This window comes from Leucopleurus acutus (assembly GCF_964270905.1).
Source record: "Leucopleurus acutus genome assembly, chromosome: 3".
Lineage (NCBI taxonomy): Eukaryota > Metazoa > Chordata > Mammalia > Artiodactyla > Delphinidae > Leucopleurus > Leucopleurus acutus.
This window is the reverse complement of record NC_139145.1, coordinates 9,825,157-9,960,822: the sequence shown is the minus strand read 5'-3', so window position 1 is coordinate 9,960,822 and position 135,666 is coordinate 9,825,157. Positions and strand designations below refer to the sequence as shown.

The 135,666-nt window shown below is 54.2% G+C and overlaps 12 protein-coding genes across 20 annotated transcripts; 5 read left to right on the top strand and 7 right to left on the bottom strand.

Moving 5' to 3' along the window:
• Window positions 1-22,939: 22,939 nt before the first annotated feature.
• MAN2B1 (mannosidase alpha class 2B member 1) lies at window positions 22,940-38,240 on the bottom strand. Its single transcript, XM_082834919.1, has 24 exons — window positions 38,034-38,240; window positions 37,231-37,333; window positions 36,884-37,057; window positions 36,328-36,521; window positions 35,564-35,696; window positions 35,197-35,342; window positions 34,636-34,752; window positions 31,680-31,765; window positions 31,475-31,595; window positions 31,317-31,395; window positions 30,994-31,103; window positions 30,629-30,736; window positions 30,247-30,363; window positions 28,934-29,107; window positions 27,725-27,822; window positions 27,525-27,642; window positions 25,832-25,950; window positions 25,640-25,741; window positions 25,376-25,463; window positions 25,117-25,197; window positions 24,463-24,690; window positions 23,865-24,020; window positions 23,667-23,769; window positions 22,940-23,176 (listed from the first exon to the last, which is right to left on the bottom strand). Exons 1-24 carry the CDS (start codon window positions 38,193-38,195, stop codon window positions 23,067-23,069), a joined length of 3,027 nt encoding a protein of 1,008 aa, XP_082691045.1. The 5' UTR covers window positions 38,196-38,240; the 3' UTR covers window positions 22,940-23,066.
• Window positions 38,241-39,138: 898 nt separating this feature from the next.
• WDR83OS (WD repeat domain 83 opposite strand) lies at window positions 39,139-52,907 on the bottom strand. Its single transcript, XM_082834956.1, has 4 exons — window positions 52,845-52,907; window positions 40,221-40,326; window positions 39,620-39,717; window positions 39,139-39,525 (listed from the first exon to the last, which is right to left on the bottom strand). Exons 1-4 carry the CDS (start codon window positions 52,892-52,894, stop codon window positions 39,459-39,461), a joined length of 321 nt encoding a protein of 106 aa, XP_082691082.1. The 5' UTR covers window positions 52,895-52,907; the 3' UTR covers window positions 39,139-39,458.
• A 298-nt stretch (window positions 52,908-53,205) lies between these two features.
• On the top strand, window positions 53,206-56,984 carry WDR83 (WD repeat domain 83). 2 transcript variants are annotated; one of them, XM_082834943.1, is made up of 9 exons: window positions 53,206-53,388; window positions 53,472-53,592; window positions 53,673-53,778; window positions 54,048-54,096; window positions 54,180-54,306; window positions 55,286-55,353; window positions 55,450-55,558; window positions 55,637-55,751; window positions 56,828-56,984. In XM_082834943.1, the coding sequence occupies exons 1-9, from the start codon at window positions 53,286-53,288 to the stop codon at window positions 56,975-56,977; spliced, it is 948 nt and encodes a 315-aa protein (XP_082691069.1). In that variant the 5' UTR covers window positions 53,206-53,285; the 3' UTR covers window positions 56,978-56,984. The 2 variants fall into 2 exon arrangements, with proteins under 2 accessions (XP_082691069.1, XP_082691068.1); XM_082834942.1 differs by having other exon boundaries at window positions 55,286-55,558.
• Window positions 56,985-56,997: 13 nt separating this feature from the next.
• Window positions 56,998-60,772, bottom strand: DHPS (deoxyhypusine synthase). Of its 2 annotated transcripts, none has more exons than XM_082834938.1 (9): window positions 60,462-60,772; window positions 59,726-59,890; window positions 59,387-59,508; window positions 59,208-59,304; window positions 59,032-59,118; window positions 58,492-58,597; window positions 58,311-58,414; window positions 57,323-57,514; window positions 56,998-57,238 (listed from the first exon to the last, which is right to left on the bottom strand). In XM_082834938.1, exons 1-9 carry the CDS (start codon window positions 60,666-60,668, stop codon window positions 57,143-57,145), a joined length of 1,176 nt encoding a protein of 391 aa, XP_082691064.1. In that variant the 5' UTR covers window positions 60,669-60,772; the 3' UTR covers window positions 56,998-57,142. The 2 variants fall into 2 exon arrangements, with proteins under 2 accessions (XP_082691064.1, XP_082691065.1); XM_082834939.1 differs by having other exon boundaries at window positions 57,004-57,238; window positions 57,323-57,448.
• Window positions 60,773-63,806: 3,034 nt separating this feature from the next.
• On the top strand, window positions 63,807-64,111 carry GNG14 (G protein subunit gamma 14; the record flags this gene model as incomplete). The annotated part of the gene is made up of 2 exons (XM_082834958.1): window positions 63,807-63,899; window positions 63,986-64,111. 2 exons carry the CDS (start codon window positions 63,807-63,809, stop codon window positions 64,109-64,111), a joined length of 219 nt encoding a protein of 72 aa, XP_082691084.1.
• Window positions 64,112-65,076: 965 nt separating this feature from the next.
• Window positions 65,077-70,221, bottom strand: FBXW9 (F-box and WD repeat domain containing 9; the record flags this gene model as incomplete). The annotated part of the gene is made up of 10 exons (XM_082834937.1): window positions 65,077-65,151; window positions 65,225-65,290; window positions 65,378-65,467; window positions 65,598-65,711; window positions 65,800-65,948; window positions 66,851-66,942; window positions 67,028-67,140; window positions 68,306-68,434; window positions 68,513-68,652; window positions 69,813-70,221. 10 exons carry the CDS (start codon window positions 70,219-70,221, stop codon window positions 65,077-65,079), a joined length of 1,377 nt encoding a protein of 458 aa, XP_082691063.1.
• A 3,557-nt stretch (window positions 70,222-73,778) lies between these two features.
• On the bottom strand, window positions 73,779-85,467 carry TNPO2 (transportin 2). Of its 2 annotated transcripts, none has more exons than XM_082834920.1 (25): window positions 85,331-85,467; window positions 83,928-84,039; window positions 83,193-83,268; window positions 82,961-83,110; window positions 82,130-82,236; window positions 81,908-82,041; window positions 81,734-81,815; window positions 81,535-81,657; window positions 81,310-81,428; window positions 80,318-80,378; window positions 80,052-80,217; window positions 79,682-79,834; window positions 78,151-78,376; window positions 77,776-77,947; window positions 77,209-77,295; window positions 77,023-77,130; window positions 76,767-76,925; window positions 76,154-76,241; window positions 75,870-75,968; window positions 75,203-75,298; window positions 74,764-74,869; window positions 74,372-74,471; window positions 74,218-74,292; window positions 73,974-74,101; window positions 73,779-73,890 (listed from the first exon to the last, which is right to left on the bottom strand). In XM_082834920.1, the coding sequence occupies exons 2-24, from the start codon at window positions 84,024-84,026 to the stop codon at window positions 73,994-73,996; spliced, it is 2,694 nt and encodes an 897-aa protein (XP_082691046.1). In that variant the 5' UTR covers window positions 84,027-84,039; window positions 85,331-85,467; the 3' UTR covers window positions 73,779-73,890; window positions 73,974-73,993. The 2 variants fall into 2 exon arrangements, with proteins under 2 accessions (XP_082691046.1, XP_082691047.1); XM_082834921.1 differs by having other exon boundaries at window positions 74,764-74,839; window positions 85,331-85,466.
• A 4,470-nt stretch (window positions 85,468-89,937) lies between these two features.
• TRIR (telomerase RNA component interacting RNase) lies at window positions 89,938-93,071 on the bottom strand (the record flags this gene model as incomplete). Of its 2 annotated transcripts, XM_082834951.1 has the most annotated exons (3): window positions 92,651-93,071; window positions 90,677-90,754; window positions 89,938-90,372 (listed from the first exon to the last, which is right to left on the bottom strand). In XM_082834951.1, exons 1-3 carry the CDS (start codon window positions 93,005-93,007, stop codon window positions 90,265-90,267), a joined length of 543 nt encoding a protein of 180 aa, XP_082691077.1. In that variant the 5' UTR covers window positions 93,008-93,071. The 2 variants fall into 2 exon arrangements, with proteins under 2 accessions (XP_082691077.1, XP_082691078.1); XM_082834952.1 differs by lacking the exon at window positions 89,938-90,372 and having other exon boundaries at window positions 90,678-90,754; window positions 92,674-93,071.
• A 1,077-nt stretch (window positions 93,072-94,148) lies between these two features.
• Window positions 94,149-100,541, top strand: GET3 (guided entry of tail-anchored proteins factor 3, ATPase). 2 transcript variants are annotated; one of them, XM_082834941.1, is made up of 7 exons: window positions 94,149-94,687; window positions 95,374-95,521; window positions 98,270-98,418; window positions 98,509-98,659; window positions 99,398-99,505; window positions 99,597-99,794; window positions 99,913-100,015. In XM_082834941.1, exons 1-7 carry the CDS (start codon window positions 94,527-94,529, stop codon window positions 99,970-99,972), a joined length of 975 nt encoding a protein of 324 aa, XP_082691067.1. In that variant the 5' UTR covers window positions 94,149-94,526; the 3' UTR covers window positions 99,973-100,015. The 2 variants fall into 2 exon arrangements, with proteins under 2 accessions (XP_082691067.1, XP_082691066.1); XM_082834940.1 differs by lacking the exon at window positions 99,913-100,015 and adding an exon at window positions 100,208-100,541 and having other exon boundaries at window positions 94,152-94,687.
• Window positions 100,542-104,479: 3,938 nt separating this feature from the next.
• Window positions 104,480-108,365, top strand: BEST2 (bestrophin 2; the record flags this gene model as incomplete). The annotated part of the gene is made up of 9 exons (XM_082834935.1): window positions 104,480-104,631; window positions 104,780-104,874; window positions 105,722-105,955; window positions 106,051-106,205; window positions 106,546-106,623; window positions 106,804-106,956; window positions 107,044-107,124; window positions 107,320-107,474; window positions 107,942-108,365. The coding sequence occupies 9 exons, from the start codon at window positions 104,480-104,482 to the stop codon at window positions 108,363-108,365; spliced, it is 1,527 nt and encodes a 508-aa protein (XP_082691061.1).
• Window positions 108,366-110,829: 2,464 nt separating this feature from the next.
• HOOK2 (hook microtubule tethering protein 2) lies at window positions 110,830-122,003 on the bottom strand. 4 transcript variants are annotated; one of them, XM_082834923.1, is made up of 22 exons: window positions 121,876-122,003; window positions 121,270-121,355; window positions 121,128-121,200; window positions 120,125-120,175; window positions 119,903-120,035; window positions 119,741-119,808; window positions 119,174-119,236; window positions 118,770-118,850; window positions 118,513-118,673; window positions 118,288-118,428; window positions 116,852-117,053; window positions 116,448-116,558; window positions 115,683-115,770; window positions 115,230-115,299; window positions 114,387-114,524; window positions 114,206-114,293; window positions 113,973-114,007; window positions 111,927-112,009; window positions 111,744-111,847; window positions 111,467-111,577; window positions 111,327-111,398; window positions 110,830-111,238 (listed from the first exon to the last, which is right to left on the bottom strand). In XM_082834923.1, the coding sequence occupies exons 1-22, from the start codon at window positions 121,918-121,920 to the stop codon at window positions 111,089-111,091; spliced, it is 2,154 nt and encodes a 717-aa protein (XP_082691049.1). In that variant the 5' UTR covers window positions 121,921-122,003; the 3' UTR covers window positions 110,830-111,088. The 4 variants fall into 4 exon arrangements, with proteins under 4 accessions (XP_082691049.1, XP_082691050.1, XP_082691048.1 ...); XM_082834924.1 differs by having other exon boundaries at window positions 111,744-111,844; XM_082834922.1 differs by having other exon boundaries at window positions 113,973-114,293.
• A 10,884-nt stretch (window positions 122,004-132,887) lies between these two features.
• Window positions 132,888-134,684, top strand: JUNB (JunB proto-oncogene, AP-1 transcription factor subunit). Its single transcript, XM_082834944.1, has one exon. It carries the CDS (start codon window positions 133,148-133,150, stop codon window positions 134,189-134,191), a length of 1,044 nt encoding a protein of 347 aa, XP_082691070.1. The 5' UTR covers window positions 132,888-133,147; the 3' UTR covers window positions 134,192-134,684.
• Window positions 134,685-135,666: the final 982 nt, after the last annotated feature.

Here is a 135,666-nt window from a genome sequence, read left to right as displayed (position 1 = left end):
TTTCAACGACAGCTCTCATGTGCAAAGCTAGGAAGAACTTATAATGGGGTCTCCTTTGACTACCCATGTTCCACATTCAGTTGAAATGCTTTTGAATTCTCATCACGCTCAGTGCTATGCTGTGAGTCAACTCTCCTCTTACAAGGTATTGTTGCTTTCTTCACCTAATATTACTTTGGCTCAATGTAGTTATCTTAACCCTGTAACTTTACTTCCAGCAACCCAGGAATGGTAATGACCATGACTGCATTATGTTAACATTATCTTCTTATGCCTAGGAATGACTTACAAGAAATTCCTGTTGATAATGCTAACCTAATTTGGTTGACAGATGGATTTTACTTAAAGGATGTAAAGGGACATTACCTAGCTAGATAGGCAGTAATATCCACTGTGGACATAACTGAAAGCTCTTATTTACCAGATGCAAAGTTGGCACAACAAGCTGAATTAATTGCTCTAACCAGAGCTTGCCAGCTAGCTTAGGATCAAGCAGCAAATATTTATACTGATAGCTACTATGCTTTAGGAGTATCTCATGATTTTGGAATGCTCTGGAAGTGAAGGGGATTTCTTACTTCCTCAGGCCAACCCATAAAGAATGGGAAGATAGTGTCAAAATTATTAGACTCTATACAATCACCTAAACAATTGGCAATTATTAAAATACCTGGACATTTCAAATTTCGTTCAATAAAGGCAAAAGGGAATTAATTCACTGACATAGCAGCTAAATGAGGTACTTTAAGTTCTATTTCTGTCCAACTTCAAGGATGTCTGCTGCTCAAACCCAATGTAACTGTTAAGAAGCTTCTTCTACAGGCTCAAAAATCAGTACCAGAAGATGAAAAACAAAAACGGAAAAAGAAAGGAGGATTCTTTGATCCCACCTCACAAATATGGTTCGGACCAAATAAGAGACCTATAGTGCCTATAGGGGCTCAGTTACCCTTACTCCAGCATGTGCATTCCCTGACCCATTTGGCTCCTGAAAAAATAATTTTATGGCGGAACATAAAATTATTCCACGCCTAGAGGCCATGCTCCACAACAAGAGAAGTCACCACAATGAGAAGCCCGCTCACTGCAACCAAGAGTAGCCCCCGCTAGCGGCAACTAGAGAAGGCCCGCGCACAGCAACGAAGGCCCAACGCAGCCAAAAATAAATTAATTAATTAAAAAACACACTAAGTGGGACCCTCTTACATGGCCAATTAGTAACACCTGTTCTGAACCCAGCCATAAATATTCGTTCTCACTAGATGTTACTCAGTCGCAACCAGAACAACGTGCTAGAGTTAAACCTAAAAATGTAACTACCCATCTCTTTGGTGGTGTTATCCCCCAGTTAGGGGATGGATTTATTTGCCAATCCCAGGATATGGCCACATAAATATGAGGGCCCCTCTTTGCTGGGAGCAAGCCAAGTATACCAAAGATAATCAACCTAAAGGCATTCATTCATTCATTCACCCTAATTTAGGGTGAATACCACCTGAAAATTATCAACATACTATAACTTTAAGAACCAGTAATTCAGGGGGGAGAAGAAGGGGGGATGAATTGGGAGACTGGGATTGATATATATACACTATCAATACTACGTATAAAATAGATAACTAATGAGAACCTACTGTATAGCACAGGGAACTCTACTCAGTATTCTGTGGTGACCTAAATGGGAAGGAAATCTAAAAAAGTGGGGATATATGTATACGTATAGCGGATTCACTTTGCTGTACAGTATAAACTAATACAATATTGTAAAGAAACTATACTCCAATAAAAATTAATTTAAAAAAAAAAAGAACCAGTGATTTGGGACTTCCCTGGTGGTCCAGCAGTTGGGACTCCGAGCTTCCACTGCAAGGGGCGCAGGTTCGATCCCTGGTCAGGAACTAAGATCCTGCATGTTGCATGGCGTGGCCAAAAAAAAAAACAGTGGTTGGTTTGGAACTGACTGGTTCAGACAGCCTAGAATATATTGGGTGGCTCCTAATGAAACCCAGTGGATCTGTGGAACAAATTTATGGTCTTGGCTTCCCCCAGGTTGGCTAGAGAAATGCATAATTGGTTTCCCTTGGGCCCAGGGTCAACTACAGGTAACCTTGGAAACAACCCCTGCCAATCTGCCTTTAATGTGAGCACGCTGGATTCAATCAGTTTTCCATTGGTATGATCATTTGGCTGAGATATTTGTTCCTTCACTTGGAGAAGAAAATGTTATTACTTATTACATAAAGGCTTTAACAAAATTTACCCAGCAAGCCGTGAATAATAGTAATCAAGCTATTAGTGTGCTCAATTCAGAAGTTTCCACGATGAAAAAATTCCTACAGAATCGTATGGCTCTCGATATTTTAACTGCTTCCAAATGGGAAACTTGTGCTATAATACATCCTGAATGTTGTGTTTTTATACCTGACGAGTTTTCTAACATAACCCATCTTATAACACATATGAAGAATCAAATTTCTGCTCTGAATGATCCTCTTCCCAGTTTAGGGGAAATACTAGGAAATGGTTTGGTTCTGGAGGATCTTGGCTTAAATCTTTACTGATGACATTGTTACTCCTATTGGCGATTTTGATTACCGTTTGTGTAACTTAGAAAGTGATTGTTTCTTGCCTTTTGTGCTGTGTTATCACCTACTCCTACTAAGATAATGATATCTAAACAACTTGAAACTACTGATCACATCTTTAGTTCTCTATAAAATAATGGACGTGCAACAACGCACATGCATGATAAAATAGCCCAAGTTCTCCTGGACAACTTTTCAGTGTCACACAACCAGGGAGGGCAAGTGCTGACAGGACAGATTAGCCATGGAAGTTTCCCAAGAGGAACTTACAACCACAGGACTTCCCATAGGGAAGATCTCAGAGGGAGGGCACAAGGATTTCATGTAATGTAGTTCCACGTGGTTATTCTCAGCTTTCTCTCATGTAAAATATCTACAGACAACAAATAAATCTTTTAAAAAGCTGTCCTTGTCTCTGTGGTAAAATGATAATTAAAACACGGCATCTATGGGACTTCCCTGGTGGTGCAGTGGTTAGGAATTCACCTGCCAATGCAGGGGACACGGGTTTGATCCCCGGTCCAGGAAGATCCCACATGCTGCAGAGCAACTAAGCCCATGCACCACAACTACTGAAGCCCGCGCACTCTAGGGCCCATGTGCCGCAACTACTGAAGACCACACGCCTACAGTCCAGCTCCGAAAACTGGACTCCAGAAAACTCAGGAGAAAACGGGACTGGGGACCCTTCCCCCAGACCACAGCTCCTCCCACGCACGAACCACGAAGGCTGAGTCAGGATTGTCCCTCGTTGACCATCCTCGTGGTCACTGCACAACCTGGGGCAAACGACGGGCTGTGGGCGCAGAGCTGCCCAGAAAGGCTCCGGTCCTGGAACCGAAGATGCCGCCCGTAGTGACGGGACCAGACGCCCGGGGTCCCGACTGCCGGCCCCGCCCCCAGGCTGCGAGCCAGAGGGGACTGAGGTCTGAGCTGCGCCGGAGGCGGACTCGGCTCCGCAAACTCTGGGGTTGACCGAGGGGAAGCCCAGGTTCCGCCATGGCCAGTTTCGTCCAGTTCTTGTCTCTGGACGCCCAGTCTCGCGCACTCACCATTTCCCGGCTTCCGGCGTCCCCCGGAGTCGCCACTACGGCTTTCATGGCGGCTCCCGCGGCTGGTGAAGGTAACAACGCGACAGGCGGCACAGCAGAGCCACACGGAGCCCTCCGGGATAAAGGAGACGCCAAGCCACAACCTGCATGATCTGAGAGAGTAAGAACGTCCACGCCGTTTACGGAGCGTCGCCCCACCCACCTTCCCCAGCGGCGTCCCTGATTGGACAGTTCTTAAGGCTCCGCCCCTACGTGCCGAAGTATCTGTGGGCTTGTTTGTTGCCACCAGAGATACTGGTATTTAACCAGAACTGGTCCTGGACCCCTGGTCGGACACTGCAGCTCCTTCTCAAAGCGAGAAACAAGTGTGCACAGGGAATTCAGTGTCAGTTTCCAGATGGAGAAACGCCCTTGGCCAGGGCAAGAGGAGCCCCCAGGCCAGGTAGACTAGAACAGGAGCGCCTGATATCCTACCAGAGTCAGGGTCTTGGGATAATGCTTCGAGGCCATTCATGGAACTGTGACCCCTGTTTACAAGCACACTTAAAATTTACCTGACGAGGGACTTCCCTCGTGGCGCACTGGTTAAGAATCCGCCTGCCAGTGCAGGGGACACGGTTTCCATCCCTGGTCCAGGAAGATCCCACATGCTGCGGAGCAACTAAGCCCATGCACCACAAGTACCTAAGCTCTAGAGTCCATGCGCCACAACTACCAAACCTGTGCACCACAATACTGAAGCCCGTACGCCTAGAGCCGGAGCTCCGCAACAAGAGAAGCCACCGCAATGAGAAGCCCGCGCACCGCAATGAAGGGTAGTCCCTGATTGCTGCAACTAGAGAAAACCCACACGCAGCGACGAAGACCCAACGCATCCAAAAATAAATAAATTAAAAAAAAAAAAAGAATAGTCAAGAAAGTTTTTTAAAAACAAATTACCTGACCATATGTAATAGAGTCTGGCTCCATTTGCATCCTTGACTGTTGACAGCGCTGAGGCATCCACACTCATTCCTTCCCCACTCCCACACATTTGTTACTTTAAAGATCCCGAGGTCTCGAGAGAAGGTGGCTCTGGTAGGAAGTCTGAACACACAGCCCTAGCCTGAGCATAGGGACTCCTCTCAGACCAACCACAAGCTATGAGATGTGCTCAATAAAACTTTCAAGAGTACATTTTACACTGGAAGAAAATTTATATCTGTTTTTTAGTGTTTCTCTAGAGAACCTTGAAATGCAAACAGGTATAATATCCATAAGGCAATCGAATTCTTATTTTTACCGATATAAAAACATAAATAAATAAAAAGTTATTTAAATTGGGATGTAGCTGGAAACTTTTTTTTTAATTCATGTTTGGCTGTGTGGGGTCTTAGTTGCAGTGGGCTCTCTAGTTGAGGCGCCTGGGCTTAGTTGCCCCATGGCATGTGCATCTTAGTTCCCCAATGAGGAATCCAACCCATGTCCCCTGCAATGCAAGGCAGATTCTTAACCACTGGACCACCAGGGAAGTCCCCTGGAAAGTCTTAATATGCTTAGCAGATTGGATCAAACCTAATGCATGCGTGCATTTGTTTATTTATTTATACAGCTTTACTGAGATATAATACACATATTATACAATGGACTCCCTTAAAGTTTAAATTCAATGGTTTCAGGGGAATTCCCTGGGGGTCCAGTGGTTATGACTCGTGGCTTTTACTGCGGTGGGTCAGGGTTCAATCCCTGGTTCAATCCCTGGTCAAAAAAACACCCTGTGTTTTCAGTATATTCACAGATACATGCAATCATCACCACAGTCAATTTTAGAACATTTTCATCACCTCAAAAGAAATTCCTCTCCCCTTTAGCTATCAGTTTCCTAACTTCCCATCTTCCTCCTCCAAGCCCCAGCCCTAGGCGATTGCTAATCTATCAATACTTTCTGTTTCTGTAGATTTCCCTATTCTGGACTTTCATGTGAATGGAATTATATAATATGCGGTCTACGGGATCAACTTAAGTCACTTAGCATAATTTTTAAGGGACATCCATGCTGTAGCATGTATCAATAACTGATTCGTTTTTTAAATTTTATTATGGTAAAATACACCTATAATATTTAGTCTTAAGCATTTTAAGTATACACTTCAGTGATACGAAGTACATTTACATTGCTGTGCAGCCATCACCACCTATCCATGCACAGACCTCTTCATCTTGCAAAACTGAAATTCTGTATCCATTAACCAGTAACTCCGCATTTCCCTCTTCCTCCACCTCTGGCAATCCCCATTCTACCTTTTGTCTTTATGATTTTGACTACTCTAAGTACTGCATACAAGTGAAGTCACACAGTATTTGTCCTTTTGTTACTGGCTTATTTCATCTTGAGCATGATATCCTCAAGGTCGATGCTCGGTGTAGCATATGTCAGAATTTCCTTACTTGTTAAAGGCTTACTAATAAGGAAGGACTTAACTGCTGTCATTTTGCTAATTGGTTTTTGTTTTATTTTTTTATTTTAACATATTTATTGGAGTATAACTGCTTTACAATGGTGTGTTAGTTTCTGCTTTATAACAAAGTGAATCAATTATACACTGCTATTTGTTTTTTATATGCCTTATAGGTTTCCTGTGCCACATTTACTGCATTACTCTCTTCTTTGTGTTTGTTTGTTTTGTTTTGTTTTGGTAGTGAAATCTCATTGGTAGTTCCTCTCTCATTGCCTTTTGTGTATATTCTATAGCTATTTTCATTGTAGTTACCATAGAGATTACGTTTAAAATCCTAAAGTTATGGGAATTCCCCGGTGGTCCAGTGGTTAGGGCTCGGCACTTTCACTGCCAGGCCCGGGTTCAATCCCTGGTTGAGGAACTAAGACCCCACAAGCTGTGCAGTGTGGACAAAAAAAAAAAAAAAGTTCTTTTAAATCCTGAAGTTATAATAACACTCTAATTTGAATTTATACCAGTTTAAAAACGTACAAACACTCTTATCCTTTACATTTCCATCCCCAATCCTTTCAGTTGTTGATGTCCCAAAATTATATCTTTATACATTTTGTGTCTAAAAACATAAACTAATAATTTTTAAAACTCATTAGTTTCTTAGATTATGTAGAAACTAACACGTGGAGTTACAAACCAAAGCTACGATAACATTAGCTTTAATTTTTTTTCAAAAAAATTATTTATTCATGGTTTCACCAGCTATTTGCTAAAAACAAAAGTTAATCTCAGTGAATTCTCCTTGTTATTTATTAAACTACTCCCCTCTAGTGTCTTATGTCTACCAGATATATTAACCCCCTTCTCTAGACACTGCCAGGTATACATCAAAACGTTATTACTATTCAATTATTTATTTTTGTGTTCTTCATGCGGGTCAACTCCCTAGTTTATTTTATTTTATTACTTTTTAAAATAAATTTATTTATGTATTTATTTTTGGCTGTGCTGGGTCTTAGTTGCTGGCTTTCTTTAGTTGTAGCGAGTGGGGGCTACTCTTCCTCTGGTGTGCAGGCTTCTCATTGCAGTGGCTTTTCTTTTTGTGGAGCCCAAGCTCTAGGCACATGGTCTTCAGTAGTTGTGGCACATGGGCTCAGTAGTTGTGGTACATGGGCTTAGTTGCTCTGTGGCATGTGGGATCTTCCCAGACCCGTGTCTTCTGCATTGGCAGGCGGATTCTTAACCTCTGCGCCACCAGAGAAGTCCCTCAACTCCCTACTTTAACTCATCATCATATTAAGCAGGTAACAACACAGCTTTCTTCTCCCATGGTTAAATTGTAGCCTTGAGACATTTTGGTCACCTTAACTAGATTGAGGCACTCTAGTCTTTATTAAACATAAGAGATGACTTGCTGGTTTTGCAAAAGGCTTTCTGAGTGTCTCATTAATATCCCTCTCAGATACTAACTGAAAGGCAGCTTGGTGGGGAAGCTTCCACCCCTATGCCCAAGAGATCTGAATGTCTCATGATGAGGAAAAGTATTTTAAAATCAAAACACACAAACGCAGTTTCTCATTCTGCCCATCTGGATGGCACCAAAGGTTTGCATTTCTGTCAAGCTCCCATATGATGCTGCTGCTGCTGATATAAGCACCACATTCTAAGAACCACTGCTCTAGTCTAAAGGTTAAAAGTAATTAAATATGATCATCTACCAGTGCTGTAAGGATTAAAGGAAATACTATATATTAAAGTGCTTGATAATCTTAAACATGCAACTTTTTAAATGTTGGTTGTTACTACTCATTTCTTATGTGAATCTCAAGGTGAATAATTATATTAATCTTTGTTGAGGTTTCAAGAGAAAAATATAAAGAAAGGATGGAATATAAGTCTGATTAGTTTAAATGTTAACTTCACTGACTTCACAAATTTCCTAATGATCATCTAGGTTTTTGCTAATGATTGTTGTTGATTCTTACTAGAGCTTCCAGAAAGACTGTGTAATCATATATTTAACTCAGTGACAAGGTTGTATCAGAAAGCTCACTCGTTGAAATATAACCTAATAAAATCAATGTAAAATGGATAGGTTCAGCCATCTCTAAGATGGCACATTAATTTTTTAATGTATTAGTCTCATAAATCATGTAGAAAATAAAAAGTGGATTTACAAAGTGTTGTTACAGTAATACCAGCTTTTATCACTGTCCCTGTATTTACGTTTACTGAGATCCTTATTTCTTCATATGGCTTTAAGTTATGCTCTCGTGTCCTTTCATTTCAACCTGTAGGACTCCTTTTAGCATTTCTTGCAGGGCAGGTCTAATGATAATAAAGTCCCTCCACTTTTTTTTATCTGAGAATGTCAATCTCTCCCTCACATTTGAAAGACAGTTTTGCTGGGTATAGGATTCTCGGTTGACAAGTTTTTTTCTTTTAGCACTTTGAGTATATCAGCCCACTGGCTCCTGGCCATAGTTTCTAATGAGAATCTGCTGATTATCTCATTGATGATCCCTTGTATATGATGTGTTGCTTTTCTCTTGCTGCTTTCAACATCCTTGCTTTCTCTTTGGCTTTTGACCATTGGATTATGTGTCTTAATGTGGGTCTCTTTGAGTTCATCCTACTTGGAGTTAATTGAGCTTCTTGGATGTTTATATACACAGGTTTCATCAAATTTGGGAAGTTTTCAATTATTTCATTATTTCTTCAAATATTCTCTGACCCTTTTTCTTTCACTTTTCCTTTTCTGGGTCTTCCAAAATGTGTACATTTGTCCACTTGATAGTTTTGCACAAGTTCCTTACACTCTGTTTACTTTTCTTTAATCTTTTTTCTTAGCCTTCTTCAGCCGCAATAATTTCCAATGTCCTATCCTACAACCTTGCTGAACTTGATGAAAAAACATTATAGGGCTTCCCTGGTGGCGCAGTGGTTAAGAATCCACCTGCCAATGCAGGGAACATGGGTTCGAGCCCTGGTCCAGGAAGATCCCACATGCCGTGGAACAACTAAGCCCATGCACCACAACTACTGAGCCTGTGCTCTAGAGCCTGCGAGCCACAACTGCTGAGCTCATGTGCCACAACTACTGAAGCCCACGTGCCTAGAGCCCATGCTCCACAACAAGAAAAGCCACAGCAGTGAGAAGCCCACACACCGCAATGAAGAGTAGCCCCTGCTTGCCGCAACTAGAGAAATCTCACACGCAGCAACGAAGACCCAACACAGCCAAAAAATAATTAATTATTTTTAAAAAACATTCTAGTAGGGTTTTTTAGTGGATTCCTTAGGGTTTTATTTATACAATACATGTTATCTGTGTGTAGAGATAGGGTTACTTCTTACTATCCAATCTAGATGCATTTTACTTCCTTCCTTAATTGTTCTGGCTAAAACCTCTAGTACATTGTTGAACAGAAGTGGCAAGAATAGACATCCTTATTTCACTTTTGATATTTGAAGGGAAAGCATCCAGTCTTTCACCATTAAATATAATATTATGGGCTTCCCTGGTGGCACAGTGGTTGAGGGTCCGCCTGCCGATGCAGGGGACGCGGGTTCGTGCCCCGGTCCGGGAAGATCCCACGTGCCACGGAGCGGCTGGGCCCGTGAGCCATGGCTGCTGAGCCTGCGCGTCCGGAGCCTGTGCTCCGCAACGGGAGAGAGAGGCCACAACAGTGAGAGGCCCGCATACCGCAAAAAAAAAAAAAAAATATATATATATATATATATATGTAATATTTTATGTGGGTTTTTCATAGATGCTCGTTATCAGATTGAGGAAATTTCCTTCCATTCTAGGTTTGCTGAGTGTTTTTATCATGAAATGATGTTGGATTTCCCCCAGTAATTTCTCTGAGCCTATTGAGATGCTTGTGTCATTTGGCTCTTTATTTATTTATTTTTTAAACTGTCTTTTTTTTTAATTTAATTTATTTATTTTTGGCTGCGTTGGGTCTTCGTTGCTGTGCACGGGCTTTCTCTAGTTGCAGCAAGCGGGGGATGCTTCTCATTGCGGTGGCTTCTCTTGTTGTCGAGCACGGGCTCTAGGTGCACGGGCTTCAGTAGTTGTGGCACATAGGCTCAGTAGTTGTGGTGCATGGGCTTAGTTGCTCCGCGGTATGTGGGATCTTCCCGGACCAGGGCTTGAACCCAGGTCCCTTGCATTGGCAGGGGGATTCTTAAACATTGCACCACCAGGGAAGTCCCTTGGCCTTTTATTGATGTGATCTTTTACTACATTATTGATTTGGGGATGTTAACCCAACCTTCCACATGGAATAAATCCCACTTGCTTATGGTGTGTAATTCTTTTTATATACTGCTGGATTCATTTTGCTAGTATTTATTGAGGATTTTTGCATATATGTTTTAAGAGATTTGGGTCTGCAGTTTTTCATGATATTTTTGTATGATCTTGGAGTAAGAGTAATTACTGGTCTCAGTGTTGTTCCCATTCTACTTTTTGGAAGTTTTTGTGAAGAATTGGTATTATCCATTCTTCAGATGTGTTGGTGAGGGTTTCCCTGGTGGCACAGTGGTTAGGAATCCGCCTGCCAATGCAGGGGACAGGGGTTCGAGCCCTGGTCCGGGAAGATCCCACATGCCACAGAGCAACTAAGCCCATGCGCCACAAAAAATGAGCCCGCGTGCCTAGAGCCCGTGCTCCACAACAAAGAGGAGCCACGCAATGAGAAGCCTGCACACCACGACGAAGAGTAGACCCCGCTCACTGCAACTAGAGAAAGCCCGTGTGCAGCAACGAAGACCCAACACAGCCAAAAATAAATAAATAAAATAAATTTATTTAAAAAAAATTTTTTTTAATGTGTTGGTGAAAACATTTGGGGCTGGGCTTTTCCTTATGGATAGTATTTTTCATTACTAATTCAAGTACTTTGCTTGTTTTTTGTTGTTGTTGTTTAATATTTATTTATGTATTTGGTTGCACTGGGTCTTAGTTGCAGCAGGTGGGTTCCTTAGTTGTGGCTCACTGGCTCCTTAGTTGTGGTATGCGAATTCTTAGTTGTGGCATGCATTTGGGATCTAGTTCCCTGACTAGGGATCGAACTCAGGCCCCCTGCATTGGGAGCACAGAGTCTTACCCACTGTGCCACCAGGGAAGTCGCTACTTTGCTTGTTATAGATATATATAAATAGACATAGATATTCATATTTTAAATTTCATCTTGAGTTAGTTTCAGTAGATTTTGTCTTTCTAGGAATTTGTCCATTTCACATAAGAGTTCTAATTTGTTGTCTTATGATTGTTCATTGTATTCCTTTATAATCCTTTTAATTTCTGTAGCATTCGAAGTAATGCCTCCTCTTGCTTTCTGATTCAAGGAATTTGAGTCTTTATTCCTAGGTCAATCTAGCTCAAGATTTGTCAATTATGTTGATCATTTTGTCCAATGACAGATGAATGGATAAAGATGTGATACATATATACAATGGAATACTACTCAGCCATAAAAAAGAACAAAATAATGCCATTTGCAGCAACATGGATGCAATTAGAGATTATCATACTAAGTGAAGTAAGTCAGAAACAGAAAGACACATACCATATGATATCACTTATATGTAGAATCTAAAATATGACACAAGCAAACCTATCTACGAAACAGAAACAGATTCATGGACATAGAGAATAGACTTGTGGTTGCCAAGGGGGAGGGGTTTGGGGAAGATAGAGTGGGAGGTTGGGGTTAGCAGATGGAAGATTTTATATGTGGAATGGATAAACAACAAGGTCCTACTGTATAGCACAGAGAACAACATTCAGTATCCTATGATAAACCAAAATGGAAAAGAATGTAAAAGAAAAAGAATGTATATATATGTATAACTGAATCACTTTGCTGTACAGCAGAAATTAGCACATCATTGTAAATCAACTATACTTCAATTAAAAAAAGATTAAAAATTATGTTGATTATTTCATTGAGTTATTGGTGGCACCTTGCTAGTGTTGTCTACCTACATGAAGCAATCAACTGCTTTTTTTTTTTTTTTGGCCACACCACGTACCATGTGGGAGCTTAGTTTCCTGACCAGGAATAGAACCCGAGACCCCTGCAGTGGGAGCGTAGAGTCTTAACCACTGGACCACCAGGGAAGTCCCAATCAGACGCTTTTTAAGGGAACAGAACTCTCCCTGGCTGGCCAATAAATAGTCCAAAGCCGTGTGGACATCAGCTCCCATGGTTGCCAGGGAAAGTTTTCCTCCAGGAAAAACATCTGAAATATTAGTCTCCTGCTGCATGTGTTTTGGATGTTTCTTGACCGGCACCAATGGTAGGAGTTTGTTGAATGACATCATGTGTGTAGGGCAGTGCCAGTGACAAGTGAGTGCAATTGATAGGAAAATAGCACTTTTATTTTGAGACGGGCCAGAGGGTTCTGGGTTCCCAAATGAAATATTGGCACCCACGATACACAGAATGGGCTATAAGAGTGGTAGCTTTTGTCTCCCATCATCTTTGGGGTTCTCTGGAGACTTCTTAAATAAGATCTGAAATGTACAGTTCTTTCAGTGCATTCCATTGTTATTAAACAGGAGCCCTCTTGATGTAGTGGTAGGTGTGGGTTGAGGGGGATTGTTCTATACTCCTAGGATTCAGTCTCAGTCCTTCTCTTTCATTCTTGATACTGAAAACTTACATCATGGTTTTGTCAATGCCTTCTTGACAAACACTACCAGGATGACATCTGTAGTCAAAGAGAAGGGGTGTAAAGAATCATGGTAATAAGGAGGACTGCAAACCATAAGTGACAATGACTTGCATCAGTAAGAGGGTGCTCAAAAGGACTTCTTGCAGGCTTCGGGTTTGTGAGACTCTTTGGGAAATTAATACATTTAAAAACAGCCACAGGGCTTCCCTGGTGGCGCAGTGGTTGAGAGTCCGCCTGCCGATGCAGGGGACACGGGTTCGTGCCCCGATCCGGGAGGATCCCACATGCCGCGGAGAAGCTAAGCCCGTGAACCACAACTACTGAGCCTGAGCTCTAGAGCCCACGAGCCACAACTACTGAAGCCCACGTGCCTAGAGTCCATGCTCCACAGCAAGAGAAGCCACCACGAAGAGAAGCCCGGGCACTGCAACGAAGAGTAGCCCCCACTCGCCACAACTAGAGAAAGGCTGCGTGCAGCAATGAAGACTCAACGCAGCCAAAAATAAATAAATAAATATTTAAATAAATAAGTAAAAACAGCCATGTAGAACGGGAGAAAATATTTATAAATGAAGCAAATGACAAGGGATTAATCTCCAAAATATACAAACAGCTCATGCGGCTCAATATCAAAGAAACGAACAACCCAATCAAAAAAACGGATTGAAGACATAAACAGACATTTCTCCAAAGAAGATATACAGATGGCCAAAAAGCACATGAAAAGATGTTCAATACCACTAATTATTAGAGAAATGCAAATGAAAACTATCAATACAGTGAGGTATCAGCTCACACCAGTGAGAATGGCCATCATCAAAAAATCTACAAACAATAAATGCTGGAGAGGGTGTGGAGAAAAGGGAACACTCCTACACTGTTGGTGGGAATTTAATTTGTACAACCATTACACTGTTGGTGGGAATGTATATTTGTACAATCATTATGGAGAACAGTATGGAAGTTCCTTAAAAAACAAAAATAGAGTTACCATATCATCCTGCAATCCCACTCCTGGGCATATACCCAGAGAAAGCTGTAATTCAAAAACATACATGCACCCCAATGTTCACTGCTGCACTGTTTACAATAACCAGGACATGGAAGCAACCTAAATGTCCATCGACAGGTGAATGGATAAAGATATGGTACATATATACAATGGAATATTACTCAGCCACAAAAAAGAATGAAATAATGTCATTTGCAGCAACGTGGATGGATCTAGAGATTGTCATACTGAGTGAAATAAGTCAGACAAAGACAAATATGATATCGCTTATATGTGGAATCTAAAAAAATGGTACAAATGAACTTATTTACAAAACAGAAATAGAGTCACAGATGTAGAAAACAAACTTATGGTTACCAGGGGGAAGGCAGGGGGAGGGATAAGTTGGGAGATTGGGATTGCCATATACACACTACTATATATAAAATAGATAACTAATAAGGACCTACTGTATAGGACAGGGAACTCTTCTCAGTACTCTGTAATGACCTATATGGGAAAAGAATCTAAAAAAGACTGGATATATTGGGTTGGCCAAAAGGTTCGTTTGTGTTTTTTTCCCATAAGATGGCTCTAGTAGCACTTAGTTGTCTTTAACTTCATTAGAAACAATTTTGTTAGATTGTATGTGACAGCTATCATATTAGCGTGCATTAAAAAAAAGACTTATCAAAGTTGGTGAATTTTTGTGTAGCCATTTTAATATTGAAGATGGAAGGAAAAAAGCAACATTTTCGGCATATTATGCTTTATTATTTCAAGAAAGGTAAAAACGCAACCGAAACGCAAAAAACGATTTGTGTAGTATATAGAGAAGGTGCTGTGACTGATTGAACGTGTCAAAAGTGGTTTGCAAAGTTTCGTGCTGGAGATTTCTCGCTGGATGTTGCTCCACAGTCGGGTAGACGAGATGAAGTTGATAGTGATCAAATCGAGACATTAACTGAGAACAATCAACATTATACCATGCGGGAGATAGCAGACATACTCAAAATATACAAATCAAGCATTGAAAATCATTTGCACCAGCTTGGTTATGTTAATCACTTTGATGTTTGGGTTCCACATAAGTTAAGCGAAAAACACCTTCTTGACTGTATTTCTGCATGCGATTCTCTACTTTAAAGTAATGAGGACTTCCCTGGTGGTGCAGTGGTTAAGAATCCGCCTGCCACTGCGAGGGGACATGAGTTCAATCCCTGGTCTGGGAAGATCCCACATGCCGCGGAGCAACTAAGCCCGTGCGCCACAACTACTGAGCCTGCGCTCTAGAGCCCGTGTGCCACAACTACTGAAGCCCGCGCGCCTAGAGCCCGTGCTCCAAAACAAGAGAAGCCACCGCAATGAGAAGCCCGTGCACCGAAACAAAGAGTAGCCCCCGCTCGCCGCAACTAGAGAAAGCCCTCGCACAGAAACGAAGACCCAACGCAGCAAAAGTAAATAAATAAATAAACTCCTACCCCCAACATCTAATAAATAAATAAATAAGAGTGGATATATGTATATGTATAACTGATTCACTTTGTTGTACAGCAGAAACTGACATATTATAAATCAACTATGCTCCGGGACTTCCCTGGCAGTCCAGTGGTTGAGACTCCACACCTCTACTGCAGGGGTCATGGTGGGTTCGATCCCTGGTCAGGGAACTAAGATCCCACCTGCTGTGCGGTGTGGCAAAAAATAATAAATAAATAAAGTAAATCAACCATATGCCAATAAAAAATTAATTTAAAAAAAAAGCAGCGATGTACAGGGGAATTTAGAAGGCCATGTGCACACCCAAACAAGATGCACACTCTGAAAAAAGCTAAGACCTCAAAGTTCTCACCCCAGGTTCAGAGCAAGTCCAGCTAAGTGTTGAACGAGTGGCCCAGAGCAGATCCAAACTGCAAAGACCAGCAGTGCTCCTGACAGTCATGAAATACTGTCAAATGATCATACTAAGGGAGGTAAGTCAGACAGAGAAAGACAAATACCATATGCTATCACTTACATGTGGAATCTAAAAAAAACAAAAAAGAAGTACAAATGAACTTATTTGCAAAACAGAAATAGGCTCACTGATATAGAAAACAAACTTATGGGTACCAAAGGGGAAAGCAGGAGAAGGGATAAACTAGGAGTTTGGGATTGACATATACACACTACTATATACAAAATAGATAAACAACAAGGACCTACTGTATAGCACAGGGAACTATATTCAATATCTTGTAATGACCTATAACAAAACAGAATCTGAAAAAGAATATATATATATGTATATCTGAATCCCTTTTCTGTACACTTGAAACTAACACAACATTGTAAATCAACGATACTTCAATTTTAAAAAATAAAAATTTAAAATAAATTTAAAAATTTTTTTTTAATTTTAAAAAAGAAACACTGTCAAAACATTAAACACAAGCTAAAGAAACACAGACTTCAGTAATCACAGACAAGGAATGGTGTTTGCAACAACAGTTTAGAAAAGTCTCAAAACAGGCTAATGCAGATTTCTACAATTAAAAAAAAAAAAAAAACTACAAACCCTAGGTAAGGGAAAGAATTTAACTTCCAGAGTTATCACATTAAAACAGTCATATCGGGCTTCCCTGGTGGCGCAGTGGTTGAGAGTCCGCCTGCCAATGCAGGGGACGCGGGTTCGTGCCCCGGTCTGGGAAGATCCCACATGCCGCGGAGCGGCTGGGCCCGTGAGCCATGGCCGCTGAGCCTGCGCGTCCGGAGCCTGTGCTCCGCAACGGGAGAGGCCACAACAGTGAGAGGCCCGCGTACAGAAAAAAAAAAAAAAACAGTCATATCGGCACTTCCCTGGTGGCTCAGTGGTTAACAATCCGCCTGTCAATGCAGGGGACACAGGTTCGAGCTCTGGTCCAGGAAGATCCCACATGCCGCAGAGCAACTAAGCCCGCCAGTCACAACTACTGAGCCCCCATGCCACAACTACTGAAACCTGAGCACCTAGAGCCTGTGCTCTGCAACAAGAGAAGCCACCACAGAAGCCCGCGCACTGCAACGAAGAGTAGCCCCCGCTCGCCACAACTAGAGAAAGCCCATGTGCAGCAACAAAGACCCAACGCAGCCAAAAATAAATAAATAAATAAATTTTCAAAAATAAAAAAATAAAATAGTTAAATCCCCAATATTTAACAACAACAACAAAAAGAGGACATGCAAAGAAACCGAAAAACATGGCCCACTCAAGGAAACAAAATAAACTGACAGAAACTGTTCCTGAAGAAGTCAAGACATCAGACTTACTAGACAAAGAGGTTTTTTTTTTAACAGAGAAAAGAAAAACGATGGAGAAAATCAATGACACCAAGTCTGGTTCTTTGAAAAGATCAACAAAACTGACAAATATTTAGCTAGATTGAGAGAAGATGCAGACTACTAAAATTAAAAAATGGAAGAGTGTATGTTACTACTGATCTTACATTAAAAGGATTACAAGAGAATATAATGAATAATTTTACACAAGTAAATTGGGTAATTTAGATGAAATGGACAAATTCCTAGAAGTACACTATACACCAAAACTGAATCATGAAGAAACAGAAAAACTGAATAGACTTACAACTAGTAAGGAGAACAAATCATTAATCAAAAATCTCCCAACATAGAAAAGACCAGGACCAGATAGTTTGACTGGTAAATTCTAGCAAACATTTAAAGAAGAATTAACACCAATACTTCTCAAATTCTTCAAAAAAAATTTAAAAGGAGAGAATACTTCCTAACTTATTCACTGAGGCCAGCATTGCCCAGATTCCAAAGTCAGATAAAGACACCACAAGAAAAGAAAACTACAGACCAATATCTCTGATGAATATTGATTCAAAAATCCTCAAAAAAATTAGCAAACCAGGGACTGGTGGCACAGTGGTTAAGAATCCGCCTGCCAATGCAGGGGACATGGGTTCCATCCCTGGTCTGGGAAGATCCCACATGCTGTGGAACAACTAAGCCCGTGAGCCACAACTACTGAGCCTTCATGCCACAACTACTGAAGCCCATGCACCTAGAGCCTGTGGTCTGCAACAAGAGAAGCCACCACAATGAGAAGCCCGCACACCTGAAATTAACACATTTTAAATCAACTATACTCCAATAAAAATTAATAAAGTAAAATAAAAATTTGGTAAGGCGTGTTTGTCAAGGCCCCATATGTGACTACAGCCAGGCCCAGGCATGCTCTTCAGGTGTCCCTCACCAGCCCACACTGGTGACCCCTTCTTGAGGGGAACTTGGAAACATTTTCAAGGGACGAATATGACAACTGGGGCTATGTGAGCCCACGATCAAGACAGGGATGCTCTCTCCAGACTCCAGGTCCAGCCAGGGCTGGTCACAGCCTGGGTGCGGGAACTTAGAAATGTTTTGGGGGACACCTCCAAGTACCAGGCCTGATCTGGGCTGTGGACAGGACCCAGGCATCCTTCCACAGCAGCTGGAGGGCCTCTCTGGCTGGCTCACTGGTGACTACAGAGAGACTTAGAAAATGTTTCAGGTGGTGGATTCAGCGAACAGGACCCACATGTGACTGTAGTCTCCTGGTATAGGGACCTGACCTGGGGCCTTCCTCCCCTCAGGAAACATTTTCAGGAGGTACAGGTGGTGACTGGGTCCCGCTGAGGACAGCTGACTCCAAGAGCAACCTCCTCAGGCCTCCCTTGCAGCCCCCTAAGGATTCAGCCATCTGAGGAAGACAGAAACTTTTTGGAGATTGGGATTGACATATATACGCTAATATGCATAAAATAGATAACTAATGAGAACCTGCTGTGTAGCACAGGGGACTCTACTTAATGCTCTGTGGTGACCTAAATGGGAAGGAAGTCCAAAACAGAGCGGATACATGTATACATATAGCTGATTCACTTCGTTGTACAGCAGAAACTAACACAACATTGTAAAGCAACTATACCCCAATAAAAAAGAAAAAAAAAAAAGAAACTTTTTGGAAGGCCCACATGGGAATGAAGCCCCGACGGCATCTAACTGGAACCTCCTTCACCTGCCAGGGCCAGTACCACACCCTCACCCCAGGCAGAATTGGAACCGATTCCAGCAACTTCAGATGACCAAGCATCTCCTGGGGACCCTGTCCATGGTACCTACCCCTGCACCCCACTGGTTGGCCTGGGATGGTCCCTGCCACTGGAGGGGGGCTTGCAAAGGTTCGGGGACGGGGGGAGTGTCCAAGAACAGGCCCCCAGTGTAACTGCAGTTGGACATTGGGTGCCCTCTCTCGGCCTCCCTGTCCCCTCTTCAGAAGGGAAAATTTTCTGGACGCACATCATGCAACAGTACACCGCGCGATCCTGGCCCCAAGAGGGGGACCTAGAAAAATTCTCAGGAGGCACTCCAGACAAGCGGGCACGAGGTGGGAATGCAGCCGAGTCCGGGGCTCCCTACCCCGGTCACCTGCAACACCTCGTCAGTCCTCGCTGGTGGAGGGGACTTCCATGCGCCAGCCATGCAGTTCCCAGATGCCCCTCTCCTTTATACAGCAGAGACAACCTCAGAGGAGCCCGTGTTCGGAGGCAGAGGGTGTCGCATCCCAGAAGACGGCGCTGCCGGCCTTATGGAACTCGCCCTTGGGCTGGGCAGTCGGATCCCACTTCAGCGGAGCTCCGGGGACTATAGTTAAAAAAAAAAGGCCACCAGGTGGCGCCCGACAACCAGCGCGACCTGGACGGATCTGGACCCCTACACACCACCTCTCCTGGGTCTCACTCAAACAGTGTACCTCAGCTCAGCATCCGGGGTTGGCCTGGTGTGCCCGGGACACCGTCCACGGAACTCCCTGGACGACCGGGGCTGATCTCAGCCTCCAAAGGGGGACTTAGCCATTTTTTAGGAGGCACCCCCAATGACCCGGCCCCACTTGGGACTGTGGCGGGACTGGGGACTGTGACGGGGCTGGGGGCTGTGACTCAGCCTTCTCCACGCGCCTCCAGGGCCATCTCAGTTCAGTCTCCCCGTCCCAAGAGGGCTTAAAAATATTTGGGGGGGCTCCCCTGGTGGCGCAGTGGTTGACAGTCCGCCTGCCGATGCAGGGGACACGGGTTCGTGCCCCGGTCCGGGAAGATCCCACATGCCACGGAGCGGCTGGGCCCGTGAGCCATGGCCGCTGAGCCTGCGCCTCCGGAGCCTGTGCTCCGCAACGGGAGGGGCCACAACAGTGAGAGGCCCGCCTACCGCAAAAAAAAAAAAATATATATATATATATATATATATATATATTTGGGGGCAGCACATCTGGTGACCCATCCCCATGTGGGACTTCCCCCAAGCCCTGGACAACCTCGGAAGTGGTCCTTTACCCTCCTGGTCACTGCCTCTCTGCAGAGGAGTTGGAAACATTTTCCAGAAGCATATGTGATGAATAGGGCCCACCTGTGACTATGGCTAGGCCCAGAACATCCTCCCTGGGGCCTCCCTGGATGGCTAGGACCAGTTGTCTCCTCCAAAGAGAGATTTAGAAAAATGAAGCAGGGGAGAAGCGCATCCACCAACTGGACCACACAGGTGTCTGCAGGTAGAAGTGGGGAGCCCTCTAAGCCCAGACCAGTGGCCCTCATCCAGAGGGGGACTTGGAAACTCTTTTGAGAGGCACGATGCCAACACATGACCACAGTCATGTCTGGGTACCTGCCCCCCTGGCAGACTTCCTGGCTCCAACTAGTTCCCACCAACAAAGGGGGAACCTCTGAAAATGGGACCCTTAAGCAGGACCATATAGCAGGCCTCTAGCCGCCCCCCTCAGCCTCCATGGCTGGCACAGCTGGTCCAGTATTCTAAAGGGAACTTACGTTTTTAGGGATTGTCTCCAGTGACCAGGCCCTAAGTGGGTCATTGGGTGCACCTGGGACACCCTCCCTGGTTGGCCCAGGCACATCTTCAATCCAGGCCCCAGACAGGCCATGGGCATTCCCACCCAGCCTGGGTTGGCCCTAGCCTAGTGAGGAGGACGCAGAGATCTTTTCAGAAGGTGATCTTAAAAGTTGGCACCCAAGCAGGACCACTATGGGCCAGTGTGCCCTGACCCAGCCTCTCTGCCAGCCTGGACCTGTGCCCCTGCTCAGGACAGAAGAATGCAATGATCAGGGCACAAGAGGATGACAGCCAGGCCACGGTCACACTCCCCAGGACACACTGGTCCATCCAGCCCTGTCTATACCACCAGAGGGGACTAGACATGTTTTCAGTCATGCCACACAAGACCACTGGCATGCTAAGGTCTCCACACAGAACTCCCTGACTATCCTGGAGCCTGTCCACACTGGATCAGGACTTAGAAATGTATTAGGGGCATGTTTCTGCCAACAGGGACCCACAATGGATAGTAAGTGGGTTGCCATGCCCTCGGGCCTCCATGTCTGGCCCAGACCAGTCCTCCCCTCCACAAAAGGTCACATAAACTTTTCAGGAGGGGCTCTCAATGACCATGACCAAAGAGTGATAGCACCTGAGCCCGTGGCACACGCAATGGGCCAGTAGGTCCAGCCCAGGTCATTGCCTCTTTGAATGGGGATGTGGGTGTGTTTTCAGGAGGCACCACCAGGTGCCATGGGTCCGATACCAGGACCTGTGCAGAACCACAGGCTGGCTCAGGCACCTACCCTGAGTCTTTCTGGCTAGGCTGTGCCTGTGCCCACTACCAAGGACACCTTAGAGAGGTTTACAGGATGCATCGGTGATTGGGCTCCATGCACAACTGAGGGAGGACCCAGGGCAACCTCCATGGGTCTCCTGGGATAATGCCCTGGATTTGGATACATTTTCAGAAGGCACATGGATGACCGGACACGAGATGCCACTCCTGGGGCACACTGCCTGGCCCAGCCTGATCCCTGCCACCAGAGGAATATTTACAAGCAGTTTTAGTGGGCACTTCCTACGACAGGACCCGATGCAGGACAGCAGGCAGCCCTGGGGCACATGCCCCAGACTGTCCTAGTCAGCTCTGCTGCCTTCCCCTTCTGGAATAAAATTTTTAAAAGTCTGGGGATGGGAGTTCCCTGGTGGTGCAGTAGTTAGGACTTGGCACTTTCACTGCCATGGCCCCGGGTTCAGTCCCTGGTCCGGAGAACTAAGATCCTGTAACCCACACAGCATGGGTGATTGGACCCCATGCAGGATGGCAAATAGACTGGGGTGCCCTCCTTGGGCCTCTCTGGTCTATCTCTCTAGGGGGGAGACTTAGAAAACTTTTCAAGAGGCACATCTGCCACCTAGACCCCATGTGTGTTCTGCCCGGGGGTTCCAAGCCAGCCCAGGCTCATGCCTGTTCCCCCACCAAGGGGGATGTAGAAATATTTTCTGAAGGCACCTCTGAGAATCAGGGGCCCGAGCATCCAAACACTGTTCTCTACATGGCCTACAGGTGGGCTCGACATGCCCTCCCAGCCTCCAGACACCTTCAAGGGAACCACACAAGACTGTATCAACTGGAGGGCAAGTTACTTCCTTTCAACTCTAAACCTCAGGTTTCATCCCAAGGTCTCCTTTCTCTGTAACAGACTCCAGAACACACCAGAACCAGGGTATACCAGGCTCTCTACCTGTCTCCTGGGAGGCCCAAAGCTCCAGCCCACCTGTCCAAGGCCCCACTTTGGGACCTGCCTCTAAGTCTTCCTCCACCCCAAGACGTCCCAGATTCCCCACCTTCAGGGCCCCAAAGTAGAGTATGGGAGGCCCTGGGGTATGTCTGGCTTCCAGGACCCAGGACAAGCCAGCACAAGCCTGCCCTTAGTGGCTTCTCAAAACAGCTGTGTCAGGGACTTCCCTGGCGGTCCAGTGGTTAGGACCCGGCGCTTTCACTACCGTGGCCCCGGGTTCAATCCCTGGTCTGGGAACTAAGATCTCACAAGCCGCAGGGCACGGCAAAAAACAAAACAAAACAAAACAAAAATACAGCTGTGTCACAGCCCTAGTGGACGGAGGAGTGAAGCAGGAGTGGAGGACAGAGTGGTAGGTGAGGTGGGGTGTGAATCGTGTAGACTCTGGTGAGAGGATTCAAACCAGCAAGTGGTCTTCCTGCAAGGCCTTGGGTCAAGGGTCAGCTAAGGTTTGCTGACCTTTCTGGGTCATAAATTCCACTGCCTTCCATAAAAAAAAAAAAAACCCACGCTCAGTTACACCTTGACCTGAGTCTTTTCTTGGTAGTGGCATTTTAATGGCTTTCCTTGGTGGTAGCAGCAGCAGCAAGAGAAGGGGGAGAGTTTGCCCCGCCCCTGGAGGACCCGGCTCAGGCTCTGGGGGAATCTTGCCTCCACCAGGTCTAGCTGTCCTCTTCCCATTGGACTGAGGCCAAGAAGGTGCGGATTTCCATGGGCTGTAGCGTGATGGTGGTGGAGAGCAGCCGGGAAGGAGAAGGATGGGGTGTGGGGCCTGGGGAGGTGGAGGGGAGAAGGAGTGAGGGACGTAGACTTCCTTTGCCTTAACACCCATATGCCACCCCACACCACCCCTGTGCTCCCTATCCTGAACACAGACATACCACCTTAAATCCGTCCCCAGGGCCTCACTCGCAGACCCTTCAACTGCTTCCCAGGGCCTAGATACCACCCCCAGATCCCCAAATCCCTCCCCAGTGCCTGGTCACCATCCTCACACCCACAAGCCCCACCCCAAGGACCGTCAAGCCAACGCCTGCCTCTGGAACTAGACACCGATGGAGATTCTCAAATCTTGTTCTTGGGACTGCACTCCATTCTCAAACCCTCAAGAACTACCACTAATTTGCTGGACCCACCTCAGTCCCTTAAACCCCTAACCTAGATCTGAACACCGACCGACTCAGGCCCTCGAGCTCTATACCTGGACCTGGTCAACATTCCCACACCTCCCACCCGGCCCCCAGCTCCGGGCGGGCCCCCACCTGTGTTTGGTGTCCACTGGAGCCTGGAGGCGTGGGCCCGGAGCTGGTTGGCCGCCAGCGTGGTCTCCCGCAGGTCGGTGATGGTGAAGGCGGAGAACAGGTCCTGCGGGCAGTGGATGGGCCGGGCTGTGTTGGGACAAAGCTGGGGTTTCCCCTCCCGCCTCTCTCCTGTCTCCTTCCCACCTCTGCCCTCCTCACCGTCAAGTCCAAGGTCACCGGCGAGCTCAGGTTGCGGCCCGAGTCCTCCCCTACGGCGAACTGGTGCTCTAAGCGCAGCAGCAGCGTCTCCGGTCCCCAGCGGGCTAATGTTAGTAGATGCACGGAAGGCGGCAGCTCTCGGCGCAGCCCCGAAAACTGCGGGAGAGTGGCGCGGGGCTGAGCCACGAGAGGCGGGACTGAATGGCGGTCAGGAGGCGGAGACCCGGCGTGGAGGGACTGGCCTTGGCTGCGGTGAGGGGGCGGGGCTTACCGGGGAGTGGCGGGGCTCACCCAGGACAGAGCCAATGAGGGAACGGGGCGGTGTCAGGCCAAAGGATTTGGTCTGAGACTGAGTTAGGACGGGGAGGAAGAGTGGAGAGACCCGGCTGGAGGAGGTGAGTAGACAAGAGGGCCGGGCCGAGGCTGCCGGGGTGACGGGGCTGAGCTAAGGGGACTGGACTAGCATACGTCCTCCCCAGGACGGGTAGGGGCAGGCGAGGTGGGTCCCAGTTAAGCCTAGGTAAATCCCCCCTCAACCCCGCCCCTCCCCCGCAGACTTCCTTCGGGTCCTCTTTCTGCCGGCCCCACCGCCCCTCACCTGCGTGCGAGGGGCGACCTCGAGGCGGTAGGGGGCGCCGCCACCTCGGGCCAGCACCACCTGCGGGGCCAGGACCTCCTTCTCCGCCTGTAACCGGTGCCCGGCGGCCGCGGTCCGGGCCTTGTCCAGCAGCACGAGGTGGCGCCCTCGCACCCAAAGCCCCGACCCCTCCTCCAGCAACGGCTCCCCTACTCCGCGTGCATCGTCTCTCAGCAGCCTTCTGTGCACCTGCGGGGAGAGTGGCCAGGAGAGGGTGAGGGTCCTTCTAGCCAATTTCTGGGCCAGAAATTGGTCAAAAGCAAGTGGGAATTTCAAGAAAAATTGAAGATTGGGGTGGAACGGATGAGGACGAATGTCTGGTAGGAGGTCCCCAGTAGAAGTGGGGATCCGACCTAACAAGGTACTAGGACAGCGGGAGGTAAGGTTCTAATGGGGACGTGGATAGGGCAAATCAGGGCCTGGAGGGGAGGCTTGGGTAAGGGTTGGATAAAAGCACGGAGTAAATGTCTCACATAGGAATGGAGGGCTCCGCTTAGCGGGGACCACAAACGGAGGGGTGCACCTAGCAACAGAAACTGGCTTCAAGGTCCTGCAGGGGGCCAGGGAGGGAACTGGTAGGAGGACCATGACTTAGATGGGGCTCGGACCACTCACCATGAGCTCTAAGGAGCCGTCACTCAGGCTACTGCCCCCCTGGGAGCGGTCAGTCAACACAGTCAGCTGCACGTTCCCATCCTGGGGGGCAAGGGGTGAGTGAGGGGCTGCACTGCCGGCCAGCCCTGGCCCCCAGGCAGGCCCCACAAGGATGGTGGAGACTGCTGAGAACAGTTGGGAGATGTTAAGAATGAGAGAGAACCCCTGCTCTGTAAAGGGGTGTCAGGAAGATGTGGGGAGCAGGATGGGGGATGGGTACCGTGATGTAAATGCGACTGTTAACTGGATAGTAGTTTCCCGCCACTGGCTCAGTCTGGTTCAGCTTCCAGGTGAGTCGATAATCCCGCCTGGGGTGGGGTGGGATTTGATCAGGCCCGAGGTCTGGCTCCCCTTCCCCGCTCACCCACTCCTCACTCCCCGTTCACCCTCTCCCTCCCACACTCATTAGGATCAGCAGGTGCCCCCACTGGCCCTGGGCCCCCAAAGACCACAGACCACCCCTCAGTGCCCCCAATCACCCCACCTCCTCTCCAGGATCTCCCGGCCATTGCTGTCAGTGTAGAAGAGTCCGTCTGTCTCCAGCACAGTGTCAAATCGACTGATGACCTCCTTCCCCCAGCCATCACTATACCCAATGGGATGGCAAGGTGGTGAGCCTCACTTTAACTCCACTCTGCCCTTCACTCAGCCCCCACTCCCAGCCTCCACCACTCACCCCACAGGTATTGGCCCCACCGTCCACTCCAGCTCCAGGTGCCGCTGTCCCGGGTACAGACGAACCACCTGGGAACACCAGGCTGAGAAGTTCTGGTGCACTTCCTGCACCAAGGCTGTCTGCAAGCACATGGGGGTGAAGGGCAGGTGTAAGCGTGCAGCTGAGCAGAGGTAAGCCCTGCAAATGTCCACCCCTGCTGTGAAGCTCATAAAGGCCTACATCAGGGTCAACCCCACTGATAGCTTGGGAGCCCCACCCACCTCCCCCACCTGCCTAGGTGTGATGCCCACACTTTGTACCGCAGTCAGAGCCATGTAAATTTTGAGTTTGGCATACATGCTTGCTGCCCATCATTACCCTATCTCCCCTCCTTAGAACAGGATTCTAGCTTAGCACATGGCTACTGGGAATAGACTGTACTGTTTCGTCTTCCCTGAGGTTCTGAGTAGCTGCGTGACCATGTTTGGCTCAGTCAAATTGGTGTGAACAATGTTCCTTGCCCCTTTCCCTCTTCCACTGGCTCAAATGCAAATGTGATGGCTGGAGCTTGAGCAGCCATCTTGGGCCATGAGGTGGAAGCTGAATGCTAAGGAGGGTAGAGCAATAAGATAGAAGACTAGGGCTTCCCTGGTGGCACAGTGGTTAAGAATCTGCCTGCCAATTCAGGGGACATGGGTTCGAGCCCTGGTCCAGGAAGATCCCACATGCCACAGAGCAACTAAGCCCGTGTGCCACAACTACTGAGCCTGTGTTCTAGAGCCCGCAAGCCACAACTACTGAGCCCGAGTGCCACAACTACTGAAGCCCGCGCGCCTAGAGTCCATGCTCCACAACAAGAGAAGCCGCCACAATGAGAAGCCTGCGCGCCGTAATGAAGAGTAGCCCCCCCTCTCCGCAACTAGAGAAAAAGCCCGCACGCAGCAATGAAGACCCAAAGCAGCCAAAAATTTTAAAAAATTAAAAAATAAAAAACGATAGAAGACTAGATGACTACTGAACCATCCCACCTGCCCGGACTTTCTGTTAGATGGAAAGAAACTTCCATCTTGTTTTAGGCATGGTTAATTTGGGTAACCCTGTTACAGGAAGCAAAACTATATCCTCATACAGTGACCCAGGTATGCAGATGTTCACCTCAAGGAGAATCATGTCAAATGTGAGGCTTTCTGTTACCTGCCCCATTCCCACCCTAAGAGGGAACGTCAACGAGAGGCCCCAGGAAACCCCACAAGCCTGAGCCCCTGTTCCCAGCCAGATGCACCCTCAAATATCCACCCTAAGTTAGAATCACCCAAGCCCTATCCAAGTGTGAACCTTTAAATGTCCACCCCAGATAAAATCCCCTCCTACCACAGATCCTTGGTGAAATCTGCAAGCAGTTACCCCTGGCTCTCCCTATCTGTTAGCCAAATGGGAGCATCCCGCCCCCAATTTCAAAAGCTAAGTATAATCTTGACATTCACAACAGATGTGAATGCCTTTCTATGTGCTTCCATGGCGTGACTGTCACACAACCAGCCATGAATATCAACCCTGTGGGAGGATCCTCAAGTATTCCCCTCGGGTCTTAGCCTTTTTATTTGTTGGAGATGTAAATCCTCCCCTCACTGCACGCATGGCACACCACCCTCCACACACACACCCCTCACATGCCCCATCCCCAAGTGCCCACTCATCAGTCTTAACCCCTTACCTTCACAAGGTGGGTTTGAGCCCAGTGGCTCACAAGCAGTGGTTGCTGTCGGTTGGGTCTGAAGATGTAGGCACCTGAGACCTGGGAGCTTAGACTGTTGCCTGTACTGGCGTTGTACCTGGGGCCAGGGCAGGTGAGAGTCAGGCAAGGGACCCCAGCTCTGCTCACACCTGTTCCTTGACCTGGTGGTCCTCCCTCACCAGTAGAAGGCTTGGCGAACAGGCAGCCGGAGGTTCTGGTCCAGGTTCTCCAACTCCATCAAGAGCCCTGAGTCAGGGTCAAACCTAGCCCGGATGTACTGGGGAGAAATGGGTGGACAGACATTAATGACCACCGCTTCAGCCAACGGCAGCTTCATCCTTCCTGAGGCTCAGGAGAAAACCCTGGAGTCACCCACCCTTCCCTCCTCTCTCTCTCTTACTCCTCACCTCTGACTCTTTTAGCAAATCTGAACAGCTCCACTTTCTACCTTACCCTCAATCTGACCACTTCTCACCACCTCAATGGCATTCCTGGACTGCAGCCAACCCCTTCCTGATCTCCCACCTTCCATGCTCGCTCCCCAGTCTTTTCCCCCCATAACTGCCAAAAGGTGCCTGTAACACCAGAAGTGAGATCACAGCCCATCTGCTCGGGACCCAGGCTGCTTATGCAACTGACAGAGGAACCACAGTGCCAGGACCCACAAGATTTTTAGGGCCCATGGAAAGGTATAAATCTCAATTTCTTTTAGGTTCAGAAAAAAACCTGAATGAAATAATAATGAATATATTATATTGAATTCTGCATGGTTAATATTCATGTTAATATCCATACTATCATGAAATATAATTAACATATTTTTATGGAAGGAGGGACCCACAAAGGCCAAAGTGCTAGGACCCACAAGAGTCTTAATGCAACCCTGTTCCTCCCGTGGTTCCTTCATAGTAAAAGCCAGAGTCCTCCCCTCAGCCTTCCCTTAAGGCTCACATGAGCTGACCTATCACCTCCACCCCAACACCCTGTTTCAGCCACACTGAGTGTTCTTTGAACACCCATCACCCGCCTACTTGAGGGCTTTTGTGTCTGCTGCTCCCTACCTGACTGGATCCCTCTTCCCCGAAAATGGCCACACGGCTCCCTCCCCCAAGTCTCTGACATGCCTCACTTAATTTGCAAAACCCTACCTCCATCAGCTCTGACATTTCTGTTAAGTGTCACCCATGATTACATTGGGTCCTCATAACAGCCCCAGGAGAGGACACTGAGGCTCAAAGGAAGACAGTCACTCACTTGAGGACACACAATGGGGGGCTGATGATGCTAGACTATGAACCTAAGACCCACTGACCCAGGGTCCATGTGGCTTACTGCCACATCTCAAATTTGTCACCCAGGAATGGAAGGGGATATGAATAGGGTCTCACCTCATTCTGGATGACCAAGACACGAGACCAGGGCTTCTGGGATCTGGGATGGTGGATGTGGGCCTGGGGGCTTTGGCCAGGCACCTGGGTTACTGAGTAGATGCTGAAGCCCAAGGCAGGCACTGAGGCTGAGAAAAGCAGCTCTTGACTGTCTGAGCTGGGAATCATCACCACCTTGGGTAAGGGAGGAAGGAAACCAAGTCAAGAAGCTGTTGAGTACACATATAAAGCCACACCACACATACAGGGAGGGGTCAAACTTGAGGAGGGGAAAGAGTTCCAGGATGGGGAGAGGAAATTTAGGAGTTGGGCAGAAGGGATGCGAGTGTCAGAAATGCTGAGTTAAAGATTGCAAAGAGGGAATTCCCTGGCAGTCTAGTGGTTAGGACTCTGTGCTTCCACTGCAGAGGGCACATGGGTTCGATCTGTGATTGGGGAACGAAGATCCTGCGAGCTGCATGGCCAAAAAAAAAAAAATGATTGCAAAGATTCATAAGGTGGGAAAAATCCACTAGGAGGGTGGAGCTACTGTGGGAAGTAGGAGAAGTGAGGGAGTAAATTCAGGAAGAGATCCTTGACACAGGGGAGGGAGGGAAAGACAGATTCTTGGGGGAGGAAGAGGTTAGTGGGAAGAGGCCTTCCAGGATGAGGGGAATATTCATAAACAGGAAACTTTTTCACGGGGAGATATTTAAAAGGGGAAGAGGGCTTCCCTGGTGGCGCAGTGGTTAAGAATCTGCCTGCCAATGCAGGGGACACGGGTTCAAGCCCTGGTCCGGGAAGATCCCACATGCTGCGGAGCAACTAAGCCTGTGCGCCACAACTACTGAGCCCGCGTGCCACAACTACTTTAGCCCACGCGCCTAGAGCCTGTGTTCCGCAACGAGAAACCACCGCAATGAGAAGCCCCCACACCACAACAAAGAATAGCCCCCGCTCTCAGCAACTAGAGAAAGCCCACGTGCAGCAACAAAGACCCAACGCAGCCAAAAATAAATAAATAAAATACATTTTTAAAAACAGGGGGGAAGATACTCATGAGAGGGGGTAATGTTCCCAAGGGGGTGTGATATTAAGGGGTAGAGGGGGAAGATATTCAGAAGAAGAGACAGTAATGAGCAGAAGGTATCCATGGAGGGGGAGGTATCCAAGAGAGGGAGGTGTCCATGGAAGGAGAGATCCATGGAGGGAAATAAACCTGGGGGAAGTGTCCATGGGGCGAAGGGAGAAATGCTCATGGCGGGAGGTTTCCAAGGGCTTAGGTATTCATGGGTTGTGGTATTCAGGGAAAAATATTTGTCGAGTGGCCTTACATCGCTGGGCACAACTGTGCCACTGGGGTCCCTCACGAGAAAAACGTGTTTGCTGACAGGCAGCCGCACCATCCAATCCACCTTCCGCCCCAAGGGGTTATAAATGGTCACCTGGAACTGGGGTGGATCAGAGCAGGCATGGGTCACAATACGCCTTCTGCACACCCACTCACCATGTGCAGCAACGTCCCTGGGTGATTCAAACCCCCAAGTGGTACACTGGTCTCCGTCCTGCCGCAGCTTCACTGAGCCCCCAGTGATCTCGCCCCAGAGTGATTAGCAACTCGCTGAGGCCTCCCCGCCTCCTTTCCGCGCTGCCGTCCCACCCACCACCCACGGGACGGTCCCCCGGGCCCGCCCCTCCCCGTCCAGGCCGCCTCACGCTCTCTGAGGTCTGGGTGAGCGGACAAACGCTGATGTTGAGCTTGCGACAGAACATGAAGTCCTCCTTGGAGCCACTGAGCCGCGCCAGCGCATTGCTCAAGAGAACCTGGGGAGGCGCGTAAAGTGGAAGGTATGCTCCGGCCACCAAGCGCGTCTCCTCCTCGCCGCCCCGCCCCCAGCCTCGCCCCTGCCTTCTCCGCCCCTCCCATCCCAGGACCCGCCCCTCCTTCCACAAGCCCCGCCCCACGAGCCCTTCCAGACACCACTCCGCTGTTTTCGACCACGCCCCGTACTGGCCCCGCCCCTTCTGCTCCAGGGCCTGCCCCTTCCTGTCTCCGCCTCTCCCAGGCTCCGCCCTCGCACCTCGCAGGGCCCCCAGCCTTCTGCAAGTTGGCGAGCGTAGTCATTGGCCACGTGCTGGCGGGAGGTGCCGCTGACCGCATCGTGGTGCTGGAGGACGGCCATCGCCTCATCTGCAGGCAGACGGTGAGCCGGGTGGGGTCTCCGCAGGACTCTTGGCCCCCGACCCCAAGGAGACGTGAAAAGTCATGTGCTGGCAGGCTGGGTTCTTAGGGGCTTTAAGAAGGGACTCGAAAAAAAAAAAAAAGAAGGGACTCGAGGGGGCAGTGGAGGTCTGGAGTCCAGCTTCAGCCTCGCCCCCGTCCCCTCACCCGCTGGACACCTACTGAGGGGTGCACTGTCTCCGGAACCATAGGGTCCCACGTTGGCTGCCGGACCCGCCAGCGCCTCCAGCTGGTTGCACACCTGTAGAGCAGGGGGTATGTTGGGGCACCAGGTCTGTCAGGACCCCTGAGCCACCCCCTTGAGCCTGGCGCCCACCTACCTGCAGGAAGTTGTAGCTGAGGCGCTCATAGCGTTTGAGGGCAGGCCGGCTGGAAAAGTAACCGGTCCAGAACATGTGGGGGCCGTCGGCGTAAGGGAAGAAGTCATCCTCTTTCAGCGACCTGCAACGGCAGCAGCATTGAGGGCAGGGTCATGACCCACAGGGCATGCCACCCATCCCCAGGCTCCCCAGTCCCCCCAAATACCAGGTGAGGTTGGCCTTGTTCAGCTGCCAGAGATAACAGGCTGGAGTGGAGTAGAGAACATTGACGCGGCTCCCGTTGGCCTGTTGCTGCGGGGAGGTGTCTGTGTGAGCTAAGGAGCCCGGGGAGGGGGGGACCCACAAGTGTGCACAAACTTACACACACATGTGCACACATTCATGCATCCAGTCGGTTCAGATTCTCTTTCTTAATACACAGTTTGAGTGCAAACCAATGGCCAAGTGTGAAAATGAATGTTGGCCAAAGCTAAATATTACCAGCCTGGAAAGAATTTCAGGGATGCAAGAATAAACCTGAGATTTTACTAAACTTTAAATAATTCCAATTTTATTATTTAAAACTTTCATGGAAAAACTAAATATGACATTATAGGACAGGAATAATAACTCCTCAGCACTGTAAGGTTATTGCCAGATGACACAACTGTTATAATGAATGGAGGCTCACTTTCAACTGAGGGAGGTAGAGGAACAAGAAGGTGACCTCCGTGAGTTAAAGGATGTTTGTTCTGCTCGAATTGTGTCCCCAGTGCCTCGTACACAGTAGGTGCTCAATAAACACTTGAATGACCTAGAGAATATTATACTTAGTGAAGTCAGAGAAAGACAGATACTATATGATATCACTTATATGTGGAATCTGAAAAATAATACAAATGAATCTATGTACAAAACAGAAACAGACTCACGGACATAGAGAACAAACTTATGGTTACCTAAGGGGAAAGGGAGGGGAGGAGAGATAAATTAGGAGTATAGGATTGACAGATATAATCTACTATACATAAAGTACATAAGCAATAAGGATTTACTGTATAACACAGGGAATTATATCCGACATCTTATAATAACCTATAATAGAAAATAACCTGAAAAATTATATATAACTGAATCACTTTGCTGTACACCTGAAACTAATACAATATTTGTAATGCAATACAATATTGTAAATCAACTATAATTTAAAAAATAAAACAAACACTTGAGTGAATGAAGAGAAGTGCATAGGACTACATGCCTTTATGTGCAAACACACATTTACACCCCTGAACACACACTCATGTACAGATTTACATACACACACACTGTGTTCACTGAGCAAACAATCACTTGATTCTGCAGCATGCTCAGGACTGTGGACACAATTTACAACCAAAGGCCAACCCTGCTCTCACGGTATTCACAGCCAAGTGCAGAGGAGAGAAACTGAACAGATAGTCAGTTGGTTACAGTCAGCCTAGATGTATCATCACAGGTATTTGTGGGGACTCCTGTGAGCACAGAGAAAGAGCAAGAGCTCGGCTGGGGCCTGGTGAACGCTTCCTAGAGAAGCAACACCAGTTGCAACTGGTGTCTTAAGCAGCAGCAGATTTTCAGCCCCAAATAATAATAATAAACAACCGTAATACTTATTATTTACCTGGCACTGGTCTACTGGTCTATGCAAATGAACTCATTAAACTTTCATCAATAGCCCTGTCAGCTGGGAACCACTATTATGCCCATTTCCTAGATAAGAAAATTGAGGCACTGACTGCTTAAGAACATTCCTCAAGGTCACAGAGCCAGTAAGTGGCAGAACCAGGATTTGAACCAAGGAACTCCATTTCCAGTAAAATGGAGTGTGTGAAGGAGCAGGCAGGAGAAAAACCGAAAGAGTGTGATCTTCTGGCAGCCCAGGAACATGGTATTTGCAGGAGGAAGTACTCAAGGTGTTGAAGCCTCCTCAGGGACCAGGGGCTGGGGGAGGATTGGGAAATGTCTTCTGGAAGGCCCTTGATTACATTACTGAGAGCTGTTTTTGGTGAAACAGCAATGCAGGGAGCGCGTGGAAGGTGAGGACATTAAAGACTGTGCCAGGGCTTCCCTGGTGGCACAGTGGTTAAGAATCTGCCTGCCAATGCAGGGGACACAGGTTCGATCCCTGGTCCGGGAAGATCCCACATGCCGCGGAGTAGCTAAGCCCGTGCGCCACAACTACTGAGCCTGAGCTCTAGAGCCTGCAAGCCACAACTACTGAGCCCATGTGCCACAACTACTGAAGCCTGCGCGCCTAGAGCCCATGCTCCACAGCAAGAGAAGCCACGACAATGAGAAGGCCGCGCACCGCAACGAGGAGTAGCCCCCACTCGCCACAACTAGAGAAAGTCCACGCACGGCAACGAAGACGCAACATAGCCAAAAATAAATAAATAAATAATTTTTTTTAAAGAATAAAAATAAAAAAGACTGTGCCAGTAGACAACTCTGGGGATGAAATGATGGGGGAGGGGAGACGAGGTTCTGTGCTGATGGGAGAGTGAATGCCTGCCCACACAGCCACAGACCATTTACAGAGGCCACATCAATACATCCACGGTAGACAGAATAATGGCCACCAAAAGATGTCCATGTCCTAATCCCCAGAACCTGTGACTATGTTAGGTTACGTGGCAAAAGGGAATTAAGCCTGCAGAATTAAGGCTGTTAATCAGCTGACCTTAAACTAGAGAGATTATCCTGGATTATCTAGTGTGTCCAATGTAATCACAAGGGTCTCTAAAAATTGAAGAGGGAGGAGAAAGAAGTGAGAGTGAGAAAAAGAGATGTAACACCAGAGGCAGGGTCAGAGAGCTGCTGTGTTGCTGGCTTTGAAGATGGAGGAGGGGGCCATGAGCCAAGGAAAGTGGGCAGCCTCTAGAAGCTGGACAAGACTTTTCCCTAGAGCTTTCAGAAAGAACGCAGCCCTGCTGACATCTTGATTTTAGCCCAGTGAGACCCATGTCAGTCTTGTGACCTACAGAACTGTAAGATAACATGATTTCTGTTGTTTTAAGCCACTAAGTTTGTGGTAATTTGTTAAAGCAGCCATAGAAAACTAAGATAGCACCCATAGGTAATGTACGTGACCCAAGGCCCAGGGATACAAGCACAGGTGCCCACGGGGTAGGCACACTCACCTGGGCGTTGACCAGTTGGATGAGCTTGTCAAGGTTCTTGAACCACATGTTGGCATTCTCATACTGGAAGTCTGAGCCCATGGTCATCACAGTGTGGTTGGTGCGGTAGTGCTGGCCCTGTAGGTGGGATGGGGGGGTGTCCTCAGGCCAGGGTGTCCTGGGCCACCCCTGTGGACAGCTGTGTCTCGATATATACGTGGTCAAGAATGTGGGCGCACAGAGGCATGGGGGGGCAGGGGTGGAAGTGTGTCACGTGAGAGCAGAGGGACATAACAGAAAAATAGCCACAAGCTGTTGGGTAATTCTCTTGGGCTCACCACCCAGACGTGGGTACTGAGGCACCGTGCCATGCTGTCTCATGATCATGGTGGAGGTGTGCAGTGGTGAAGGGGTCCGCATTTCTAGTCAGGAACACACACAAATCCAGGAGGAGGGCATAGTGATGGTGAAAGGAACACTAACTTCCTCCGAGGATGGTGAGGAGGTGCTAGGGATTGCCTGGGCCGGTGGAAGGGCCCCGTGCATGTACACCAGAGGCACAGGTTCTGGATACCAGGTTACCTGGGCAGTGGCCAACTGCAGGAAGTAATGGACCAGGTCCTTGGCGTTGTACTCAGGGCTGAGCGGGTCCTCCACAAAGGGCCTGTCGGCACACAGCGTGTCCCAGCACAGACCATCCGGTGGGTTGTAAATGTTGGGGAGCACACCTGTGGGCCGCACCAGGCTCAGGGGTGGCCCCACCCCCTAGACCTGCCAGGCCCCACAGGGGACGGACTTCAGAATTTGCAGGGCCCAGTGCAAAGTGCAAATGCCAGGCCCTTGTTCCTAAATTATTAAGAATTTCAAGACAATGATAGCTGGCTATAAAACCAAGCCCAGGGCCCTTCTGAGCGTGGGGGCAGCCCCTCTCCCCACTCCACCCCCTTACTGGTGAAGAGGTCCGCGGCGGGGGGCTTCAGGCTGGCGCTGGCCCGCCACACCTGCTCCATTTCCATCTTCTCCTTCCGCGCGCTCTTGTCTTGATAATCCAGGCGTCCGAAGAAGAAGCCGTCAAAACCCATCTGGAGGTGGGGCAGGATGAAGAGCGGGATGGGAGAGCAGGACAGGGCAGGATAAATAAGGGCCTAGCCCTCTCCTCACCAACCGCCACCCCTTCAGAGCACGGGTAGAAAAACCAGGTCTAAAACCAGGGAGGCCCTCCAGTTCATTTTGAACTTGGGGAGGGTCGGAAGTCCTGCGGGGAGCGCCGGGAGGGAGCTGGTCCAACGCTAGAACCCACCTCCACCTTCCGCAGCCTAAGCACGGGAAGGAGGCGGGGTCATGGCACAGGTAATGAAGCCGGCTGCAAAACGGCAGGCCATCGCCTGCCACCCCACTTGGGGAGGAGCCAGGATCAGAGCAGACGGGGTGGGGTCGGGGAGGGGGGGAGGAGCCAGCTGGACGTGAGGTTGCGGTGGCGGGGGGGGGGGGGGGGGGGGGGGGCGGTCAGCCTAGGCTGGGGCAGAGAAGGGTCAAGGCCAGAGCAGAAAAGGAATGGGATTCACAGGTCACCCAAGAGGCAGGGTCTCAAGGGGCCAGAGGGCCAGGGGCAGGGCCTGGTCTGAGTGAACTTTCAGGGAAGGGAGGGGCTTGAGTGACCGGGGGAGGAGTCAGAGGGAATGAAGGGGCTGGCCCAAGAGGCCAGGAAAAGACCTGCGCAAACAGCGAGGCCTGCTCCCTAGAGTGGCCGAAGGGGTCGATGTGCCAGGCCACACGGGGGCGCCCGTCGCTGCCAAACGTGTCCTCCAGGAAGCGCAGCCCGAGTGTCATCTGGTCGATGATGGCTCCATAGTGGGTGGCCGCCTCATCGTTCATCACCCAGCCACCATTGGCAAACTCTAGGCGTCCTGTGCCGGGAGGGGCAAAGTCCAAGTCAGCTGTCAGGGCCAGGAGTGGGGCCGGGGTTGGTGATGCCGGGGACGAGAAGACCTGCCTGCATGCCCAGGCCTGAGAGGCGAAGAGGGGTCACTCCCAGGCCAGTGTAGAGAGATACTGAACAGAAGCCCTCCTGGCATGGCAGGCTTTCCAGAGGATTCACTGGAGGTGGGGCCTTAGAGGACGCACCGGAGTTCTCCAAATACAGAGAAATTCCAGGCAGGTGCAGCCACATACAGGCAGCACTTGGTATGATAAAAATCTCAGAAGCCAGAGTAGTGGAAACAGAAGCTGGGCTGGGTTTCCTCTTTTCACTTCCTTAGGGCAGCCTCACCCTGTCGCACCAGGTCCCGCACGATTTCCTGCGTTGCATTTGTCTGCTGTCGCCACCAACGGGAGAAGAAAGCGATTTCCACATAGAGGAAGCGGCGGGTGGGCTCCGCCAGCAGCGAAGAGATGACCGAGTCTAGGATGTACTGCACGCCCGCGTGCTGGACATCATTCTTGACTATGGGAATAGGGGTCAGGCAGTCAGGGACCAGCAAGCCAAGAGGCATAATCCTAGACTCAGGAGCCCAAGCTGGGTATTGCCCCCACCCTAATGTCCAGGGCTGAAAAAGAATTCGAGGGGCTCCAAGGGGCCATGGGAGTCCTAGGGGTCAGTCCCCACCCTCTACTCACTGCCGTAGAAGTACTGGTCCACCGTCTTGAGCCAGCCCACGTCATCATGTGTGTGGGCCACCAGGTGCACATTCAGCATGTCCGGCTCCACCTTGGGGCATGTCTGCACAGGGACCCCAAACACAAACACACATACCCTGTCAGTAATCCCAAGGTTAAGAGGCAGGCTGCAGTGGGGCGTTGGGGAGGACATAAGGTGAGCCTTGATTTAGAGGCAAGTGGCTCAGGTGGAGCCAGCCCCTCCCAGGGAAGACACACATAGTTGTGTCACAGATGCAACTCCCACCTGACACAACTTCTCAGAGCACCTCTCATTCACACCCTGTGGAAATAATAGTAGTAGCTAATGTTTATTAAGCATTTGCAAATACCAAGCAGTCAGCCTGCGGGGTGGGGGCGATATTATCTCCAGTTTTCAGATGAGAACACTGAGGATCAGAGAGGTGAAGTGACTTGGCCAAGATCACGCAGCCAGGAAGTGGAGGAGCCAAGCTAGAACTTCAGGCAGCTGACTCCCAGCTCTCCACCAGTCCTCGCCACACATACAGCTGCTCTCCCGCTCACATCCAGCCACACAGGTAAATGCGTGCAAAGTCCAGAAGCAAGGGAAGCAGCCACAGACAGCCCCATTCTCAGACACGCACAGCCAGACTTCTCAATGACACAAAGCATGCACTCTGACCACACTGTCATATTAGCAACCATTCACTAGGCGCCCACAAAACAGACCCACCCACACCTCCGGACCCTACTGGAGGCTTCACTCTGGCTCTTGTACATTTCCGCTCGCTGGCCGCGCTCACCTGGTATCCCGCGGCCCAAGCGCTGGGCGTCGCCAGCAACAACAAAAAGAGAAAGGAGAGAGGCGGGAGCGGTGGCCACAGCGACCAGGAGCTCGTCCGGGACCCCGCCGCGCCCCGGCCGCCGCCAGCGCGGACCCCCGAACACCGCGCGTCAGCGGCCATGGCTCTAATGCCGCCGCCGCCGCCGCCGCAAGCGCCGCCGCCTCCGCCTCCGCCTCCGCCTCCCGGGGGTTCCCGGGCCTGCCTGGGGCCGGGTAAACGCCCCGCCTCCAGAACCCGGCTTGGCCAATGGGCACCGGGGGGGCGGGGCTAGGGAGTGGCCCGGCGCGTCACGAGACCAAGGCGGCAGTTCTGGGTACCGCTGGGGACAATGCGGGCGCTAGGAGCGCAAGGAGGCGCTGGGCGCGTCCCACTCTCGGGGTGCTGGTTCGGCCAGACGAGCCTTTAGCCTCTCGTGGCCTCTGTGTGGCCTCCATGTGGACTTCGAGTGCCCTTTTGTTCCCCCTGGGCGCAGAGGTCTCAGATTTTCCTACGGATGCTGTGTTTGCCTTGGAGGTAGAGTACATGCCTAGGATCCTAGGGTATTCCGTTGACTTTCTGGGCTAGGGTCCGCGAGGGACCTAGGATGGCTAGGAACAGAGGTTAATGGGAGCTCTGTTCTGTCCTATGCATGGAGATGTAAAGTAACCGCCGTTACGGTGCTGGGGAGGGGAGGCATCCAGCCTTGTTCGAGAGATACCGGTGTCCTCTGATGAGGAGTGAAACATGGCAGGTGGGGGAGAACTCAGTCTTTCATGCCTTCCCCCAGTCCTTACCAGTCCATCCGATTTGCTGACAGTACCCCCATTCCTCTGATAAGAAATCCAAAGCACAGATTCCTTAGATCAGCAGGGCTGTCTGCTGAGTTGCCAGAGGGCAGGGATCACTGTTCAGTCTCTGGCAGCTGACTTAAGGCTCGAGTCTTGTGAAATAAGCAAGTGAACTAACCAAAAGGCTCCAGACTGGGGACCCCACCCCCAGCCTGACTTGAGTGGAGGAACTGGCGCCCTTCCCCCTGTTATGACAATGCACAGAAGGAGAGAGAGGTCTCAGAGAACAACCAGAATGCAAAAATTTATTATTAACTGGTTTCAACAAGAAAATGAGTGGATACACCTAGAAACATGGATAGTATCTCCCCCAACAGCAGGCAGGGTGGGGAAGGAAGGCAGGAGGGGTAGACCCAGGAGATTCCCCTCTCTGCTCCAGCGAAGTGGGATCCCAAGGACAGGGCCACGTTCCCTCCATCCAGCTGCAGGCCCCAAGACCACCTCACCCAGGGAAGCCCAGGACTGCAGCTGAGGGCAGGAGGCTGAGCAGCCACGGGCCAGGCCTAGGGCGTAAGGTAGATAGAGGGGTCCAGGATGTGACCCCTCTAGGCTCACATCACCAGGGGGGCGTCATGGGCTGAGGGTTCTGCAGATATGACATCACCACGGCAGAGATGGACAGCCTGAGATGGGAGAGAGGTGTCAGTCCAGGATGGATAGGCTTGGGGTCCCCTTCCCCTCACCCAGGAGTCCCTCCCTCTCCAGATCCAGGCTCACATGAAGCTACTCATCATCTGCTTAGTGTCCTCAGAGCTCCGGGAGTTGGCAAAGCTGATGAAGGAGCAGTAGACAGCGACCCAAGCGCACCACTTCAGCTGGAAGAGGTAGGTGGGTGGGTGGGTTAGGTCGGTGAGAGGCACCCCAATGAGCCCCCACAAGGGCCATTCCCAGGCACCGGTTCCAACCCCAGTTCCACCTGATACAGCTCAAACCCTGAGCCCCAGGAGTCTCTCAGTTCCAGACCCCCATAGTTAACTCCAGGTACCCGAATTCTGGTCCTACTCCCTGTCCTGCATCTCTGACCCCACCATGTCCCCTCAGGCCTAAGGAGCCTGGCCTTTGACATCCCCCATCGTGCTACGGACCCCACATTTTCTCCACCAGTCCCCACCAAGTTGCATTAAAGCCTGGCCCCACCCTCAGACTGACGTCCTATGTGCCACCCTGACCCGGACACCTGGCTTCCCCGACAGCCCTAGCCTTCTTCACCCAGCATCACCACAGCCCTGCCCCCTCAGCACTGGTCCTGCTTCATTCTGAATCCATGCCTTCCCCACTGTCAGGCAGAGCTACGGGAAGGAAACTCAGCCCTGCCCACCTTGAGCATGAGGCCACACATGCTGAAGATCATGCCGAGCAGGTTCATGTAGTCTGGTGTCGGGTCATCCAAGGCTGGGTTACACTCGCTCGGCGGGGGCTTGTACCTGCAGCAGGGTCAGGGGTGCTCAAGCTCTGCCCCCAGGATGGGCAGGTGCTCCCCTGGGCCTCCAACCCACAACGCGAGGCCCATTCCCTTTGTTAAAAATAAAACCACAGGCCCAAAATGGAGTCACTTATGCTAGGCCATGCCACTAAACTGGGGCTTAGTACCTCACCTAATTGGAGCTTCACCCTCCCCCAGAAATGTAGTCCTAACCAGTCAGTCAGGAATTTTCTGGTCAGTACCAATGAGGTAGTGTCACATGGGCCCCTCTCCCCTCTCCATCCACCAAAGGAAGAGGTAACCCACCTAATAAGACCCTTTTTTCCCAAAAAGGAGGTGACTTAATCTGAAATAATCCTTTTTTCTGTTTATGACTTCCTTGTCCTGTCTTTAAAAACCTTTCCCTTTCTGTAGCCTTTAGAGCTCCCCTCTACTTGCTAGATGAGATGTTGCCTGATCCATGAAGCCTTCAATAAGGTCAATTAGATCTTTAAAATTTACTCAGTTGAATTTTGTTTTTTCAACAGATCTGGTGGCAGCGACAGGATCCAAAGTGAACCTCTGACAGCATTCGGGGACGAGAAACATAAGCATGGTACCCATGAACCCCTTTTTGAGTCCACTGTCTTTCTTGCCATTTCTGGGGGCCATGGGTAAGTTCCTCTCAGTTCTGACCTCTGCTCTCTTTGTGTCACTCCCAATCTAATTGGCTTTCCAGCCAGTTCCCCATTTGTCTGGAATCACTAGTTCCACGTTGGGAGCTGCTGGTAGTTCGGACCACAGTTCCTCATTTGGTTGGAAACCCCCAGCCTTGGTTCTGTTCCCAGATTCCATGTTAGGAACTGCTGGCGGTATGGTCTGCTGTTCCCCATTTATTTGGGATCCTTTCCCAGATTCCACGGTGGGCACTGCTGGTGGCAGCTGCGGTTCCCCATTCGTTTGGAATCAGCCCACAATCCCCATTTGGAGTCTGCTGGTTCAATCCTTTCCCCCAGCCCCAGGTTCTGTGTAGGCAGTTGGTGGTGGTGCGCCCAGGGCCTTTTCCTTGGCCAGGCTGCAGTAACTGGTTACAGGTGGAATGTTAAGGTATTCATGTTTGTCTGTCTTGCTTTGTGTAGATAAAGCCAGCTAAGAGAGGCTAAGAGAGATGGGAGCTTCCACCTTTAATGAATCAAGCATGCCACCCATCAGCACACCTGCCTTTTTTATGTCTAAGAACTATAATCCCAAAAGCTGTAAATATCTACAAAAATGGCAAAATATTACTAAAAACAACCTAGAATTACAGTGGCCACTGTGGGGAATGTGTCAGTGAGACAAGATTGTTTATTTCAGAAGTGCTCTTGAGGGACTTCCCTGGTGGCACAATGGTTAAGAATCCGCCTGCCAATGCAGGGGACACGGGTTTGAGCCCTGGTCCGGGAAGATCCCACATGCCGCGGAGCAACTAAGCCCGTGCACCACAACTAGTGAGCCTGAGCTCTAGAGCCCGCGAGCCACAACTACTGAGTCCACGCACTGCAACTACTGAAGCCCGGGGGCCTAGAGCCCATGCTCCACAACAGGAGAAGCCACCGCAATAAGAAGCCCACACACCGCAATGAAGAGCAGCCCCCTGTCCACAGTTAGAGAAAGCACGCACGCAGCAATGAAGATCCGACACAGCCAAAAAACAAATAAATAAATTTATTTTTTAAAAAAAGTGGGCTTCCCTGGTGGTGCAATGGTTGAGAGTCCGCCTGCTGATGCAGGGGACACGGGTTCGTGCCCCAGTCTGGGAAGATCCCGCATGCAGTGGAGCGGCTGGGCCCGTGAGCCATGGCTGCTGAGGCCACAGCAGTGAGAGGCCCACGTACCGCAAAAAAAAAGTGCCCTTGAAAGTGAGGGTTTCCAAATTAAGCAAACAGAATGGGATACCTATTTTCATTGGTATATGGAAGCTTCCAAAAGGCTTAAAGTTTCCAAAATAGCTTCATTAAAAGATGGGTTACAAAAAGGCTAATGAAAAATCAAAAACACAAGAAGTACCTAAAACAAAAAAGGAAGGGCTGACATGACTCCTACTGCTCTTTCTCCTTTTTTTTTTTTTTTTTTTTTTTGGCTGCGTTGGGTTTTCGTTGCTGCACGCGGGCTTTCTCTAGTTGCAGAGAGCAGGGGCTACTCTTCGTTGCGGTGCGTGGGCTTCTCATTGTGGTGGCTTCTCTTGTTTTGGAGCACGGACTCTAGGCGTGTGGGCTTCAGTAGTTGTGGCATGCAGGCTCAGTAGTTGTGGCGCACAGGCTTAGTTGCTCCGCGGCATGTGGGATCTTCCTGGACCAGGGCTTGAACCCGTGTCCCCCGCATTGGCAGGCGGATTCTTAACCACTGCGCCACCAGGGAAGCCCTGGCAGGCAGATTCTTAACCACTGCGCCACCATAGAAGCCCCTCTCTCCTTCTTTACCTGAGTACTCATGTTTGTTTTGTTTTTGTTTTTGTTTTTTTTTGCAGTACGCGGGCCTCTCACTGTTGTGGCCTCTCCCGTTGCAGAGCACAGGCTCCGGACGCGCAGGCTCGGCGGCCATGGCTCACGGGCCCAGCCGCTCTGCAGCATGTGGGATCTTCCCGGACCGGGGCACGAACCCGTGTTCCCTGCATCGGCAGGCGGACTCTCAACCACTGCGCCACCAGGGAAGCCCCTGAGTACTCATGTTTTACTGATTTTCTTTCTGAACTGCTTTTCCACTCTGAAGGGACTATTCAACAGTTACCATGTAAGAGAGAACTACCCAAGGTTGCAGACGAACCTCCTCGGGTGTCTTTCACTCTTTGGTCAAAGATGGAACTAAGGGCCATAGTTAAGGCATTTCCTAAACCTAGGGAGGAACCCCAAAAGTTCTTTGAAGAATCTGGAGTCATTATCAGGGCCTCGACCCCAGGCTGCAAAATCTTTATCAGCTCGTGCACATGCAGGTAGGACCTGGTGAAGCACCAAATGGACACAGGAAGCAAATGGCAAAACCCGGAGGATGATCTTCAAAGATCCTCAACCAGAGAAAGCTGGCAAAACAGCACCTGACCTTTTATAAGCCATTCCTAGGATCTTCCCTACCCCAACTGATCGGTCTGTTATTCAAACATGCAAACCAAAGAAAGATGAATCGGGCCAACTTTAAGGCACGCTTGGAAGCACTCCTCCTATGGCGTTCCGGTCCCATATAAAAGAGTCACTCAACCTGCTCTTAGCTGCCCTATTTGCAAGTAGATTATCTCCTGAGATTAGTGCATTGATAAAAAGACAGAAAATAGGATGGGAGACCAGCAGTCTGATGGAGCCAGTGACCATAGCTGAGCACTTTGAAATGACCTTAGAGCAAGACCACAAGCAAAAATTTTCCAAGTTGTTGGCCTTACAGCTACAAAAGCTCCAAGGCCAGAGACCTAACATAACATCTTCCTAGGGGTCCACCATCAAAACGCTGGCCCGAGACCCAATGTCTCACATGTAATCAACTGGGACACTGGAAAAAAAGACTGTCCTCAAAGGTCTTATGCAAATTCTTCAACTTGAGTGCCCCACATCTACCCCCTCAGTATTCCGAGGGATTCTCCAGTAAGCTGTTATCAGTAATTCCCTTAAACAGCCAAGGGGAAACTAAAATTAAAATTAATGGGAAACCGTGCCAAATTCCAGTCGATAATGGAGCTACACTTTCTACTTTTATTTATTTATTTATTTATTTTTTAGTTGCAGCAGGCGGGCTTCTTAGTTGCAGCACGCAGACTCTTAGTTGCGGCACGCATGCGGGATCTAGTTCCCCGACCAGGGATCAAACGCAGGCTCCCTGCATTGGGAGCGTGGAGTTACCCACTGGACCACCAGGGAAGTCCCTACACTTTCTACTTTAAATCCCACTCCCATAGGACAACAAATCCCTCAGAGTGAAAAAGAGGTTTCCTTAGTAGAAGTATCTAATAAACATTCAGAGAGAATTTCTACCTCAACCAATACAAATGACTCTGGGACCTTTGACTGAAAAGCATTCTTTTTTGCTATGTGACATAGCCCCGGTCAGTCTGTTAGGTAGAGATCTGCTTTCTAAGTTAAAAGGGCTAATACATTTTGTTTCCAATGGAGACCTCACCGTAAAATTTCCTGACCAACCTGAACCTGATGTTCTCTTACGTTCTTACAATCTGTCCTTGACGTAGAAGAGGAAGGATTCCAACAGAAGTCCCCTAATTTAATTGAGGTGCCCAAAAACCTGTGGGCTATTTCTAATACTGACACTGGGACAATAAAAAGTACAGAGCCTATAAAGATTCAGAGACACATAACTAAACCTCTTCCTCAATTACCTCAATATCCACTAAAGCCTCACACCCACAACAAAAGATCTCATCTCCCAGCGGGTAATCGTGCCCTGTATTAGCCCCCATGACACACAGATCCTGCCAGCCTGGAAACCTAATGGGTGAGGATGGAGATTTGTCCAGAACTTGAGGTTTTTCCTTTTTCCCCCCAGGGAAAGGTTTTGTTTGTTTTAGTTTTTATTGGAGTAGAGTTGATTTACAATGTTGTATTAGTTTCTGCTGTACAGCAAAGTAAATCAGTTATATATGTTCATATATCCATTCTTTTTTAGATTCTTTTCCCATTTAAGTCTTTACAGAGTATTGAGTAGAGTTCCCTGTGCTATACAGGAGGTTCTTATTATTAGTTATCTATTTTATATATAGTAGTGTGTATTTGTCAATTCCAGTCTCCCAATTTATCCCTTCCCTCAGGACTTAAGAGCTATTAACGAGATAGTTATTCCCCATTTCCCAGTTGTTGCAAACCCAGAACACCCTTTTGTCATGAGTGACACCAGACTCAAAATGGTTCACTGTTGCAGACCTTGGTTCAGCCTTTTTCAGCACCCCTGTAGACCCCAACGGCTGATATCTGTTCGCCTTAAGTTGGAACAATCAGCAATACACCTGGACAGTCATGCCTCAAAGGCTCATTGAGGCCCCTTCTTATTTCTCCCAAGTGCTCCACCAAAATGTAAGGACCCGCCAGTCCCGGGGATATCAACTCTTTTACAATAGGCAGACGACTTCTTGCTGTGCTCAGTAACCAAAGAGGCATCCATAAAAGACTCCATGTATCTGCTGCAACAGTTAGCTGAGAAGTGATGGAAGAAATTTTCACATATTGAGGTATGGGGAAGTCATCCTATCTCATACATGACTGGGCTTGAACTTTTTTTTATTATTATTTATTTATTTTGGCTGCACCGCGTCTTAGTTGCAGCATGCATGTGGGATCTAGTTCCCCAACCAGGGATCAAAGCCGGGCCCCCTGTATTGGGAGCTCGGAGTCTTACCCACTAGACCACCAGGGAAGTCCCCTGGGCTTGAACTTTTTGCTAATTAGAGCAGACCGTCTTGTGGCCTGTCAAACAGACATTGTACATCTGCTTTAACCATTAAAACAAACAGACAAAAAATGGAATACAGTTATCAGACTGTTCAGAATGTCCACTTTGAAGATAGGGATAAATGTCCATTCACGCCATCCCTAAGATGCCAATGCATCAACTCCTTTGAAGATGAGGTTCCCTTCCCCAAAACTAAGGTCATGCTGACTCACTGTGTATGTGCTAATCTGTCTCTTGAAACCTCGAAGGAATGTATTATGTTTGATGTTTGTTCTTCGTTCTGACAAGACAGAACTGTGCTTCAGGCATCGAAATGGAGCCGGGTGGTCATTGTGGATGTGGATATATTCCTGCATCACTGAGAACTTGAATTTTCTGAACTGTATCAAACTTAACTACACCACTATTCTCAAGACAATATCTGCTAGCAGCTGCCAGCTGCAACCTTATGGTCTCAAGATCTCCCACTGTAACTATACAACCACTTCAGACCCCAACCAATCCTTGCTTGACAGGCACCCTTACTTCTTGCCAGTTCCAGTTATAATTCCTTTTTTTTTTTGGCTGCACCTCATGGCATGCGGTACTTCCCTGACCAGGGATCAAACCGGTGCCCCTTGCAGTGGAAGCGTGGCGTCTTAACCACTGGACCACCAGGGAAGCCCCAATTATAATTCTTGACAAACAAGTTATGTAACTGCAGTTTTTGCCTATATAAGCCTCTGCCATTTTGTAGTCTGGCAAAACACAATTCAAGGGCTTCTTGAATCTGTGTTTCCTGGGCTACAGTCCTCAGGTTGGCTTGAATAAAATCCTTTTTTAAAAAAAAATAAATTTATTTATTTGGGTTTTTTTTGGCTGTGTTGGGTCTTCGTTGCTGTGCGCGGGCTTTCTCTAGTTGCGGCGAGCAGGAGCTACTCTTTGTTGCGGTGCGTGGGCTTCTCATTGTCGTGGTTTCTCTTGTTGCGGAGCACGGGCTCTAGGCACGTGGGATTCAGTAGTTGTGGCACGTGGGCTCAGTAGTTGTGGCACACAGGCTTAGCTGCTCTGCGGCATGTGGGATCTTCCCAGGCCAGGGATCGAACCCATGTCCCCTGCATTGGCAGGCAGATTCTTAACCACTGCGCCACCAGGGAAGCCCTAAAATTCTTATTAAAGGTTGGTTGTTGATTATTTCCACTGACAAAAGGGACATAAACTCTCCAAGGAAAAATTACAATTATCTCTATATACTGTTCATTACCTAGTGCTGAAGGAACCCAGCTATCTCCAAAAAGGATTAGGCTAAACCAAGAATGTCCTATGCCTATAACTAAGCGACAGCTTTGTGGATTTCTAGACTTGATTGGCTACTGTAGACTATGGGTTCCTAATTTTTCTCTATTGGCTTTCCTACTCTATGAACTTACTGAACTTTTAGTCCCTGAGCCCCTTCCTAGGGAAGATAAACATAAACAGGCTTTTCTAAGACTAAAATCAGTACTGTAAGAACCGCCAGCCCTAGGCCTACCTAATTACTCAAAACCTTTCACCTTATGCGTGCATGAAAGAGATAAGCAAGCCCTGGCAATGCACACACAAGAGCATAGCAATAAACATAGCCAGTTTCCTATCACAGCATATAACTGGATTCAGTTGCCAGTCCCTATACCAACTGTCTTAAGGCTATAGCTGCAGCTGCAAAGTTAGTAGGAGCCTCAGCAGATCTAACCCTAGGTAATGGCATTTATTTACAAATTCCTCAGGCTGTCCAAAGTCTTCTTAACTCTGAAATGACTCAACATTTCTCTGCAAGCAGATTAACCTCCTATGAGATCCTTCTGCTTCCACTACCTACTCAACATCTTAAATGTTGCAACCTCCTTAACCCTGCTACATCACCACCCCTGCCTGACAAAGGTGAGCCCCATGACCGCCAGGTAAGAACATACTGATCTAATCTTGCTGATGGGTCCTACTCTAAAAATGAAAAAGGGATACTTTGTTTCCAAGCTGGTTATGATATTACTAACCAATATGAATAACTTGAAAGGGAAACTTCCCACAAACTAAAGCAGCAAGTTATCAAATGACAGACTGTTAATATTTATACCAATAGCTGGTATGCCTTTGGGGTCATCCATGATTTGGGGATATTATGGAAACAAAGGGGTTTTCTTATGTCCTCTGGGCTCCCAATCAAAAATGCAGGGCTTCCCTGGTGGTGCAGTGGTTAAGAATCCACCTGCCAATGCAGGGAACACAGGTTCAAGCCCTGGTCTGGGCGAACATGCCTCGAAGCAACTAAGCCCATGCACCACAACTACTGAGCCTGCGCTCTAGAGCCCACGCCCCTAAAGCCTGTGCTCTGCAACAAGAGAAGCCACTGCAGTGAGAAGCCCGCGCACCGCAACGAAGACCAGACCCCACTCGCCACAACTAGAGAAAGCCTGCGCACAGCAACAAAGATCCAATACAGCCAAAAATAAATCAACAAATAATTGTGTTTTTTGTTTTTGTTTTTTTCGGTACGCAGGCCTCTCACTGTTGTGGCCTCTCCCGTTGCAGAGCACAGGCTCCGGACTCGCAGGCTCAGCAGCCATGGCTCACTGGCCCAGCCACTCCGCGGCATGTGGGATCCTCCCGGACCGGGGCACGAACCCGTGTTCCCTGCATTGGCAGGCAGACTCTCAACCACTGCGCCACCAGGGAAGCCCAATAATTGTTTTTAAAAATGCTGAAAAAAATCCATTTATTAAAAAAAAAAAGGGCAACAAATAAACTACCTTCTTATTGCTATTCTCTTACCTTCTGAAATTGCTATCATTAAAATTGAGGTTCAGGGCTTCCCTGGTGGCGCAGTGGTTGGGAGTCCGCCTGCCAATGCAGGGAACACGGGTTCGTGCCCCGGTCTGGGAAGATCCCACATGCCGCGGAGCGGCTGGGCCCGTGAGCCATGGCCGCTGGGCCTGCGCGTCCGGAGCCTGTGCTCCGCAACGGGAGAGGCCGCGGCAGTGAGAGGCCCGCGTACCGCAAAGAAAAAAAAAAGAAAAAAATTGAGGTTCAGACCAAAAGGACTGAACCTGAGTTCCAGGAACGCCCTAGCTGACTTTCATGCAGACAGCAGCAACAGAGTATAAATATTATGGCACTGGGAATTCCCTGGTGGTCCAATGGTTAAGACTGGGTGCTTTCACTGTGGTGGCCCAGGTTCAGTCCCTGGTAGGGGAACTAAGATCTCGCAAGCTGCACGGAGCAGCCAGTAAATAAATAAATAAGGCACATATGGATGAAGACCATTCTGCTTCAGCAAAAAATGACCCCTCATTGCCTGACTGGCCATCCTGATGTCCTTGTAACATGACACCAGCCTGCTCCTGAACAGAGACATTTTTTTTCTAATTTTTTTTTTTTCTGTTTTGGCAACACCATGGGCGGCTTGTGAGATCTCAGTTCCCCCGCCAGGGATTGAATCCTGGCCCTCGGCAATGAAAGCACAGAGTCCCAACCACTGGTCTGCCAGGGAATTCCCTGAACAGAGAAATTAAGGTGCACAAACAATGGTTGTAAATTAAATGAACAATTGGGGCTATGGGAAACCCAGGATGGCCACTTCCCAGCTCCACGGCAAACCCCATTTTTCAGTTTTTGCATCCCTTCACCCATCACAGTGCAGTTTTTTTTTTGTTTTCTTTTGCGGTACGCAGGCCTCTCACTGTTGTGGCCCCTCCCGCTGCGGAGCACAGGCTCTGGACGCACAGGCTCAGCAGCCATGGCTCACGGGCCCAGCCACTCCGCGACATGTGGGATCTTCCCGGACCGGGGCACGAACCCGTGTGCCCTGCATCGGCAGGCGGACTCTACACCACTGAGCCACCAGGGAAGCCCCACAGTGCATTAAAGATGACTCAAATGATGAATAGACATTGGTGGGGAGACACAAAATTACAAAAACAGTTTACCACCAATGTTTGACCTGTCAGGTCCATAACCCTGGAAAAACTATTTTGTTCCCAGAGGCCTCAGACCTCCTCCCTCTGGACCCTCTGAGCACCTACAGCTGGATTTCATTCAACTGCCACCTAGTATGGGTTATCAGTAAGTTCTTGTTATTGTATGTATATTTTCAGGATGGGTTGAAGCCTTCCCTTGCCACAAGGCTGATGCCCTCACAATGGCAAAGAAGCTGTTAGAAAATGTGTTTACCAGGCGAGGTATACCTTCCACAATCTCCAGTGATTGAGGCACCGACTTCACTGGGCAAACCAGACAAGGCTTAATGAAAACCGTGCAGACTTCTTGGAATTATCACTTTCCCTATCACCCTCAATCATCAGGCAAAGTAGAGAGAACTAATGGGATCCTCAAAAATCTCTAAACTTGCTAAAACTAGTGGACTCCCTTGGCCTAAGGTATTGCCTCTGGCCATGCCAACTGTTCCCAGTACCCCCTGTGGAAAACATAGACTCACTGCACATGGAACAGTCACCAGGAGACCAGTGTCAATTGGTATACACCTTTCTGCTGATCCCTTATTATCTCATGTTAGTATGACCACCTACTATAAGTCTTTCATGTCTTATGCCTATCATCGACAAGTTAAAGAAGCCTTCCAAGATCCCAGTTCAAAGGATTCTGTTGGTCACAGTCTGGAGCCCGGTGACTGGGTATTATGGAAACGTCATCAGAGGAAGACAGCCCTCAAGCCCATTGGAAGAGACCACACCAAGTGCTCCTAACCACTGACACTGCTGCAAAACTAGAAGGCATTGAGCCTTGGGTACACATCTCACAGCTAAGGAAGGCTCCACCAGACATCTAGTCCTGTACAGACGCTGGAGACCTCTGAATGTAACTGATAAGGAAGAGAAGCAGCTGACATCAAGGTGGACTGCTTCTGTCCCAGACGCCAGCTATAGACCATACTTGAACTAAACGTGAAACCCTTCCTCCTTTTTCTTTTCTTTACTCTGGTATTGACCTGGAAAGATGTTTTCACCCTTCTCTCCCAGGCCATTGCTAAGGGAGGTAAGCTTTCAGACTGCTGGATTTGTCAACAAAGATTCCAATCTATCCATGATGCCAGAGACCCCCTGGTCCTTCCTGTGACCAATTTCTCTTCTATTCTCAAAGTCACAGAAAACTACAATCGAACCCCCTAGAAATTTCTTATGCCGTTCAACTTGTACAGCCAGAACAACCTATGCCTTGTTGTTGCCTTTCTCCCATCATAACTTACTCAGTTAGACACAATTACCTAGTAAATCTTAGTGCATTTGCACTCCCATGTTCCCATGATAATCTAGATCAGATTTGCCCCCAATCACTAAGAGATCTCACCAGCAGCAACCATCTTTGCAAGGCATTTAGAACAACACTTTATTTCAGGATGGGAGATTCTCTTCCCATACGCGCTGAAAACCTAACTGACACCTGGTTGGAATGGGTAAACGCAGTAATTCCTGTGACTGAATCCATTAACAGTACCTCTTAACGGGAATGGTTTGTGTCCCCATAGGGTCTTTGTCCATGGTGGTTATCATTCTCTTTGGGCCTCTGAATGCCTAGATAGCCAGTGCACAGGGGGCAATACCTCTTAGGTTATGTAACTGGGCCCCTGACATTCCACAAGGGAACTAAGACACCTCATTAGTCAAATCCCCTGGATTTACATCATCAAGTTAAAAATAACAATGAGCGGGACTTCCCTGGTGGTCCAGTCGCTAAGACTCCACGCTGCCAAGGCAGGGGGCCCAGGTGTGATCCCTGGTCAGGGAACTGGGAACTAGATCCCACATGCTACATGCTACAAGGAAGATCCCACATGCCGCAACTAAGACCCACCGCAGCCAAATAAGTAAATAAATATTTTTTTAAAAATAACGATGAGGATTTCATGACTCAGGATTCATTTCCTTCGGCAGGGCCATCAGCCCAAGAAAGATCCTTAGATTCTCTGGCCAAAGTTGTTCTTTATAATAGAATAGCCCTTGATTATCTTTTAGCTGAGCAAGGAGTGTCTATGCTGTGGTCAATACCACCTGCTGCACCTGGATTAACCCTTCTGGATTAGCTGAAACTCTATTATATAAAATCACTGAGCAAGCCAGTTGGCTTAAGAAGGTGACTCCTTCAACGGGAACTTTCTTTTTTTAGGAGGGATCGAACCCGTGCCCACTACATTGGAAGCGTGGAGTCCTAACCACTGGACCCCCAGGGAATTCCCAATGGGAACTTTCTTTGACGTATCTGATTTTGCCTGGTTTGGATCCTGGGGACCATGGCTCCGAAGTGCACTCCAAAGATTGTGAATTATCCTGTTTATTATAATAATCTCCCTGGTGCACTTAATCTCTCAAAAGCTTTAAATGCATACTCACTGCCACTAACCACCAAGCAAAAGATCTCCTTAAGACTCGAACATCAAAAGAGTAACAAAAAAGTGACCAACTTAAAAACTGTGAACCTGAAGCCAGCCAGGACCTGTGACTATCACAGGGGTTAAGCAAAAATATCATAACCTCTGGTTAGCACACAAAGGAACAAGAAAAACTACGAGAACCTCAGAGCAGTAGCTGAGAGTGGCCCTCATGCCTTAAGTTTTGCTCACATCTCTCAGTTAAGCTGAGAGTCTGATTAAGGTGGGGAGGGTGGGAGGAGGGGGCATTGTTAAAGAGAAAACCACAGGCCGAAAATGGAGTCCCTTATGCTAGGCCAAGCAACCAAAGCAGGGCTCAATACCTAACCTAACCGAAGCTTCAACCTCCTCCAAAAATGTAGTCTTAACCGGTCAGTCAGGAATTTTCTGGTCAGCACCAATGAGGTAGTCAGTCACATGGGTCCTCTCCCCTTTCCATCCTCCAAAAGGAAGACGAGGTAACCCCACCTAATAAGACGCTTTTTCCCCCAAAAGGTAAATGACCTAATCTGAAATCACCCGTTTTTCTGATTATGACTTCCTCGCCTTGCCTTTAAAAAACCTTTCCCTTTCTGTAGCCCTTTAGCGCTCCCCTCTACTTGCTAGATGGGATGCTGCCCAATTCATGAATCATTTGATAAATCCAATTATATCTTTAAATTTTAAAGATGAATTTTGTTTTTTCTGCTTTTTAACACCATGACAACTAGGATCCTCACCTCAGCACTTTGTTGGGCCTCCGTGGGTCCGACATATTGTTCGCGGACATAGCGAGTCGCGCCTCTTCCGCTGCGGGAGTCTCAGCTTCCGGCGGCTTCCAGCAGGGAAACGGAGGATGGCTTTTAGAGTAACACCCTCAGCCCTCGCGCTTCCGTTCCTGCCGGCGGGAGCTGGAACTCCCCCCATCCAGGGGACAGAGAATTCGAAGAAGCCAAAAATGTTCCAAGAAAACAGGACGTGGGGAAAGAAACCGAGACGCTGGAAATAAGCTTCAGTGTTTCCAGCGCTTTCTCCAAAAAGCCTAAACGTTGAACCCGGAAGTGAGAAATAGGAAGTAGACTATGGAGGACAATAATAAGGTTACACCAAAGCGTGGGCTCCCAGGGCAGAAAGCCCCGGTGCAGGCTACAGTACGGTGGTGAGGAAGGGAGGGCGGAGCAATGGCTTTCCCGGAGCCAAAACCGCGGGCCCCGGAGCTGCCTCGGAAGCTGTTGAAGACGTTGGACTGCGGGCAGAGGGCGGTGCGAGCCGTGCGATTTAATGGTGAGCGCCCTTATCGTCATTCCGGGTCCTACCTCCGCCTCCTGAAGTCGGCGGCCCAGTAACCCCCTCGTGGTGTTCCCCAGTGGATGGCAATTACTGTCTGACTTGCGGCAGCGACAAGACCCTGAAGCTGTGGAGCCCGCTGCGAGGGACGCTACTGCGGACGTACAGCGGCCACGGCTACGAGGTGCTGGACGCGGCAGGGTGAGCCGGGGGCCAGAGCGGGATCGAGGCGCTGAGGCCGGGGTCAGAGGTACGCTGATCTTCCCTGCTCTGCTCTCTAGCTCCTTTGACAACAGCAGTCTCTGCTCCGGCGGCGGGGACAAGGCAGTGGTGCTGTGGGATGTGGCATCGGGGCAGGTCGTGCGCAAATTCCGGGGCCACGCGGGGGTGAGTGCAAGCAAGAAAGGGCCTCGTTAGAAAGGACCGGAATTGCGTGTAGGTGGTGACAGGCACCCACCCCTCCCCACGCAATTACAGCGCAAGGATCCTTCCCCACGGCCCCGCCTTCACCAAGCCCTGTCCTTGCAGTTCCTCCAAAAACTTTCACCTCCCCTACCCCTAGCCTTTTCCCTTGCTTTAACTTGCACTGGGAACCCTGCTTTTATCCCCATCCTCCAAAGTCCAGCCTTCTCTAAGCTGCTGTTCCTGTTTTGCAGAAGGTGAACACAGTGCAGTTTAATGAAGAGGCCACAGTTATCCTGTCTGGTGAGTCCGGGGCCTAGGCAGGTGGGCGCAGGGGGCTGCCCCGGCCCCCCCAAACCTGATCCACTTTCATGCTGACCTCACAGGCTCTATCGATTCCACCATCCGCTGCTGGGACTGCCGCTCACGGAGACCTGAGCCCATACAGACGCTGGACGAAGCCAAGGATGGCATATCCAGCGTGAAGGTGTCAGACCATGAGGTCCTCGCAGGGTGAGTGGGACCAGGACCTTGCCCCTCCCCAGGTGCCACTGGGGATCATAGCTGTCTCTGTACTTAGATTAAAATCTACTCTCAAAAAAAAAAAAAAAAAAATCTACTCTCCTCACTGCACTCACAAGGCCTTGCATGGTCTGGTCTCTGTTGTGCTCTCAGTTTTTATTCATTCCCAGGCTCATTTCTGTTAAATATGCCACACATGCTCCCACCCCAGGACCGACTTTTGCAATTGCTCTTCCTCTGCCTGGGCTACCCTTCTACTACTTATTCCGAGTGCGTTTGAGCACCACCTGCAGGTCACGTTTTCAGTCAATGAGCATACAGGAGTGAAAAGATAGGAAAACAAGGAAAAACCCCGCTTACATAGAGTTGATGTTCTACCTGCAGGAGACAATTTAAAAAAATATATTCCCATGCAGGGCTGCCCAAATGTTGCCACAACCTGAGGGAGTGCCGATACCACCACTGGGGGCATTTGGGCTGCATGGTGTGGTGGCCTACCCAGTTCCCACACATCCCCCCTTGGACTGCATATGGCTGGCTCCTTCTCATCTTTAAGTACCAATTCAAACGTCACCTCCTCGGGGACCTGATTACCCTCAGTCAGCAAGGCTCCACGTTGGCAGCAAGTGCTCCTGGCTTGGTAGCAGCTGTGTCCCAAGCTCCCACACAGGGTGTAGCCCAGAGAAGGAGCTCAGTATAAATCAGAAACAGATGCAGTGGGACCTGATTGGCCCCTGGGGCTGAGTCTCAAAGCCAGTGCCTCAGAATTCCACTCATGAATTCACTTCAATGCATGTTTTCTGTGGCCAGTCCTGAACATGACATGACAGTGAAGGGTGCCCAGGAAGGGCAGGCACCCAGCCTTGCTCTCAGGGCCCTGGCCAGGTAAGAGGGTACAGGAACACCAAAGCTGGAGCCCTGGACCTACTGGCACCTGTGATGCTTCAGCTGCATCCATCCTCTCTTGCAGCTCCGTAGATGGCCGGGTAAGGCGCTATGACCTGAGGATGGGGCAACTCTTCTCAGACTACGTGGGCAGTGAGTGTGGCTGGGGCTGTGAGGCAGGCAGGGAAGGTGGGGGCAGCACGGGAGACCCCAGCCTGACCTGTTTGCCCACCCCTCCCCTTCCCCCAGGCCCCATCACCTGCACCTGCTTCAGCCGGGACGGGCAGTGCACCCTGGTGTCCAGCCTGGACTCCACGTTGCGGCTTCTAGACAAGGACACAGGGGAGCTGCTGGGCGAGTGAGTCCTCAGGGCTGTGGGGCCCCTCCCCCGCTCCCAATAAGGCCCCAAACCCCCACTGATGCCACTCACACCCAGGTACACGGGCCATAAGAACCAGGAGTACAAGCTGGACTGCTGCCTGAGCGAGCGCGACACGCACGTGGTCAGCTGCTCCGAGGACGGGAAGGTGTTCTTCTGGGACCTGGTGGAGGTGAGCCTCTGCACGGGGGGGCCTGCCCGGTCCTTACCTGAGTCACTCCCAGGCCCTTATAAGGGAGTGCTGTTAGAACTGGGGGCTGGAAGGATGAGTGAGAGAGGGGATGAGGCGAGAACATTCCTGGCAAAGGGCACAGCATGTGCTAAGGCTCGGGGTTGTGGCACACACGCACTGGTCAGGAGATAGAAGCACTTTGGATGGCACTGGCGGCAGCAGAATCCAGGTCAGGCAGGGCCACTGGGACTGACCCTGGGGTAGGAGGAGCGGATAGTGGCATCTGACCTCAGGGGAGACAGGGCTGTAGTTGTTCAGGAAATCTGAGCTACCCCTGAGCATCCCTGTGGTATCCAGCCCCCAAGCCCTGTGGGCCCTGTCCTGATGTGTCTCAGCCTGTTGGGGGTGTCAGGATGCGAACTGACCAGCCAGGCATAGTGGGGTCAGAGCTGGGGCTTGGCCAGAGAAGTAAGCCTCCTAAGAGGATGGAGGGAACCAGGAGGCCCTGGAGAGTCCAGGGGCCAGCTCTCCCTCTGGGAACTAAGAAGGTGCCAACGTTCTGCCTACTTCTCGAGGTTCCTGTAGACCGGAAGTCACCCTGAAGGGGAGGGCACATGAAGGGACACTTTCCAGGTGGAAAGAGGAATGGTGGCCTCCTTGAAGAACTGTGTTTGTTGAGCTGTGTCTGCAGGGTGATGAAGGGAGCGGGCATTGAGGCTATCAAGTGGGCGGGTGAAGCCCAGATGGCGGCAGAGGGGGAGGGAAGCTGGGACCCACATGTGACCAGCCGTGGAGGAGGGTAGTGGCTGTGAAGGTGGAGAGAATCAGCAATCTCTGGGCATGGTCTAAAGGTAGAACCAAGAGGATTTACCGACAGGGATGTGAGATGTAAGAGAAAGATTCAAGATGTTTGACCTGAGCACCTAGAAGGACGGAGTGACTGAGGGGCTCAGCTTGTGGCTGGTTCAATTTACAGTGTCTCAGAAGCACTTAGACGCATGTGGCTGAGAGCGGGGGAAAAGCGGCTGAGGGGAGGGAGACACACTGGTGACACTCCCAACCCCCTCACTCCACAGGGTGCCCTGGCGCTGGCCCTGCCTGTAGGTCCCAGTGTGGTACAGTCACTGGCCTACCACCCCACGGAGCCCTGCCTGCTGACCGCCATGGGGGGCAGCATCCAATGCTGGCGGGAAGAGACCTACAAGGCTGAGGATGGCACAGGCTGAAGCCAGGGGACCCACGACCAAGGACAGAGAGAGACAGCCTGAGGAGGACCACTGAGACCATGTATTCTAGACATGCTGCTGACCAAGGAGTTGGGAGGAGCTGGGTCTGCAAACTAATAAATAGAGGAGGTGGTGAGGCCTCCCTGGGGCTGCACCGTCCAGTGTTCAGTCCTCGTTCTTCTCGGGCGTGAAGGCATCTACCTTCTGGGCAAAGGTTTCAGCCACGAGCAGTGGAAAGACCAGGGAGGCATCAGCATAGACCTGTGGAGGGGACCCAGGTGAGCCACGGGACCCAAGGCCATACCCCGGGAGACCCTGTGCCCCAGCTGGCTGGCCGGCCCTCACCTTGACAGGCTGTGCGTCCACCCGGATCTTGCCCCAAGAGACAGCTTCATCTGGCCGGGCGCCTGAGTCAGAGCCATCAAATTCCTGGGCTGTGTTGATGTAGACAGCGTAGTCAGCCCCATTCCGCTGTAGGGAGGGGCAGAGTGGGCTGTCAGCCACACAGACTCCAAGGCAGGGCACTGTAGCTAGAGGCTGAGGGACGTGTTCCAGATGAAGGAAGCCCTTGGCTGCCCCTCATTCCAAGGGAAGGGCCCCACGTCAACATCTGGGCAGAGTGAGGGGTCACGGGATGCTGGGCAGACAGTGGGCAGTGTTGCTCCAGACTCGCCTGCTTGGTAGCAAGAGCCCTCCCACATCTGCCACCAGCGCTATAGAAGACCTCCAAATCCAACTTACCTCTCCCCTCTCTATGGCCCCCACCCTGGGCCCCTCATTTGTTCCCCCCAGAGCAGCCAGAGAGCGCCTGAGAGCACCTGAGTGGCTCTCAAGGCCCTGCACTTTCTGCCTGTCACCTCCTGCCTCACCTCCTCCTCCCACTCTCACCTTCGCCAGCCTCCTAGCTGTTCCCTGACCTACATCAGGCACCTCAGAACCTTTGCACTGACTGGTTCCACTGCTGGGAATTCTATCTCGCCCCCACCCCCCAAGACAACCACATGGCTCATGGGACCACCCCCTGAAAAACCTCTGCTGGCAGGTCACATTTCCCAGGAAGCTTTCCCTTTTATGAACAGCACCCCTTTCACTTGCCATCTCGTCATCCTCCCTTATTTTTCTCCATAGCAATTACTACCACCTGATACTCACGTCACCTGTTTGCTATCTCCCCCCACTAGAACATCAGTGCCAGGAGGGCAGGGATCTTGGCCTGTCTAGTCCACAGCTGTCTACCCAGCACATGGCATAGGCCTAGTACACAGGCCTGTCTGCATGACAGGCCTGAGTGCCACCCCCTACTAGGGAGCATACACACTCCATCCCTGCTCACCATGAGGTTGGCGTTGGCAATGTGGTGCTTGACCATGCCACCGCCCAGGATGATCATCCCAGTGCGCCTGGCGAAGATGGCCTGTGTGTTGATGAGCCTGAGGTCTGGGAAAGAGGGCTGTGTCAGGCCGCGGCCCCAGGCAGCCCTCCTCCCCCGCTCCTCTGGAGCCCCAGCACCTTACCTTCAACGATGTCCAGGACCAGGCCTGGGTTCTTATAGGAATGGAAGAAGATCATGTCACCCAGCGAGCCATCTGTGAGTGCCGGGCTCAACACAGGGATATGGTTCTGGGAAAGAGCAAGACAGGAGAGCGGTTAGAGCTCAGAGCCCTGCAGGGGCAGTATGGGAGCACTCCCTCCTCTTTGCCTGATTCTGGGCAGGGAGCTTAACTTCACTTGTGCCTGGCACATAAAGAATGGTAGCTCTTGTTTTTCTGATTGCTGGGCCCCATAGCCTCTGAGGAGCATGGGACCCTACACCAGGCTCCATGGGGGCTGCTAAGCACTGCCCCCAACTGCTTCCCAGTAGTCTAGGAGTAGAGCCAGAATACAAGGACCACACTCAACAGCTGTGGGACCTCAGGCAAATTGCCTAACCTCTCTGTTTCTGAGGTTCCTCACCTAGGAGTGGGAATAAGAATAGTACCAACTCCCCAGGTGGCTGTAAGGATGAAACAACACATGCCAAAGCCTGGCAACTTTGCCCCCACCCAGCCCCTCACCTTCTGGGCCCAGTAATACACTGACTCTGGGTTGTTTATCTCCTTGCCAAGCCGGGCGATCATCTTGGAAGGCGTCCACTTCACACCCTAGGAGGAGACATCAGCTTCAGCCAGCGGCACCTCCCCTGAAACCCACCGTGCCACCCGCCCCCCCCCCCAGGTTCCTCCAGCCTCACCTCCGTGTTCTGCTCCAGCACCATCTGGTCCAAAATGGGCATCAGCCAGTCCTCAAACTTGCAGTAATTGTCATTGGGCACCAGCAGGTTTCCGATCCTGGGGACAGGAGGCATGTGGGCATCAGGGTCCAGGACCCTCAGCCTGGCTCCCCTACCCAGCACCACTCAGGGCCCCCCACCTGTTGATCCCGTTCTCACGTAGCTCCTTCCCCCTGAGGCTGAACTCGCCCAGGTATGTGGGCGCCAGACACTTGATGAGATCCTCCTCCACACCCCCAGCCGTGGTCACCAAGACGTCCACCTGCAGTCACAAGGCAGTGAGGTTGGCCAAGGAAGGGAGGCCCTGCTTTCGTACCAGGCAGGACTCCTAACTCCCAACTCTCATCGAGTGACCCTTGTGGGGAGCTCTGCTGCAAAACAAAACTGACCTATAGTTCCCTATCTCACTTCAATGACCAGTAATCTTATTGCCCATTAAGACCCAGAGAGCCAAGGCCACAACCCCACCAGGTCCCCACCATGTTGTGCTGCACGAGGTAACGGATGGTCTCACGGATGCCCGAACTGATGAGGTTGGATGTGTAGCCCAGAAAAATGGTGCAGCCGGTGAGTGGGCGGCAGCTCTGGGTCAGGTCTGCATGTTGGTCTTCATCCTGAGCCAGCGGCTCTAGTTTCTTCTCTATCTAGGTGTATAAGGGCAGGGTCGAGTTAACCTCTGGCCCCAAACTCCAGCCCAAGGACCCCAGGTGGGTTTCAGAGACAGACTCCGCGCCCAGGCCCTGCCCACTGAGGGATATGGGACCACTTCTACCTGGAACCAGGGAATGAACGCCCCTGTGCAGGCTCCGCCCTTTCCACAGCCCAAGTCTCAGGTCACACACTCAGGCTTTGCCTCTTTTCAGGAATCACTTTTGCAGTCCCGAACCCTCTCCCCACTGGGAAAAGCAAATCCAACCTCAGGTCCCGCCCTGCCTTAGGCTCCTCCTTCAATCCCTCCCTCAACTGCGCGGTCTGGCCCCAGACTCCGCCCATTCCAGAATACCTGCACATGTTGCCTATAACGCGCCCCCTACCTAGAATCAGTCCCAACCCACTCCCCAGCACAAAAACTCGCGCCCAGGAGGGGGACCCCGTCTCTCTCCAACTATCGGACGAAAAACACACCTCCTCCCAAGGAAGTCCCGCCCCCAAGTACCCCACAGTGCTACTGGAGGCCACGCCCCCTCAACCCAGGAAGTCCCACCCAGGCCTCACCATGGCGTTGACTTGCTGCACCGCGCGCCCGAAGTTGGTGGCCTGGAAACCAGTGGTGCCGAAGGCCTCCAGCAGCGCGCGGTAGTTCACGCCACGGTCGAAGTCGTAGCCCCGGACCTGGGCGCTCTCGGACGGCAGTGCCGAGCTGTGCTTCAACACGGCGGCCAGCGCCGCCGCGGGCGCCTCCCTCTCCAGGGGACCCTCCATGCTCCTGCGGCCGCACTGTCAAATCAGAGCCGCCCCAGGCCAGGCCTCCGGCGGCCTCGAACACCTCTAAGCCCCAGCACGCACAGTCTGCGGAGGGCCGGAAGTTGTGCATGTCACATGAACCGCCGACGCCCGGAGCCCAGGGTGCAGCCTTCTTTGCTTGTGTATTCCGTAGTACGGAAGCCTCAAGGAGCCATTATTTCCTGTTTCTCGTGTTTTCAGTCTCAGATGAATGAGGAGCCCGCTGGAGACCCACCGCGTTGCGTGGCGCTTGCCCATTCGTTTCTGTCCTCTCAGAGAGAGAGGATGGCTTCTTAGACGTCGCCCTTGGACAGAATTCGAATCACCAGGAAGTATCAGATAGTTTCTGCCGCTGAGCGTCTCTCGTCAAATGGGATAGTGATCCCTGTTCGTGTCTTGCAAGTCTCCAGAGCCTCCACATGCTGCATAACCTTCTGGTCTTCCTTCCCCTGGCAGCTGCAGCTGTCACCTCCTCTGGGAAGCCTTCCCTGACCTTTTTCTGGGTAAGAGACCTCCTCTGAGATCCAGGGCTGACATCTGTTTCCCTCCAGCAAGACTGAGATCCTAGAGGGTGGTGTCTGTATCTCATGGGTCCTCCAAACCATGCATAGGGTCTGGTCCAGACCTCTTTAATCACTCTCACTCTGCAGTTTATGGAGTCTACACTATACACTGGGCTTTGTGCTGGGTGCTGCATATTTATCAGTGAACAAAATGCAGACCCTGCCCTTCTGGAGCCCACAGTTTGGGGAGCTAGAAGGGTAACAACAGTGGTAAGTGCTATGTAGAATTAAACGGGCTGATGTGAGAGTCCATGGGGTTGGGGGTGGGTGGAAGAGTTGGTGGTTTTATTTGGAGGGAGAGGTGGTTGGGGAAGGATGGCAAGGAGGTGATATTTCAGCCAAAGTCAGAAGAGGCCCCATATGTGAAGATCTGGGTGGGGGGGGCATTCCCACTGGGAGAGAGAACAGCCAGTGCAAAGGCCCTGAGGTTAAAAAGGAGCCTATTTAATTAGAGGAACAGAACATCCTCCTTGACAGCCCCCACTTGGATCTCAAACTCCTGGCCTCAGTTCCCTCGCCACCTAACCCTGATCTTCCTGCAGTCTGCCACATCTCTGCAAACAGCCCTACCTTCCACTCATCTAGTAGGCTGAAAACTGGAGAGTTGAGCCCGATGTTTCCCCTTTTTCACACCCCACATCCATCCCTCCACACGTCTGCCAAATTCTGCCTACAAAATAGGTGCTTTTCTTTGTTATTTATTTTTGGCTGCATTGGGTCTTCGTTGCTGCACACAGGCTTTCTCTAGTTGCGGCGAGCGGGGGCTACTCTTGGTTGCAGTGCGTGGGCTTCTCACTGCGGTGGCTTCTCTTGTTGTGGAGCATGGGCTCTAGGCCTGTGGCCTTAAGTAGCTGTGACTCGCGGGCTCTAGAGCGCAGGCTCGGTAGTTGGGGCGCATGGGCTTAGTCGCTCCGCAGCACATGGATCCAGATCCCTGGACCAGGGATCAAACCTGTGTCCCCTGCATTGGCAGGCGGATTCTTAACCACTGCGCCACCAGGGAAGCCCTATTTTTCTCCAATTTTTAAAATTGTGGTAAAATACACATAAAATTCACCATTGTAACCATTTTTAAGTGCATTGTTCAGAAGCATTAAGTACATTCACATTGTTGTTCAACTGTCACCACCATTCATCTTCAGAACTTACCCATCAAACACTAACTCCCCATTCCCTCTCTCTCCTCAGCCCCCAGCAACCCCCATTCTGCTTTCTGTCGCTATGGATTTGGCTACTCTAGGGACCTCACATAAGTGGAATCATACATTATCTGTCATTTTGTGACTGGCTTATTTCACTTAGCATAATGTCCTCAAGGTGCATCCGTGTTGTAGTGTGATTTATTTAACAGATCCCACTGGCTGACTTGAGGAGAACGGGGTCGGGGCTGTGCAGGGCAGGGGAGACCAGGCAACTGCGCTGGTCCAGGCACACTGAGCTGGGGGCACCAGGACCCGGATGCTACCAACAGGGTGGAGAGAAGTGACCAGTTTGACAACTTGGAAGTTGATCTGTGAATAGCACAGGGAACCCTATTCAGTACTCTGTAATGACCTATATGGGAATAGAATCTTAAAAAGAGTGGATATATGTGTATGTATAACTGACTCACTTTGCTGTACAGCAGAAACTAACACAACATTGTAAATCAACTACAGCCGATTAAAAACAATTAATTAAAACAAAAGAAAGTTGATCTGATGGCTCTTGAGGAAAGATCAAGTGTGGGAATACTGGAAGAAAGGAATGAAGGAGTTAAAGATTTGAGCCAGAGAAGTTGGATGGATGGTGGTGAATTTGGGGGCTGGAGGTTTCGGGGGAGGATGATCCAGAGTCCAGCTTTGGCCAAGTTAGGTGGGAGACCACAGAGAGATGGGTGTGATGGACCGAGGAGGGATGAGGGTCCTCAGGTGGGTCTGAGGTCAGGGAAGGGGCTGGGATGAGGCAGGGGAAGCCATCAGCATGAGTGAGTGGATTGAGTCATCTGTGGATCCCTGGGCCATGAGTGCAGTTGGAGAGAGGAGAGACGGGGCTGCACCTGAACCAGGTTACACTTTGCACCTCCGCCCATCGGAGTAGGGCCGGAGCCTGGCAAAGAAGGTCTGTAGGGGGCAGTTAGCAGGGGATCAAACAGGTCAGTGAGAGCCCAGGGCCCCTACACTCCCCCAGCCAAGGTGACACATGACACCAGGGCAGCCACTGGGCCTCTTGGAGCAGGGACCCCCCCCCGACTCAGCCTCAGCAGCTACTGCTGCCGCTGGTGACATTACACTCCATGAGTGTCCTCTCTTCAAAGTCTCTGCAGGGGTTGGGGAGGGAGAGGAGGAGGTTGGAGAGGCCAGGGTGCTGGGGGCGGGAGCCAGAGCAGGGCTGCAGGAGGAGGACTGAGCAGCCAGGAGTCAGCCGGAGTCCTCAGCTGAGGTATGTGGTCCTGACAGGGGTTGGGGAGCAGCCAATCCTATCCCTCAGTCCCCAGGGGACACAGGAGGATGTGTGGGAGCTCAAGGTTTGGGGTTCAGCCTGCTGTCTGTGGCTCTGCTCACGACTCCCCCAGATGCCCGGCAAGGTGACCACTGGCAGCGACATCGGGCAGGCCCGCTGGGCCGTGGAGCAGCTGCAGATGGAGGTGGGCATCAACCGTGTAAAGGTGAGGCCAGGGCAAGGCGGGTGCATCTGAGCAAGGGGGCAGGTGGACAGCCCAGCCCAGGTCTGGCTAACCGGGCTGGCCTGCAGGTATCCAAGGCGGCCGCTGACCTGCTGCAGTTCTGCACGGAGCAGGCCGAGAGTGACCCCTTCCTCGTGGGCATCCCAGCTGCCACCAACCCCTTCAAGGAGAAGAAGCCCTGCACCATCCTATGACCCTGTAGCCTGGACCACCCAGAGGGCCTCAATAAACATGAAGTGAATGATCCTCAGGGCATGGCTTGGCCAGGTTGCGATGGGGGGCGAAGGGGGACTTCGGGCTTGCAGGGACCAGTGTGGTGTGCAACTGGCCCAGCCTCCCTCCCCGCCCACTCCAGGGTCATGGCCACAGGGGCCCACACACACCCTGGACCCTGGACAGAGAAGCACGCCCCTCCCTCATCCCTACCTGCTACCCACCCTCCAGCCTATGGGGTAGCATTAGCAGATCCCCTGTCCCACTGCACAAACACACCCGGGATTAGAGTCCCAATCTACATGCCAGCGCGTGCCACACACATACACGCCCACATGACACACACACACACACACAGGTGCCATCATACAGGTGCCACGTTCTCAAGGGCCTCCCTCTTCCACACAGACATACACAGACAGGAATACTATAACAACACACACAGCCAGACCGGCCTCCCCGGGGACACTCAGACGCACGTGATCCCTGAAATGCACCCCCCCACACACACACACACACAGAGCAGTGGCTGTCGCTGAGGCTTTCATACACCAACTCACAGACACACGCACATCCCTGGCATCCCAGCGCCAAGCAGCCTCGGGCGGATCCCTCAGGTGACACCAAGCTCACAGTCCAGGCCGGAGCACCAGTACATCAGGTTTATTTCTCCTTTGCTCTCCAGGGAGAGCAGGCATCCAAATCATAACAAAAACAAGGGCCCGAGGGTGGGGAGCAGCCCCCTGGGTTGGCCGAAACACAAACCTCACCTCCCCTGGCATGGGGCCCAGCCCAGGGACCCCCACCCACCATGGCCAGGACTCCTTGTGCCCTAGTCCTGTGGGGGCGGGGCAAAGGCAGCACCAGCGTGGGGGAAGGTCCCCCCTGAGAACGGAGGCCCCAGCCCAGCCTGCCAGCCGGCAGATCCACATCCACATCTGCCTGCTCAGGCCTGCAGCCTCCAGACCTCCAGCGACAGGCCCCCAGAGGCGGCCACCACCAGGTTGCCCTCAGCGCAGACCTGCCAGGGTGGGGACATGAGGAGTCAGGGGTGCTCTGAGCAGCCAGGCAGGGCGCATGGGACAGGGCCTTACCCCATTCAGCACGTTGTGGTGGCTTCGAGTGCAGATGGTCCTTGGTGGGTCTGTGGGCACGTGCACCTGGTGAGGGGCAATGGGCAAAGGTCACGAGGTGTGCTCCTGGCAAGTGAGGGTGGGTAGAGAGGGGGGACCGTCGCAGGGCCTCACCCGGATGGTCTTGTCGGTGGACGTGGTGTACAAGGCCCCCAGGGAGTGTTTGATCCCTGTGATCTGAGACCTGTGGCCCACATCAAAGGACTGCGGAAGGGAGGGACAGGTGACACTCAGGTGTGGCTCTCCCAAGGCCAGTCCCACACTGCCACCCAGGGATTAAGAGGTAGGGAGGCAGCCCAGGGCGGATCGTGCGCGGGCAAGAGCCTTGGCAGACCCTGACGAGCTGGAAGCAGCCATCCCGGTTGGCGAAGACATGCAGCAGACCCTGGTTATCGCCGGCCCAGAGCTGAGGCTCCTGGTAGGACATGCAGAGCAGGTAGGAGTCCAGCTGTGGGAGGGACACGGGACGGAGCAGCTCAGGCCAGTCCGGGCCCCGCCGCAGCCCTGGTCCCTCCAGCCCCCTGGGGAGCACCCACCTGCAGCCGCTGTAGGACACTGTTGGCTCGGCGGTCAAACACCACCAGCGTGTGGTCCTCGCTGCCTGAAATGATGTGCCGGTCGTCCGCCAGCAGCGCCAGCACCGCGCTTGAGTGCAGCCGCCGGCTCTTCAGCAGGGCGGGGCCGACTGCATGGGCCATGGGCCAGGGAGGAGGGGGACATCAGAGCCCCTTGGAGGCCCCCTGGCCCGCCCCAGGACCCTGGGTCTCCATCCTTCCTGGCAAAATACTACTCTGTCTGCTCCCCCAACCCCCATCCCACAGGTAACCCTGTTGTTCCTCTGCCACCCCAGCTGGATCCAGGCCTCACAGGACCACCAGACCCCCCCCAACCCATCTCCATCCCCGCTCCTTCCTCCAGTCCCATCTGCTCTCAGTACAGAATGGACCTCAGCCAAGTCCCAGCATAAAATGCTTCCCTCCTCCTGCAGGTCAGCCTGAGACTTGCCCCCACCCCATCCCGGCTCTGGCTCTGCCTGGAAAAGTTACACTGGGCCCTTCAATTAAAATAAGAATGAATAAATAAATAAACAATGGAAAAGGCTTATGGGCTGGGCCAAGTTCATTCTAGGCATTTTAATGTAAACATTTAATCTACCACAGTTCTTATTGTCATCTCCTCCCATTAGCCCTAGGCGGCTGGAGTTATTATTATCTGGATTTGACAAATGGGGAAACTGAGGTTCAAACCTGACTGGGGTCACACAGCTAGGAGGTGGGGGAGCCAGAATTCTCAAGGACTGTCCTGCCTCCTACGGGACTCAGGCTCAGAGGCCCCTCCTCTGGGAGCCCTCCAGTACTTGACCCCACCCCACGTGGAGGCGGGGCTTCCTCTGCCCCCAATACCCACCCCCACCTGTCACCTTTGTGGCCCCCAGCACAACACTGGCCACTCTGAGTGGTCAGCCTCTCGTTATGTGACTGTCACCCCAGGTAGACTGTGAGGCCCAAGTGTCTCCTTCCCCAGGATGACCCTGGAGACACCAGGCAGCCCTGCTCTCCCACCTAGGCTTCAGGGTCCCCAGCCCACCTCTGGGGTCGTAGACGGTCACCTTCTTGTCATAGGTGCCAGTCACCAGGATATCAGGCCGGTAGGACAGGCACAGCACAGCTGCCTTGGCCCTGGGGACACACAGACCACAGGGCTGGGGCTGTGGCCAGACAGACCCCTGCCCACCCAGGCGCCCCTGCCCAGGACCCCTCACACTTTATCTCGCCAAACTGCTGCCCATCAGCCGCCATGTCCCAGAGCTTCACGGTGCTGTCCCAGGAACCAGAGCACACTCGGTGGTCCAGCGCCGCCAGTGACCACACCCAGCCCTGTGGGACCAGACCAGTGTGATCTTCCCCATTTCACGGAACCCAGTGAGTCAGCACTGAGTAGAGATTAGAGCCTAGGTCTGTGGGTCTGACCTCAGAGCCCAGGACATGCACACCCCAACCTAATAATATTCCTAAATCAAGTTCTGCAGAGCCTCAGCTGCAGCGGTGGTTTGAGGCCACATGACAGTGTGATTAAGAATGGGGCCTCCATGGGAATTTCCTGGCAGTCCAGTGGTTAGGACTCCGAGCTCTCACTGCCAAAGGCCCAGGTTCTATCCCTGGTCAGGGAACCAAGATCCCACAAGCCACGTAGCACACACAAAAATGGGACCTCCAGGGAGTTCCCTGGTGGCCTAGTGTTTAGGATTCTGGGCTTTCGTTGTTGTGGCCCGGGTTCAATCCCTGGTCAGGGAACTAATATCCCACAAGCTGCTTGGTATGGGGGAAAAAAAAAAGAATGGGGCCTCTACTCCATGACCTGGGTGAATGAAGTACCATCCCTCAGTTTCTTCATTGGGAAAATGAGCATAAAAAAAAGTCCCTGTGTCAGGAGCTAAAATGCACAGAATGCAGCTAGCTCCCCACTGACTCATTCCTCACCAAACCCTCTGAGGATAGTACTATGATGTGTCCCGTTCCACAGATAATGAAACTGGTGCACAGAGAGGTTGAGTCCCTCACCCAAGGTCACACAGCCAGGAAGTAGCAGAGTGGGGATTTGAACCCAGCAGCCTGGCTCTGAGACCAAGCTCTTGGCCACCAGCCTAGACCACCTCAATGGCTGGTGGAGGTGCCCCTCCATGACCACCTCTCATGAGATGACAGTCAGGCTCAGAGCTGTCTGATCCCCAAGGGTGGCCTCATAACTGCCCTACCTGGGGCCACTCAAGGTATACCTGACACCTCCTAAGCACCTACTGTATATGAGCCTGAGCAACGCTCTTAATGCATATTCATTTCATTCGTCCTCATCCTAATTGACCTCTGGACAGAAGCAGAAACTAAGGCCCAGATAAGTCATACATCTCACTTAAAGTCACACTGACAATAGCAGAGCAAGATTTAAATCTGTGAGGTCTGGTGCCAAAACCTGTGCCCTTAGCCACGGTACCCTACCCAGGCCGCACGCCTCCTACCTCTGCCGGGCCTCCTACCCCCTCACCTTGTGAGTGCTGTTCTTCTGGGTGCCCAGGGCCTTGACCAGAACCCGGCTGGGCTCCACCCCCAGCTGTTGCAGGTCCCACAGGTTGACATTGCGATCTCGGGAGCCTGACAGGCAGAGTGTCCCACCCTGGGAGAGGAGTGAGGTGATGTTGTTGGGGTCACCCTGGCCCACCACTGCCTGGCCTTCCACCGACCCCCGTCTCACCTGGAGCAGCAGCACTGAGTCAATGGAAGCAAAGTGCCCATCGGCCAGGCAGAAGTACTCAGCCCTGCGCCCATCCTCTGCCCAGCGCGACAGGTGCTGCTCCAGCTCAATGCAGGCTGCTGGCCAGTCAAAGTCCTCCTCTGTGGGACGCAAATGCAGGGTCCCCAGTGGGCAGGAACCCTGCCACCACCCACACCAGCTGTCCAAGCTCACTGCGCTGGCTTCCGGGGAGCACAACCTGAACCAGACTTGGAGAGAACCCACCTGGATCCCTTACCCCACCCAAGGAGGCCGAGGCTCTAGCTTTGGGACCACCAGCCCACGCACCTGCCAAGCAGGTCTAGGATTGCTCCTTACCCAGTTTCCAGAAATTGGGTAACTGGAGCCTCAGGATCACCTTCCCGGGCCTCATCCCCCAACCCAAGTCTGGGGGATAGCAGCCTCAGGACGTTAAGGCCCTGCCTCACCCCTGGCTAAGGTCCAACCTCAGCCCTCCCAACCCTCAGGCTGGGCACAAGAGCTAGGACTTCATAACTAACACTTCCTGCCTCGGCCATCTGAACCAGACCCATGGAAGTGTTTCCCAAACCAGCATCCCAAACCTGGGAACTTTGTCAAGATGCAGAATCCAAGCCCTTGACCCAACCAAACATCTATGTTTTATCAAGCTGTTCAGTAAAGTCCTATCAATTCAAGATCACCAAGCTGCCTTATCCTCTAGGGACCAAAGACCTTGGAGGCAGGAGAAATTACCACCAGCCCCTGCCTAAGATCCCAGGTTAGAACCTGGACTCGAGGGTCTGTGATTGCTAATATCAGGGATCCCAACCTCTAAACCCTAGCTTAATAAGTTCAAGGGTTGCAGGCTCTGGACCTGAGTCCTGCCGCACCCTCACCTAGGCCAAGACTCTAGAGGTAAGGGGATTTGGCATCACCAGTTACTGCCTTAGCACCTAGACCCAGAACCTGGGGATTCTTGGGCTTACTCTGAGCCCCAAGGAGATTCTGACAGCCTAAGACTTCAAGTCCCTGTGTCAACCCCAAGCCTGAGGATCGCTGGATTCCGAGTTCAGGGACCCCAGCTACCCAAGTAGATTTCCACAGCCTCAGGACCCCAAGTATCTGTCTCATAGTCCACCCAGAGGTCAGGGGCTTTGGTACCACCCGTAAGTACCTCAGCCACCGCTGAGCCAGGACAGCCAGGTAGTCTGCTCCAGTGACTGTACTTACAGCACCCTGGACCCTCCCCCCGCCTCAAGCTTGACCTGGGCGGGCCACCCTGGCCCCCAGGCGCGCGCACCTTCCACCACTGGGTAGGGCGCGCGTACGCGGCGCTGCGCGCGTAGCCTCCAGGTGACATGGTCACGCACGAGGTCGCGCAGCGCGTGGCACACGCGCGGCAGGACGTGGAGCACGAGGCGCGCGTCCAGGTAGGCGCATATCTCGAGCAGCAGCTCCGGAGGAAGGCTCAGCAGGCCCGGAACCGCCACCGCCGGGCCCTTGGACGCGGCCCGCGGCTCCAGAGCGCCAAGGGACACAGCGGGCGCAGGCAGCGGAGGGGCGCGCGGGGGCGCCAGCCCGAATTTCGGAGGACTGAGCACGCGGGCCACGTAAGCCTCGGCCTGTGCGTCGGGGTCAGGCTCCGGCTCCGGCTCCGAGTCATCGTCCCAGGCGCAGGGATCATCGCGCGGCCCTGGAGGCAGCTCCATGGCGACCGGGTGGGCGCGGCCGGCCCGGCCCTGTCAGCAGCCGAGCCCGCGTCCTGTCTCCTAGGCAGCGCGAGGGTACTTCCGGCGCCGCCTGATGACGTTAGGGCGCCAACCGGAAGCGAGCGGGTCGTGGGGAAACTGGCCGCAGACTGAAAGCCAGTTCACTGGAAGGGTCTCGTTCTTCAGCCGCGTCGGCCCCGAGCTGGAAAATGCAGATTCCTGGTTCCTGCGTTTTTTAAACTAGCATCTCTGATGGTGCTGATGCAGAGGGCCAGAGGACTCTGGTTTGAAAAACACGGCCCTGTCGAAGGCACTTCTCACAGGTGAAACTGACCTTACAGATAGAAAACCCCTTTTTCCTGGTTCGCAGTCTGGGCATGCTAGTGACTCGAACTCCTGTTCTTTTCTTCCGGAGCCAGAAACAAGCAGTTACACTGCAGAGACCTCGGTGAAAGTTAACTCTGAGTTACCCAAAATCCTACTGATAAAAACAGCATCTCATTTACCGACAGCCTCTTTTGAGCCAGGCAGTGTTAACACACAAATTCTAAGCAGCACTAGCTGTTCCCTCCCCCTTTTTTCTTTTTTAATTTAATTTTATTTATTTTTGGCTGTGTTGGGTTTTCATTGCTGCGCACAGGCTTTCTCTAGTTGCAGCAAGCGGGGTTTACTCTTCGTTGCAGTGCGCGGGCTTCTCCTTGCAGTGGTTTCTCTTGTTGCAGAGCACAGGCTCTAGGCGCGCGGGTTTTAGTAGTTGTGGCTCACAGGCTCTACAGCCCAGGCTCAGTAGTTGTGGCACACGGGCTTAGTCGCTCCGCGGCATGTGTGATCTTCCCGGACCAGGGCTCGAATGTGTGTCCCCGTCATTGGCAGGCAGATTCTTATCCACTGCGCCACCAGGGAAGTCCCAGAGTACCCTACTATCAAGACTGTGACCATTTTCCATAACGTTCTTTCTCCTCTCCCCGATGTATTTTTCTCTATGGGACATATCGCTGTTTCACTGATTAGCTTTCCTCTCACTAAAATGCACACACTTGTTAAACGAAAGTTGGTTGTGTGTCAGCATTTCAAAAAATTTTCCCAGTTTGATGCAGGTGATGCTTGGGCTGTACTGAGGTTGCAACAAGATTTTATCCTGAGGCCTGTGCGTCCCCAGATGAGCAGTTTCTCATTTGCCTTTAACTGTTGCACATATTTACCTATGTCCCACAGGCTTGGCGCTGAGCATTCTACAAAAATGTCTAACCCGCCCAGCCATCCAGAGTTGTGAAGTCAAAGATTATAAGAATGCTGCAAGGTCTTGCTCCTTGCCACTCAGTTTAGTCTTTAGTAGATGGGGATCTTGAATCTGGGCTGTAACACTAATGGGTCCCCTTTAGTGAGCTCAGGCTCTAGTGAGCTGTAATTATGTCCCAGAGTCTGCACTGCATGTGTTACGTTACCACATTTAATCTTTAACCTTACTTACTTCCCCACTCCCACAATTATTTCCTGACCTGATTCCTGTGCATCCCTATTTCTAAAACTTCCCAGGCCCCCCTCCACATCTCTTCTCTACTGCCAAAGCCCAGGACACAAGAGGCCAGATGGAGACCAAGGGTTTCACAAGAAACTGATCTTTACTCAACAAAGTTCTACACAAGTGGAATCTCACGCCACCTTGGCGCCAGTCCCCAGCACAGCACGGTAACAAATGGACAGACCCTGGGAGCCCGCAGGAAGAAGAGGATGAGGGGGAAGGAGGGATGTGGGAACGAGAGGGACTGCAGATCGAGGCCAGTCAGGGTCCGCAGCCCTGCGCAGGGGAAAAGGTTGAGAAGCTGAAACTTCGTTGTGCAAAAATCAACAAAAAAATAAATTAAAAAATTAAATAGTTTCCTTAATTAAAAAAAAGAAAAGAAGAAAAAGATAACTAGAACCAGGCTCCCCTTCCCTGAAGGTGGTTGGAGGCCCCCCATCCTGGATGGAGAAGGGGTTACCAATCCCATCAGACAGCCAATCCACACACCCCAAGACCCAGCAGAGGATGCTCCAAAGAACTGGAATTACCAGAAAATTAAATGGTATTTAATTTTTTTTTCTTTTCTTTTTTTTACAAATGGCTTCCAGAGACCTGCTGGAGTTTCACAGCGGGGGAACCAGCTGAGTTTATGGAATGTGCACCAAGTGCCCCTTGGAAGAGAGGTGGGGCCTGACCCTGTCTGATAGGAGACACAGGGCTGTGATGAGGGTGTGATCCAGTGCTCGAGAGGGATGCATGGAGCAGGACCCAGAATGCAGGAATCCAGTCAAACCCCCAAAACCGCAAAAAGAGGCCCCCAGAGAAGTAGAAAGCAGGGAAGAGGAAAACAACATTAAGGGGGCTTCAAGGCTTCGTTTCAGTTTTGAGGCCAACTGGGAAGCAACCACACCTCCTCTCTCTAGGGGAGCCTCTCCCACTGTGCCTGCATCCCCAACCAATCCCAGAAGTTTCCCTAGGATCGCTACCCCAATCTGGTGGGGTCTTGGGGCCTACTGGGAGCTGTGATGATCAGGAAGTCCCAGGGCCAGAGTGGGGTAAGGGAATACAGCACCCTTCCCTTCCTCCAAGCCTTCGGTTTCCCTCTTGCTGGCAAAGCATAAGCCTTGGTTTTCTATCACCATCAATTAAATGCCTCAGCCTCGGCCCTTGTGTTAAAACCCAGGCCTGGAAGAGGGCTCTCGGAAGCAGAGAAACGGACTGCCTTTGAAACAGACTTGCTTATGGAGAGACACAGGGGTAGATGTCAGCAGCTCTGGCTGCCCCCAACTCTCCTCAGGGGGAAAAAGTTCCAGCCCAGCATCTTCGAAAGTCACTGGAGCACAGGGGAGGGAGAAAAGGGCGACCTCTGGCCAGCCCCGGCCACTTCGGTGGTCCCCACTCTTCTGGCTGGGACGGGACAAGGAGGGAGACACACTGGCTGAGGCTGCCACAGAGCTGGCAAGAAGTGTGCGGAGCAGGTCCAAAGCGTGTGCGTGCTGACTGGGCGGCCCCAAGGTGGCCGTCCTCTTCCCCCCCCACCCGCCCCAGGGTCCCAGCGGAGGTCCCCAACCCACCCAGCCCTCCCTAATCACCGCCAATTCCGGCAAAACAGCAGAAGCTTCTTAAACTCTAGATGCAGGTTACACGGAAGGCCTTACGAGTTAACTCAGGGGTTCACTAATTCTACTGTCTCCATGCAGTCGGGGAAATGGTGGGGCGGCTGGCCCAGCCTGGCTGGCTGCAGCGCCCGCACATGCGTGTAGCCACGTGTGTACGTGTGAGTGTACGTGTCTCTACAAGGACCCCCCTCCCCACCTGCTTTTCCCTTGCCTCATCCTAAGCCGGATTTGGTCGGCCGTGTTGATTCTTCCCTCCCACACGTGGCTGGCCCAAGTAGGCTGCCTGAGGTGACCCCAATTAGAGCAAGGGGCCCTTGCTGCCAAGAAGTCCCACCCCCCTCCCATTTATAGGATGAACGTGGAGGCCCCACCCACCTGCCCACCCGCTGACCGGCCTATGGCCGGGTATGGCAGGTAGATGGACGGGGAGGGCGTCTGGATTTGGGTCCCACTCACTCCTCCCTAACCCCCCTCGACCAGGGCACGGCGACTTCTGGACGCAGCGCGCTCCCCAGCAACCCCTCTGACGACGACGCAGACAGAAACCTGTGAGGAGAGGAGAGGGTCAGGGCCTGCGCCCCTTTGGCTCCCACAACAGCGCCAGCCCTCTCTGCACACGGCCTCCTCACCTGGCAGTCGCAGTACTCATCTAGACCCCGTAGAAGGCAGCTAGCCTCTCCTTAAGCAGCGGCGGGAACTGCTCTGAGAACTGCTGCCAGTTTTCTTCCCCAACTTGGTCTTTGAAGCCATGGAGAATCTGCAGCGAGGGAGGGGGTGAGGGGCGCCCCGGAGCGGAGCAAGATGAAGATGAACTCGGTCTCTCCCCACCCTGCCGCCTTCCGAGACTAGATCAGGGCCAAGCGGGAGCCCTACCTTATAAAACATGTCCCGAAGGTCATCCTTCGGGCTCACCCAGGAGGCTACAGCGTCGCAGAAGAAAATAAAGTCCTGAAACGTGACGGATCCCACGTGAGGGGCCGTCCAAGCCCAGCCCCAGCAACTTCCCTCAGAGCCCAGCTGCCCCAACCTGCACAACACCCCCGGGGTTGACGCCTATCATCATGCAGATGCCTCGGAAGGCCGAGTCCTTCTCCTCATTGTCCCTGATGTTCCTGAGGGATGTGCACCTGTGGGGAAGGTAAGCAGTGGGGAATCAGCCAGTGGGCCTAGGGCAGGATGGACATCTGTGGGGGACAGCAGGGAGCGGCGGGCCAGTGGGTGGTGGGGCTGGGATGGGACATGTATCTGTGAGGCGTGGGGGAAGCAGGAGATCAGGGCTCGGTGGGGCTGGGTCGGGCATCCACGGGTGGGTAGGGTAGGGCTGGGTGGGCACAGGTGAGGGACTGGGTCGGGCCTGTCCCACCCTCCCCCCACCGCCCAGCCCACCGTACGGCAGGCCCCACACAGGTGGGCACACACCAAGGCCGGATGAACTGCTGCAGCATGGGTGCCACCTCCTGTGGGCACACGTAGCCCAGGCGGCCGATGGTGATGGCTGGAATGGCAGAGGGACTCGTCAGGCGACCTGCAACCCCGAGCGGCCCCGGTACGTGGCAGGGCCTCTAGCACGAGGCACCAGCCCCGCCCCACGGGCCCCAAGAGAATAGCTCCTGCCAGCTCCCTGGGCCCCCAAGCTTGGCCCGGTCAGGGTCTCCTCCCCACCCCACTTGGGTCTCTCCCAGGTCTCCCCCGAGGCCAACATCTTTCTTAGGCCTCCTCCCATAGCCCCATTCCAGGTCCTTCCAGTCACCCTCCCTGGTTCTTTCCCAAGGCCTCTTGTCAGCTACCCTCCCAGCCAGGATACCCCACCTCCAGGAGGCGGGCAAGGGGGCAGCAAGGGCCCAGGCCTGGGGCCCACCTGTGTTTTCCAGCAACGTCTTGGGCGTGTTGGGCCGGTTAATGATCTCCACCAGGTTGTTGAGGACCATCTGCACGTAGGGCTGCATCTCTGCCCCTGGGGGACAGGCCAGTCAGAGCCCCACACAGCCCACGCCACCCACACTGACCCGAGGTGTATCCAGACGCCAACCAGTGAGGGAGCAAGCAACCTTCTCTGGCTATCTGCTGCCCAGGCGCCATGGCCAACCAGAGACAGACCTACACCCTCCCAACACCAGAAGCTTCCCTGGCGTCACTGCTGGACACCAGGGTGAGACCACACCACCCAGCCTCCCTGTGGGGTTAGGCAGAGAGCAGAGAAGCAGTGACAGTCTCCCAGCCAATCCCAGGGGGCCTTTCAGCCAATTGCTTGGAGGGGAGGGAGGTGACAAGTAGTCCAATAAGTACAGGCCTCCTGTCCTGTGCCTCTTTGGAAAAGCCAATTACAGATGGCCTTTCAGCCATGTGTCCCCATCTCAGATGAAAATGCTCAGAGGTGTCCCCTTGTCCCTGGCCAATCGGAGCCTTCCTCAAGGAGCACCAGGGCCCTCTAGAGGGAACCTGTCAGTTAGAGCCAGACTCCTGGCCCCAGGCTGGGAACAAGCCAATGGGGAGGGACAGGGCCTGCCCAGCTGTGGGGCACTTACCCATCTGCATGCAGATCTCGCCAATGGCCCAGGTGGCATTGTTGCAGACAGAGATGAACTCGGGGTTCAGGTTGGTGCCCAGGATGGGCATGAACTCAGCTGGCAGGGAGAAAGAAGGGTGCTGAGCAGGAGGGCCAGCCAGGGTAAGCTTCTGACACTTGCGGGGCAGGCCCCGTCAGACAGTACGAATACATCCCAGTGCGGTCACAATCCTCCCAGGTCATCTCTCCATCACTTGAGGCCAGGGCTGGGGTCATGGGGTAAGGACGAAATGGGGGTCGTACCGATACAGGGCTTGACATGGATGAAGCAGGCTTTGGTGAGGTCTCCCAGAAGGGCGAAGGAGCTCTGCCGGACCTCAGGCATCGAGTCCTGGGGGTTGGAGCAGGGTCAGCGTGGCCGGGCTCCCCTTCCCCCAACCAGCTGGGATCCCAACTAACCCCTCAGAGCAGGGCAGCTAAGGGAACAGTTCCTGGAGCATGACCTGACCCTGCCACTTCCCAGTGCCAAGGCTACAGGCCCCATCTGTACATCTGGGACTCGGGGCATGTGAACAAGAATGCCCAGCTCGGTACCACTACAGAAGAGAGCACTTGGAACTGCTGCCCATCCTCAATACGCTGGGGGGTAGGGGCGTGATATTGGAGGGGCTTGTGCTTTCACATTTCCTATTTTCTACTTTTTAATTTTCTACATTGTTAGGTTTTTCAATGAGATTTTACACGTCTTATTTGAATCACTTTTAAAAATAATTACAATCTTTTTTTTTTTTTAATGGGTCCTTTCTCCCTGATGTCCTCAGGGCATAACCAAGGCCCTGAGTCCACCCAAGGCAGCCCACAAAGGCTGCTGGGTGTCACCATTGTCCACTTAGAGGCCCGCGAGGGGCCCACCCACCTGCATGCACTGAAAGAGCAGTGTCATGATGTTGCTGCGGGCTACCAGTTGCTCCACATGCCCGCCCAGGCCCTCAGCCAGGCCGCTGAGCAGGTCCAGCGCCACGATCATGAAGTCCTTGTCAGGGGCCTCGTACTGCTCAGGGTGCTGGGTGTACATCTGGGCACAGAAGGGGGCAGGCAGGTGAGGGGAGTGGGCCCAGGCTGGGGCAGCAGCAGAGGAGCGGGTGATGGGGTGGTGCTGGAGGGATGCTCACCATGGCCTGGGCCAGCGTCTTCTGCACCAGGGTAACACAGCGCTGGTAGACGGGCTCACAGTAGGGCAGGAAGCCACTCTGCAGGGCAGTGGCCACTGATGACAGGCACTGGCAAGGAGGAGGGCAGGAGAGGTGAGCTCAGGTGGGTGGGACGGGGCCTCGTGAGAGGGCCTGGAGCTCACCCACCTCCAGCAGAGGAAAGAGGTCCTTGTCTTCATCCTTGAGCTCGTTCCACTTCTGGATCAGCGGAGGCATCAGCTTCTGGATGTATTCCTAGAAGGGGAGCAGAAAGTTGGGGCTCCCTGGGTGTGGGTGGTGGCCTGGGAACCAGCAGGGTTCCCTGTGACTCAGAGGTGCCCGTCATCTGAGCAATGAGGTCTAGGCTCCTCGCTTTGGTTCATGGGGCCCTGTGAGGCCTCGCCATCCGGCCAGACCTCCAGGACCTTCTAATTTACTCTCTTCTCACCCATCCTGAGCCCCACCCCCAACCCCCTCCTGCCCCTTGGAGCCTGAGTCAGCGCTTCCTGCTTCCTGCAGGCCCCTGAGCTCCCCCGGCACAGCACTTACCGCGCTGTCTCATAACTGTCTGTCTCCCCCACTAGACTGGGAACAGGGCGAGGGCTGGGGCCCGGTCTGTCTGTCTGCCTGTCGAGGTCATGGCCACGTCCCTGGCGTGCGACACGGGTCGCCGCCAGGTCACCGGATGCCGAGGGGCACAGGGATCGGGAGGAGGGAGCCGCTGTGGGGTCTCACCGGCTGGTTGAGGTGGTGGCCCACAGAGTCGGCCAGGGTGCCGATGGCATCGTAGAGGATGAGCAGGTTCTTGTGCTGGTACTTGCCAAAGGCAAAAACGAGGGTGTCCAGGATATAGCTGAGGTAAGGGACCAGCTCCGTGCAGGCCTCCTCCTCCAGGGTGGCGAAGGCACTGGAAGGGGGAAGGGGTTTAGCAGGCAGCCACAGGCAGGGCTAGGCTCTGAGTCGGGTCAGGGAGGGTGCACTCGGGATCAGCCAGTACGAATACGTGAGAAATCAGTACAATGTCAGGGGTCATGAGTATCATCACTTCCCAGAGAGCAGCCAGTGGGGCCAGGTGAGGTGAGGGCTGTGGGGCCAGGGGTCGAGGTTCACCTGCAGGCCGCCTCCTGTACCCTCTTGTTGCCATCCAGGATGCGCTTGAGCAGCTCTGTCATCAGAGGCTTGAGGTGCATGTCAGGGGGCTGGCTGACCACCCAGTGGGCATAGCGGCTCAGGGTCCAGCAGGCGATGGAGCGGACCAGGGCCTTCTTGTCTGATAAGCACTGGATGAGGTGCGGGATCAGCTCTGGCAGGTAGGGCACCATGCCCTGCATGCAGCCTGCAAGGAGCCGGCACAGAGGCAAGGCTGAGCCCAACTGGGCCGGGTCACATCCACCCTCCTGGGGAGAGGATCAGCCCCACCTGACAGATGGGGAAACTGAGGCTTGGAAGTTAAATAACTGGCTCAGAGTCACAGAGCCAGTGAAAGGCAGGATGGGGATGGGAAACGGCATCAGAGCAAGACTTTCCTCTCCATCAGCTCCACCCCATTCCAGGGCTTGTGATGTTTTTATCTGGTCACTAGTTCATTCATAGATGGCCAAGCTGCACACTGACTTGGGCTTTATGGGCAGTAACAACGCAGATGGACAGAAAGGACCTTTCCTTTGAAACCTTTCTTGGATGTTTGTGATTTTTCTTTTTCTACTTTACATCTTCTCTTTTTAAAAACCCTTAACTGTGTCTCTCTTTTCATTACAGAACACGCGTAATAAATAGCACACCCTCTGATAATCCCAAGCCATGAGATCTATTTTTACCAGTTTAGGGTCAGTTCCTTGAGATCTTTTCCCATTATATATGCAGAACACTTCACATAGTCTATTAAAATACATATGTGCATTGTGTAACGTGTTATGTGTCCTGTTAACATAAGACCCATTACTTATTATATGAGGAAACATTTCCTTAGACAACTTTGAAAAGCTCTCCAGGGTGAGGGCTCCTGCTGCCCTCTCTGCTTGTTCTAGCAGGACTGGATGCTGAGGGGGTCGTGTGTGCTGCCTGTAACAGTTCTGCAAAGCCCTCTGGTAGTTCACGCTGTACACCCCATCCATCGGGACAAGGGGAACCTGGAAACCGTGTCAGTACAGCACAAGCACACCGTGTAAAGTTTAAGGAAACACCACTGCACACTTCTGATTCTGGCAGGCCAGCCTCGCAGCCAGAGCAGGTTTGAGGCCCAGCTTCACTCTGGGTGATGAGGGAAGTGCCGTTGATTCTCTCTGCACCTTAGTTCCCCCATCTAAGAAACCCACCTCCTCAGGTGGTAGTGAGCTCGCAGGACAGGGCTGCCTGCTGTGGGGGGCAAGCACTGCAGAAGTGCCTGTTATTATTGTTGCTGTTATTATGCTTATGGCCTGTCCATGAGAATTAAGGAGAGAGCTTGCTTTCGGGGGTCCCTTTCAGGCCTATGGGCTGAAGGGAAGATTCAAATCCCAGAGCTGTTTGGAGTGAGGTGAGCAGGCCTCTGGAGAGAACCTGGGGATGGCGTCGCCCCCCACAAGCCTGCCTGGGCCAGCCCCAGTCTCGCACCAGCGTGGGGATCAGAGGTCAGGCGCAGCCAGGCTGGCAGGTCACTTACCCTCAGCAATGGCGCCCAGCACCAGGATGCCCGACTCCTTGACCACCCACTCGGGGTGGAAGAGGAGGCCCTTGAGCAGGGGGAGTAGGTGGGGCAGCAGTTCCTCCCGGAAGACGTTAGCCAGGACATCCAGTGCAGCCGCCGAGCACTTCCCTGGGGTGGGAGGGGAGATGTGGGGGGAGGGGTGGCGGGCTCAGGGAGGCACATCAGGCAGGCCACCAGCCCTCCTCTCTGTGCCCCCCGGGATCAGAGATCATGATTAGAATCTTCATGATCTGCTCCATATAGGCTTCTGATTCCCTCCTAAGAGGGGAGCCCAGGGCTTGCTGCCCCCTACTTCCCCCTTCTCACCCCAGGCCCGGCCACTTACTCAGATTCCAGTCGGACAAAGCATCATCGTCATCATCATCCTCTGCATCCTCAGAGCCATCAGGCCGCTCAGCCTCATGGGGCAGCGTCACCGTGCGTGACTTGTGGAAGCGTGGCTTGATATCCTGCTCGCTGTCAGGGACGGCCTCATCCTCCTCCACATCCCCCTGTGGAGCCAGGCAGATGGCTAAGCACCACAGAGGCCCCCATCCCCAGTGCCCCAGCCTTCATCCTCCTGCCTGTGCCTGGTGGTCAGCCCTAACTAACCTTGAGCAGGATGATGTCGATTTCTGAGTACTTCATCCCGTTTACCAGGATAGGGATCAACCTGTTGGAAGAGAGGCTGTTAATCAGGATGCAGGGACCCCAGAGGGGGCTTACAGCCTGGGGAAGAGGGAAGAAGGGGGGAGGGGAGGAGGTCAGGGAGCCAAGGGGCCGACTGCACATGCTGATCCTGGTTATGCTACATCCACCATTTCCCTTAGTGGGTACTATCTCAGCCGAGTCTCAGCCACTGTAACTGGGTCAGAGCTGACACTGCTCCTAGCTCCACAGGAAGGTTCTGGACCCAGACCCCTGGCCACTCAGTGAATTCCCGACCCCTGAATACACTGAGAAGCTTGGAATAGTGCCTGACCCCTAGCATACCATAAAGCAGGGACATGTGGCCCTGTCAGCAGGCACTTCCCTAGGATGGGGCCTGGTTAGGGGACCAAACAGGCAGGGCAGCCTGCCCCCTCAGCTGGAGCCCATGCACCTCGGGATCGGAGATTTTGGTTAGAGCCCTCACTGACTCGGGGATAGAAAAGTAATCCAAGTTGGTCAAGGAGGATCAGCCCTAGGACTTTTGTGGAGATACTGGTTGAGAGAGAATTTCTTTACTCTGAGGCTCCTGAGCTGGAAGGCTGCAGAAGGCCACAGTACTACGACGAGGGAAGGCTGTGCCTGAGAACAAAGCCAACATAGAGGAAGTAGATCTGAGACCAGACAGGCGCCTTTCACATCCTTTGAGCACCTGGATCCAGCTATGCCTAAAGCCTCTGTTGAGTCTTCACTTTTTTCCACCTATAACTTAACCTAATTTTTAAGTCATTAAAGCTACATACTTACCGTTTGCAAAATAAACGTGCACAAGAATAAAAGTAAACCAAGATACAAGATGTGGACTGAGGCTAGCGCAGGAGCTGACCAGAAGGAAAGGCATAGGCATGGCAAGGGGTGGAGGCTGGGGTGGGACAGAGGGCAGAAGCAGCACTCACTGGACCAGGTGGGAGGCCAGGACTTCCTTGCAGATGGGCTGCTCGGCCAGTGTCAGCCAGAACTCGCAGGCCTCAAGGGCCACGTTCTCATCATGGTCCTGGGTCCTCTGCAGCATATACTGGGGTGGGATGGGAGAAAGGCTAAGGCTTGGCCCGGCTAGGGGTGGCTCCCCACCTGCCTCCCACCGCTCAGCACACACGCGGGCTGGCCCTGGCCAGGCGTACCTGGATAATGCTGTGCATGTGGGGGATGAGCCTGTCGATCCGCACTTCCAGCAGCATCACCAGTGCACGGCACACGTTCTTCCGCACCTCAGGGTCATCATCCACGGCCAGGGCAAACAGATGCTGCAGGGAAGCCGGGGTCAGCTGTGGCTGGGCCCTCGGCCCTCCCCCTGCTCCCCTCCCCAGCCCAGTGGCCCACCTCGATGAAGGTGTCGATGTTGTCCATCAGTGCCTGGGCCCGGTCCATGATAAACTGATTCACACAGGCGATGGCATGGGACCTGGCAGGGGGCAGGCGCACATGGGTCACTCCTGACCCCACCCGTCCCACCTGCTCCAGGCCCCCTGCAGACCCCTGGGGAGCCGCACCCACCGGATCTTGGGGCTGCAGTGCTTGAAGAACTGTAGGAACTTGGGAATCATGATGTTGAGGGGCCTGTTGAGGGCATCGCTGTCCAGAAGTTCGGATGAGTCTTCGCAGATCTTCTGCAGGGCTCCGAAGGCTCCCTGAGTGGAGAGGAGCAGGCACATGGGTGTGGGTCCCGGTCTGGCCCCAGCTCCCGATTAGGCAGGCAGGCCATGGCTCGTCCCCTACCTCACAAGTGTTGTAATCCTCCGAGTTGAGTAGGTTGCACAGCTGGGGCAGCAGCTCGGGCCACATCTGCAGCTCGCCCTTGGAAGCGATGGTGGTGATGAGAATGCCTGGGGCGGCCAGGAAAGGACGCTGCCTCAGGCTGGGTGCGGGCCTGCCTGGCGCCCCAGCCCTCCTTGCTGCGCACTCACTCCAGCACACACTTCCTGTGCGCTACCCTCTGTAACCCTACACACTCTTTGAGATCCTCTGAGTCTTACCGTGAGCCAGCCCTATTTCAGGCCCTGGGATGCAGCACATAACTAAACACAAAATCCCAGCCCTTAGGACCTGACTATCTAGTGAGGGAGGCTGTGAGGTAAAGATAAATCAGCAAAAGACCTGGGTGGCTAGATGCCAAGAGGTAAGGGAGGAAATAAAGCAGAGAAGATGGCTAGCAAGTGCTGAGGATGAGGGTAGCAATTTTTAATTGGGTGGCTAGAGAAGGCCTTACTAGGTGACACCTTGATATCTGAGCAAAGACCTGAGGAGGTGAGGGAGAAGCCATCTAGGTTCTGTTCTCAGAAATGAGAACAGCTGTTTCAGGAGGGAGTGGTTCAGAGCATGGACCTGACCTAGTCACTTCTGAGCTCTGCTACTTGCCAGGCAAATCCCTTAACATCTATGTGTCTCAGTTTTCTCATCTGTAAAATGGCAGTAATAACAGTACTACACTACCATCCACGGTGCTGGAACATTCTGTGAATCAATATCCTTAACACACTGAGAAGTTTCTTGGCCAAGAGTGACAGCTCAGGGCACCATCACAGGCTGACTCCCGCTGCACCCTCTTACCTATGGTGGCCCGGATGAGCGAGGAGGCATCGCCGATGTTGTTGAGACATTCCTGTTTGATGAAGTCGGCCACAGGTGGTGGAAAGCTCTGGTAGTGTGCCTTCACGTTGTTCTTGAGGATGAGGCCACTGAGAGAGCGAGTTGGCTCATCTGGGGGAAGAGGGCTGAGGCTTAGGGAACCACAAGGGAGAAAGTGGGGTCAGGCTTGTGTGGAAGGACACCAAGGGCATACCTTCCGACTTGAGTCTGGTCAGGACGAATATCAGGTAGTTGTTGAAGTCGGGAAACTGGTTCAGTTGTTTGAGTTTCTGCTAGGTTGTTAAGGGTCTTGGGAGACAGAGGTCTTCCCCAGGCAGAGCCCCCTTACTGCCATATAGCTGATACTACTTCTGACTATGGGGACCAGGCAACCAGCTCCTGGAACCCCACCTGTCAACCCCCATGCCCAGAATAACACAGCATTTCAGGCACATGAGATTCATACAGCGGGTGGGGGAGCATGCCTGAGCTTCCCACCACTCCTGAAGATCTGGCCAGAGCAGGAGAGGGTTAGCAAACTCAGCTCTCTCTGATGTTGGCAGCTCCACTCACTAGCAATCCAATGTGGCATGTTTTTTTTTTTTAAAAAAAGAAGGGAACTCACACTTTCAAGTGAAACTTGCTAATGGTTTAAATAATTTAAAAGTTTAACTTATAGCATTTTAAATGACCAATTGAAAAAAAGGAAATTTTACCCATGAAACTCAACTAAAGCCAAGCACCAGCTAAAAGTGCCCCCTTCTCCTGCCGGGCCACATTTCCTCTGGGAATGGGACCCAATAATCCTAATCCTTAATTCTCTGCCAAGGCCTGCTCCTGCCACAGCAGAAAGAGTCTAAGAATTAGGGAGTAGACCCCTTCCTCTCTGGCCTTCACGAGCTGCAGATGTCTGCCCCGTCCCCCCAGACCCGGAAGGAAGGAAGGATACATCCTGCACGATGCGCTGCGTGGCTGTGTTGGGCGACTGCGAGTCTTTGAGCAGCTGCAGGACCTGCTGCAGGCCCTGCTCGTCTGGCTGCCAGTCCATGGTGCAAGGTGAACTGCGGGGGTAGGGGCCAGGATCAGCGCTGGATCCCAGGGGCTCCGTGTGAGTCCCGGGCTGAGCCCCCACAGAGGTGGTGGCGGCGGTAGCAGGGCGGGAGCGTCCTCGGCGGACAGACGGAGGCCGCCGATCCACGCCCGCCCAAGTGCGGGGTCCCCGCCAGCTGCGCCATCCACGGCCGCGCAGTCGCGGGCTCGGGAGCGCGGGCGCGGGTATGTGGAAGCGGGCCATGCGAGGTGGCGACGGGACCCGGCGGATCCTCATCCCACCCAACACTGGGCCTTCAGCCCACCGCGGCCCATACCGCCGCCCTCGGCTCCGGGCCCTAAGACTTCCACTTCCCTCGAAGCTGCTAGGCGAGGGCCCAGCCACCTCCCCATCCAGGGACCCTGCCCCAGAACACGATAGTGCCCCAGCCCCCGTGGTCTCTCCCGTGCCGGCACGCAGTCCAGCGATTCCCCTTAATCAGACCCAAAGCAGTCTCCAGACAGGTCCCTGATGCCTCTCCGCAGGAGAGTCAACCAAGCCCACCTATCCGGCGACAGAAGGCCCCTGGACGGGTCCCTGTCGCTTCCTCAATCAGGTCTGGCAAAGCCTCCCCACACAGCGCTCCAACCCCCCGCCCCAGTCAGCATTAACTCCTGCTAACGGGTCACTGCTGCTTCCCCCAATCAAGTTCGACCAAGCCTCCCACCACCTCGAACCGAAAACCCTCTTCGTCCGATCCCTGCGGCTACCCCCAATTAGACCTGGCCGAACACTCCCCAGGGCATTTCCTCCAACTGATCCCAGCGACGCCTCGCAGTCAGACCCAGAAAAGCCCTCCAGGCCGAAGTCTGAAGCCCTTTCCCTATCAGGGTCCAACAAGCACCCCCCCAACTTTTCAATGCGGCCTCCCACAACCAGACCCAACCATGCCCCACCGAAACAGCCCCCTACACACACCCGATCCTCGCGACGTCCCCCAATCAGTCCCTAAGCAGTCCCCATACGATTCCCCCAATCAGAGCCCCTCCAGCCCGACCCCAGACGTCCCACTGGCCCGATTCTCGCGGCACCGGGACCTGGCCCGGTTCCGAGGCCCCACCCCCTAAGCCCGGCTCGGTTCCCCCCTCCCCCGCCCCGGCCCATTCTCGCTGCCTCCTCAATCGGGCCCAACCGGGTTCTCGGCCTTTCTCGGTCAGGCGCGGCCCCGACGCCCGGGCCGCGCGCCGCGCAGGCCTGAAGCCCTGCGGGGGTCGACGCAAGCCGGGGCCCAGCCGGTTAGGGTCCGGGTGAGGCTCACTTACCCGGCCTCGGGCAGCAGCAGCGGGGCCTTAAGCCGCGGCTTCTCCTGAGACTCGCGAGGAAGGAGGGAGCCAAAGACAGGGAGCAAAAAAAAAAAAAAAAAGAAAAAAAAAACGCGGCCGTATATGAACTGCGGAGGCTTCCGTACGCCGTTCAAACTGGCCTAGAAGAACCAATCAGGAGAAACAGCCCTCGCACGTGGCCTGGCACCGGGAGACCTAGGCCCAGCACAGGCTGGGTCACGTGACCGAAGAGATGAAGGCTCTCTAGGCCTCTCTGGCCGACCGGTCCTCCCACCATCTCGTTTTCTCAGCCTGCCTCAACGCCGGCCTGACAGGAGCTCTTTTCTGGAACTAGGAGTTTGGTGGCGCGTGGGACTTTTTGGTGTATGGTGGACCTGTAAACCCTTCAGTCAGAGCCACCTGCCCCTTTGTCACCCCCCTCCTCTAAGAATTTAACTGTGCCTTCCTCCCTCCATCCAGACGGTACTTGGGAGGAGTACATGTGCGTGCAGAGAAAGAGTGGAGGGGACTGAGCCTGGGGTGGACTTTATACCCGAGACAAAGGAGGGAAAGTCAGACAAAGGGAGTGCCTGAGACGGGCTGGGTTCCTGAAGAAGCCTCTGCCATATTTTGCGTTATTTATTTTCCAGTACTGTTTGACAACTCTTAAAAGGATATAAAAAAATAAACCCACGAGGATATAAAATTTTAAATGAAATGAACTAATAAAATAAACGCTAGAGCAAAAGGCCTATCTCCTTTCGTTCCCTGAGGCTGAATGAGGTGAAACAGTTAAGGAAATTTAGGTAAGGGAAGGAAGATGAAAAAAGACATTCCGTGATTCTTGTGCCGTCTGAGGACAAAGTAGGGCACCCCTTTTCTTTCTCTTAAGAGTAAAGCGGAGTAGGGAGGAGCATGAGCGTCCCCGTTCCCCCCTCCCCACGTCTCCGCCCTCCTGACAAAAAGTTGGGCGACCTTATGCCCCTCGGAGCTTTAGTGTCCCCATTTGTGGAATGGGTATAAGAATAGTTTGCTGGGTTTGAGATAATCCAAGTTAAGCATTACAAGATATGCAGTAAATTGTTCTTCAAAAACGTGGCTTTTACTCCGAGGCTCAAGGCCGTCCTTTTACCGTATTTGGCTCCTCCCTAAACCAATATTTACTGAATTCACTGAATCAACTAGGGCTCTAATCCCAAAGAACAACCCAGCCCTGCCCTGAGGGACGTTTTGGCCTCGGGAGAGGCACAGGTCAATTCTTGCCCCAGCCTGGAGGAGGGGGACAATTTTCTCAGTCCACTTGCCATTGGCAAAGTCAGTCCTGGCTCCGTTCATTCATGAAAAACAGGTACCTAAGCCCTCTCTTGCCGAATACTGGGGCCGCCAGGGTTTTGGGAAGGGTCAGCTGGCGCCAAACTCCACTTCAGGAGTTGGGATCCCTAAAGTAGCGGACTGGATTCCCACCTCAGCCGGCTCCGCTAGACAGGAAACCGGTTTGAGGGACACGTGCGGAAAGCCGCCGCCTTCGCATGCGCAATGGTCTTCCCTCGCGCATCGTGAGGACCTAGAACTACAAATCCCATCTTGCCGTGCGCCCGCGTCGCAGCGCTTACGGTCTCTGGCTGAGACTCGAATCTGAGGGGTTGGAGAGCTCCCCAGAGTTGGGCGTTGAGCAGAAGGAAGAATAAGGCTGAGGGGCTGGGACGGGATCTGGGGGTTTCGGAAGAGGATGCGAACCGTAGTTTTCTGCTCACGGTTGGGGGTTGCCTCAGACAAGGGCCAGGTGGGGAGCGAGTTGGAGATGCAGGAGAAAATTTGTTAATGCTCACCCCCTACTTTTAATATGTCTAGTGTCCAACGGCCCCGAGCAGGCCTCGGGGGAGAGAGGAGTTAGGGCAGAATAATGTGACCCCTGCTGCCTGTATAGTCCACAGTATTGGCCCTCGTGTGATCACAGATCTTTCTTCCTCTCCCCTGATGGTGAATTTCAGTACTGAATCGAAAATCAAAAAAAATTTTTTTCCCCGTATTTATTATGCACCTACTGCCTTTCAGTGTACAAATGGTATTCTCACAACAGTGCTGTGCACGGCAAACTTACTTCAACTAGAAGCGCTCAGTGCAAAAAGGAAACTCAAAGAACTGATGCCCAACCGTGAATCTGAGATGGGAGACAAGCACCTCTCAGTTTACAACAGCCTCCCTGCCTGAGCATCTCATCACACTGCACCTTCCTATCAAGGTATTTCTCAAACACGGTCCCCAAACACAAGCCAATTGCTTCACCTAGAGAAGCAATAACAGCCACTTTGTCAGAGTTAACGATGGCTGTATGAACAGTGCCCTTACTTTAGAACTTCACTCTACAAGGAGCTTCAGTATTTTCTCTCTACTTTATAGATGAAGAACCTGAACCACAGAAAGGCTAAATGACTTACCCAAGATCACACAGCAAACAGACACCAGAATAGTTTGAAGCTGGGACTGTGTGACTCACCAAAACCTGAATTTGATTCTCCTCCCTCTTCAGACTTTCCCCAGGTCAGGGTAGGTGAGCTCAGTGAAAGGAGGTGCTGGGACGCCATCAGCTCCCTCTGCCTCCTGATACTCCAGAATAGAGGCTGAGCTGCTGCAGGGGCGACCTACTTCTCCCACTTATGTTTCTTTTTAAAGATCCAGAGGCTGTGGGTGGCTTTGAGGGAGGAGGAGGTAGAGTTGGCTCCATTGGCTTCCTATGTCCTCTCCCCCACACTACATCCCCAAGGTTAAAGTCACACTTGGGCCAGCTCAGCATCCTCAAAGTAGGAGGGAGACCATTGAGGTGATGTGGAAAATAAACCAGACAAGGCTTACAGTGTGTTAGCAGGAAGTGAGGGGGGACATGTTGCCTGTTCCAAAGGCTGTTTGCTCACTCTTCAAGCCGGGCGTGGTTTCAGCTCAGGGTCTTTGCACCTGCTGTTCCTTTAGCCTGAACACTCTTCCAAGAACCATCTTCACTGCCTGCCCCACCTCCTTCGGGACTTGGAACAAATGGTGTGGCCATTCCCGACCAACTTAAAGTTATCATCTCTCCCACTCTCATCACAGTCCCCCTTTCATGCTTTTTTCCCCCGCCACAGAATGTATAAACATGTGGTGTTCTGTATTTTGTTTCTTGTCTGTTTCCCCCAACCAGAATGTTCGCTCCACTAGGACAGAGAGTTTGGTGTTTTCGTGCTCAGTATTTGGAATGCCCCACGCTCCACAGGCTGAATCTGGCAGTGTGAGGCTGGGTAGGTGCTACCTCAGCCCTCCTCCCCCTGCCTCTACGGGTGGTGGAGGGCCAAGCACATGGTTACCACCTGATCCTCAGAGTCATGATGCTCCCCTGTTGTAAGAGGGTTGGGAGCCTGGCCCTAGGATGGGCAGGAGTGCCGAGCTGCTCAGCATTCGTGCCTGGGAAGGCCTGGGAGATGGGCCCACAGCTGGGGGGCCTAGATGTTGCTCCAGGTCTAATAGGTTTGAAAAGGGGTCAGGAGGCAAGGGCATCTTAAAATATTTGTGGGCTCCAGGGAAAGCAGGCAGCCAGGCAGCCTTCAGCTCCAGCAGGATGAGCAATGAGGCCAGGAAGACACAGAAGTACAAGGAGTACTAGAGGGGCACTAGGGGCATCAGGTTTCCTTTAGGATACCTTGTCCCCTGATATATCAACTGTCATGTTCTGCAAGGTGGGACAAACAAGCCCCTTCCCTGGAAGGGCTACAGGTAGCTGGCAGGACAGAGCAGCCCCACGGGAATCCAGATCCTAGCCCTCTTTACTTCCTCCACTGCCAACACCCCATCACCTCCCCTTGCCTGATCATGGCCTGGCCTCCTCCATCTCCCAGGTTCTGCCCAGACCCCTTCAGCCAGAGGGATCCTGTTAAGACATACTGAATAAAACACATCATGTTGCTCCTTACCTCACAACCCCCCCAAAGGTTTCTCACCCTAGCACACAAGGCTCTGCATATAATCCACCCATGCTCCTCACTCAGCCAGTTCCAGTCATAGGGGCCTCCTCAAAGCTGCCCATAAGGGCCAGGCACTCTCCCTGTCTTTATGCTGGCTGTTCACTACCCCTGGGACAGGTTTTCTCACCTCCCTCAGGACTCTGGTCAGATGTGTCAACTAAAATAGACCCCTCCCTGCAGCCTCTATCCTGTCCTTCGCAGTCACCTCCCAGAATGGCTTCCCCCTTTCATCTGTGTCTGTTTTCTTCCACAATGGCAGGGAGCATGCATGGTCTGTTCTGTTCACTGCAGCAGCCGCAGGGCCCAGAAAAACCCAGGCACACCAGAGGTGCTCAGTGTCTTCTGATTTGAACAAACTGACAGCTTTGGCCCAGCCCAAATGGGACTGTGAAGGGACACTGAACAAGAACACCCAACAGTGGGGGGGAAAGTCAGGGGTGAGACCTGAGGAGAGTTCAGGCCTACAGGAGGTGATGCACCCTCATTCTCCCCCCACACCCTCCCAAATCCCTCCTTCACTGGGCCAGAACCAGGCTTTGGTGGGTGCAGTGCCAGCCATGAGGGGAGGGCTTAGGTTGGAGAACAGCAAAGAAGGCAAACCAAGCACACAGCTCCAGCACTAGGTCAAGTTCTTTACTTCCCAGAAGTGATGGCTAAAGGGAGGGAGGAGAGGATGAGAAGAGGAAGACAGAAAGAGCCAGAGAGAGGGAGGAGCTGGGAAGACAGGGGACAGTAAACCACTGTTCTATGAAGTCTCAGGAGACAAGTGCTCAAGGTAAAAAAGAGTCCTGGAGAATCGTCCGCAGCTGCGGCAGCTGCAGGAAGCATCTCGGTTTCCTTCTGTATATAAGTCCTTGGGGGAAAAAGGCTGCCGCGCTGCCGCTGCATTAAATAGTTATGTACATCGCAGAGTCCCAGGCCGTGGGCAGGCAGGGAGGGGGGTCATTTCACCAGGGGCCGAGTTTTATCATCATCGCCGCACTGGTGGGCTTTGTACTTTTTCACCTCTGCCATGTACTTGGCCCATGCATCACCTTTACTTGTTAATACCTGTTGGGGGGAGGGGAGGGACACACGGGGGTTGGGAAGGAGATGCCAAGGAGGCCAGGAACCAGGGTCAGGACTGTCCTGAGACAGCTGACCCACCCACAGAGTCACCGCAAAGGTCTTGGGTGTGAGGTAAAGATATGGAGAATCAAGTTATCTGGGAACTTTGTTGAAAGCCCTCCTCCCCCACCCAGTACACCCATCCAAGGGCTAGATACTGAGGAGGGAGGGACAGGGCACCTGGGCCAGGAACTGAGGCTGGAAGGAAAAGGCAACGTGGGCAGCCCCCCACACCCAGCCTGCTCACCTCATCCTCCGTCTTCTGCTTCTTGGCTACTATTCCCGTCTTGAGGGCTAGTTTGTTCCCGCCTCTGCGCTTGCCCACCTGGGTGAAGGGACAGAAGACTGCAACGGTTACAGGAGCCGGGGCCCGCCCTTGGCGGCGCTGAGGCCCACTACACCTTCCTAGCCCGGCCCGGTGGCCCGTCCCGACGCCGCGCCCAGCTCCACCAGCCGGCCGACCTGCGCAGCAATCAGAGAGGAGCACACGCGACTCAGCGCCTGCCCTGGGCCCATGATGCCCAGGCAGTCCTGGGCCCCCGGGCTGCCCTCCCAGGGAGAGAAAAGAATTCCCACATCGGTGGGGACGAGCACTGTCCTCACCCTCCCCTAGTAGAAACCACACAGACAGCAACAGTTCCCTTTATTGAGCACTTACTGTATGCTAAGCCCTGTGCCAAGTGCTTTGGATATACTACCTCCTTCCACTTTCACAGTCACCTTACGATGAAGGTTACCATCCCCATTGTAAAGATGAGGAAACATCTCTGAAAAGGAGAAGGCTGTACCCTGGATCATGCCAACAGCAAACAGTGGAGCTGGATTCTGGGTCAGGTGTGTCTAGGCCAGAGCAGCATTCTTAACCACCAAGCGACACTGTTCCCCTACACGTAACCGGGCCTGGCCTCTTTGCAGGTGCTCCTGCAAACGGCCCCTTGATGAACAAATGAAACAGGCAGCGACAACTACTGCTATTCTCACTCACAGAGGGGCACTTGGCCTCCACCCAGTTCTCACACCAGCCCAGGTCCTGCCACTCCCCCTTCCTCAAACGTGAGTCTTACTCTGAACTTTCATCCTGGTCCTCTGTTTTCTCCCACACACTTGAGGGTTTCTTGTGCCCCAGGGGCTGCAACAGGCTTTACAGACATCCCATCCCTACCCCTCAGCCAGGCATTAAGTGGCCTGCGCTGCTGGGACTATTCTCACACTCATTTTTGACGGATGAAGAAACTTGACCCCCAGTTCGTTACTCTCACACCACACTTTTTTCTCCACACCACAGGAACTTGCTCTCAACACCAGAGACAAAGCAAGCTCAGAGTTGACAATCAATGTAGGTACCATTTCTGTGGCCTAGAGTTTCTCAATCGCATATACTAGTGACATTTTGAACTGGATCATTTTTGTTCGGGAGGGGGAGACAGTTGTTCTGCGCATTGTAGGATGTTGAGCACCATTCCTGCCCTCTACTCATAAATGTCAATAGCACTCCCTCCCCCAGTTCTGACAACCAAAATATCTCCAGACTTTGGCAAATGTGGGGATGAGGTGAGGGGAATCGTCCCCAGTTGAGAACCACTGGTTTAGCCCTTCCTATAAGAAAGGCCCAGTGCTAATCACATCAGAAGATGCGATGATGCCCATTTTTACAAGCAGGGAAAATGAGGTTAGACCAGATCAGATGCCCCAGGAAAGCAGAGATGCCTGTCATAATCAACACAGCATACCCATCACCTAGCACACTGCCCAGCACAAGGTAAGGTGCTCAATAAATGGACACTGGACGAATGAGACTCAGGGAACTCAAGCAAATCTCCTAGGGTCACACAGTAAGCAGTCTGAGTCTCTCATCCACACAGCTCAGAGTCCAGACTTGACTATGCCCCCCATCCCCATAGTGGGAGATGGTCCCAGTATCCAAAGTTCGGGATTCCACTCAAACAGGAATCCTGGTATCCTGGTTTCCCCATCCTCGGAGCGCTGTTTCCAATGGAATTCCCCCCAGCTCCCAGTTCTTGCGGGCATACTGCGGGGGTCCCCACCTCCGCCCCCAGACCTCTCTCGTCGAGAATCCAGTTTCCGAATCCTCAGCGGGTGACCCGGACGGCTCCCTCATCGGGGTCGGAGGGTGGACCTGGATCCCGCTCCCCTTTCTCGAGCCCGATTCCCCCTGCCAAGGAAGGCCCTGGTGCCCGCCCCCACCCCCGCGGCTCCTTACGAAGCTGAGCGTGGGGCCCGGGCCGCCCTTCCTCTTCGGATCCCTGGGACCCGCGGCGGCGGCGGTGGCCGGCTGGTCGGGTCGCTGCGGGCCCGGGGGCGGCTCTTCCTGCCGCTGCCGCTGCTCCTCCTCCATCTTCCGCTTGAACAGCTCCAGGAAGCTGCCGTCGTTGGCGAACAAGTTCACGCCGCCCGACACCGGGCTCGAACCCGCGCCCGACACTTCATCATCCCCGCTCTCGGGCGACGTCCCGGGACCGGACTCAGCCCATCGGCTCCCGCCGCCGCCGCCGCCGCCGCCCGCGGGGCCCGGCGCCTCCCGGCCCGGAGGTTCCGCCCGTCTCCCTCGGGCAGCCATTTTGTCGCCAGGTACCTCGCAAAGGATTCCGGGAAGGCCGCTCCGGGCCCGCGCTTGGCGCCAGACTTGCTTCGTCCCGGGCAATGCATGCCGGGAAGACCGGTCTGGCCCTCAGGCATCCGCAGTGGAGGCGGGGCATGAGGGGCGGGGTGAATGAGGAGTAAGGTTTGACGCTACGCGCCAGAGGGCAGACGCCCCGCCCCGCCCCGCCCCCGCCTCCGCCCCGCGGATGGTTATAGCCCTGCTAGACTCCCGCAGGCGTTACGCAGAGATGGTCTCTTCCGGAATGAGACTATTGTCTGCGCCTGGGGCTGTAGCGGGCTCTCGGAGTGAGGTTCCCGCTTGGGACTTAGGGGCGTATTAGCTTTTCGGGGCTAGAATCCACTTCTGGCACCAGGGATAATCTCAGTGAGGGGTGGGACCTCGCCTGAGGCTGTGTGCTCAGCTGACATCTCGGAAGCTGGGTCCCTAACTAGGACTAACTAGAGGGCATATCTAGCCTGGGCCCCCAGAATAGAAATAGGGGTGTCTCTGGATTGGGTACCTGTCTCTGGGGTGGAGCTTTTATTTGGGAATAGAGACACAGCTGACTCCAAGGAGCGGGGATCCCCATTTGAACGTCAGGGTATTATTTTATGTGCTAGAGTACTCATGAAACCGCGGATATTTCTAGGCTGGAGTCTCCACCTAAGAGTATCCGCTAAGGGCCTGGGACCCAGCCTGTATTCCTGCCCAGGGCAGAGTTTCAGAGAATTGGCTGAACTGGAGTTTCCCCTCGGACAGAGAGCAAACTGGAAGGAGGTTTTCGGGAACAGGGTCCCTTCTACGACAAGGAGCGCAGTTGCAAGTGTTGTCCCTGCCCTGTCCTGTCCTGCATGGGGGCTCAGGGCTCACTGGACAAGGATCTGCGGACCTCGCCCACAGCAGCCCCGGAACCGTCTCCAGCCAACTAATCGGTTCGTTTGTGATTGGTTTGCGTCAGGAGCCCGGTGGTTCCCAGCCAATTGAATAACAGAAGAGACGGGCCTGAGGCGGTGTTGGAACCCAGGTTGGAGAATAGGGGGGGAATGATCGACATGAAGTTGAGCCTATGGGGTCAGGTCAGGGTGGACCTCGGATCTAACTTCTTCAAAAAGGTATGCAGTGGGTGTTTGGCCGGTTGCTAAGGAGAGGTTGGCGGCTACCGGGACCTGAGAGTGATTGGTAAAAGTAAGAAAAGATGTAGCCAATGAAAGGAGTGCTGCAAGACTTAGGGGCCAATCAGTAAAGGGGAGTAACCTGGGATGTACCAATATGTTAATTAGGAAGGGGGAGTCTTTGAAGAAAATATAGACAAGAGGCTGACAAGCTGAACCTTGGAAGGGGAAGACGTTGGAAATATAGCTTCTATTAGCTCCTAAGAGTTAGGCCATGAGAAAGTTGGTTCAATCTTCTAGCCTTGATGGGGTTGTGATAGGAAATTTCCTCTGTAGGTGCTTTGCATGGTGCGCTCCGCTTGATCACGTGAGCCGTTTCCAAGATGGCGGCAGGGGTGGCCGGGTGGGGGGTTGAGGCAGAGGAGTTCGAAGATGCCCCTGATGTGGAGCCGCTGGAGCCCACGCTTAGCAACATTATCGAGCAGCGCAGCCTTAAGTGGATCTTCGTCGGGGGCAAGGGTGGTGTTGGAAAGACCACCTGCAGGTAAGGAGGCTGCGGTGGTGGCCGGGAAAACCGGTGGGATGTACCACAGGGCGAAGGGGAGGCCAAGGACCGGGTCTTCCACCACCAGCCGGGCAGGAAGGCTGGGCTGGGGCCTTCTGGGTTGTACTCTTCGGAAGTTATCGGGAGCAAATGGAAGCTACCTCCTGAATGCAGGCCTGTTCAAGGGCTGAACCACATTGGATCCAGCGCACGGGAGCCTGGAGAGCGTTTAAATGTCCCAATCAGCTAGACTGTACCAGAGTGAGCCCAGAGTAGGGGGAGGGGTCCCCGGGGCAAATTACCCTGGACAAGTGGACTGAACTATCGAATTTAGCAGGAGGTGCAAAGGACCCCTTAGTTTAGAGTTGAGGGAGGGGACACAGGGTCGAGTTGGCTGGATAGCTGGACCATGTTACTTTGTGCCAGCAAGGAAGCAGGCATCAGGCGGGACGGACACATTCAGCTGAACCTTACCACTATATAGCCAGCTGGAGGGCTCAGTAGGTGAGGTCTGATAGGGTCCCTCTGCAGGGATTGAGGCTTGATCCCACAGTCATCCGTACTCTTCTCTCAAGGCCCTTGCTGATCCAGGTCCCCTGCTCCTGGGACCCTTCTTCTCCCCATGCAGACCTAAGGAGCAGAGCCTAACCCTTCACTTCCCACCTTTTGGCCTTTCCCTTGCCCAGCTGCAGCTTAGCAGTCCAGCTATCCAAGGGGCGGGAGAGTGTTCTGATCATCTCCACTGACCCAGCCCACAATATCTCCGATGCATTTGACCAGAAGTTCTCCAAGGTGCCTACCAAGGTCAAAGGCTATGACAACCTCTTCGCCATGGTGAGTGCAGCAGGGCTTAGCCCCACCACCACCCCCGCCCCAACTCTGGCAAAGTCACCTTCAGGCCTTTCCTGTGAACACCCACCATCAGTTACCATGTCCTGCCCATTCTCCATCCTCTGTCTCTCCACTTTCACTCCTTCTTCAGCATACCCACAGGGGAACGAGTGAGGAACGTTTGTGGAGCAGAAAGGAAGCCAGAGTGACTGGCGCTTAGTGAGCAAGGGAAGGGAGGGAGACATCAATCAGGACCACATGGTTTAGGACCTTGCAGCCCACTGAGATCAGTTTAGCTTTGTTTCCAAGTTAATGGGAAGCTGTTTGTTTTAAGCAGAGTAATGTCATGGCCAATTTTGTTTTCCAGAAAGTTCCCTGTAGCTCTCATGCAGAAATTGGATTGTAAGTCAAGGATGGAAACAAGGAGACTGGGACAGTGACCAGGCTAGGAATGATGGCAGCCCAAAATTGGGAGGAGGGGTGAGAAGTGGTCAAATTTGGGATGTATTTTGGAATTAAAGCAATTTAACTGCTTGTTTGTAATGGGTGAGAGAAAAAAAAGAATTAAGCATAAGTACATGTCTTGGTTATCTCCCTGGGCAGCTGAGGTGGGGAAGACTGGGAGAGGAGCAGGTTTAGAAGACCAAACGTCAGGAATTTTATTTGGCCACAGTGAGACCAAGGTGCCCACTGGTCATCCAAGTGGAGACATCAGGACAGCAGCTTAGTTATGTGAACCTAGAACTCAGAGGAGGTTGGCATTGATTTGAGAGTCATTGTCCCAAGGGTGGTATTTAAAGCTGTGTGAGTGGAGGAGCACGTGAAAGAATAGAGAGGCCCAGAAACAACCCCGGGGGCACATCAGCATTTAGGGTCCAGCAGAGGAGGAGGAAGAACCATTGAAAGAGGCCGAGAAGGAGCCACAGGTGAGGTGGGAGGAAAGCCAGAGAGTGTGGGCTCCTAAGCTCCAGGAGGACAAAGGGACTCGGGCAGAAAGGTTGTCGGCTCTAGCAGGCAGATCAGTTTTAAGCAGATCACCCTGGGAATGGGGGCAGAAGCCTGCCTGGAATGGGTGAGCTGAGGTGGACACAATGATCACCATGATGGGAGCAGAGAAATGAGCATGGCCATCCCTGGAGGGAGAAGGGAATGAGGGTTAAGGAAGGCTTTTCTGAGGAAGGAGATGCTAGAGCATGTTTGTTTGCTGCTGCACATGCTTCAGGGAATTCCTCGGTGGTCCAGTGGTTAGGACCCTGGGCTGTCACTGCCAAGGGCCCAGGTTCAACCCCTGGTCAGGGAACTTAAGATCCCACAAGCTGCGCGGTGCAGCCGAGGGGGTGGGGGGAAGCTTCAACTGGGAGGGACAAGTGATATTGCAGGAAGGAGTGAGGATGCCGGCTGAGGACAGGCCTCAGGCAGGTGTGAGCTCACTCCAGCGCACAGACCCAGGACTTGGGCTCTGCCAGGACCAGGGGCTTAGAAGGAATGTGGGGGGACTGGGGCGTTTCCTGGGAGGAAATGAGGGTGTAGGCAGCCAGTGGCTTCGCTTTCTCATTGAGACACAGGCGAGGCACAGGCCTCAGCAGAGGGTGAGGGACACACGGGCCAGAAGGGGTTTGAGCAGGGAGAAGATATGGCATTAACATTCCCATGGGTGGATTTTCTGGCTCGTCGAGTGCCTGTTGGAGATTCGTGATCAGGAATGGGGAGCAAGGTTGAGTTCTTCGTCTGGGATGTTCCCCTGATGTTCACCTTGGTGTAGCCATGCCAGCGAGCTGTGAATAAACAGGTTGGGGCTTTTGCCAACCACAGAGGGAGAAGGGAGTGTTTGCAGAGGCATCTTGTGGAGACTGGGCTGGATAAGAGTGCCGCCCAAGAGGGACACTGACGGTGAACAAGCGGGCAGAGGTGCGGGGATGAGGTGGCCCAGGAGGGTCTAGAATAACAGGAAGTGAGAAGGCTGGGGTCAGAGAGTGCCCTGGTGACTAGGAACAACCCATCAAGGGTGTGACTGTGGGGGGGTGATGTGTGGACAAGCTCCCTGCAGGGAAATGACCTCTGAGGCCAGGGAGTGGAGGGCTTCGCCACAGGAAACATGAATTCAAGTAGAAGAGGTGACACAGGCGGGAGATAGAGAGGCATTGAGTGCAGGACGGGCCAGGGGCCCCAGGCTTGGTCATCCCCTTCATGGAATCTGCATCCATGTTGAGGACCTACTCTGTGCCAGACACTTCCAGGCACTGGGGACACAGCAGTGAACAAGACAGAAAAACCCCTGCCCTTGTGGGGCCAGCATTCTGGTTGGGGAGACAGGCGAAAACATGCTAAGTAAACCATGTGAGGAGAGGCCAGATGTTAAGAAGAAAGGAAGGCAGGGCAGAGGGGGCTAGGGCTGCACTGTTAGATTGGGCGGTCAGGGATGACTCATGTTAGAGGAATGATCTGGAAAAGGTCACAGGCCCGGGTGGGGGAACAGCCCGTGAGAAGGCACTGCAATGCACTCTGGCTTCCCTCTGGGACACTGAGCACAGTTGGCGATTTTCCATCTGCTTGTGAAAGACTTTAACAATCTGTGCCACCACCCGAGACCTTAAGCGCCTAAGGGAAGGGCCAGGGCACCTCAGAGGTCTCCCCAGCTGTGACCTGGTGAAGGGCTGTGCTCAGGGCACCCCACAGGCTCCCTCGGGCTCCGTGCCCAGGTGGGAAGGCTCCAGCAACAGCAGCCTGAGTCTTGACCCTCTCGGCCCCCAGGAGATTGACCCCAGCCTGGGTGTGGCGGAGCTGCCGGATGAGTTCTTTGAGGAGGACAACATGCTGAGCATGGGCAAGAAGATGATGCAGGAAGCCATGAGCGCCTTCCCAGGCATCGATGAGGCCATGAGCTATGCAGAGGTCATGAGGTCAGGCCCGGCGGACTCTGGGTGCCCGGTGCTGCCTGGGGCTAGGGTGGAAGAGGGGGCAGAGCGGGCCTGATCCTCATCTCCCCGCAGGCTGGTGAAGGGCATGAACTTCTCGGTGGTGGTGTTCGACACAGCGCCCACAGGCCACACGCTAAGACTGCTCAACTTCCCCACCATCGTCGAGCGGGGACTAGGCCGCCTCATGCAGATCAAGAACCAGATCAGCCCCTTCATCTCACAGGCAGGCAGAGCCCCAGGGCATCCAGGAGTCCCCTGAATCAGAGTGGGCCCCCGGACCCCAAGATGTGCAGAAACAAAGGCATTTCCCACATATGCTCTCAGTCAGCGCTTCCCAATGGATGGGATGGATCTTCACTGCGGGGAACTGTCCCCCCTACTCCACAGCACCCAGTGTCCCTGCCTCCACCCGCTGAGTGCCCCAGACAGAGCTTGAAAGCACATATCCCAGAGCCAGATGGCCCGGGTTCAAATGCTTTGCACTCTGGTGTGACACAGCTGTGTGACCTCCAGTCACTTCCCCTCTCTGGGCCTTATCTGTCAAATGGAGAGCATGCGAATCCCCCCATGGGTTATTATTAGCGCGACATGACAACCCTGATGCCGTCACACTTTTGCACACCACTGACACCTCCTTGGTTGTGTGCGGTCCCCCGGCGGGGACCTGTGCCTCAGTCACATTTGTGGGGCCCTTACTGTGTGCCAGACACCGTTCAAGCACGTGACATGTCATACAGCACAACAGCTCTACACATGAGGAAACTGAGGCTCTGGGAGGTCAAGCTAACCTGGCCACAGTCCCGCAGAAATGGCAGAGCTGGGGTTGGACCCCTGCGATCTGCTCAAGGGCCCACACCTTTAACCACTGGGAGGTGTCAGGAGTCGTCCCCCGGGTGAGCCCAACCCAGGGAGTATAATGTGCCCCAGGTAAACCATGAGCCCTCTCACATCGTCCCCACAGATGTGCAACATGCTGGGCCTCGGGGACATGAACGCAGACCAGCTGGCCTCCAAGCTGGAGGAGACGCTGCCTGTCATCCGCTCCGTCAGTGAGCAGTTCAAGGACCCTGTGAGTTGCGGTCCAGGCGGGCGGCGAGAAGCTCAGGGGAAAGAGACAGGGCTGAAATCTGCCCCTCCCTGTCCTGTCTTGGATCCTGCAGGAGCAAACCACCTTCATCTGTGTGTGCATTGCTGAGTTCCTGTCCCTGTATGAAACGGAGCGGCTGATCCAGGAGCTGGCCAAGTGCAAGATCGACACGCACAACATCATTGTCAACCAACTCGTCTTCCCTGATCCCGAGAAGCCCTGCAAGATGTGTGAGGCCCGCCACAAGATCCAGGCCAAGTACCTGGACCAGGTGCGCACACCCACCCTCCCACCCAGCCCTCATAGCTCTGACCCTGGAAGCTGGGGTCCGTCCCAGCCCAGCCAAGGCACTGCTGACCTTTTACTGTATTCTCTGACCTTTGCTCCAGCCCACCTTCTGTTCCTCGCCCCAACCCCCTGCCCTTCACCCACTGCTTCAGACCTTCTGATTCTGGCCTTCATAGACTGGCTGGCCTGGCCTAGATACCTCTCACCCTGGGGAGTGGGAGGTCCAGCCCAGTGGTCTCTGACCTCACTGGCGCCACTCCCACCTATGTCCCTGTGAAGCCCTTGCTCATATTCTCTCCCTGACTCTGGGAGACCCCTAGCCTGACCCTTTACGTTGATCACATTCTGTCCCTGCCCTGTGGCCCTGCTGCCTTCTGCCCTCTACCCCTGCCGCAGATGGAGGACCTATATGAAGACTTCCACATTGTGAAGCTGCCACTGCTGCCCCATGAGGTTCGGGGGGCGGACAAGGTCAACACCTTCTCTGCTCTTCTCCTGGAGCCCTACAAGCCCCCCAGTGCCCAGTAGCACCACCACCAGCCCCAGCTGCTGCCATTTCACACTCAGCCGCCACCCACCGGGGCAGAGTTTGCACAAAGTTCCCCCATAATACAGGGGAACCACTTGGGGGAAGGGAGGCGGGGAGGGGGTCTTTTCCCCCTGGTGGGGCTGGGGGAGCTGTAGCTGCCCCCACACCTCTCCCCGCCTCTCCTCCCTCAATAAAATGATCTTAAACTACTGTGGATGTTGACATGGGAGGGTTGGGGCCTAGTACCTCCATGTACAGTTGCAAAGGTTGTACACTGCACAAAGATGTCACATCCAGAGAGGCATAGATGTATGTTTAGGTCCCTCACAACAGAGACCTAATAGAGATGTGTGTTTATTGTGGTAATTTTGGAAGGAGGGTTCTTCTGTAAAGGGGTGCCTTTTTCTAGCTCTATATGGGTAAGGGTGTCCTCTGGGGCTGTAAAGCCTGGAGTAGAAGAAAGGGGCATCTGCCCACTTCCTTCAAGGCTCAGAGCGTGGGAACGGGGAGGCCCCTTGGCCAGCTCCAGGCTGGTGGGGAGCGGATTAGGTCGGCAGCGGGCCCAGCACTGCCTGCTGTTTGGTTTGGGAATTAGTGGGCACCCTGGGCAGAGGCTGGGCCTGCCAGACTGCGGATTAACAGTTTCCACCCCCACCTCCCAATTCCTGTTACATGGAATGGCCTCAGCCCCTCCCAGCACAGGGCTGCAACAGGGGGGCTGATTAAGGGGCAGGATGACAAAGGACTCAGGCTGGACGGGCCCTGAAGTCCTGTCCTGCCCCCAGAGCAGCCTCACTGAGTGGCCTGCCGCCTGTTTCCTGCAGTTTGAGCTTCAGTCCCCGTATTCCTAAAACGGAGACAGAAGTGTGGCCATTCATAGGGCCATGGCACAAATTCACCTGACCCTGGAAGGGTTAGCAAACCAGCCGGAAAGGCATAAAGCAGCACCCCTTCTCTCCTTCACTCCTCCCTCTGCCACTGCCTGGACAGTCACGGTCATCCCCAAGACCCAGGACTGGCATGACCTTGGGCGTTTGCAAGTTCCAAGCTGGAGCTGGATGGGGATGGCGGGAGAAAGGGGGTGACTAAGGATATGCATGAGTCAGGAAGTGGTGTTCAGACAGTGCACACCCAGGGTCTAGGCGTGCCAGGGTGTGTGTGTGAGGGGAATGCAACCACGAGCCTAGACGTGTCCCCCCCAGTTCAGTCAGGTGTACACAAACCCATGTGGGCACGCCCACATTGAGGAGGTGCTTGTAAACGAACATGGCAGTGCAGCCCATGGCAGGACCCCAGGCTCCGAACCAAACTGCCTGGGTTCAGATCCTAGCTGTGCCATGAACAGACTGTGCGTCCTCTGAGCCTCAGTTTCCCTACCTTGATAGCGGGAATAAGGAGCACAAACTTCACATTTCCTGGTTTTGAGGACACAATGAAATGAAATAGGTAACGCCTTTACAGTGGCCCCAGGCATGTACCTGCCAAGGTCTATTTGTTGCTATTCACTGTAACAATTAGTAAGCATGTGAACTAGCCTGGGCAACCTGCCTCTGCCCCAGCCCGGGTTAAGCAGTCAGAAGTATGTGGGGACAGTGAGCTGGAGGAGGGGAGATGCACAGGGGGGTCGATGGGGGCTGTGGAGGGGAGGGCTGGCTGCAGCATGTGAGGATACATCCAAGGGAATAGGGGCCTCTGGTCAGGTATGGAGCCCATCAACCTGAAGCCTGTCCCCTCCCCAGTTCCCGTAGCTAGCAGCATCACCCCTCATCCTCTTTTATGTGCTGTCCAGCAGCTGGACGGCGGAGGCACAGGTCCGAGTACAGCCAGTCCGAGCTGGTTCCTAGCTACCCCGGGCTGGGCAGACACCTGCCAGGTTAGGAACACTGCGTCCTGGCTGGCCAGACCTTCGGGTGCAGGGTCGAGCGGAGCCATGTGCACTCCTGGTGCTGGGGTGGACTTGAGAGGCTCAGGGGCGCCCCAGGGCACCCCTCTTGGAGCTGAAACCCTGAGTATCTGCCCCTCCCACACTGGGCTATGCATTCAATGGTGAAGATGGAGGGTTGTTTGTGCCAGGCTAGAGTGCCCCCTTTGTAGGTGTGTCTGTAAAGGGAGAACATCTGTCCTGTATCCATGCCAAATGTGGAGACAAGGTTTTGTGTCCCTAAGCTTGTGTGTTCATGACAACGCCCAAAGTGTTTGAGACCCAGGGTGTGTGTGTGCCTGCCCGTCGCCGCCTGCAGTGAAGGGGTGTTGGGGAGCGTGTGTCTTACGTATTGATGTACAAATGAATGCAGGTGAGTTTCATGAGGGGTTATGGCCTGACTCCATCTGGATGTGACCCTCTGGGTCTGTGGGACTGTTGGGAGGGGTCAATGTTGTATGAGTGTGTCTTTGCTACATTGGCATATCAAAGGGACTCCCTAGGACCCGGCTCTGACCCCAGGACTGTGTGCTGCAGTGCTCCTGCATCTGGTGTGTGGCCATGGTGTGTTTTTGTGCAGGGGAGATCAGGAATAAATGTCTGCTACCTCCGTCTGTGTGATGGCTCACGTGTGAAGGCATTCTGGGGTCGGGCTGGGGTCTGCACTTGGCTGGTTGTGTGACCTTGCGTGTGTCTTTATTACATAGTATGATCATGAAGGAATTCAGGGTGCCTGGGTCCCTGCCCCTGTGTTCCTGGGTGGCTGTTTGGAGCACTATGTGGGTGCCTGAGAGCTGAGAGCCTGGTGGGTTGGGGTCCATCTGCTTTATATCTGTGTATGGGGGTGGGGGGGGCTAAGTGTTGTCTCTTTGGTGACTCTGGAAGTCTTTGTGACAGTGCGTACTGCTTTCTGGGTCACCGTGGTCGTGGGAGGCTGTGTTGAGGAAAGCTGAATTTGGGTCTGGGTCTACGGTGTGTGTTTCTAGGTGCATCTTTGTGTGTGATTACAGGTGAGTGTGGAGCGACCCAGACTCACTGAGCAGTGTGTGTATATGTCTGGGTCTGGTAAAGACAGGGTTCCTGCCCCCTCCCCCAGGTCTAGGTCCAAGATTTCTTGGATCTGCCAGTGACTGACTGGGAGACTGGACAGGAAGGAGCTAAGGAGGACAAGGTGAATTCCCCACCCCCTGCCCCAGGTAACAAACTGATGAGACTTCAAAGTTCTGAGGCTGCAACTGAGGGGGGAGGGCCAGGGAGGGGCCACCCACGCCCACTCCCCAGCCCCCTCCTTCACAGAATCTGGCTTCAGCCCCACCCAACCCTGAAGCCCGTCCTTTCCCTGTCCCTGAGTGTCCCTGAACCAGCCACCAGGTGAGAAGGACCCAGGCCTGGGGGAATAGGGAACCTTGAGGACGAGTCAGTCTGCAGGCAAGAATCTGAGTCCTCAGGGTAGGGTTGGAGGGCTCAGAAGGCTAGAGGGGAATGGACAGAGGAAAGGTCTAGGTGGATCCAGAAGAGGGAGGGGGCAGAGCCAGTTCGATTAAGTGGGAGGGGGATAGGCTGGGGCAGCTGTGCAGGAGACGGAGCCAGCCCGAGGCTGAGGGGCTGTGGGGGGGGACCTGGGGCCTGGAAGCTTGGGGATCTGGCTTTGGAGGGCTTCAAAAGGAAGTGCAGGGGAGAGAATGGGCCGAGACTGCGTTAGGGGAGTAGGGGGAGGGAAAGCAGAAGCGGGACTTGAGGGAAGGAAGTCAGTTGGAGCCCCGGGAACATAGAAACTGAGGCGCTAGGGACTCAGGGAGCGGGGGGGAGGCTGTAGATGGCGTCCAGGTAAGGGGTATGGGATCAGAGCGGGCAGCTCGGGTTAACTCGGTGGACCAAGGGCCTTGGTGGTGGGGGATGAACGGAGAGGGCCTGGGGAGGTCGGCGCCGGACGCTGGGACCTGGAGTCCAAGGAAGGGAGTGGCCTGCCAGAGGGCCTTGGGGAGGAGGGCTGGGGGCTAGGGCAGGACTGAGCAGGTGGGAGGGGACGGGAAGCTGAGCCAGAGCCGGTACCGAGGAGGTGGCCGGGCGTGGTAAGTGACGCGGAGCTGAGTCGTCCCCGCACCTTTCCACCCTCGCCAGCAGCCTTCCAGCCCGGCCCGGCCCCCCATTCCTCGGCCCCCAATCCCGGGTCCGGTCCAGCCCCCTCTCCTTGGGCTTGACCGGCCCGGGCGCCGCGATGACTGTCACGTACACAGCTTGCGTGGCGAACGCGCGCTTCGGCGGCTTCTCGAAGCTGCTGCTGCTGTGGCGCGGGAGCATCTACAAACTTCTGTGGCGCGAGCTGCTGTGTTTCCTTGGGCTCTACATGGCGCTGAGTGCCACCTATCGGTGAGGCGGCCCCGGGAGAGGGGGGAGGGCCGGCCGGAGTGGGGGCGTTTGGGGAGGGCTCCGGGCCGGCCCCGGAGGAGGTGCTGGAAGGGAGACCTGCAACGGGGGACCGGGGCTCGCCCGTGATCCCGCGCCCCCTCCCTCGCAGCTTCGTGCTGACCGAAGAGCAGAAGCGCTACTTTGAGAAGCTCGTTCTTTACTGCGACCAGTACGCCAGTCTCATCCCGGTCTCTTTTGTGCTCGGTGCGTTCGCGCTCCTGAGTTCCCCATTCCCTTCATCCTGAGAAACCCATTGCCATTCATGCCTTTTGGAGACTCCCATTCCTGCCTTTCTGAGACGCCCCCCCCCCCGCATCAAAGCCCCCCCCCCACAAATCCCCATTTCTGTGTCCTTTAGGCCAAGTATGGCCCCAATTCCTGAGACCTTGTATGTCATCTGGTCAGAGGGTCCCCTGAGGTGCCCCCAATGAGAACTCCGTGTCATGCATAGGCTTATCCCTGGTCAGCTCAGGGACTCCCATCTGTGTCTGCATGGGATTACTAGTGCCTCCCCTCACATGTACTGAGCCCCAGGGACCCCCATCCAAGAGCCCCACATGACTCCATCCTTTCAAGTCCAGCCTGAGGGGCATCTCTGACAAGTCCCAGCTCCCTGTCCTCAGTGACTTCACTTGACCTCAGCCTTCCTCCCACCATTCTGGGCCCACAAGGATGGGGTGACCAGCCTGCCCCAGGTTCCCTGACTTAGACACCATGCCCAACCCCTTCACACATCCCTGGCTCCGGGGCTCCCTGTGGCTTTGGTGACAACCTGCCTGTGGGCCCTCTGTCTCCACCTCTATACGGAGATCCTAATCTCCCATCCCAGGTGACATCCAAGTAGCCAGGGTGATCCAGCCTGCACCAACCTCTCTGACCTCAGGGCTGAATCTCCAGGTTCCCAGCTCAGGTGGCCCCACATGGTCTGGGTATCCAGCCTACCGCATGTTCCTGATGAAGACCCTATGTCACTCCTCTTCCCATGACCTGGGACCCCAAACCCCTGGCCCTAGTGTCCCAACTGAGTCTCCCATTCCCGGCTCTCCCGCAGGCTTCTACGTAACGCTGGTGGTGCACCGCTGGTGGAACCAGTACCTATGCATGCCCCTGCCCGACGCGCTCATGTGCGTGGTGGTCGGCACAGTGCACGGGCGCGACGAGCGCGGCCGCCTCTACCGACGCACGCTCATGCGCTATGCAGGACTCTCTGCTGTGCTCATCCTGCGCTCTGTCAGCACCGCTGTCTTCAAGCGCTTCCCCACCATAGACCACGTGGTGGAAGCAGGTGAGGCTCCGGCCAAAAGGAACGCGGGTGGTGGGGGGGCGGGGGGGCGCAAAGACTGAGGGTGGGGCAAATAACCCCCGACCTCGCCCCTCCAGGGTTTATGACCCGCGAGGAGCGCAAGAAGTTCGAGAACCTGAACTCATCCTACAACAAGTACTGGGTGCCTTGCGTCTGGTTCTCCAACCTGGCGGCGCAGGCTCAGCGCGAGGGCCGCATCCGCAACAACGGCGCCCTTAAGCTGCTGCTGGAGGTGGGCTCTCCGGGTGGTCACTCATATCAAATGCCAGGGAAATTGTACCCCACGCACCCTGAGGTTGTGTGTCTGCCATGCGCCTCCCACAAGGCGGATCCCGACCACCCTTATCTAGCAGCCCCCAGGTGTACACTTAAATCTCTATGGGGCGGCTCCTAGGTGCATAGTACTCCTAGGCGTACACTCACCACTAAATACTCTCCCTGAAGTCCCTAGAAGCACACGCCCGCCTCCCACCAGGTGACCACTCACCTCCATCCCAGGCACACACCCCCCACTTAAACCCCATGTGTGAGCTCACTATTCAGGCCCCTTCATGACGTGTATCTGCCTCCAGGAGCTGACTGTGTTTCGGGCCAAGTGTGGGATGCTCTTTCACTACGACTGGATTAGCGTACCCCTTGTCTACACCCAGGTAACCCCGCCGTCCCTCTTTATATCCCGCGTCAGAGGCCCTGGAGCGTTGGTCTCAAGGAGAAAGTGAGGGCCAGCTAAGACCCCATCACAGTGACTCGCGATCCTAGCTCTGGTCTCTCCATGACCCCCCAAGGCCCAGAGAACCCTGAATTGGCACTCCGTCCTGCCCCTCCCCCAGGTGGTGACCATCGCTGTGTACAGCTACTTCCTGGCCTGCCTCATCGGTCGCCAGTTCCTGGACCCGGCGCAGGGCTACAAAGATCACGACCTGGACCTGTGCGTACCCATCTTCACCCTGCTGCAGTTCTTCTTCTACGCGGGCTGGCTCAAGGTGGGTGGGGCCCCAAGGCCAGGACTCCAGGGGTGGAGCGGGCAGGGGTTTTCAGTTCTCCACCTACCTCTCCTCTTACCCACTCAGGTAGCTGAGCAGCTCATCAACCCCTTCGGAGAGGACGACGATGACTTTGAGACCAACTTTCTGATCGACCGCAACTTCCAAGTGAGACTCTCTCGGTTAAGACCATCCCTGGGCTCCCAAAGCGGCCCTGGCCCCACCCCTGCTAAGACTCGCTCAGACATCGCCCCTGATCCATCCTTCTCTTTGGTCACCACACTCCTACCCGTCCAGAGGGGTCCACCCTTCGGTGCCGGCGCTGTTCCATGCCCACTCTTCCCTGCGTATCCTCGCCCGCAGGTGTCAATGCTGGCCGTGGACGAGATGTACGACGACCTGGCCATGCTGGAGAAGGACCTATACTGGGACGCAGCTGAGGCTCGCGCTCCCTACACCGCTGCCACCGCCTTCCTGTTGCAGCAGCCCTCCTTCCAGGGCTCCACCTTCGACATCACGTGAGCCAGTGGGGATGGGCGGGGCCTCTTGGGGGCGGGGCTCATGACTGCGGGGTGTATCTGATTGAAGGGGCTGTGGGTGACCAGGTCGGGGCTAAAGGCTACACCCTGGAGATTCGGGGCTAAGAGCTAAAGTCATGAGGACTAGGACGGGTCAGGGGTCAGGGATCCGGGTCAAGGTCTGGGACCCGGCCACTAACTGGGGGCAGAGCTAAGGGCTACAGTCTATGAGGACTGGACGGGCCAGAAGCGATACCAAAGGACAGGCGGCAGGGCCCCAACTTAGCCTTTTGAGGCCTAAGTTTGAGCATAGCCAGAGCCAGAGGATAAGGCCAAGCTCTCGGGTGAGGAGCCAAGGTCTTTTGGGATAAGTGGGACAATGGGGTGGAAAAGCAGTGTTCCTCGGTCCCAACTCTGTTGATGAAGAAGAGAGAGGCCGCAGCGCTGACCCATTGTCTCTTCCGCAGGCTGGCCAAGGAGGACATGCAGTTCCAGCGGCAGGACGGCGTGGATGCGCCGCTGAGCGACGCACACGGCGACTTCCTGCAGCGCCTCCTGCCGGTGGGCGCGGGCATGGCCGCTGGAGGCCTGCTGGGCCGGCGCCTGTCTTTACTGCGCCGCAAGAACAGCTGCGTGTCGGAGGAATCCACAGCCGCCAGCTGCGCATGCGCGGGCGCCCCTGATGGCGCGGCCCCAGAGTGCAGTGGCAGTGACGCGCTGCTGCCCTTAGGCCTGCTGGAGCCGGAGTCTGAGCCCCACGCTGGCCGCGAGCCGCCAGCCCCCAGGCCACCCGCCGAGCCCTTCACCGTTGTGCCAATGCCCGGGCCCCGGGGGCCGGCTCCACCCTGGGTGCCCAGCCCTATTGGCGAGGAGGAGGAGAGTCTAACCTGAGACCCTTGGACCCTGGATCCCCAAGGATAGAGAAAATACCCCAACACCGCCCGCAAGCAGTGGTTTGGGCTTTATAAGCTGCCTGTGGACTCCGCCTGCCCGCTTCTTACCTGCCTGCGTCCCGCCTTTACGTTTGGCACAGAGGCTTGGAGCGCCTCCTGTGGGCCAGGCACTGCACTGAGGGCAGGGTATTCTTCCAGCATCTTTGAACTGTCGGTCCTTACCACCATCTCTACTTCCTACCCGCCACTGCGTGAAAGTTTTTATCAGTGTGCCTTGCCTTTCTTCTTTCCTCAAATTGGACATATGAGTGCCCACCTCAATGCGCTGTGAGGATGAAATGAAATGTGGCTTTAAAGTGTTTGGTACATAATAGGTGCTCAATAAACTTCTAGTGTTTTTTTTTTTTACTCAACTCCTGCCAGGCATTTATGCTAAGTAAGCTTTAAGGAATCCTCCAGATTATTTGATGATGCCCTGCCCACTTCTTCCCAAATTCTCTCTGAAATGGCCCCATTAGTGCCCAGGGCTTTACTCATTCATCAATGTAGGACCCACGGTCCAAGGACCATAGCTTTCTCCTGCCAGCGTTTTTCTTTTTCTTTTCTTCTTCTTCTTCTTCTTCTTTTTTTTTTTTTTGCCACGCGGCTTGCGGGATCCTAGCTCCCCGACCAGGGATCGAAGCCGGGCCCAAGGCAGTGAAAGCGTGGAGTCCTAACCACAAGACCTCCAGGGAATTCCCCTGCCAGCCTCGATTTATGCTTCTGCAAGTGACCCCTCTGCCTCAAGGCCCTGCACTCTCAGATACCCCTTCAGTTCTCTAGGTCTTACATCAGTCGTATGTAGGTGACTCCCGAATTTAGAAGTCCAGCCAGGATCCCTCCCCTGACTCGAGACCCAGAGAGCCAACTTCCTGCTTGACATCTGCATGTGGGGATCTCACGGGCACTTCGAACATAACATGCCCCCAAACCAGCTCCCTATCAGCTCCCCACCTGTCCCAACCTCTGTCAGCTTTGTCCTTCCAGATGATGAGGACAAAACCTGGGAGTCACCTTCAACTCCTTTCTTTCATCCCCTCTCCTTATCAACCCAGTAGCAAACCCCATCAGCTTAGTCTTCAAACTGTATCCAGAATCCAACCATTTCCCATTCCTCCAGGGTCCACACCCCGGCCAGAGCCCTATCACCCAACCACCCACCTGGACGAGTGACCTGGTCTCTCAGCTCTGGCCCTGACACCCCCGCAGTCTGTTCCTCCCATAGGAGCCAAAGGGAGCCTGTGAAAACTTGAATCAGGTCATGTCGCTCCTTTGCTTAGAACACTCTGTGGCTCCCACTTCACTTAGAATGAAAGCTAAAGTAATCCACACACCCTACAAGGCCCTGGACAGTCTGCCTGGTCTTGACTCCCTCCACTCTTCCCCTCACTCACTCCACTCCAGCCACACTGGCCTCCTCACTGTTCCTCTAACCCACCGAGCAAGGTCTCGTCCCAGGGCCTTTACACATGCTATTCCCTCTGCCTGGATCACTTCCCCAGATACCTACATGGTCCCTCCCTCACCTCCTGCAGGTCTCTGCTTAAATTATGTCACTTCAGGGCTTCCCTGGTGGCGCAGTGGTTGAGAGTCCGCCTGCCAATGCAGGGGACGCGGGTTCGTGCCCCGGCCCGGGAGGGTCCCACGTGCCGCGGAGCGGCTGGGCCCATGAGCCATGGCCGCTGAGCCTGAGCATGTGGAGCCTGTGCTCCGCAACGGGAGAGGCCGCAGCGTTGAGAGGCCCGCGTACCGCAAAAAATAAAAAATAAAAAAATAAAAAAAATTATGTCACTTCCTTGGTGAGGCCTCATTTCCTGGCCTTTTATTAAAAATCACCACCTGGGCTTCCCTGGTGGCGCAGTGGTTGAGAGTCCGCCTGCCAATGCAGGGGACACGGGTTCGTGCCCCGGTCCAGGAAGATCCCACGTGCCGCGGAGCGGCTGGGCCCGTGAGCCATGGCCGCTGAGCCTGCGCGTCCGGAGCCTGTGCTCCGCAACGGGAGAGGCCACAACGGTGAGAGGCCCACGTACCGCAAAGAAAAAAAAAAAAATCACCACCTCCCAAATACACTTCCTGCATCCCCATGACTTTTGTCTGCTTTATTTTTCTCTGTAGCACTTCTCACATCAAATATTTTATCTATTTTGTTTATTATCTGTCTCCATTGGAATTGACAGCTTCCTGAGGTAGGGATTTTTGTCTGAAGCTTCTTCAAAACCCACCACACACACATACAGTTACACAGATACAAACATGATTCAAACTTCCTACTGGGTGCTATCGGTCACTCACACTTTAGTAAGAACACAAGCTAGGATTTTCTTAAAAGCAGTGACCTGAGCCCCTGGCCTACCTTCTCTCCCTCCCCTCAGAGCCCAGAGTCCAGCCAAGTCAGATTGAAAGTCTTTATTATCTTTCTTCTCAAATATAAAATCACTCTCTCCCCTGGCAGCTCACTAAAATCAAGAATAAGAATCACATTGCTAAAAAGAATAGGCCCATTCCTGCCTCCCGCCTCATCCTGCACTCTCGTCCCACCTGGGAGAGAAAAGGGCAGAGATTATGACTTCAAGGCTCTCAAGCAACTGGCTGAGGCATAATGCTGGGCCCCATGTGAGTCAGGGGAATCCAGGGTGGATTAAGCCCTGATTGGCTGGACAGGTGGCAGGATCCTGAGATCCATCAATGCTTGTCAGTGGGGCGCATGTTCAGGGGTGCTAGGCGTCCCAGGGGTCCGCGGCGAGCATTGGTGGCCAGCCGCTGCTGTGCCAGGAATGACTGGGCATGGGCAGGTGCCCGCTCTTCTCCGGCTCGCTGCTGCAGAGCCATGCCCTGGAGGGAGAGGCATAGTTGGGGTCAGGTGAGCCCACAGGACCCCCATGCCCACCCAATACTTCAGCCATGGCAACGGTGCACTCACCATATTATACCAGGCACTGATGAGCAGCTTTTCTTCCTGCTCTCGCTGACTTCGACTCTTCTCAAAGTCCATCTGCTAAGGAGGCAATAGTCAAGGACCTGGATATGCTGAGGACAGTGAGAAGGGACAAGGACACCCACCTCCAGGTGCCGGATGCGGACATCCCGCTCTCGGAGCTGTATCCTCAGGGTGTGGAGTTCCGGAGGAGCCCCCCCAGGTGGCCGCTGCTTGGGTTCCAGGGTCTGTATGACCTAGGGGTTGGGGAAGACACAGCCAGGGTGACCTTGGCCTCACAGGCCGTGGTGTAAAAGTCTGTGACATGATTAGATATGACAGGTGTGGGGGCAGGAGGCATGAACCAATGGGAGGCAGCAGCCTCGGCAGAAGGCGTGTAGGGCACCCAGCGCCCGTCCTCACTGTGCGCGCCTTGTCCACGTAGCGGCGGTACCGCTCCTCCATGGCCCGCAAGTCCGCGTCCTTCTTCTGCAGGTTGTGCTGCAGCTCCTCGATACGCCGGGCTGCTGGGGGAACAGGTGGCCCCTCAGCTCTGTGCCAAGCTTGGGGCTCCCTGCACCCAGCCGGCCACCCAGTCCCACTCACTGCTGCTATCGGCAGGGGGCTCTAGCTCCTCGATGTACTCGCGCTTCCGCTGCAGCTCCAGATCTGCCTCATGCAGCTTCTGCCTGTGGGCAGGGGACCGGCAGCAGTAGGCTGAGCTCTGGGCCCATTTCTTTTCTCCTAGTGGTGGCCACAGCCTTCCCAGCCAGCCAGAAGTGTCCCTGCAGACCTTTCTGCCTGACCCCAAGCCTGGGGGTTATGTGCGCTGGCCCCACCATCTCCTCAGCCATCAGAGTCCCAACCCTCTACACCCCTCATCAGGTGGGCCCTGGACCAGCCCTCCCATTTGTCCACTTCTCCCCATTCCACAGCCCACTCGCTGGTCCAGGCACCATCATCCCTTGCCAGCCCCCTCTACTCTCAACCCCTCAGTTCCATTCTCTACCCAGCAGCCAGGCATCTTTCTGGAATGCAAATCTCTTATAAAACAAAAGGAAATATGGGACTTCCCTGGTGGCACAGTGGTTAAGAGTCCGCCTGCCAATGCAGGGGACACGGGTTCGAGTCCTGGTCCGAGAAGATCCCACATGCTGTGGAGTAACTAAGCCCGTGCGCCACAACTACTGAGCCTGTGCTCTAGAGCCCACGAGCCACAACTACTGAGCCCGTGCTCCACGACAAGAGAAGCCACCGCAATGAGAAGCCCACGCACTGCAACAAAGAGTAGCCCCCACTTGCTGCAACTAGAGGAAGCCCGCGTGCAGCAACAAAGACCCAACGCAGCCAAAAATAAATTAAACATTTTAAACATTTTTAAAACAGGAAAGGAAATGCAAGCTAATAATTGACAGTTCTGCCACCTGTGGCAAAACCCCAAAGATTCCTGTAGGTGAGGCTATTATCATGTGTTGGACACGGAACATGGTGTAACATCTAATAGTGAACCTCTGGCTATGTCTACTAAAATTACAAAGGCATGTACCCTGGGAGCCACCCATTGCATTTTTGTGTATATTTGCACACAAGCAAAATGATGCCTATATAAGGTTTACTTTGTTACATTGCTTGAAATTGCAAATACCTAGAAAGAATGAGTTAAACACATTACGATATTACAAAAAATACTATAGGCCAGACCTTCTGGACCAGAATTCTACAGGAGAATTAAGCCCTAATGCCTCCAGGTATCCATCCTCTGTAAGGAAATAACTTTCTGTGTTCCAGGTCGGCCTTAGCTTCATTGCATCCTTGGCAGAACTGAGAAAATAGTCACAAAAATAATTTTCTGTAAGGCCTAGTTCCCCTATGGAACCCCAGGTGACAAAGGCTGCTATATTTGAAAAAAAAAAAAAAGAAGGACTCCTTTATTTATTCTTAAGGAGAAATTTCTCCAGTTAACTTGTTAAGTAGGGAAAGCAAAGTGCACATATTACACCACTTTTTGTGTAAATAAGGAATGATAGTAAAAATCTATATTCATATTCATTTGGATCTGCTTTAAAAATTCTGGAAGGATTTCCATAATAAACTAATAGAAATGAGGGTGGAATGGGGTGGAAACTGAGTCAATGAGGGAGGACTCAGATGTATACCCTTTATTTCTGTATAGCTCGGTATACATTTTGGTTTTTAAACTATAAATGTGATAGCTATTTAAAATAGTTTCTTTCTTTCTTTTTTTTTTAATAGTTCCTTTTTTGGGAATTCCCTGGCAGTCCAGGGGTTAGGACTCGGAGCTTTCACTGATGTGGGCCCGGGTTCAATCCCCGGTAGGGGAACTAAGATTCCACAAGCCACACAGTGTGGCCAAAAATGAAAAACACACAAAAAAAACCTTTCCTTTTTAACAATGCAAAAGTAAAAGGTGACTATTACTTTGTCACACAACCTTGTTGCAACTTCCTCTGTGGCACCCCATTGTTCCCCCAAAACATTCCATATGCCTTCCCTTAGTCTATAAGGCCCCACTTGAGCTGACCTGTCAGACTCCCTTTCCTCATCAAGAACTCCCCATCGACACCGGATCCACCTCCCACACCTTTGCCCCAGCCTTTCCCCCACGAAGAGTACCCCCACTCTGGGACTCACAGATGCTCCTCCAACTTCCTCTTCAGCAGGGTTGACTGGAGGAGAGAAGAGGCACTGGGTGAGTGAGGGCTCCAGAGGTCCCAACCTCTTTCCAGACTGAGGGTAGGGGGTGCCACCCTGGGCTCAAGGTACTTACAATGGACTTCACGGGGCATCGGGCAGCAGGGGGGAGAGAGAGAAGGGTTATTGGGGGACACAAAGGAGGGCCAGGCAGGGAGGAGGTGGGCACTCACATCTTCAGTCTTGCCCCCCTGCTCCTGCAGGGCCTTCTGCAGGTCCTCCACCTGGGCCCGCAGCTCCGACAGCTGCTGCTGGTTCAGCCTGCGGGGTTGGGGGGCCCACTTAGTGCCTGCGCCCGCCCTCAGCCCCCCTCCAAGCGTGTGAGAGGCCCCCCTCCGCCAGGTGGGTCCTCACCGGTGCTGCATCTCCAGGCCGTGGCGCGCGCGGTTGGCCTCCTCCAGGTGGCGCTGCAGCTCCTCCTGCCGTTCCCGGTCGGCCGCCTCCTGCTGGCACAGGCGCTTGTTCTCCAGCTGAAGCTGTAGGAGCGTCTCCCTGCGGACCGGGAAGGAGTGAGCAGTGCGGGAGATGGGTCACCACTCAGGCCTACCAAGGCTCCAGCAGGGAAACTGGGCAGACGCGGCCAGGAGAGGGATAGAGTCCTGGGGGAAGAGCCCAGCCAGACCCTGAGGTAGGGTTAGAGTACAGGGGACAGCGCCTAGGCATGGGTGGGCGGAGCGCCGGTGGGGCTGGGGGGGCAAAGTGGGCGGGGCCATGAGCTGGGTCTAGGGGTGGCTCCAGGGAAGGGTGGGGCTACAGGAGAGGGTTAGAACACTGAGATGCGGCTGCCGGTAAAGTAAGACACTGAAAAGTGAAAAGCTGGGGTGGGAGTTCTTACGGGCAGCGCACAGGGCAGTGAACCTAGCAGGGAATATACTGAGGACAGGGCTGTATCCTGGGGGCAGAACCCAATGTGGGCAGGGCTGGAGCAAAGGATTTTTGCCTGGGGAGTGGAGACAGATGGGTTGGATCTAATTTGTGCACTCAGGACGGATCCTGAAGAGGTGAGCCACCAATAGGGCTAGAGCCCTGGCCAGGTAAGAGCAGAATTAGGAGTGAGTGGGCCTAGAAGCCCGGCTAGGACTTGGGAACCAAGTTGAGCAGGCCTGGCTAGCGGTAAATACCTGTACTGGGGACGGGGCTGAGGGTGGGCACTGGCAGGCCCCAGTGGGGCCAGAGCTCTGAGTGACCCCAGGATACCTGAGCTCCGCAGGTAGGATCTCGGCTGCTAAGTTTTCCACAGCCGGTGAGGTGGGATCCAGTGAAGGGTCTGGAGAATGTGTGAAAAGTCTTCAGGTGGTTGCACAGTTTCTGTCCCCATCCCTAGGATCCTCTTTCCGAGAAGCATCTTTGGGGGTTCAACTTCGGCCAAAAGCCTGACTTGACCCAAACCCCACCCCTGGCATGACAAGGAGCCATGATCCTTGGCCTGGGTTTGCCTTTGCCCCACCCAGAGCCCCGATAGACAGTCCCTGCTTTCTGTCGGCCCATGTCACCTCTTTGCACTCTAGCCTCCCTCCAATGTGGCCTAGCTCTGCCCCCAACCCAGACAAGCCCTGGGACACTGCCTTTTCTGCCTGCCCTAACAGCACACCAGACCAGGTAAGGCCAGGCCAGCCATCTCCCAGGCCCTGGGATGGGCCTCCAACTCACCGGCTTGGGTCAGCCCGCGAGGCTGCAACTGGGCGCAGCGCAGCTCCTCATTGGCCTCCCGCAGGGAGTCCCGCTCTGCCAGCAGCCGCTGGAGGGACGGGATGCAACAGGCCACTTGAGGCTGGATCAGTCTCCTAGGATAGGGGTCCCCAACCCCTGGGCCACAGACCAGTACTGGTCCGCGGCCTGTTAGGAACCGGGCCACACAGCAGGAGGTGAGCGATGGGCAAGAAAGTGAAGTTTCGTCTGCCACTCCCTATAGCTCCCCATTGCTCGCATTACTGCCCCCAACCCCCAGTCCGTGGAAAAAATGTCTTCCACGAAACCGGTCCCTGGTGCCAAAAAGGTTGGGCACTGCTGGGCTTCCCTGGTGGCGCAGTGGTTAAGAATCCAGGGTACACAGGTTGGAACCCTGGTCCGGGAAGATCCCACATGCTGCGGAGCAACCAAGCGCGTGAGCTACAACTACTGAGCCCACGTGCCACAGCTACTGAAGTCCGTGCGCCTAGAGCCCGTGCTCTGCAACAGGAAAAGCCACCTCAGTGAGAAGCCCACGCACCGCAATGAAGAGTAGCCCCCGCTCACCGCAACTAGAGAAAGCCCGCGTGCAGCAACGAAGACCCAACGCAGCCAAAACATAAATAAATAAAAATAATAAAGTTCCCTTAAAAAAAAATCTTATAAAGGTTGGGGACTGCTGTCCTAGGGAATGGGCTCTGCCACGATGGGCAGGGTGGGGCTTGGGTGGAGGGACCTCAGCCTCACCTCCTTCTCCTTTGACACCAACTCATACTTTTCCTCCAGATTGCGGCACTCGAATAGCCATTTCTCGGCCTTCATGGCCTCCTCCTGCCGCTGGCCCTGCAGTTCCTGAACCTAAACAGAGGAGAGGGGAGAGGACAGCAGGGTGGGAAGGGGGGCAGGGACTGAGTACAAGGTGAAAGGGCGGAGCCAGAGGGACCAGCTGAGGGAACTTGGAGGAGGAGGCTTAAGGGGTGGGGCTTACAAGCCTAGGGAAGAGCTGGCTGGCCTAAAGGGTGTGGCCTCTATATAAAAATGGGAGCAGACGCTGGGTGGAAGGACTTAGCACCACGCTGAGGGTGAGCTAAAGTCAGCGGCCGGCCAAGAGAAGCCCCCACCCCAGTCCAGGTCCAGGCCCCCGCCCGTACCTGCCGCCGCTGCGCCTCTAGCTGGGCGCGCAGGGAGCCGGCCCGGCGCAGCTCTTCCTCCAGCTGCCGCGTGCGCTCTGCGTGGCCGGCGTTGCGCTCCTCCAGCTGCCGCACCTGCCGCCGCAGCTCCCGCAGCTCGCCCAGGCGGCGCCGGCAGCTGCTCAGCGTGGCCTCCAGCTGCCCTGCACGCTCTGACGACTGCCTGCGGGCGGGGGCAATGGGAAGAGGAGGTGGGTCTGAGGTCAAGGGTTCAGCCTGGATGCGAGGCCCTCAGGGCAGGGGAAGGTGTCAGGTCAGCCTTGGGGCATTTGGGTTCAAGGTGATGGGTCATGAGGGTCAGGGGTCAGCGGGGCCTGGTGGCGTTGGGGGAATCATTAGGGAGCATAAAGGGAGCCCTAAACATCAATGGTTAGCCCAGGGTCAAAATCAGAATCTGGGGGACACAAAAATGACTGTGGGGTTACAGGGGGAATGATGGGGCCCAGAGGTTCTGAGGAGCCCCCATGGCCACTTTGGGGTCATGATGTAGCTGTGGGCCTAACAAGGGTATTGTGGGTGCAGGGGCCGTGGTGGGGTCATGGGGGATCTTTGAGGCAGAGCACTGTGGGGCTCTTGAAGGTATGGTAGGGGCTCATTAGGCACTTTAACATTACAGGAATGCCATGGGGGTCACAGGGGAGCCCTTTGAGGCAACAGAAGGCACAGTGAGGTTGAGGGGTGGGTGCTATGGGGGCCTACCAAGCACTCTGTGCTTGCAGGGATGCTGTGGAGTCATAAGAAGGTACAGTCATGTGATGGGGGGACAGAGGGGTCACCAGGGGCAAAATTATTGCATTGTGGGGTCCTGAAGGGCACCATGGGATGCTGGGGCATGATGGGTCCCAGAATGGTGCAGTGGGGTCTGGGGAGCATTATGACCCCCTAGGCTTGCTGGGGTCACAGGGATCCTATAAGGCAGCGGTCCCCAAACTTTCTGGCACCAGGGACCAGTTTCATGGAAGACAATATTTCCACGGACCGGCGGGGGCTAGGGGGATAGTTCAGGCAGTAATGCGAGTGATGGAGAGCGGTGGGGAGCGATGGGGAGCGGCAGATGAAGCTTCACTCTCTCGCCCTCTGCTCACCTCCTGCTGTGTGGCCCAGTTCCTAACAGGCTGTGGACCGGAACCAGTCCGTGGCCCAGGGGTTTGTGACCCCTGCTCTAAGGTATGTGGGATACAATGTAGGATAACAGGGGGACACTGTGGGGTCCTGGGGGGGCACCATGGATCCAGGGAGTTTGGTGTTGTCCAGAGGACAAGGTGGATTCCAGGATAGTGCGGTGGAGTCAACAGGGCATTGTGGGTGCCCACTAGGAATTTGGGGGTTACAGAGGTCCTATGGCATCAGAGGGGCACTCTGGCAATGGGGGTGTGTGGTGGGGACCTGCCACTCACCGAAGTTCATCCATTTCATCCTTCAGGGCCTGTGCCTCCTGGGCCAGGCTGGTCAGCTCCTGGTTCCGCTGCTGCAGCTCGGCGACCTCCCGTTCCAGCTCAGCACAGCGCACGCGCTCGTCCTCCCTGCCGCTCTCCAGCCTGGGGGTGGGGGAAGCGTCACATGAAGGGACTGTGCCTGCCCCAGTCCCCTGGCCTGCTGGCCCTGTCCCCAACGGACCATACCTGAAGTTCTCTTCCTGCAGCTGCTCCAGCTGGGACTGCAGCAGCAGCAGCTTCTTGGAGGTGAGGCCGGTGGCACCCTCACCCTCGGACCGGCCCACCCGCTCCCTCAGCACCTCATTTTCCTGAACCAGGCTCTGCTTCTCCTCTGACAGGAGTACCAGCTGTGGGCAGGGCATACAGACGAGCCGGAGCTGGGAGAGGGGCTATGAGGGCGGCCCTGCCCTGGGAGAACCTGTGGACCCCCACCTCGGCCCCACCTGCCGCTCCAGGTCCAGACAGCGCTGCCGCAGCTCGTCACCCTCATCAGCCTCCTCACTCAGGAAGTAGTACCTGCGGGACTGATGAGAGGAGTTGAGGGGGGAGGGTGGGGAGAAACAAGAAACTCAGGGATCCAGGGGAGGAAAATGGGGAAACGGAGGATGGGATCTTCAGGGACAGAGAGGAGGGAGCCAAGAAACCCTCAAGATCTAAGAAGAGAGGGCTGGGACCTGAGGGGACTGGAGAAAAGGCAATTCAGGAACCCTGGGGACCTGGCAAGGGAAGAGGATAGGACCCTGGAGGATGGGAGTGGTTCACAGGCTTAAGGTCAAGCCCTTGCTCCTTAGGTAGCCCTGAAAATCAGTAATGGGGTCGGACCTTTAACAAGGTCCCCACCCCTTACCTGGCTATCAAAGTTCCCATATGTTTCCGGTGACAGGGAGTCAGAGGTGTCTTTGGTCATGAGCTGGAGGGGGGGGGGTGCAGTGGGAGGACATTGAGATGAACTGGGCCCTCTGAGGGCAGCCTCCAAGGCTTCTACAATCCAGACTAAGAACTACTCCATCCTCCTGTCCCCAAAGCCAGTCCTCCCCAATAACCCCAGCCCAGAGGCCGCCTCATGTGTCCAGCACGCAGGGAGTCCTGGTCCTTCCCCACTCCCCGGCCACCTGGCCACACTGCGCGCCTTGTGGGATCCTAGTTCTTCAAACAGGGATTGAACCCGGGCCATAGCAGTGAAAGCGCTGAGTCCTAACCACTGGACCACCAGGGAATTCCGAGGCCTGGCCCTTTTAGTGTGCTAGGTTGTGACTTAGAGCTGGGGGGCGCTGGCAGACACATGGGACAGGGAAATGTGGCCAGCTGAGTTCCAGACAGAGCCCAGGCCTTACCAGGGCAGAGCCTGTGCCCAGCTGCCTTGGAGATGTCCCCTCCCCTGAAGCTCCTCGCTACAGTGGGCATACCCACCTACCTCCTGGATGGCTTCCATCACCACATGCTGAACTGATTCCTCTAGTGTCATGATTCTCTGGATGTGCTCTGGGGGTCAAGGTGGGGGAGACTGAGATGGAGGGTGGAAGGGCAAGAAGCGTTTCCTCAGGTCTTCCCCTAGGGATCCCCTAACCTCCCATACCCTGCTTCTTCTCGCAACTGATAGCACAGCCCAGCACCAGCTGAAGCAGCTTGCCAAGCTCTTCTGGGTCGGAGAACTCGCCAATAAGGCTCACATCTGGAAGGTGCTGCTCCAAAATGGGATGCCCCAGGACCTGAGGATGGGAGGAGGAAGGGGTATCAGGGGCTGACGGATCCCCCCTCCTCCCAACCCAACCCCCTAAATCCCTTTACAGTTACTCACATCCTGGGAGTACTCCACCAGGCTCTGTAAGATTGTCTTCAGATTGTTGACCTGGGGAGGGGCAAGGAGTTGTGTCCAGGGTCCCAAATCCCCCCAGAAGGGGCCAAGCAGCCCCCACCCTGAATCTGTCTAGCCCATTCTTTTTTTCTCTGTCTCACCTCCCAATCCCTTGTCATCTCATCTTGTTTAGCCCCATTCTCTGTCTGTATGTCCCCTCTCCTAGGAGTGACCTGTCTGGCTGCCTGCCCTTCTTACCCACCTGCCCATCTTGTTCACGTGTCCCCAGAATCTAGTCACTTCTCACCACCTGCCCCACTACACTTTGGCCCTAGCCATCATCATCTCTCACCTGAATTATTGCACCAGCTTCCACTCTTGCTGCCCACCCCTCCATTTCTCTACAAGCATCCAGAGGGAGCTTTTTAAAGCCCAAGCCAGGTTTGTGTCTTTCCTCTACTAAAATCCTTCCTTGACTTTACACAGCACTTAAAATAGAATCTATCTTCCCTGCTCCAGCCTGCCAGGCCCTTGATGATCTCATCTACCATTCCTGCCCCCTTGCTTTCTGTTCTGACCCCCCTGCCCTTCCTCGATCACACCAAGCTTATTTCCAACTCAGGGCCTTTGCATTTGCTGTTCCCTGTGTCTGGAATGCTATTCCTCCAAATCTTACATGGAGATCAGCCCATCTGGAGTAACCACCCACCCACTCTCAGTTGCTCTCTCTCGTGGCCCAGCTTTTATTGTCTTCATAGAGCTAATTGCCATTGGAAGTCAATGTTAATGTTTGTGTATGCAGGGTTTTGTATGAGTTATTCCTTGCTGCACACCCAGGCCTGCTTAATAGAAGAATGAAGGAATAAATACATAGTTGGCTGGTCACCATACATCTGTCCCTCTTCCTGTCCAGATCTGTTTGTCCATCACCCGGGACATGTCTAACTGACCCTTCCCTGATCAACTCTTCACCAGTCTGTCCCCCATTCATGAGTCCACCTGTCACCTTCAACCTCCGGTTGGGACCTGGGTCGTCTGAGATGCCCTGGAGCCATGCCTCGTTGAACCAGGAAGGGTCTCTGGGGGTGAGAAGGTGGGATGAGCTGCTGGGGGACCCTTTTGGGACCCTCCCCCTCAGCCCCACTCACATCTGGTTCAGCACATAGGCTACTGCGAGGCCACTGCTCAGTTCCTGGGGGCTGGTACAGGGGGGCGGGACATGGAACGTCTGCAACTGGTGGGGGAGAGGAAAGTGCAACAGGCATTATCAGGGCCTGGGACCACGGAACAAAACCCCTTCTACAGACTTTTCCGGTCAGCAGGACCCTCACGTCCTGGGTGGGGGCTGGCCTGTTGCTTCAGCAAGCCAACTCCGTGGGGGAGTGGCTTCTGCTCACCTGGACGGACCGGAGGGGGCGTGGCCTCATTATACCTCTGCCCAACAAACCCCGCGCGACCAGGCGAGGTCAGACCGCGAGTCACTTGGTCCCCATAGGCACCACGTGACCAGGCCAGCTCACCTGTGCCCTCGCCCCACATGACCCAGCCACCAAGGGGCGTGGCCTCACCTGCTCTTTACACGGAAACCTGCTACTTGACGGGTCAGATGCTCAGGCCAGAGTGCAACGGCCTGGCAGGCCGACGACCCCTTCCTCCTCCCTGCCCCAGGACGGAAGGGTGCACAGAGCCAAGGTCGGGGCTACCGGGAGAAAAGAGAGGGCGTACACCTGTCCCTGGCCCCGCCCCCGACCTACCCAGGTGAGCAGAGACCCGCATAGCTCGGCCTTGTCCACGCTCATGGCTCCCGATTGGATTCGACCCCGGCCGCGGAGCCCTGCCACCGCAGCGGCGTCCAGATCAGCCACCAGCGAGCGCCCGCAGCCCCGACCTCCCGCTCGGCCTAGAGCGCCGCCCCGCCCCCTAAGCGCAGGCCCCGCCCTGGACACGTGATCTCCTCCCGGCACCAGCTCTGGGCTTCAGACCCTCCATCTTAGATCCGGGAAGCTTTTGGGCGCCAGCCTGCCGCTAGGGGTCAGTCTGGGCCAGCCTTGCGCATCCCAAGGGTGGCTTCGCCTCCCCTCCTCCCCGAGCTCTTTTTGGGGTAACGGAGACTTCACCGTCGTTCCTCTTCATCGGAGGCGGAGCTGCCCCACCCTGTTGTACAGGCGCATTCTCCTCCCTTCCCTTCGGCTGAAAGAAATTCTGCTGTCTAGCCACATTATGATCAGAGCCTTTGCGCAGGAGAGGGGCAGGTCTTAATATATTCTATGGACTTGGAGGGGGAACAACACTAAAGGGTTCTTCCCAGTGTAGGTGACTTGATAGTCTTGCCTAGGGGTAGACAAGGGGATTTGGGTCCTAAGTCGACGGCAGGATGGGTCAGACACATGTCCTAGGTAACGGACAGACTTATTTGCCTAGCCTGGATCCGTCCTCCACTGAGCTTTCCCTGCCCTTTCCCCTCCCTGAGCCCCGCGCCTGGGCCCTCCTCCCTCAGAACCCAGGACAGGGCCGCCCTGATCGCCACGGCCCACCCGGGGCGCCCAGACAGCAGGAACGCGGCCTACGGGGAAAAGGATGGGCCCACTCTGAGACCCCGTCTGGGCAGTGAAGGGGGCTTAAAGGAAAGTGCTAACAATACTAGTTAACAATAAAATCGCAGCCACCATTTATGGGGTGCCTACAAAATGCAGTCTCTGCGCTAAGCGATTTAAATATATAGATGGTTGAAATCTCCACGACTCTAGGTAGCAAGTGCTCTTTAAATTCCCGGTTCGCAGGCGAGGAAACAGAGGTTCTGGGTGGATCCGGCTTTAAGGGAGGGGTTAAAGCACCGGACCTCTGACGCCTGAGTTCCCCGGCAGTCCCTCCCCTGCGGAGCGGGCGAGGTAATGAGCAGTAATTAGAGGTTATTAGCTGTACCCAGAGAGAGGGGCGGACTCTGCTTTGGGGGTGGGTCTAGGTCTGAGGGGCGGGGAGCTGCTCCCTCCAACCCAGAGTCTGGCTTCGGCGACCCTGCCCCCGAATGGGTTGAGCAGGATGACTACAGCTCCCCTCTCCCCCCCGCACTCCTCCGCTCCCCGCACCATCGCAGGAACACAATCACTCTAGCACCAGACTCCAGGTTACAGCCCACTCAGACGCACAACTGCACGCACGCAGGGGCCTTGGAGGCTCGTCTACACACCCACGTCCCCTTCCGAGTTGTTTTCAGCCTCCATCCCCTGGGAGTAGAGTGGAGTGGGGGGGAGTAGGGAGGAAGGGGACAAGGGCCAACAGTGCCGGCTTCCGGACAAGGCTGCCTTAACGGCGGCGGGCGTGAGAACAGCCGCCGCTGATTCCCTTATCCCGCACCCACTAAGGCGAGGGTGCTGCCAGTAAGGGGAAGCGGGGCCCCCCTGCCACCAGGCAGAAGTGGAAGGTGAGCCGGAGCTATGGCTGTTCCAAGGAGAGGAGGCTGGGATTATTTGTGAGAGGACCTGGTTGCCCAATGTTGGGAGACATGCTAGGACTGCCAAATATTTGGGAGTGGGGTCCCCAATACTTGCAAAACCCGCAGGGATCTTGATGTTTAGGAGGAATCTAAATATTCGGAGCATGGACCTGAATTGTTTTAACGTTGCCATGATATTATAGGCGTTATAGATGTTCAGGGAGGCAAAAGTCCCCAGATTTAAAGGAAGGTCTGGGTGCCCTCACGTTGGGGGAGGAGTCACAACCCTCCCTTTGGGGCGGCAAGGAATCTCATGTTTGGGGGGAAAGGGAGCTCCCTACGTTGGCAGGGAAGAGCAGCAATCCCTATTATGTGACGCAGGAAACCCCACTGTTGGGGGCATCAGTGTGCCTTCAATCCAAAGAGAGGGGTCACAAACCCTCATTTTGAAGCAGGGATCCTTTATTTGGGGGAAGGATTCAAACCCCCCACTTTCGGTGGAGAGAGCCCCAAAGTTTGGGGAATGATCTGGAGGCCTCCATTAAGGACAGGGTGCAGGTCTGGACCAGCAGCCCCCAGCTGGTTTGGGGACCCCACCCCCTCCTCTCTGTTTCCAGGAACAGCTGGGCCCAGCCTGGGCTGTACTGCTGGGAAGCGGGTGACTCAACCCCTCCCTGCGGCCACAGCTGGACCCCCGCCCGCCCCCTCCGGCCTTCACATCTGGGCAGAGACCCAGTCATGAGAGCTGGGATGGAGACCCTAGGTTCACACATTTGGAGATGGTGCCCCTCCCCCACCCCCGGGGCTGACCACAAGCTCAGGGTGGACACCATGCCCCATACCATGAGGGACTCTGGCAGGCTTTCTGCTCTCCAGACACTGACATTCCACCAGGACTCCCATCCTGACCCCCTCCCCGGGTCTGTACATGTCTCTGAGTCCATGTGAAGTGTGTTCACATCTATGTAGGTGTGAGATGGTGGGTCTGTGATTGTGTGTGCACAGGCCTATGTGTCTGCATCTACCTGTGTCTTGGGGACCTGGGAATTTACCCAACAGGCTATGTGTGTGATTTGGTGGTTTTGGGGGGTGCTGTCAGGGACTAGGGCACGTGCTTCTCTTTATGGGACCTTGCTGTGTGTCTATATCCCTAGGTCATTCTTTGTGTGAGAAGTGAATGTGTGACAATCAGTACTTCAGTATGGATTTAGGTTGTGTTTCTGTGACCGTGTCCTACTTTCTCTCCATCATGTGTTTTTCTGTGATAGCATGAGCCTGTCATGTTTGTCCTTGGTTTATCCATGTCCCCGAGACAATCTGGTGTCCCTGTGTGTGGCCTTGTGGGTTTGTGTCTGTGACCCTACTTTACTTCATGTGCCCTACTTGTGATGTGTGCGTGACAGCATGACCGTCGTGTGTCCGTCCCCAGCATGTGTCTCTGTGCCTCTACAATCTCCATGTGAGAGGAGTGGCTGTGTGACAGCTGGAGTCCTGAGGTCCAAGACTTTTATCTGTGTCTTACTTTGTCTCGATGGTGTGGCTTTATCGGAGTGTCTGTATATGCCACCTATCTGTGTATGAAAATGGCCCTACCACAAACGATGTGTGACAGTGTGACCCTGCCCACATTCGCCGCGGAGCTGGCTGGACTAGTTAATGTTTGTGCCAACGTGTGGCAGGTGTATCCTGTGTCCGTGTGACACTGTGGATCTGAGAGTTTGTGACCTTGCGTGGGGGGGTGTCAAAGTCACACAAGACAGCGTGAGGAGGCGGTGATGTGCTGGGGGGGGGGTGCGTCAAGCGCCCGGAGTCCTGCCGCTCTTGGCCCCTCCCGGCGCTGCGGGGGCGCGTGCGTCGTGCGTGACGTGAGGCACGACGGGGGTCGCTGCGTGCGTGGAGCCAGACGCGATCGTGCGTGCGAGCGCGGGGGGATGGGCTAGCTGCGTGCGTGCGTGCGTGGGCGGCCGCGGGGGTTAGGCGCGCGGGGGAGCGCGGGGCACAGCCCCACCCTGGCGGGGACTTTGGGCGCGGGTGAAACCCGGGAGGGGGCTGCCGTTAACCCCTTCCTGCCCGACCTGAAACTTGTGGCCCCTCGATAGAGCGCGCGGGGGCTTCCCCGGCGCGCGGGGACCGTCCCTGACGAGGGAGGAACCCCGCCATCGAGCTGAGAGACCCCTCGGTTACCATGGGAACCGGAGCTTCCCGCGCGGCCGGGCTCGTGCTTCCTCCCCCCTCCCGCTCTTCCTCCAGCTCCGTATTCCACCGACAATGCGCTGCCCGCTCCTGGCCTCCTGGTCTCCGGGGAAGGGGCTGGGGTCAGCGAGGCCCTGGCATGCGTGACTCAGGCCAGCTTGAGGGTCCCCTGGCCGCAGCCGACCTCGCTCCCCTTCTCCACCCCGTGACTCACCCCTCGCGGCTTTCCCCTTGTGTGACTCAAGCCCTTGGGGAGGGGGCTGCGGACTCTGAGACCCCCCCCTCCAGGCAGTGGGGGCTGAGAACCGAGTACTGGGGGCCTAGAGCTTAAGGAGTGGGGCTCTACCTCCGGCGAGGGTCGGTGTCTGGTGTCTTCCCTTAGACATCCCTTGCCAAGGTCACTAGAGCCGTTTCCCCCACCCCTGAATTGGCAGTACCTACCCCCCAACCCTCTGGGAACCCAGCCCCCAGCCCCTCCCCCATAGCCCACAGGAAGTTTTTGCAGAGCCCATCGGCGATGAAACGGTTAAAGCCGTTTTCTTATTCATTTCATCCAGGGGCTCCTTTTGACTCAGAGCAAGCCAGGCGCCCCCTTGAGCCGGGCCTCGTGGGGGCCTGGGTTCATACTCCACCCCACATGTACCATTTTTAGAGAGGGGAGGGAAGGCTGTTGGTGAGCTGGCTGGGGGTCTTGGGTAGCATACAGGGTTGGGTTCAAATCCTGCCTCTGCCCTCATTACTCTCTGGGTCTCGGTTTCCCCATCTGAAAATGGGGAATAACTATGACCCACTTATTGTGGCGTTGTGGGATTAAGTGAATACTAGATGGGACGCTTTGTTCCCAGAGCTGGGCAGAGGAGCAGGGAGGGGGCTTGGCCGGTAGAAGGACCCAGGCTCCTCCTGTCTCTCAGGCCTGGGTGTCAGGGTGACCAGCAGAAGCGAGTCCTTGTGGGGCGCGCCATGCCCCACCCAGGCGCTCTGAGGCCATGGGGTTCATCCCGTCCACCCCCTGCCCGGGGCAGGCACCCAGGAAGTGAGAGGCGGGGCAGGAATGAGGCGGAACCTGTTGGGCCCGTTGCCTCCCCACCCCTCACCCTCATTCCGGGGCCCTGGCATGCCCCCCGCCACGTTGCGGCCCCACCCCCACCGCCCTGGACGCCTGGGTCCTGACCCGACGGTGGCCCAAGGGAGGGGATGTCGGCGGAGACAGCGTCTCGGGAACATCCTGTGGACTGCTGGCTGTGGACTGCTGGCTGGACAGACCGGAGGGTCAGCCCCTCCCCGGGCAGGGCAGAAATCGGCTGGGGGCAGAGTAAACATGGCCCAGGGTGGCCAGACTTGGGGGGGGCGGCAAGGAGTGTACACATACACAGTCACACACACAACACCCGTGTCACCCTGGCCACAGAGAGACTGCCAACCGGGGACACACTGACAGGGTCAGACACAAATCTGGGCAAGACGGCTGTCAAACACAGACACAGTGACAGGGCAGACTCAAGAGGAAGATTGAAATGCTGCCAAACACACAAAGACACCGACAGGCCAGAAGCATAACGGCAGGGAGTGAGTGATACAGATAAATCAACTCAGCACACAGGCAAGATGGACACACGGACAGACACAAATACAGAAGGACATTGACATTCTGGTGAGAAGCACACAGCCTGGCAGACAGTGGCATGCTCACAGGCACTCTGAGACAAATGTGACAGGCCAGAAACACACAGGCAGGACGGACACACAGAACTGTGTGTCAGACACAGACGGGCAATACATGCATGTGGATAGACTCAGAGAGAAGGGACAGTCACTTTCAGTGCAGGCTCCCCAAGAGCTGCACTAGAGATGTTCATACAGTGTCAGATCCTGACACACAAGAAAGCAACACAGGCGCGCGCACACACACACACACACATACATGAACACACACTAGCAAGATCACCAACTCAAAAAGATACTCAGAGGCAAGAGAGACATACATAAACCTATGGGAGATGGACATATATAAACCTATGGGGAAGGACACATACAGACCATAACAGAATCCCCCCACCTCCCGCCACAGTTGCACACACACTCAGAGATGCTCTGAGAACATCAGAAGTCAGCCTTACAGATACACACTACCTCACCGATGACACACACGTCAGACCCTCCGACAGATTGGGCAGATGTAAGCAGACAGACTGACAGTCACACACATGGTCTAGCCAGACAGTCACACCCAACGCAGAGAAGCATTGACAGGCCACAGTCGGACATTCACTAACACATTGGCACAGAGACACCGTGAAAGAACCTGTTGGCTAACACACACACACACACACACACACACCAGCCACAGAGCCCACATAGACACACACACATAGCTGAGCCACAGACACACACCAGCCACAGACCTCACACAGGCAAGCCATGGACCTCACACACACACACAGACACACATACACACTAGACACGAATAGGTTAGCCATATGAACTCCAAAACCACCTACATTCATGTACATAGGCCAGCCACATGCAACCTATTTCATAGACCATACACATACTCACACACACACTACCCCCCCAACTCCCCCCCACCCCGCCAAAGCAGGCAGGTCCTACACACCCCTGCAGTGTTGGGCCAACACACAGACACATGCCCTGAGAAGACAGGCCTCACACACACTCTCACATGTCCTGACAGGCCAGCCACACACTAACCCACAGCCAACCAGACACACACGTGCCCCTGGACCATGCTGCGGGGCTCTGGGCTTCCCAGCCAGTCTCTACCCCCACCCAGAGATCCTGGTGCTTCCTCTCTCCAACCATCGCCCCCACCCCCCGACTCCCGGCCTGCTGTTTGTCACTTCCCCTAGGAGGCCCAGCTCAGCAGCCTCAGTCCCTGGTGGGATGTGGGCCTGTTTTCTCAGCACATCCCCCGTAAATGGGGCACCTGGGATCTCAGCCATGCTCAGGCCCCCCAAGACCTCGCCAGCAGTGGGGGGCACAGAAACAGCTTTGTGGGAAACTCCCCTCATGCCCAGCTGAGTCAGCCTGAGGAGACAGACTCTCCTTCCTGCTTCCAAGAAAACCGAGCAGCTTCCTCTCCAGGAGAGGGGTGAGGGACCCCCCAAACCACAGAGGTGGAGGAGGGAAGTAACTGGAAAGCCAGGGGTTCCTGGGGGAGGGCCTCCGTGATCCTCAGCCTCTTCCTGCCAGCTGCCTGTCCACACCCAGGGGCAGGGACGAGGGAGCCTGGGTGCTATGACTTGCGGGTTCTCGTCCTGGCCTGCCCACTGGCTGACTCACAGGCAGCCCCCAGCCCAGTTTCCTGGTGAGGGCCCTGCCAGCCAGTAGGCCAGGGGGGAGGGGGGTCGCCAGGCTATTTATAAGAAGGAGAAGTCCCTCCTGCCAAGGCCAAAAGCCCCAGAGAGACCCGTAGGTGGAGGGGGAGGCGAACTTCCTCCTTATCCAGTCCCCCAGGCCCCGGGCCCCTGGGCATGAGGGAAGCCTGGGCACAGACTCCTCAGCCAGATGCTAGTCTGGAGCCCAGGGCCTGGGCAGTACCCAGATGCTAGTCTGGGCACCCAGGGCAGACGGAGGAGGGGGCTATCCTCACACCTTCCTCACAGGGACGGCCAGCCTTGGCGCCAGTGGGGCGGCATGAGGTGGTGGCACCCAGGCTAGAAGGGTGAAACTGGCAGGGGCTTGGAACCGGCTGTACCAGCTTAGCTGGGCCCCCGCCCTCCCTCACTGGCCCAATCCCCACCCCCTGGTCAAACACCCGTGCAGAGAGCATGCTGACCTGCCCCCAAACACACCAGCAGCCCTCTGCCCTGTGCCCAAGCCTGGATAAATGAGACCCTTCATGAAAGGGCCTGCAGAGCTTGGCATACAGTTGGCACTGCATAAATGCCTCTCTGATTGTCATTATCCACATAAAAAGTGGCTAATGCTCTGGAGCCAGACAGCTCAGGTTCTAGGTCAACTCCAGTGCTTATAGCTGTGGGATTTCAGGCAAGTTCCTTACCTTCCTGTGCCTAAGTTTTCTAGTCTGTTAAACGGGGCTACAAATAGCATGCATTTCGCTGGGCTGTTGGAAGCAGGCAATGAATTATTCTATGTAAACCACTTAGAAGAGTGCCTGGCCCATGGTAAGAGCCATATAAGTGTTAGCTACAAAAATAATAATTATTATTTCTCAGTCTGCTGTCTGCATGACTCTAACCCTGCATCCCTCCCTGCCCTGACCCCCACCCTCCATACATCCACTTTTCCTTGCTGGGTCCTTGGCCTCCATCTCTACCCTTACTGGGCCAGTCTCACCTCTCTCCAGGACTCCCCTGGCATGGGCAGCCTCAGCACTGGTCAGGGCTGACTCACTGTGGCCTCCTGGCCTGTGGGACCTGCAGGTTGGCTTCCTGATATGCTGCCCTCCAGCCAGGCCTGCCCAGCCCCCCGACGTTGCCCGCTGCGCCCCCGCAGGGCCCAGCCAGATGTCAGCTGCAGTTATTAGCATGGGCAGGAGACACAGGCCTGGCAGCTTGCCTGCCAGACTCAGCGGCCACTGGAATCTCCCTTGAGCCTGAGGCGGGGGAGGGGAGCAGTTCAAGCAAGGGAGGAGGAGAGGGGGTACCCAGGGATCACAAGGACCCTCCAAAGATGGGGACACCCCCAGCTTCTCATGGGACCTTCCTCCCCAAAGCCACTGCTCTGCCGGACTTCCCCCAGCCCCCACAGAGCTCAGTTTCTCTTTTGCCTCTTTCGTTTTCCTTCTCTCCTCCACACTTGGTGAGCTCTGCGCTTGCCCTACAAAGTCTGGCTAGCCCCCCACCCTCAGCCTCTCTCTACCCTAAAGAAACTTCCATGCTCCCAAAAGACAGAGGCCTCACACTCTCTCTGAGTGAGAGAGAGAGAGAGAGAGAGAGACCGAGGTCACCTCTGGTTCTAGTGGCTCACAGCCTATCTGCTTGGAAGTCCCACCTTAAGTCTAACTGGAAGCCTCACCATCTAAACCTTCACCCATTTCTGGGGAAGGGGCTCTGGAGGGGTTCCCTCAGATGAGGGAGACAACTCAGATGAGGGAAAGGATCCCCCTTTTAGGTATTCTGGATGGTGAGGCGACCCGCACACTGAAACAGGAGTAGGGCCCGTCACCCACATGAGTGAAGGTGGGGACACCCCAGCCCCTAGGGATGTATGGGGGGAGGGGCCCCAGACCTCCTGGCAGAAAGTAAGGGCACCCAGCTCGAGGTAGGAGGCAGCCGTGCCAGCCCGCCCAGGCACCGGGGTCGCCTCGAGGCACTGACCCGCCCCCTCCACGCCCGTCGGGCCGGGGGCGAAGTCCGACCCAGGCCCGCGGGCAGGCGGGGACCTGCCAGGCTGGGTCGAGTCGGGCAGGGCCTGGCAGGACGCGGCCCCAGAGCGGCTGGGTGGGGCCGGGCCAGGCGGCCGGGGCTGGTCGGGACTAGCCGTCCTGGGGCCCTGGCGCGCCCTGGGACCTGGCAGATCGGGGCTGCCGGCTCCTGGCCGGTGCTCCGGGACAGCGTTAACCCCACCCCTTCCGGTGCCCTTATATGGGCGGCGGGGAGAGACTCCGGGGGCCGCCCCGCCCCCAATCCTGCCCGCGGACTCCGGCCTGTTGCCATGGCGACGAGGCCCCGGTGAGTCCCCCTCCGTCAGGCCGATGGAATCGTCCTGGACTGCCAGCCTCGGCGATCGCCTGCGGGCGCCAAGGGCTGAACCATTGCTTGGGTGGGGATCTACGACTGGAGACCTCTGCGGCGGGGCCTGTCCCACGCCCCTGGCTTCCTCTGGGGTCGCAAGCCCAGGTTCCTCTTACGAGGCGCAGAACCCGGCTGGACCCAGGGCGGGGCGCATGGTCCCGTAGGATTCGAGTGACGGAGGCAGGGCCCTGTTCCTTCCCCCTGGGCTGTTGCCACACTTCCTGCCGCGGCGCTCTTTCCCCAGCCTGTTTCTAAGGAAGGAGTGGGGTTGGGCGACCGCGCCCCGGCCGTCGGGCTGGGTCTAGGCACCAGGAGCCGACACTATGTCGGTCAAGTCCAGGGTCACTGGGGGAGGTCTTTGGGGTGGCGACAGAGTATACAGGCACCTAGAGGTCACCCACAAGAGGGGACGCCGATCGTGGAAGATGCAGCAGTCTAGGTCCCCAGGATCCTCAAAAGACCCCTCCTTCTCTCATGTCTCAACCAGAGACCCTCTGTCAGTACTATCTCAGTACTGAAGGGGTGCCCCGACCCTTCTAATTCTCCTCCGTCGGGCCTTCGCAGATGACCCCCAGTGACCTCCAACCTCTGACAGTGTCTTAATCTTCTACCCCACATATTTTCCTTGACTCAGTGTACCCCAGGACCCTCACTCACTTTTTCCATATATAGGACCCCCAATTCCTTCCCCTTCCAACTTGTGGGGGACTCTCAGTCTCTCCCATGGACTCCAGGACCCCTACTCATTTTCTGCATAATGGGTGTCCAGCAGCTCCCGTGTACACTTTTGATCGCTCCCCTTCCTCACTTTTCCTGGGTTCAGTTCCTCTCGTGAAAATTCCAGTCCCTCAACTCTTCTGTACCCTGGACCCCCCACTCAATTTCTGAGTCAGGCGTCTCCTTACCACTCCCCCACCTACCCTGCTTAACCCTCCTGTCTCTCCTTTGGGGGATCTCTCAGTGTATTCTCAGCCCCCCAGCCCCTCTGGAAGACTCCAGATCCCTCAGGCCTTTCCGTGTGCAGCTCGGGACCACCCCCGTCCCCCCAACACACGCACACTTGGTCTGTACCAGTTCCTCGTATCCCTCATCGAGTACTCCAGGGGAGTCATCGCCCTCCCTGAAGCCTCTCCCCGTGTACCTCTGACCGCCCCAGCGCCCCCTTCCTCGCGCACCGGGGTCCTCTGAGCCCCTCCCCCTGCAGTCGCTCCGAGCCACCCAGCCCGTGGCCGCTGTTTACAAGGACACGCGCTTCCTGACAATGACGCGAGCCGCCTCCTCCCCTTCCCCACGCTCCAGGAGGGGGGCGCGGGGGCCCGGCTCGGGCGACCGCCAATCGGAGCGCACTTCCGCAGCTGACAATCGCCGTATAAAGGCGTGTGGCTCCGGCTGAGCGGCCGGGACCTTGAGCGCGTCCAGGCCAGCATCGGAGCCAACGGGGAGCGGGGAGCAAGGGGGACGCAACACGAAGAAAGCGAGTGCGCCAGAGCGGGGCAGAGGGGCTAGAGAAGCCGCACAGAGCTTCCGTGCACAGCCGCCTGTTGGCCTCTCTCGGCCCGTACAGGCCCCCGGGAACGCGCGTCCAGACACCTGGTCCAGCCACCTCCGCGGACTGCGCGCGTCTCGCTGCAGCGAGGCCCGGGGCGGCCCCGCAGGGACCCTCAGACCGACCGGGCCGCCCGGATGTGCACTAAAATGGAACAGCCCTTCTACCACGACGACTCATACGCAGCGGCCGGATACGGCCGGACCCCGGGCGGCCTCTCTCTACACGACTACAAACTCCTGAAACCCAGCCTGGCGCTCAACCTGGCCGACCCCTACCGAAATCTTAAAGCACCCGGAGCGCGGGGCCCCGGCCCAGAGGGCAGCGGTGGCGGCAGCTACTTTTCCAGCCAGGGCTCGGACACCGGCGCGTCGCTCAAGCTCGCCTCATCGGAGCTGGAGCGCCTGATCGTCCCCAACAGCAACGGCGTGATCACGACGACGCCCACGCCCCCGGGACAGTACTTTTACCCCCGCGGGGGTGGCAGTGGTGGAGGTGCGGGGGGCGCAGGGGGCGGCGTCACCGAGGAGCAGGAAGGCTTCGCCGACGGCTTTGTAAAAGCTCTGGACGACCTGCACAAGATGAACCACGTGACGCCCCCCAACGTGTCCCTGGGCGCCAGCGGGGGGCCCCCGGCCGGGCCCGGGGGCGTATATGCCGGCCCGGAGCCGCCTCCCGTCTACACCAACCTCAGCAGCTATTCTCCAGCCTCTGCGACCTCCGGAGGAGCCGGGGCCACCGTCGGGACTGGGAGCTCGTACCCGACGGCCACCATCAGCTACCTCCCACACGCGCCGCCCTTCGCCGGCGGTCACCCGGCGCAGCTGGGCCTGGGCCGCGGCGCCTCCACCTTCAAGGAGGAACCGCAGACCGTGCCTGAGGCGCGCAGCCGCGACGCCACGCCGCCGGTGTCCCCCATCAACATGGAAGACCAGGAGCGCATCAAAGTAGAGCGCAAGCGGCTGCGGAACCGGCTGGCGGCCACCAAGTGCCGGAAGCGGAAGCTGGAGCGCATCGCGCGCCTGGAGGACAAGGTGAAGACACTCAAGGCCGAGAACGCCGGGCTGTCCAGCACTGCCGGCCTCCTCCGCGAGCAGGTGGCCCAGCTCAAACAGAAGGTCATGACCCACGTCAGCAACGGCTGCCAGCTACTGCTTGGGGTCAAGGGACACGCCTTCTGAGCGCCCCCCTATCCCCCGTACGGACATTTTCCCAACCTGGACGGCTGGGCGCACGCCTCCCATGGGGCGAGGGGGCAGGCGGTGGGCACCGGCCCCGGGGCCTGGGGACGCCACAAACCACACTGGACTCCTGCCCGCCCGCTCTGCGGCCAGTCCTTCCACCTCGACGTTTACAAGCCCCCCTTCCACGTTTTTTTTGTATTTTTTTTTCTGCTGGACTCAATTCATATTGAATATAATATATTTGTGTATTTAACAGGGAGGGGAGGAGGGGGCGATTGCGGCGGAGCTGGCCCCGCCGACCGGTACTCAAGCCCTCGGAGATACTGGGGAGGGGACCCCCGCCCCCGCCCTCCCCCCCTCTGCACCGTACTGTGCGGAAGAAACGCGCAGTCGGTATCTAAAGAATTTATTTTAAGATGTGTTTGTGTGTGTGTTGTTCTTACTTTTTATTGAATCTATTTAAGTAAAAAAAAAAAAGGTTCTTTATTAATTTCTGTTGTCTTTTTTTCCAAGCCGGGCGGGCAGAGGGAGGAGAGTAGTGGGATGCCCCCACCCCACTGCGGTTTGTGGCTTGCTCCTGTAACTGTGTCAATCTCGCCAGCTTTGTTCAGACATCTTGCGTCCCCAGCCTGGGTGTCCAACCCTTCTTGCGTCCCCCGATCTCCCGGGTTGGAAGGTGCAGGGCGGGACCAGGTCCCGCAACTCCCCAGCACCGGGGGACAGGATGCCTGGGGCGAAACGCGCAGTGCGCAGGCGCGGCCCCGCCCAGCCGCGCGCGCCGGGGCTTTCCCCGCTGACGCTACGGAAGCGCTGTCCAAACATGGGCTGATTCTGCCCAGTGACGCGACGGCGGTCTCTGGGCAGATTCCGGGAATCCCCTCCCCCGCTCTGCCGGGCAGGGCCGCGGCGCCGGGAAAGGGGCCGGGATTTTCCCAGGCTGGCGGCTACCAAGGCCCGGAAAGCCCCAGGCCTGGGTCCAGAGCGTCCGCGGTGGGCGGGCCGCACTCCAGAACCCCGGGAGCCACCCCAGAATCTCCCCCATCGGGCTGGTGCCTGGGTCCTGCCGAGCCCACGCCAGCTCCGTCTGACCTGACCCGGGAGGGGGGATGCAGTTGCCTGCGCGTCGTTGCCGCCGCGATCCCCTCCCCACCCCCGCCAGGAAGGGCGGTGCCCGCCTGCCAGTTTCCCCTCCCGGGTGCCAGGCCGGGAGCGGGGCGACTGCCAGGTCTGGTCCTGCCGGGGCGGCTGCTCGGGCCGCCGGGCGCCGCCGCCGCCCTCTCATGGGGCTGCCTCCCCCGCAGCTGTGACGGGTGCGAGGGCGGCTGGTGAGCCCCGATGGGGATCTGGCTGGCTTCGGAGCTGGAAGCCCCCAGAGCAGCAGAGAAAAACACAGATCGAGAAACCAAGCCACAGGGGCGAGGTGGGGTAGAACAGACGCTTCATTAATTCATTTATAAAGTACTGAACAACCT

Bases quoted from the DNA above. Each gene is read 5' to 3' on its own strand.
- GET3 (XM_082834940.1), top strand. From the start codon at position 94,527: ATGGCGGCAGGGGTGGCCGGGTGGGGGGTTGAGGCAGAGGAGTTCGAA. The intron at 94,688-95,373 runs GTAAGGAGGCTG...TCCCTTGCCCAG, and splicing joins GTTGGAAAGACCACCTGCAG to CTGCAGCTTAGCAGTCCAGC. The intron at 95,522-98,269 runs GTGAGTGCAGCA...CTCGGCCCCCAG, and splicing joins ATGACAACCTCTTCGCCATG to GAGATTGACCCCAGCCTGGG.
- HOOK2 (XM_082834922.1), bottom strand. From the start codon at position 121,920: ATGAGCGTGGACAAGGCCGAGCTATGCGGGTCTCTGCTCACCTGG. The intron at 121,201-121,269 runs GTGAGTGGGGCT...TCTCACCCCCAG, and splicing joins GCCTATGTGCTGAACCAGAT to AGACCCTTCCTGGTTCAACG. The intron at 118,674-118,769 runs GTGGGGCCGAGG...CCCTGCCCACAG, and splicing joins GTCTGGACCTGGAGCGGCAG to CTGGTACTCCTGTCAGAGGA.
- TNPO2 (XM_082834920.1), bottom strand. From the start codon at position 84,026: ATGGACTGGCAGCCAGACGAGCAGGGCCTGCAGCAGGTCCTGCAGCTG. The intron at 77,131-77,208 runs GTGGGTGAGCTC...CCTCCTTGCCAG, and splicing joins ACCTCTTTCCTCTGCTGGAG to TGCCTGTCATCAGTGGCCAC. The intron at 75,299-75,869 runs GTAAGTGCCCCA...CCTGTCCCCCAG, and splicing joins CGAGATCTGCATGCAGATGG to GGGCAGAGATGCAGCCCTAC.
- WDR83 (XM_082834942.1), top strand. From the start codon at position 53,286: ATGGCTTTCCCGGAGCCAAAACCGCGGGCCCCGGAGCTGCCTCGGAAG. The intron at 54,307-55,285 runs GTGAGTGGGACC...CCTCTCTTGCAG, and splicing joins GACCATGAGGTCCTCGCAGG to CTCCGTAGATGGCCGGGTAA. The intron at 55,752-56,827 runs GTGAGCCTCTGC...CTCACTCCACAG, and splicing joins TCTTCTGGGACCTGGTGGAG to GGTGCCCTGGCGCTGGCCCT.
- WDR83OS (XM_082834956.1), bottom strand. From the start codon at position 52,894: ATGTCCGCGAACAATATGTCGGACCCACGGAGGCCCAACAAAGTGCTG. The intron at 40,327-52,844 runs GTGAGGATCCTA...ACCCTGCTGCAG, and splicing joins AGGCCCAACAAAGTGCTGAG to GTACAAGCCCCCGCCGAGCG. The intron at 39,718-40,220 runs GTGGGCAGGGCT...TACCTCTTCCAG, and splicing joins TGTGTGGCCTCATGCTCAAG to CTGAAGTGGTGCGCTTGGGT.
- DHPS (XM_082834938.1), bottom strand. From the start codon at position 60,668: ATGGAGGGTCCCCTGGAGAGGGAGGCGCCCGCGGCGGCGCTGGCCGCC. The intron at 59,305-59,386 runs GTGGGGGGCCCT...TCCTGTCCCCAG, and splicing joins CGTGAGAACGGGATCAACAG to GATCGGAAACCTGCTGGTGC. The intron at 59,119-59,207 runs GTGAGGCTGGAG...GTCTCCTCCTAG, and splicing joins TGCTGGAGCAGAACACGGAG to GGTGTGAAGTGGACGCCTTC.
- MAN2B1 (XM_082834919.1), bottom strand. From the start codon at position 38,195: ATGGCCGCTGACGCGCGGTGTTCGGGGGTCCGCGCTGGCGGCGGCCGG. The intron at 34,753-35,196 runs GTAACCTGGTAT...TCCCACCTACAG, and splicing joins TGCAGTTGGCCACTGCCCAG to GGCCAGCACTACCGCACCAA. The intron at 25,951-27,524 runs GTAAGGGGTTAA...ATGTGCTTGCAG, and splicing joins CTCAAACCCACCTTGTGAAG to ACAGCCTTGGTGCAGGAAGT.
- JUNB (XM_082834944.1), top strand. From the start codon at position 133,148: ATGTGCACTAAAATGGAACAGCCCTTCTACCACGACGACTCATACGCA.